Source organism: Cygnus olor, chromosome Z (genome assembly GCF_009769625.2).
Source record: "Cygnus olor isolate bCygOlo1 chromosome Z, bCygOlo1.pri.v2, whole genome shotgun sequence".
In the NCBI taxonomy this organism is placed as follows: domain Eukaryota; kingdom Metazoa; phylum Chordata; class Aves; order Anseriformes; family Anatidae; genus Cygnus; species Cygnus olor.
Window position 1 is genome coordinate 49985380 of NC_049198.1, and position 103382 is coordinate 50088761.

The 103382-nt window shown below is 43.0% G+C and overlaps 3 protein-coding genes and 1 long non-coding RNA gene across 9 annotated transcripts; 1 reads left to right on the forward strand and 3 right to left on the reverse strand.

Moving 5' to 3' along the window:
* Window positions 1-3196: 3196 nt before the first annotated feature.
* On the reverse strand, window positions 3197-16605 carry TAL2 (TAL bHLH transcription factor 2). The gene is made up of 2 exons (XM_040541738.1): window positions 14399-16605; window positions 3197-6251 (listed from the first exon to the last, which is right to left on the reverse strand). Exon 2 carries the CDS (start codon window positions 6239-6241, stop codon window positions 5885-5887), a length of 357 nt encoding a protein of 118 aa, XP_040397672.1. The 5' UTR covers window positions 6242-6251; window positions 14399-16605; the 3' UTR covers window positions 3197-5884.
* LOC121062100 lies at window positions 10582-13788 on the forward strand. The gene is made up of 3 exons (XR_005815408.1): window positions 10582-11781; window positions 12661-12664; window positions 13012-13788. It is a non-coding gene; the product is annotated as an uncharacterized LOC121062100 (long non-coding RNA).
* Window positions 16606-32358: 15753 nt separating the features above from the next.
* On the reverse strand, window positions 32359-51166 carry FKTN (fukutin). Its single transcript, XM_040540725.1, has 9 exons — window positions 50707-51166; window positions 49488-49547; window positions 47024-47227; window positions 44674-44951; window positions 43291-43423; window positions 41571-41700; window positions 40270-40403; window positions 38050-38177; window positions 32359-34849 (listed from the first exon to the last, which is right to left on the reverse strand). The coding sequence occupies exons 1-9, from the start codon at window positions 50809-50811 to the stop codon at window positions 34636-34638; spliced, it is 1386 nt and encodes a 461-aa protein (XP_040396659.1). The 5' UTR covers window positions 50812-51166; the 3' UTR covers window positions 32359-34635.
* Window positions 51167-51308: 142 nt separating this feature from the next.
* On the reverse strand, window positions 51309-84107 carry FSD1L (fibronectin type III and SPRY domain containing 1 like). Of its 6 annotated transcripts, none has more exons than XM_040540724.1 (15): window positions 83911-84107; window positions 79118-79213; window positions 78013-78144; window positions 74549-74650; window positions 71159-71181; window positions 68746-68867; window positions 64445-64654; window positions 64006-64104; window positions 62308-62434; window positions 60553-60585; window positions 57405-57502; window positions 56695-56946; window positions 56275-56363; window positions 54661-54680; window positions 51309-52870 (listed from the first exon to the last, which is right to left on the reverse strand). In XM_040540724.1, exons 1-15 carry the CDS (start codon window positions 83923-83925, stop codon window positions 52861-52863), a joined length of 1428 nt encoding a protein of 475 aa, XP_040396658.1. In that variant the 5' UTR covers window positions 83926-84107; the 3' UTR covers window positions 51309-52860. The 6 variants fall into 6 exon arrangements, with proteins under 6 accessions (XP_040396658.1, XP_040396653.1, XP_040396652.1 ...); XM_040540719.1 differs by having other exon boundaries at window positions 51309-54680; window positions 83911-83966; window positions 83997-84091; XM_040540718.1 differs by having other exon boundaries at window positions 51309-54680.
* Window positions 84108-103382: the final 19275 nt, after the last annotated feature.

Sequence of the window (103382 nt, forward strand, 5' to 3'; positions counted from 1 at the left end):
GAGGCAGAACAGGCAGCTCCCTTCAGCACTGCACTAATTCTGTTGCCTTTCAAGCAGTGGGAGCATTTCCCACCCAAGCAGCTTGTGCCAGAGCTGAGTGTTTTTGGCAAAGCCAGCCTGTCAGGCTCACTTGCTGTGGTGAGCCAGCAGCCATCCTTGCAACTGGCAGCGAGCTTTTCCCACTCAGACCCACAGAGATCACTGCAGAAGCTGTTACTCATCTCATAGCAGGGCCAGATACATCCTTCTGAAACACTTTTTACCCCACAGGCAGTAAAACACTTTGGGTCACAGTCAGTTGGCCTGAGCTTCTGTGCCTGGTTGGCTTGGTGTAACAGCTTGCACTCCGAGTGCTTTTAGCCATTGAAGTTTCCTCTTTGAAATCTTCAGGTCTTTCCAGTACAGGTAAACCCTTGTAAAATGTGAATTTAGTACTGTGTAGTCTTGAATTGTGGGATTCTATAGATTATATTTTATTTGGTTGTACATCTACATATCAGGACATAGTAATTCTGCTGTGATTTGAGGAAGATGTAATCTTAGCTGCTGTTAACCCTTCTCAGCTCCAGGAGCTGAGCACTGCTATCTTCAAGGGTTTGCCAAATACAGTCACCAAGAGAAAAAATGATGCTATAAACCAGCCCCATTGTAAACTGTGATCTGCATCCTTGGTTCACTTCTCTTAAGCTTAGGCAGGTTTCTTGGGCATTGTGCAGTGGTATTTCATGGCTAACCTTGAGTGTTGTGAAGGATCTTCCCCAGGTCTGAGGTATTCAGTGTTGATCACAGTATCCCCAGCCAGGTGTAATGGGACAGAAAGGTGGGTGCACAGAAAACTTCTCCATCCCTGTCCTTGTGAATACCTCTCTGCATTGCTTGCCAACATGAGAGTTAGAAAACCCACCTGAGGCCCAACGCAGTCCGTGTTGAGATTCGCAAGTCTCACTGACTCCTGCTCTTCACCCTGAGCCACCTCTGTGCTGTTGACATTGACACTCATTGGGGGAGATGTAGCCACAGAAAGGATGATGGCTTTTTATCTGCCTTTTTTCCTGGGGGATTCCTTTTCCAAAAGATGCTCCAAAACAGGGACTTACCACAGGAGCCTCAGCTGTGCACTGTAGGGTTTGCAATCTGTGCAACAAAACAAACCGTGGAGAGATGGGGTCTGCACACATGGGAAGGCGGCTGGGGGAGGATACAATGGGATGAGGCTATCTGTGTTTCTCAAAGAAAAGACCTGGACCAACCCAGAGTGCAATGAAAACACTCCCCATGGGTTACCGGCAGAGTAATACTGAGTAAATCCAACCAGATACATCTATTGACCAGACAGGGGTAATCTCTACCTTCTGTAACCCATATACTTGTTTGAGCTGCTTCTTCCACCCACCTTCTCCCCTTCGATTCTCTCAGCACCTGCTGTATTAAAAATACAATTACATCCCTGGAAACTGATGGATTTAGGCTCTGTCACTTTGTCTATGGCCTTTAGATTTAAGACTGGCTTCCAAGTGACCCCTGCCCCACAGGTCAGTAGTTAAGTCTCCCATTCTCTCCACCTCCTTTCATCACCCAGCCTTCAAAGAACAAAAGTCAGATCTGCCATGCTCACACTACTTTAGCCGTGGTCACTGCATATCATTCCCTAGCAGCAAAGAAACTCATGGGAGACAGTTAGATATGGGATTATAAATTACAAAATGGTTCCTGAAACATGTGTCTCTGAAGCATGTTGGTGCTGCAGTGTCCACTTCTTGCTCAGAGCAAGATGTTGGCATGCACCTCAGTGTCCTAAACATCTCCTCTTTGCCATTCAGTTTGGCTGGCTTAGGAATCCTGTGAATCTCCCTTTGCTATGTTTATTGTACCCTCCTCTTCCCTGGTATAAACTCAGTATAACTAATAAGGTGGCTGAGCACATGCCTTACGACAGATTTTTCCCAAGCATGGATGACAGTCTTTGGGGAAGAAAAAAAAAATAAAAAAAAAAAGGACCATGCAGATCTATATTTTCACTGTGTGATGTCTAGTGCTAGGTGCAGTGTGTTTCATGTCAGCCAGGATTTGAATCCACTGAATCCCAGGCCAAAAACCTGAGTGCAGACCCGGCCTTCCTCTGACCACAGGTTGGCCATCGCTAGAATTCATGCATGAGACCACGGCCTCCTTGCAAGACACAGTTTGAGTGTTTTTCCAGCTTTGCTCAATCCAAACATCCAATGAGCGCTTCATTTACGATCTGTAGTCACAATGGAGATACTGAGAATGTGCTCAGCTCCTGTGGCATCAGTTCCCCTGGGTTCTGTGTTAGCAGAGGAGTGGCACTTCTCTGCCAGCAGCCAGCCTCTAAAGAAACTAATCCTCCTTCAACCTGAAATGTAGAGGTATATTCTTCTGTTGATCTTGATGGAAATTCAAAATAAAGGAAAAGGCATACAAAGGCATACAAAGAACTTCACAGGCGGGCAGTGCTGTTCAGCAGTTCACACAACCCACTTTAGGGCTGCTGGTTACTACTAGGAGACTCAGGAGGGGCCTTATGGCTAGGGACACTTCTGTCATTTATACTGAGGTTTTGCCACTGCTGCAACATGAGAGACATTTTCAGCCAGCTTCAAGTGATGTGGTAGATCTTCATGCCACAGGTACCATTATCTCACAGCACAGCACCATGATTTTACCGTGCCCACTTCCAGAGGAAGAGTGGGCACATGATGCTGAGTATGCCAACTGGTTCAGCATTACTTGCTGTAAGCAGAGGACACTCTTTTAAGTTGATGTTGCCGTGCATGGTGTAAACAGATATTTTAAAGCTCACATTTGCTAATTTCATTATTTTTAAATAGAATCTCTTGGGTCAACATTTTTCTTAGGCACATATTATACAGAAATGTCTGTCTTGGTGTTTTATAGAATGAGAATCATAGCATGGTTTGGGTTGGAAGGGACCTTAAAGACCATCTAATTCCAACCCCTCCCACCAGACCAGGTTGCCCAAAGCCCCATCCAGCCTGGCCTTGAACACCTCCAGGGATGGGGCAGCCACAGCTTCTCTGGGTAGTTCATTCCAGTGCCTCACCACCCGCAGAGTAAAGAATGTCTTCCTTGTATCTAATCTAAACCTACCCTTTTTTAGTTTAAAGACATTACTCTTTGTCCTATCACTACACTCCCAGATAAGGAGTCCCCCTCCAAAGAGCAGTATGAGACATCCAGTTGAGAAAAAAGTTGAAATTGTCCCTGTGTCACAGTGATTTTCTGTCTTTTCCTCACAGCTTTTTCATTTGTCACCTTAGTACTCCCTCTCCCTCTCCCAGCCCTGTATTCAGCTGGGGATTAGATTGTTCCCACCAGGTGCTAGCCAGAGCAGCTTTACATCCCAAGCTCCCCTGAAATTTGGAAGAGTTTTTATATCTGAACTTGTGCTCCAGTCTGAATCCAGACTATTTAAACATTTCTGGATAACAATAGACTCAAATCAGAGTTCACATTAACTCTTCAGGATTATTTCTGCTTTTTAAAATGGAGTTGGCTAAAATTTTCTGAGTTGTAAATATTTGGAAGACAGAACAGTATTTCGCAATTAAATTTTATTTATCTGTCTTTTTCAAGAGCTGGTCAAAATCATCTTCATACATAGACCGAAATAGATTTCCACCAAAAAGTGTAAATTATAATAAACAAAGAATTTCTGGCATTTTTCATCATCTGTAAATATTCCCATGTTGTTCCTTAAGAACAATAATCTTGCATAAGTGCTGAGTAGTAGAATGATTCTCTACTGGAAATTATACTGTGATGTTTCTGATATCCCCTACGAAATATTACAAAAATGTAAAATTGAATTTTAGTGGCTATAAAGACAAAGATAGATTTGTTTCTTAAATAATTTATTTGGAATATATTAGACGTTAAAAATATAGCACAAAATATGATCAGGTGGTGCACCATGTCTGTTCATGATCATACAGATAAGAAATCTGCAAAACACAAAGAAAAAAAATGACAAAAAAAAAAAATCTTTGGTAGACAGATCTAGTCAAACACAAGTAGAACATGAGAGTAAGAAGTTCCTAAATGGAAAGGAGAACAAAGAAAGTGTTGATATGAACCAAAGCAATAATGAGAAGGGAACTTTTTAGGACAAAAAATATATAAGCATGTTGTGTTACACGACAGACAGGTTTTCTTTCACCTTCCCTGGGCAATAACTCCACTCACAAGATGTTCTGACTCGGTGATGTGTGTTTCCTAGGATATCAAGTGGGTGATGGACCGAAGAACACCACCACACCTCACCAATAAGTACTCTGACTTGGACTAATTTGTCTTGCTGTAACTCTCAGCAAGTAAACAGAAAGCTAGGACTTGGTTCATTACCTCTGAGGCTCCGTGCAGAAGAGGCTGTGATTCCATTCGGTGACATTAGAGCAGGCAGAGTTGGCAGTGCTAATTGCACAGGCCATCCAAGAGTCTCTTAGTGTGTTTTCACTTAGCTGCTTTCCAGCACAGTCCTCAGCCCTGATAGCTCCGAAATGCAGGGATAAGCAAACCGAAGACTCACAGTGTTCAGAAACAAAATGGCACAGTCATCAACACTTTCAGATTTTGTTATTTTTTATTTTTTGGATCAGTTTTCCACTGACTCCTGCATCCTACAGCACCAGCCCTGGACTGCCCTCATGAATAAGCAGAAACAGCCCAGGGAGATGCCTTGGCACATGGGAGCTCCATTTATTCACTTGTCATGAATATATATATTTTTTCTAAGTATTGAAGTGTACCTGGGTCCAAATGGAAAGAGAAAAGACTTGTGTCAGTGGGAACAGGATCTGACCAGGAAGCAGATCTGCTTAAACCTTGTGTCATTTTTTTCTGTTACTCTAGACAGGTTTATACTTTTCATAAGCAGACCAGATCTCTGCTGACATAGATCAGGAAAAATCATTCCTGAATCCATAATTCAGGAAATTAAATTGATTTGTGTGCAACAACCCACAATGGTCACCCCTCCTGAGACCTCTCTCAGCCTGCTTGTCACCTAAACGCCCAGAGCAAGGTGGTTGCCCCCTGTGCCAAACAGGGACCAGAGTGTGCTGGTCCCGTATGTCCAGCAGCTTCTGCCAGACCCAATCTGCACCCACTGCTTCTGCACCTCTGGGTGGGAAGGGGCACCTCTCACTTGCACTTCCAAGAAGGTTTTCTCAGCGCATCACAGAGGCCTTTCTCCTGGGACCTCTTTAAACTAATGTTTAGTTTTGTTTAATAGTATTTTGTTCTAATATTGTGGATTCCTCCAGCCCAGTGAAAGGTGTGGCCAGGTTCAAGGGCTAGGACTTGTAGTTTCAAAAAAAATAGTAATAATTCAAGCTGGAAATAAGATTTGCAGGCTCAACGCTGAAAGCAAGTAGCTACTGGAACCACTGGTGAATGACTGGAGCAAATATCACATCCCTCAAAAATCGTTAAGTACTGAGGTCAGATGTCTTTCCCAGACAAATTTTGTGGTACAGTCGGGATTTCTTGAGCTCAGTAGCTTTTCCTCAAAATAGCATGGGAGAACAATCTCTTTCCCTGCCAGAACCACTGGATGAATTTCTTACTAATAGAGATCAGGGCAGAATGCCCTTCTGGCTCGGACCCTGCTGTGGCAGCGGTGAGTCCTTCCAGGTTCCCAACGTCTGAGAATTCTCTCTGTGGTCTTTCAGGTTGGTGGCTGACCAAAGAATTCCTTTCCTGTTCAATAAAAACTTACTAAAAAAAAATGTAATAAATATAAATATATAATCATTATACACAGAGAAGAAACCCACAGATTCTGAAAAAAAAAAAAAAAAAAAAGAGGGGGACTATCAGACTGACACCAATCTCTCATTGTCTCCTAAGGAGACGAAGTCTCTGACCAGCAGCACTCTGCAATATTGCCGCTCACGCCAGGAGAGGAGACGCCACAGTTTTCAATCAGACCCAGCTCCTCCATGCTCTGCAGGCGTGGGGCTTGCTGGAAGAAGCCCAGGAGGCTGCCTCGTGCTGCCGCTGCTGTCTGCTGCAGGCCGGGCTCCCCCAGGACCTTGACGAGGAAGTTGATGTACCTCATGGCTAACCGCAGCGTCTCGTTCTTGCTCAGTTTTTTGTCGGGCGGGTGGGTGGGAATGAGTTTCCTCAGCTTGGCAAAGGCGCTGTTGACATTTTGCTGCCTCCATCGCTCCCTGGTGTTGGTGAAGATCTTCCTTGTCATTCCCACAGCGCTGCAAAGCAGAGGAGATGGTGAGTCCATGCCAGACACCCCTGACTGCTGACCCACAGGCTGCTGCTCTGGGTTTGCTGTAACCTCTGAGCCAGCTGTGAGCGCTTGGTGGTGGTGATAGGAATTTCTAATTCTGGCCCTCTGTGGCTGACGTCCTTGTGCTACATGCACAGATTCACCCCAGTCCCTAAAGCTTTGTCCCCATTCGCAGCCACAATCCCAGGCATCGCAGCTGCAGTTAGACACCAGAGTCCTGTGGGGACTTCTCAAAGGAGCAGATGGGTTTAACCTCCTCATACAGCCCCCATCAGCTTCTCGTCAGCACTCCCACCAGGCTGCCTGAGGGGCATCTGGGCACTTCTTTGCAGGGAAGGAAGGAAGGAAGGCAGGCAGGACAAGGGCAGGACACCCCCGTGCTTCCCAAACCCCGTTCACACCTCCCTGGGGGCTGCTCCCACCTGGCCCAGGCCTCACAGCTCACAGCAGGAGCTCAGCCAGGCTCGGGTGGACCTTGGGTCAGGGCATTGAGCGGGCAGACAGCTGATGCTAATGAACATGTGTGATTATGGTTATTTCGGGAGACTTCTCCAGGGAAGCAATGTCCTGGTGCCCTGCCCAGCCCACACTGACTGCTCGCTGCTGGCGGCAGGCACTCTCCAGTTTGATCCATTTGGACTTCTGTTTCAGCCTCTGAGTGCTGCCAAGGTTAAGCCATAAATGCCATGAGTGCTCCCGGGCAGGGCTTTGCAGGCTGCGGAGGTTAAGCGTGACTCCTACACAGCGTGCAGGCATTCCAGCCAAAACGTCCCTGTAGCTATTACTTGGCCGCGCCGCCTCACGGAGCTGAGCAGCAAAGGAAACCCATTGCCCAGCGCGGATCTGGCAGCAGGAGACCGCTGTGCAAGCTGTGAGGGGTGGTTTTAAATGCAATTTGGCAGAAAGGTCATCAAGGGATGGTGGGGTTGGCCTAGCCTTGCTTGTATTGCCATCGAAAGGAATCCCAGTGACCAGCTGAGATGGATGAACGTATATATGCCTATCTGTAACCTGCCAGACCACCCGGCTTTTCTTGCCCATTTCCTTTTCCCAGGAAGGCTGTTTTGGTCCCCAGCAGCCCTCTGGTCCTTGCTCATAAACATCCGATGGACGTAGTTCCCTCTAAAGAGCCTTCCCTCCTCTCACACAGCCCTGTGGTAGACATTCACTTTTCCATTTCTGAAGCTGTTTTTTTATGCCAATGGCACCAAGACAGTTGGAGCGGGGAAAACAATCCACAGGAACAGAAAACATCCAAGGGAATAAAGGGCAAATGTTTCCACCTACCTTCTGCTACATGTGTAAACCTCAGCTCTTAATATTTATTGGCAAACTCAGCAGTCAGCACACAGCAGTCCCACAGAGGCTGGGGAGAAGCACCCCTCACCCCCAGAATGGGGAAACTGTGCGGTGATGCAGAGGTTAGTGGGGCTCCCCTGGCAGGGAGACAAGACATGCAAGGCCAGCCGAGAAGTCCCAGCCTGTCACGGACTGCAAATCACCAGGCAGACACAGCTACAGGGTCGTAAATCACGTTGGAGCCATGGTCAGAGATGTGCCCGTGTAGGCTTTATATGGCTACGCTCACGCTGCCCATACCTCCCCGTCGCCTCTCAGCTGTAGCCCCTACAGAGCTGCCGCATTGCTATTCTGGTAGAAGTTTGAAATTGCTGGCAGCCCAGTTGTCTACTCTGCCTTTAGGGACAAGAAAGTTGTCCCATCAGAATGTCCTTGCTTCATGAGCAGCTCATTTAAAAAAAAAAAACAAATGAACCCAAGTATTTCAGATGGCTGAGAGTTTTTCATATTTCTTGTAGATTTGCATGGAGACCCACTCCTTGATTCAGATGGGGATTGCATCTCTCTTTTAAAATTATTCTCCTACTCTGTGCGTCACTTTTGGTTTGTGCTATGTGTACAAATCTACTTTGTACTTTGCACCCACCCGGAAGAGCTAGCTACCTTTTTGGCAAGAACACTGCTGAAACAGCGATACAGATTTCAGACACTGTCCTCCTCTGCTCTTGTCCACTGCAGCACGTTCATTCCCAGGGCAAAACTTTCACCATTACAGTTTTACTTTTCCAAGCAGCTGCTTGGATTCCTGTGACTTTCAGAGTGCCACCTGCTTCCCTTCCCCCCACTTTTTTTTGTTTGTTTATCTGTTTTAGGATAAATTTGTCCATGTACAAGGTCAGTCAATTTTTCATGAGGTAGGAGAAGTTATTTGGGATTCTTTATTCCTTCTAATGGGCCAGGAGGATGGTATTTTGCCAGGCTGCTCAGTCTCTGGGCTGTGGTTCTGGTGCATGGCTCTCAGTGTACATCTGGGCTAGAAATGCTGATAGAGGGTCAGCTCCTGCTCTTTCTTCTGCTGCAGGCAGTGCCCATCACAGCACTCCAGGAGAGCAGGTCAGCGCACAGCCCTGGCTCTGTGAACGTCTTGGCCTTTTAGCAGCATTATTGGTGGGAAAATAACCCCAGCCTGCTCCTGCACACCACGCTGCCTTTGTCTCTCTCCTCTTTCACTTGGAAAGGACAACACTACCTCTGTGGTCACAAGCCTTGTCAGCAAATAGATGCCTTTGTGGGACTGGTGCCTGCTTTACACTTCAAAAACGCGTGTTTGTATTGCTGACATTTGTTCAAGATCGGCGAACAACAGCTTCCTCCCACCCCGGCGCCCCCCTCTGAGCTGACACTCCATGGGGAGATGCCCTGCAGGTGCAACCCACCTCCCTGCACCTCTCCACCTTAAATCCCTCTCCCTTTCTCCCACTGCTGTCTTGGCATTTCCTGTCATGGCGCTCAGAGCTTCTGCTGGAAGCACGAGAGGAGCTTCATGAGCCTGGTCCCGTGCTGCCTGAGTGTAATGCTTCAGCAGAGCTTCTTTCCTCACATCATGACCTGCCCATCCCTCCAATTCCCTCTAATCACGGCACCTTCCGGCCAAAAGGCAGCCTGTTTGCTGACAAGGGATCTGATTTCCATTCCTTTTGTCTCATTCCTTTCCTTCTCTTCCCTCCTTCTCTCCAGCCCTCCTCCCCACCAAGCGTGGCTTTCAGTATGAAATTACATGCAGCTTCAGATCTCTGCTAATGTTGCACATCCTTTAGCTTTCTCTGGTGCGGTGTTGCCCAGGGGCTGCACACAGCCCACACCCCCTCAGTCCATTTTAAATCCGTGCAGGGATCACCACTTTGCTTACACACATCATGGACAAACAGCATGAAGCTGCACACCTGGATTACTCTGTGCTTTACGGTCACCTCCGCCAGCCACAGGTTAACAGCCCCACATTGAGCTGATAAGAAAGGCACCAGGAAGGCAGCAGCCTAAATTCAAGGGGATTAATTCTGCTCTCAGGAACGTAGACCTGGAGGGTTACAGCATTTCCGCTGGAAGAATAACCCTGAGGGGTAAAACGTAGCCACTGAGGACAGGATTTAACTGGGATCAGGAGGAGATATCCAGAAGTAGTGGGTAAGTGTAGCTTCATGAGCTGTGATCCACATCTGCAGCGTGTAAAGAGAATTGTGCGAAGCCATAACCCCAGCCCAGCAGTGAATCTGCCCTGACAGCCAGACAGAGAAAAACAAAACACCGCCACCCACCGAACGGAGAGCTGAAGCTCTTCCCACCCCCTGCCTGCTCTTTTGAAACACTCAAAAATGGGGGGCGGGGGGGGGAATTCTGGTTGTGGCTAATGCAGCCACAAGTGTCACCAGACAAAAGACCAAACAATAGAGGAGATGAAGACCTCTCCCACGGTGGCACCAGCTCTCGCAGCCTCTCCGTGCGAGAGGCGCTCAGGCGCTTCCAGCAGCAGCAGCAGCAGCAGCAGCAGCTCGGGCACAAAGCGCAGTCCCTGCTAGGACATTCCCCAGCAAATGGCCCCCAAGCCAGCGGTTAATGCCTGAGGGCTGGCAGGGGACTCACCGGCAGCCCAGCACTCAGTCATAATTAGCAGGCTGCTATTAAATAAAGATCGTGGATGAGAAAGTTCCTCCCTCAAGTTATACCTTTGACCTCACTGAAGTTAAATCCATGTTGAAACTGGCCACTGGAGACCTACTCCTGCAAATCTTAATCAGACAGCAGATGCCTGCTGCCAGCAAGAATTGGAGTGCTTCTAGTGAACCTGCGATGCCACGCTGCTGCTCCACAGGGGAAACCCGGTGCCTGCTAAAATGGGTTATTTAACACATCGATTTTGTGAAGTCCCCTCAGCCCCGGAGTAAATGGCAACAGAGCAGCAGGTGGTGCCCGGGTCCCGCACCAGGCAGGTGCTTGGGAGCCTGATCCACCACGGGGAGCAGAGACCGCCCAGGCAGAGTTCCCCGTGGCCGTGCTTTGTTTGCTTTGCACCAGTGCGACATGGCGAAGAGGAGGAGGAAGCTCATTGTTTCCCTCTTCAGCTCCATGCCAGCCGTGGAGCGCAGGGCTTAGCACCATGTGGAAGAGAAGATTGAGCACGGATGTCACAAAACATTACACTGCCTATCAGTAACACATGTGAGTTTTTTTTTTTTTTTTTCTTTTTCTCCTCCACAGAGGAGAAATAGTCTTGAAGCTCTGCAGCTGAACCACGCTCTGTGTGCTCAGGCCTGGAGGCCTTCCCTCGGGAAGCTCAGCAGGCCGCAGGAGGAGCAGCACACCTTGAGGTTCAGGCTCATTCCTCCCAGCTTTCCTCAGCACCTCCATACCCCTCCCTGAGTGCCTCCCACCCGAAATCCCACCGGTGTGCTGGTGGGCGAGCACACAGGGAGAGCACAGCGTGGTGAGCCGAAGGCTGTGCAGGCCATCAGGGAGCTGCACTTCTGTCTTCATTTCCACTCCCCTTTCGCCTCAGGCAAATCCCTTCCCCTTCCTGCACCTTCGTGTCCCTCCCGCTTGTAATAAGCCTGTCTCAGCTGCAGGTTTTTTGGAAAGGAAATGATCTGTGTGTGTGCATGAGTGAGCGCAGCGGCCTGCGCAGGGTGGCCCAGCCTCACCTGGCAGTGAAGGGTGCTGGGCCCGTGAGGTGAAGCAAGAGCCATCGCTCCCTGCTCTGGTGGAGCGCCTCCAAACACCTTCAAGCGAACTTCATTTTGTTTTAAGTCAGGTGTGGGATGAGGAGCGACTCCAGCAGTAAACAACAGCTCCTTTCACTGCCTCACGCCTCTGTCGGGCGTGTTATCTGGCAATCGTGCTGCGGTACGAAGCACAGCAGTGCAGCAAAAGCGCCATAAAAACCAGCCAGCGCTGACAGAGTGATTTGCCTTTTTTAAGGTCTGTAAATCTGAGGCAAAGCGCACGCAGTGAAATCTCTGCTTCTGGGAGCTCTCCTGTCTAAGGGCAGCATTTACAGTATGCTTCCAGCTATGCCGTCCTCTCTTTGAACCTCTAGGAAAAGGAGACCACCGGAGCTCAAAAGAGTGGTGTAAAGGTCGCAGGCTTAAGTCAGCCTCCACGTTTGAGGATACTCATCCAAACTACATGTGATTACAGTTACGGTGTAGCCTTGCAGTCTGGTTGCCCACCTAGAGGGTGCCTATTTCTTGCAAAGGTGTGAGCTCACTGCTGTCAGTGAATCAGTGAAATTTTGGTGAAATCAGTCTCTTCCCTGCAGACCTTTTAATTTGAACACTTCAAATGTTGTTCCTAAGACTGCCTTCGGAAAGGTAGGTCTGGAAAGCAGTGGGCTGTCACTCAACAGGTGTTTGGCAGAGAATAAAATACGTGGTTGAAACCTTACCACAAATGACGAAGAGATTTGCACAAATTAACTCTCTGTGCACACAGGATTTTTTTTGCCCATGTATCCCCACTTGCCAATGCTTTTTTTACAGTAAAATCAATTCATACCACAGCTCTGTGCAAAGAAAAAACAACAACAACAAAAAAAAACCCTGATGCTCTGCAACAGTTCTTGCTAAATTAAAGTCTAGGGTATTGGCATGGACACAACAGCTTGCTATGTTGTACAGCAGCTGAGAAAGAGACATTCAGCCAGGAGCTTTAACCTTTTTTTTTTTTTTTTTTTTTTTTTTTTTGGTTAACTTGCACTAGTGTTACTGTCTGTTCAAGAAGATCCAGGAGACATTTTGTAATAAAGCTTCTCTGTCCTCCTGGTCCCATCTCCTGTACAGCCCTCTTGAGTCAAAGCTTCAACTGCAGTTCCACTTGGTTTCCATTAAAAACAGCCTCTGTTGAATTCACTTCCCAAATATTACATATGGACTATTAAATTCCCAGATATTACATATTACAAAGTCCCTGCCCTCGTCACCTTAAAGGAGGGGGATCAGATGCTGCCCATCTCTCAGCTTGGCAGGGACCAGCCTGTGGCAGCTTGCTCTGCTGCAGGAGTCCTTAGGGACATGTACCTCCAGGAAGGTCGATCTGGTGTTGTTTTAGGATATGACCCCAAGACAATATTCACTTCCACATTCTACCCAGGTCTGCTCTGAGGCTGATAGAAAAATCTCTCTGTGACTTCAGCAGGACCAAAAGTTTGATGCCATCCTGTTACCTGTGTACAGTGTCCTCCTTTCCTACCAAACGTGACTTAAAACCAGTCTGCAGGGCACCATGGCATTGCCCCAGGAATTAATGGGGTCTGCTGCACATAAGATCAGAGGTCAACAAAAGCACCGAGAAACACCCACCAGGGCAAAACGTAACCTCCAAAGGTGTGATACCAACCACCACGAGGCAAGGACCATGCTGCTGGTTTCCCACAGGTGTTATGCTGCTAACTCCATGGGACTATGCCGGGTGGAAATGCCAGCATGAAGATCATCATGGACACAGCCATCCTCCTAGGCACCTGCGTTTCATCCCCAGGCCGCCCACCTAGCTTGGTGGCTCTGTGAGCTCCTCATTTCTTGGATCAGCTGCTCACACCACGACTACTCTAATATGTCGCGTAAACAGGCAGTAAAAACAAGCTGCATTTATTTTAGTCTTTTTTTTTTTTTTTTTGTGAAATGATACAGAGATGCACAGTGGAGAAAGATTCTAAAATCCATATATTGTCCTATACTGTTACATGCAAAGAGAGACAGCTACTTCAGAAAAAAAAAAAATGCCGCTTTTATTGTTTATTAGCTTTCTCAGATACATACAACTTTATGTAGTAGATTAGCCCTGGAAATATGAACCTGTTCTAGATTGGGAGGTTTCAAAAGGTTTTTTGTTTGTTTGTTTGTTTTTTAAGTTTGAGAGTTATCAACATCTACCCGCTGAACTTAAAAAATAAAATCATTAAGCTTTTCCTACTAAGTGAACTATTGAACTGGGCAAAATTCGGATGCTTGTGCATTTTACAGACACATCAGTTCTGATGCAGATGTTTTGTAAAGTAGTGGGGATATTTTTTAATATGTGAGGTTTGAAATTTAAATCTCCTTTTAACATCCTTATTTGTTGACACATTCATAGAATTTCCAGTCTAGTGCATAATCATACAAAAAAAAAAAGTCTGGCAAATGTTTTGTTCTTTATGCTTTTGCAAATATTTTGTTTTAAATATCAAACACCAGAGAATTCGTTTAAGCTCTGTTCCTAAACTCAGGGTTCCTATGGTGCTCTGTGTAATCACTTTACACCAGTGCAATAACTGATTTACATCACTTTTCAGAGGTATAAATGAGCTTGCCTAGTGTGTAATTATGAAGTTATAATGTAAGAAAAACTAGGAATACTAGGAACAGTGTCTTTAAATTTTTTTTTATTTTTTTTTTTGCTCCACATCACATCTATGCATCAACATTTCTGTCCAAAATATTAAAACGAACAAACAAAAAAATTTCTCCTGGCATGAGGTTTGATTCACTGGGTGGATTCTAAGAATTGGAAAAGTCCAAGCACAGAAATGTGGCAACACAATTATTTCACTTAATTAAACACAGTCACCCGTATGTGGCTGTTTCCATAACTATTATGTCTGTCAGAGGAAGTGCCTTACTCTTAGCCTTTTGATGACAAGACCCCAAGATGCCATGATAATAAGTAAAAGTCCCTGCCGCGTGTCTCAGGCAGGAAACGTCAGCATGCCTGAGCAAATTGCAAGGTAAGCCCAGGAGAGGGGCAGCAATTCTGCACAGAGATGAGTAAGTTGTCACTTACGTTTCTGGTCACAGGTGCTTGCAGCTCGTCAAACCTGGTCAGCAGGTGAAGGTACAGCAAAATCGGATGTCTCCTCTTTTCCTTCCTCGGCAGCTCTCGCCGTGCCTGGCCGCAGAGCTTGCTCTCGCTGGATGGAGTCAGCCTGGTGCTGGTCCTGGCCGCCTCATTTATAGAATAGCAGGTCCTTTGTCTGGCGCGTGTCACCACTAGTCCTAGCAATCCAGGAGCTCGTTTTGCATCTCCCAGGAGATTCTCTCTGTCCTGCCTTTTCTCTCCTCAACGCTGCTCTCTGCCCCTTTCTGGAGGGATGGGGCAGGAACTCAGACTGCTTACTAGTCGGGGTGCAACTTTGGCTGGGTCGGATGCACTCTGCAGGAAAAGATGGAAATAAAATCTTTTTCTCTTTTTATTTTTTTCCTCTCTCTCTTTTTGGTGTGTGTGTTTTGTTTTGTTTTGTCAGCTCTGAGCTTGTAAATGAGATCCAATGTTTATTCAAAAGCCGGCTTTAACACGACACTGGGTTCAGAAGCAGGCTGATGTGGTTATCGTGTCCCTAAGCAGGAGATGCCCTCTACTCTGACAGTACCATGGTGCTGTGGAGACAGCCACGTGCAGGCAAATCGACCCTGCCACTACATTTTGGGGAAAAGCTGGCTTCCACGTGGAGCCCCTGGTCGCACCTCCTGCAGCCTGGTGGAAATCCTGAGCTGCCCCCCGGCACCGGCACCTGCCCAGGTCTGAGTACAAGAAGAAGCTGGATGCATGCACTCACACATCAGCCAGCTTTCCCTTCACTGCTGGGCACACACAGTGCATGAAGGCTGGGTTTAATTTGTGGATTTAAAAGCAAAGGCAGCCCAGCTCTGTACCCTTGCGGCTGAGACGCAGGATCTGTCAAGTGGAGAATTAGTTCTGCTTTGCTGGGGTAGCTCCAAAATGTCCTCTCAGCTCAGGGACAGCAGCCAAGCAATCTCACATCTGACTGCTAAAAAGAAAAAGACAGACTGCCCCGGCATGAAAGGAATAGCCCTTGTATGCACAGGGGTCCCTCAGCTTAGGGACCCAGCAGAGGAGCTGCTGTGGGGGCCTGACAAACCCCAGGCTCCTTTTCCAGTCAGGCACAGGCCTCCAGGGAGAGGTTCAGAGGGCTTGGAGATATTTGGGGGCCACCTCAGACCTCCAGACATCACTGTGACCATCTCCGTAGTGCACATCCTGGATAGGGCTCACGCTTTCTGCCACACTGGGTTTATAAAAGCGCTGCACATTTCTCAGCTAAGAGGATTGCCCCTCATAAATATTGATGTCCCAGGGGTGGAAGGATGCAGTTCGTCCATGGGGAGAAAAAGCCTCGGTCCTCGGTGGGGCAATTCCTCCCCCGACCGGGGGTTCAGCCCTTTCACACGGTAAATCAACAGCGGCACTACGCCTGAAAGCTGTGTCAACCGCCTCATTTAGCACAAGTGTTGTGTTAACTATAGGCCCTATTCCAGAGGGGCCTTTGGCCTCGCAGAAGCCTGATTTCCATGTAATTTACATTGGAAAGTTGCAGAGTGCTCCTCCCCTTGTGTTGCTTCCCCCAGCCCCTCATTTATCCACAGCCTGCCTGAGGTACCCCAGTGCAAACTGGGCCAGCCCAGGAAGGGGAGGGAACTGAAACTGCTCATCCCTAAGTGCTTGGACTCTCCACTGCCCAGGACCTTCCAAACCTGGCGAGACGAAGCAGCAGAAAATATGCAGACGTGAGAGCATCTGTCCTTGTTGGGAGAGGGTCTGGATGGGCTACTATTTGTTCTCACTCACGTGTCAGTGCAGGAGATGCCCTTTCCAGAGCCAGGTTGACCCTCCAAGGTGGGGTGTCACAGACCAGCCTTCCTCTTCTGCAAGCCCCAAGGTCCCGGTGAGCCCCTGCTGCCTCTGCAGAGCATCTGTGATGACCACGGCACTCTGGGGGCACCAGGGTCTGCCCTCAGCCAGGACCAGGGTGCTGGGACAGCTGATGGGCAGGGAGAGGGGAACAAGAGCAGTGAAAGCAATGTTGTGCCCTGGGCATGCTCTTCCTCACAAAGATTTCTGCAGTGACCCATCCTGAAAGCTTCCTTGGAGTCTGGGGCAACTCTTAGCTGCAGCGGGCCCAGCTTTTTAGCAGCCACCCGTAATCAGTTCATGAAAAGTCAAGTGGAAACAGAGGACTTTTTGCAACTTGCACTCTTTCCCTCCTAGGACATTTCTCAGAGTAGAGCCCCAGTGCCCCCGTGGTACTGACGAGGAGAGCAGGGTGGGGAGCACTGCAGCGCGTGCAGCTGCAGGAGCTGGGAACATCCAGCTGCAGTGCTCTGCAGGTGCAGAAACTGCTGGGCAACACCTCGAAACACTGTCCTTCCTCAGCAAAACACTTGCTGCGGATGGGCAGGAAATCAAAGAGAATCCTGCCTTAGTATGGGCAGGGATTTCAGGAGATGGGCCTGGGTTCAGATTATTTTTCCCCCTTGTAGGGGGACGCTTTCAGGCTGGTGAAAGCAGCAGACAGAAAGTGATGGATGGAAAAAGGACAGTATGAGGCTGCAAACAGACAGCAACATTATCACTGTGCGTTCAGAGCCACATTTTACAGATGGGAACAATAAGAAGCAATTATGCACATCTGGGCTTCTGCCCTTCAAAACTGAAATTTAGATCAATAGATTTTGAATATAGCAAGCTGGAGGAGGCTGCTCGGGGTTCAAAACAGCAGCTGCATGCAGACTGCTGAAATATTAAACTTCCATCATCCAAAGCTTTTTGTAACCTTTTGAATCTCTTATTAGTGTTAACAAAACACTCACATCGGGGGGTGATTTAAATTCTGGCCACACTTTTCAGCTTAATTCCAGAAGCCAAAAATCTTTTCCTTTTTAATGCTGAAACTCGCTGATAGCCGTGAAGAAAATGTTTAGCCACAGAAGAAAGAGACTTAATGTTTCTCTAAACCATGCACAGGCAGCAAAAGGGGAGAGGCAAGCAGCTCATTTTCCCAGTAACGCAGAAGTACCTAGACAATACAGATTCTTTGGAAATCACCTAAAAATGAGAAAAACAAGACATTCATCCCAGAGATGCCATTTCCACTGCCACACAACAGTGAGCTTGCCCAGGCTGTGTACAGCAATGAAGCCACCATGTAAGAATTACTCAAAAGAAGGACTCAAAGGAACAAGGAGCAGAATATGGGTATAGATTCCTGGCCACATTTTAAGCCCTAAAGGGTCTCTGCCATAGAAGTGGTTGTGCCTTCCACAGCAGTCTTTTAACCAATGATGAAAGGTAGGGACAAAGAGATTTAATTTCCAGTAACTTCAAGCAAAGCCCTCAATGCCCAGCCATAGGTATTTGAAGAGCTGGGATTCCCCAGCCTTTTGCACCATCTCGCAAGTTCTCTTCCCTCAAGTCTTTGAAACCATGTTTCCCCTTGCAAGCATCAAGAGATTTTGCTCTGAATCTCCCTAATATCTCTTCTTATTGAAGGTTGCTGCTTGAAAATGGATGAGGTTGAAATTCTCGAAGGAGAGGACTGATAATTGGTGCTTGAGATTGCTTACTGCCAGACTAGTAGTGCATGTGTTTGCAAAGGGCAAGTGCAAAAAAACTGCCTCTCAGGAGTGCATTATTGTCTTGCAGTACATTTCACATAGAAAAACCAGACGTGCTGACTATTCTGTCATAAATGTAGTTTTCTTACTTTAAAGAGATTTGACATCCTTTTTTTTTTTTTTTTTTTGGTCAGTTATGAATGCGTGCCCTCATTCCTACCTTGATGAAGGAGAAATTGTACAATTTGTTTCAAATTTCATTTCCAATTGCTTTGTTTCAAATGTTGTTAAATACATCTCTGTCTCCGAGGTGCTCAGCTTGTGTAAACTGATATACTTCACTGGCTGCTGCAGAACAGCAGTAGTCCACAGCACGCAGAAATCACCCCTTACGCTTTCAGTTCTGCTGATTGATTTGTAATATGGTTGTGTTGTACCTCTCTCTACTTTCTATGGGGAAGACAGAGTTTTGACAAAATTCCTCAGGGTAAGAACTGCACAACCTGCGTAACCAACCAGCTTTGTTATCAAAATGATTTTGTAAGGCCAGCCAGAAGCTCCGAGAAGTTTGGACAAAGAGGTCCATTCCCCACCACCAGTGTCATCCCTGCAGCCTGGTTTCTCATCTCACAGCGCAGGGAAGCAGCTCCATTAACACCAGAAAAGCCCTTTGTGTGCAGACTTTGTTGCTGTTGTCCCCACTATGCCACCTTGTCCCATGAAATCAAGGCATGCCCTGTAGCTAGATCAGCCCGTCAAACCAGCAATGTCCCAGTGCTGTATGTGCAATATTTTTTAAAGCCCTTCAGACAGCTCTGCTACCCACCGAGAATGAGACAGCGGTATCAGGGTGTGAGTTCAGCAGCAGGGAGAGAAGGACTGGGGAGCAAATTCTCCTGATCGTCTATGAATACTGAAAGCCTAGTGGAAAACCCTGTTCGGGGTAGAAAAGCTTATTTCCAGTGTATTGCATCTGCTATGGGAGAGGCAGCCTCCACCTTTATCACAAACAAAAGGAATTGATTTCAGCCAGGAGTATTACACAGCAAATGTAGGTCAGCTCAGTGTTCTGGATGGTTTTTAGTGGCCACAAAAAGAATAAATAAGCTCTCAGCTCCTCTGTGCTACTTGTTACTGGCCTCTATTGCCTTCCTCGGCTTTCCACTCCAGTTTGTAAGAAAAACAGTGCTCCTACCTGGTGAAAATGTGACAGCCTCAGAGACCAAGGAGGGACCATAAGCCACATTTTCGGTGCTGGTGCTCAGTATAACTTGTGTCAGATGCTGTTGTGATTGCCCAGGCTCCTGACAAGTGTTTCAGGAAGACATCATCTCACACAGAGCCCAGAGCCAGAGGATGTGGTTACCTTGCACGCACTGAGCACTAATGCAGGTTTAGGGGATGCAGTACCCGCATGCCCAGGCTTTGTGAGCACAGTTTCAGTGGCTATTTTCGTATCCTGTCCCTCAGTTCTCTTTGGTCCCTGTGTTCAGTGACTAAGCTCGGACTGCTGGCAGCACTTCTCACCAAACCCGATTTGGACTGCCGGGCTTTACAGTACAAGAGAGTGACCTTGTAACACATCATGAATGCAGAAGAAAGGGAAGAAAGCCACTTTGCTGCGAGGAAGTCACTGAAGCTCTTGCAGTGCACCACAAGCAACATCCCAGGAGAAGCCCAGACCCCCAGGACCTGAGACACGGCTCACACACGGGCAGCACCCGCTCCTGACCTTCGGTTTGCTGGTGTCTCCGGTGCTTTGCCGAGCAGGAACGCCTGCCTGCACGGAAACAAAGCCCTGCTCTGCTGCTCCTCGTCTCGGCAACCTCTGCCCACCCCTTTCAGCAGCACAGCCTTTTTGCGGTTTAAATGTTCCTTTTTAGAGTGCCTTTTATTTCCAGCTTGGAGAGCAGGGATAGAGATGGGATAGGGATGCTGAAGTAGGAATTTACATAATCTGATTAACAGGGGATTATCCAATGGCTGCTGAACAGCCTTAGTGTGCTTGAGCTAAAAACCTTACTATTCATTGCTCTCACCACCCTGCAGGACGACTGCACCTGCAGCACCAGCTAATTCTCTCCTGGGGTCTTCAAGGAAGGAGAAAAGCGAGGGCATATTTTTATTGTTGTATGGGGGAGGGTTGAGGAGCTGCAGCTTTTGCTGGGCAGTCCCTAATTGATCTGTCTGCATCAGCCTTGAGGAAGCTAAAAGGAAAGCTGAGCCAGTTGGCATTGCCAGGACAAGCCATCACCTCTGAAAATGGCCAGCTTCTTTGGGTCCTCTGTGCTTCTGCGTGGGCAGTTTACTGGGACCCATCCGGACCTGCCACAAAAAGGTATTGTGCAGAAAAGTCCTTGGGATGCAGGAACCAAATGTACAGTTTCTGCTATGCTCACCCGGCTCGTCCAGGAGCACGCTGGACACTATCCCACTCTAACATCACCAGACGGCTGTATCCCACTCCTCTCCCACCAGGAAAAATGCAGTGATATGGGGACAAGCATGCTCAGAGTTTGTGAAGCCTTACAGCATGTTGTCCTTTTATTACCTGTTACCTATGGTCCAGTTATCCCGTGACTTGGCTGAGGTGGCAACTGTGTGAAAGGCAGCAGGACGCGGCAGACCAATGCACTTAGGAGAGAAGGAATAAGCCTGCAAAACAGCTCACCCACAAACACAGTACAAGGCCCCAGATACAGGGGAGAAGTTTAGACTGAGCAGGCAGGCCAAAGAAACCCTCAAGAGAGGCAAAGTAGCCCTTTGGACGTACTACAAAACTCAGCAACACATAACAGCATTGACTGGGCTGAGCTGAACTCTGCCAACAGGGTGGGGAGATGAGTGGAGTCCAGGCCCTGATGGGACATAAGGAGTTCAGCTGCTGGCTTCAACCAAACCTGGTCTGCACCCTGAGCATCCATCTGTGAGAAGCAGAGGTGACACTTCAAGCTGAGAAACGTGTTAACTGGAAAGGAATTGGGATACAGATCTCCAGATTAGAAAAAAGAGCAGGTAGCATGAGATGGACTCTCCCACACAGATTCACATCAAAGCCAGGGGAAGAGGAAGAATGTAGACATTTTTCTATTGTAAAAGGGGACTTCTGTGAGGCCAGGCAACAATAAGAGGTTTTTGAGCCTTTCAAGCAAACAAAAACTGGAGTTTCTAGAAGAAGCACAACACCGGTAGAATTCTTCTGATATAATAAACCAAGACTAATTGTAAGCCTTTTCTTCCAGAAGCACACTCCATCCTCACAGCTACATCTGGAGATGTTGGTGATGCTTTACACATCCACACATGGCTGCTGTATTTGTCTGGGAGTCTCTGAGGACTGGCGTCACAGCTGCCATTCACAGGTGTCACCTAAACAGACGTGCAGTGCAATGTATCTCTCACTGCTATCAACAGCAGTGTGAATACATAACGCCACGCCATGATCTGGTTAAAGAGGGGCACTGCAGAGTATCACGAAGTCATCTTGCTCCTTTGTTTCTAGAATTTATCCTCCTCTTCTGAAGCAAGCAGCGAAAACTACTTTTGGCTTGTGGGGAAAAGGCTCAAGAGCAAAACCTGGAAAACAGCCAGCAGGTGAGATGCTGCAGATGCTGACAGCACATGCAAAGACATCTCCACGGGGTGTTTTCTTTGAGGAGCTGTGGTACGGTGAGACAGCCCTTTGCCATAGATTGCACAGACTCAGGTTCAAACCCTGGGGCTGCCTGGAGGCAGGAACTCCTCCTGGCTGCTTGTTGGTGTGGTCTGACCTGCTTCACATGCAAAAATGGGCAGCAATTGTGCCTGTGGGATGCAGTATGAAGGGCAAGGCACCCAATATACTGCACAGTATCAATACTGCCATGCTCCAGGGTAGAGTTATCTCCAAGATATTTCCGTGCTTTGGTGTAATTCACATTTGTTTATTTAGCAGCTAACTAGCATCAATATAAGGTGATAAACTGCATCCTGGGGTATGAAAGCTCTTGCTTTGAGGAAGTTCATCTCTGTTGCTAAACTAATCCTTTGTACTGGCATCTGCCCAGATGCCAAGAGGAACTGACAGTGACTCCACTAGTACTTCTCAGTGCTGCATGCTGTGGGAAGCCAGTTTCATGCAGAGCCTTATTTCTCTGTACAGTTATAGCTTAGAGAAGTTCCCTTGAAGCAAATGTTGACTCAAGACCCTTGCCTCTTGAGCAGGAAAACATTCAAAAGGGAAAGAGACAAAACACTGACACATAAGTTTGTGGATAACATTCAGGCTCCTTCTTCAATTGTTCTTGTTCCTTTAGTACAGGCCCGTTGTGTATTTTGGACATGAAGGGCTAGAACCTGGTGCAGCCATCGAACACTGCATGGTGTTGCAGGAGGGGAGAATGTTGTCAGTGATCACAGACACACAAAGACAACAGCCACATCTGCCTGTTCCATCATGTGTTCCCAGAGATGGACTTTTATGTGTATATTACCAGAGCTCCACAGCCAGAATAATAAAACTTCCCTACAGATGCTATTATTTTTATCGTAGGATCATAGGAAAAGGGAGCAGAGCTACTTAGCTGCCATCTGATCCACAGGTACACATACTTGACCCACAGGAGGAACAGAAAACACATATACGCAATGAACAGAATGAAGAAAAATCCTCCTCTTGAGCAGTGGGCACATTTCTCACCATTAATCTCAAACCTACAAATAGCAGCAGCTTCCCCTGCCACACATGCATGTGCACACACCAGGCAAAGATACAGAGCAAAAAGCATACCCAGGAAATTCATTTGAACGTCTGAGCCTGGGTTCACTGCAATGCTGAGAGCAAGGAATGCTTCTGTGAGTGTGAGGCAACCACTCTATCTCTAGCGTTAAAAACAAGCTCAAACACAGACCGTTCTGCAAAGCGTATAACAAACCAGTGACTTCTCCTCCTCCTTCACCAGCTCTGCCCCCATACCTCCCCCCCAGGCTCAGCCTCCCTGCACAGCTGAACAACTGTTTCGAAACACAGGACAGCTCAGCTCTGAAGCCCCTGCGTTATTTATGAGTTTGGAAATCAGAGCCACTCGGTTCAATGCCAGTAAATGGCAATGATTGGAAGGAGGGAGGGGTGGGCTTGTGTTCAGCTCTTCATTCTCTATTCATTGTGAAAAGGGGATCACTCCAGCTAACTGGCCCGTGGAGATAAGGATTTCAGACAATCTGCGTTAGCCTGATAAGCCAGGTTTGCATTGCAGAAAGATTATTTGTTAAGAACCTCGGTAAAACAAAATACAGTCAGAAGGCTTATCAGCACAACTCATTTCCACTCACATCCCTCTGCCCGCTCCCACTGCCATTCCCCCCCTACAAATAAAGCCCCCGGGCTGTGCCTCAGCTCTCCGGGATGGAGCACAGGCTGAGGGCGGTGGGGGAGGGATATGGAGGAAGAGGAAGAACAGCCCCAAACCCGCAGGCTGGACACTGTGAGAGCCGCAGCAGGAGGGGATGCAGCAATGCGGTGGTGTGCGGCCTGGCTCTGTCCGCCCGGTGACCCAGGGCGGTGGGCAGGCCTTGGCAGCCTTCCCTCTCTGCACCCCTGAGGATGGGGTCAGGAGGAGGAGGCAGTGAACGTATCTCCCTCTGCTTCGTGTTTCCCCCTGTCCTCACACAGAAGACACTGGCCTGGGGTGCACAAAGCCCCGGGCAGCCTCCTCTCTTCTCCCCACAAGCAGGCCTTGTCTGAAGGCTTCCCTTCAGCCAGCAGCTGTGCAATAAACCAGCCCCGCCGCACAACAGGCAGCTATTGGAAGGGCCCCATGTACCCCCCCCCCCCTCTTCCCCTTGGCACCACCAGCGCTGGCAGGGAACAGCCCAGGCCCTGGAGGGCCCTGTTGGGGAGGAGACACGGGCCGGGAGCTGCAGGCCCATTTCTGCACAGCGCCCGGGCAGGGTCCAGGCCGCACACAGGCAGTTCGGGCTTGGTCCCTCTCCATCCTCTGAGGGTGAACCCATGCCAAACCTACACACGCTCCTGAGTCCCAGGGGAAAGGCAGCCACAAAATACAGATGATTAGCAACACAAGCTCTTCCATGCTTTTACAGCCAGCACGGTTATGAAGTCATTTAATGCACATAGTCTGTTGTTTCCAGCTATTATTGCTGCACACTGTTTTGTTAGGGGTCATTAGCAGAGAGACCCTAGCAAGAGAGAAGGGACGCTCACAGGGCTTAGCATTTCTCTATTAGTACTTGCTAACATCATGGACTAGTGCACTAATTAGCACTACAAGTGGAGACAACTCTGTTTCACTCACATCTTTTTTTTTTTTTTTTTTTTTAAGCACTCCAAACCTCTCTGTGAGCACCAGTGAATGTGCACAAAGGTTGCATTAGCTCCATTTCAGACACGGGCAAACAAAGGTTCCTCCACCTCACGTCTGTACGTAGGTGAGATCTGGGCTTTTGCAGCCTCAGTGACAAAGCCCCAAGTCTCCTCAGTGCAAGTTTGCTGAAATGTGTTATTTAAAGAAGTGACACAGGAGAGGTGGCAGCCTAGTTATCGCTCTGGCCGAAGTCAAAAGCATCCAGCTCCAGGTTTCAACCAGCCCCATGTCAGTCTGCCAGGGAAGATATTAGAACTGGGTAATAATGAGAGAAGGTCAGAAATGGTACTGGGGAGGGTTTGCAAGATGAAAGAGTCAGAAAATGAACACGCAATGTTGTGTTTTGGACCTTTCCTTGGCTTCCTTGTTCACAAGAAATACTATTGGCCATTACTTGTAGGTTTGAACAGCTCCACTGTACCATAGTAAAAGGCAGGTCTGAGGTGGGCCAACGGGGAGAAGACTGATTGTCTGACTTTGTTAGCTGCTCATTATTAAGTGGCTGTAGTAGTTTGCTCTCCCTAGCAAAAACCAGATACTTTTTTTACGAACAAATGATTAACGCATTGCAACAGCATTGTTGACCAAGAGAAGTTGGTGAAGCAAGCAGCCGACGGCTGCTAAAGGCTTCAAGTAGTGCAAGGAAGTCATCAAAGACAGCCACACACAGCACATCCTGAGCTCTGTGCTGGAGATGGGCCCCGTGTTATCCCACTGGAGGTGTTCCTCTGTTCCCAGGGATGCTACATGTCTCTGTTAGGCTTACAGAGCAAAACACCCATGCCCAAGAACACCTTGCTCTGCAGCTCCAATTCTCCAAAATAACCCATTTAAACCCCCATTATCCCCTTACAGGTAGGGGGATACAGGAGCACAGTCTATACGTCTCTAACTCCTCCTTTGTGGACCAGAAGGTGAGTTAGCATTTAAAGGTGTGTGCATAGTTTGCGCCTTTCTTGCTAAGCCGTATCTGCTCTGGGATAAACGCCTGCAATGGCAGCATAACTGCAGTCATTACAGGTGTGCTTGGCAATACTATTGCTTATTTCTAATATTTTTTTTTTCAGGCAAAGACACCTCCCTGGGGTTTCTGTGCATTTCTTTATTAATATGGCTGGAAAAGAATGTGTAAAAATAAGTTTGCAAGGCACCTATGTTTATGAATAAATAAAACGAATTTCCCCTGGTAATAAGGCACCACATGTCTGGTCAGTCATGGAGCAGAACCTAGGGCCCCTCCTGCCTGCCACAAACATGCCTTGGCTTCCCAAAATAAAATAATTCGAAATAAATAGCTCTGGCTTGGCTCCTGTCTTTACCGGCTGTCACCTATTTAATCTTCTCTCCCTTTCTGTGTTTGTTCAGAAGTTCCCCTCTTTCAGTGCAGCTGGAAAGGTTGTTACTAATGGGTGACCAAGCCTGAATGCTGACAATGTGAGATGATTACAACTGTCCAAAGAGCAAACATGCAGACTTCTCAACAGAAGATGCTCCTGCCAACCCCGATGGGCTTCTGAGATACAGCTCCAGACAGCGCTGGTGATAAATGAGGGTTGGTGTCAACTCAAAATGAGAGGCCACAGGGTTCAACAGTAGCTCTATGGGGAAGCTGCCGTACTCAAGAGTTTTGGCTTTTCTGACTGGAGGTGACTAAGTAAAAGGAGATGTAATTAGTTTATTTATGTCAAGGAGGGCCACTTAGTTTATTTTTGAAGTGGTAGAAACAGTGCTGGCTGAGCTGGTGAAAAGCAAAGAGAGTGAAGCACCAGGGCTTCTCACGGTCTGTCTTGGTAGCATTCCAGGGTACCAGACCAATACCAAATTGCAACAAGTCCATCATAAAACTTCCTTGAACTGATTTTGAATCAAAATCTATGGGACATGCTCTACCATGTGAGAGCCCTTGCTGGAATTTCAAGTTTGCAAATGACACAATACTCAGAGGAGTGGCTGATCACCTCAACAAGAAGTGCAAAGTCCTGCACCTGGGTAGGAACAGCCCCAGGCACCAGGACATGCTGGGGACCACCCAGCTGGAAAGCAGCTCTGCAGAAAAGGACCTGGGGGGTCCCTCTGAACATCTGTAGGCAATTCTTTACTGTTAGAGTGACAGAGCACAGGCACAGATTGCCCAGAGAGGTTGTAGAGTCCCGCTCCTTGGAGACCTTCAGAAACCATCTGGAAGAGTTCCTGGGCAACCTGCTGCAGGTGTTTCTGTTTGAGCAGCCAGGGGTGGACTTGGGGGAGTGTTGGTCCAGGTGGCCTCCAGAGGCCCCTTCCAACCTCAACCACTCTGTGATTCTGCTTCTACTTAGAGAACCATCCCTATATCTGTACCCTTTTACCCTAATGTTACCTGGCAAATCTGAACTTCCCGAAATGAGCACTATTAACCACTCCTAGGATTAGCAAACTGAACTTCACAGACTAGCACCTGCTAACACTATCCATAGCTCTTGAGACAAAGATGTTCCACTGTGTCTCTCAACAGGCTGAATAGTGGTGATCAAATATTGTGTAGATGCCACAATAAAATAAAATAAACAAAAAAAATCAAAAGAAAACAAAGAAATAAGAAAATAATATGCCAAATTCCATCAGATATCATCTTCCAGGTAAAAGCAAGAGGACATACATTTCTGTAAGACATTTTCCAACCAACCACATTCTTGAAGGCCTCCAGTCACAGAGGTGCTATGTCCTCCCCCATACTACTACCCTTGCCATAAAATTTTGAAAACTTTCCCTGTGGTTCAGTCTGATCTTCCTTGCTAAAAGTTAGGCTCCATACTTCTTGCATTATTAACCAGGTGAACAGTACCTGCCACAGACTTCTCTCCCTAAACAACCCCATTTCTTTCGACTTTTCCCTGGAGATCATTATCTGTGTTCTACCATCTTCCTCTCAGCACTCTCCAGCTGTTCCACCTCTTCCTTAGCATGACAGCAAGCACTGGTCTCTATACTGGAGTTAAAATACTGAGCATAATGACAAAAGTTTTAATTAACTCTTCCTGCAGACACTAATACTCTTTATACATCCCAATTTACTTCCTCTAGTCATTACACATGCTGTGTTATGATGCATTCAGCTTGTTATCAACTACAACTCCAAATTTCTTTCTGTTTCGAAGCTAGCCTGAATATCTGTGCACAATATGGCACTGTGCCAGGCACATTACTGCCCTGAGTGGTGCCAACGTCACCTGCCCTAGCAGTGGGAAATACAGGGAAGCCAAAATGTAGCATAAGTACCCATGCTTGGTCTGTATGCATAATAAATGCTTGAATACAATCATTTTATTGGAAAAAAAGCACTCTCACCTTATTTTTCCTGGTTTCTAGCTCACCGACTCTGTATAATCCAATTTTCAGACTGGGCTAACCATTAAGAAATAATGCTCCTTCTGTTTGTGAGGTAGAATTACAGCAGGCCCGTAGTCAGCAGGACTTCATGTTAACTACAGGCACTGAGCCTGCAGGTGCCTGAAAAACACAGTGCTTGTAGCAAGGTTTTGTTATTAAGAAGGTTCATTTAAAAACAAAATACTTTGCCAAGTTTTCCAAGAGTTGGCTTTGTAGTTATGCTTTGGTAATCCCCCCATTGCACTAGGCATCATTCTGGAGAGCGTGCAGTTACGGCACCTAGGACACAGAACACCACAGGGACGTGCAGGCAACGGGACTCACCCAAGGACAGCGATCCCTGGCAGCACGAAGAACAAGAGCTGTCTATCCTGTCACTCCCAGTTTTCAGAGATGTTCAGTTCAGACAGGTTCCAGCCACGGAGAGCTCACATGTGAAACTGAATATTCATTCAGTCACAAACAGCATTCTCATTCCCAAGTTCACAGCCCCCCTCAGTTCCTGCCACAAAATTTCCTTCCAGGAAGGATGCTAGGGCAAGGAGGACGGTGGCTGGGTTCAGGGGCCAGCGAGGACATCACAGTCATTTTGGTCAGGAGACCCATTCTCTCCTTCGGGCAGGTGCCCTCAGCAACTTCACATCACGTTAAAGGCATGGATGTGGAATCATTTTTAAACTATCAAGGAAATGGAGAATTGTAGAATCATGGAATGGTTTGGGTTGGAAAGGACCTCAAAGCCCATCCAGTTCCAACCCCCTGCCATGGGCAGGGACACCTCCCACCAGACCAGGTTGCCCAAAGCCCCATCCAGCCTGGCCTTGAACACCTCCAGGGATGAGGCATTCCACAGCTTCTCTGGGCAACCTGTGCCAGTGCCGCACCACCCTCAGAATAAACACCAGCAAAGCCTTTGGATGTAGAAGTCTTCCAAAAAGCTGTGTTTTGCAGGGTATTTTGACTGAGCTCCACAGAGCTACACCACCATGTAAGAGAAGTTCTGCTCCCATGCAGGCAATCTGTGCTCACAGGATTTCAGCCCATTTCTAATATACATCTATATAATCCAGCCCCAAATTCTGCAGGCCTTTTGCTTTATGTGGTGCTCAAATACAGGGCTTCACCCATCACCTCAGTAGCAGTGCCTTGGGCCGGCATGTCAATCACAAAGATTATCTGCAGTGTCTTCACAAACTGCTGCAACTTGAGAAGTGCCATCTGCAGCACATTCCTAAATCATTCGCACAGGTTTGTATTTTAAATGATGCAGTGACTGCTTTCTAATGATTCAAAACATAACCACAGTAATGAGGGTAATTTTGCAAGACTGCTTGCTGCTTATCCTAGCCGGCTTCCCATTCAGAATTGTAAAGGTTTCATTTTGAAATGTCAAATAAAAGATTTCTGCTCTGTAGACACAAGAAGAAAAAACCCTGAAAATAGTAGCTCGTACGCTGGCCAAGTTGCTCTAGAATCCCAAACGTTTCCTTTGCATTGTATCTACTAGCATTCAAGCTGATGATAAAAGAAGGTATTCAGAAATTTTAGGGCCAAAAGGGGGACATCATGATCTACAACGGACCAGGCACAAATATTTTTTCCAGCAATTACTATGGCTCTTGTTTTAAGCTGGAGGAAAGATTTCAGGAAAGCTGGCATTACCACAAGTGTTCATTTCACTCCTTTCAGAACAAAACTTTCATTGACTCTTCATTTTTTTCATTATTTTTAAGAGAGCTTTTGCCCACACCCCTTAATTACAGCAGTGACCTGGATTTGATAATACTCATTTAGCTCATAAGTCGTGTACTCTGTTGCAGGCTAAATCAATAAGGACATTTATGTATAAAACTGAGCCTCAACAGAGAGCTCACTATTAAGCTAACTAATGCTGTTAGGCAAAATCATCAACTGATGAAAATCAGCTGCTGGTGCCTATTTACCAAAGCTGAGGATCTAGACCTTTTGTGCAAGTGCTACATAGCAATTTTTATGCGTTTGTATGCAGACCTCCAGTTCCTGTATTTTATTGTGCAATACCTAGTGTGATATAGCTACATGACCATAAAGAAAATAAGCCTGAACTGTGAACCTGCCGCACCAGAATTTCTTGATCTGCTGTGTCAACTTGTAGAATTCTGCAAATGAACAATAAAGGGCAGAACCAAGTTGGTGAAAGTCTGGTTGGTACGAAGGAAGGTATCTGTGTTACTACACTGATGTCACCCCTTCAGCGTCTCATTCATCTGTGCAAAATAAGCAATTCCAAGTGACAGTGAAAAGCAGAGACTGTTTTTCTCTTGAGCTGACAGACTTCTAGACATATGACAAGGGGAGAGAATTCTAAAGCAGCAAAGGATACAAACTGTTTGTTTTTAATACCAGGGGCCAGCATATCCCAGACTGTTTCAAGGCAAAGGGCTTAACAAAATCAGCGAATTCATTTGGACAGCAGACAAAGACCTGAGGCATATTTTCATGACTCTCTCATACCTGTATCATCACACAGTTTTGTCTACCTTCCACTTCTGACTTTAAAAGAAGATTAAGCTGAAACATACACAGATCCTCCTGCTATCAGAACGTTCCTTCCGGACAGATCAAAAGCATCAGCATCTCCCTCAGATGTTTATTTGCCCTGCGTGGCAGAGCATTGCCTGTTCTGTGCAGGAATAACAGGATAGTTCAGCAGCCTCGGTCTGGCTCACACATCCTCTGGAAGAGCTATCTTGCATGGCTGTAGTAAATTATCTAGTTTTCAAGTGCTCAAGGTGGTGCACCTTCCTATTGTTTCCATTGTTCCCACAGTGGTATGGGGATTTCCTTCGCTATCATTCCCAGTGGGTGCTCAGCTCCAGAATCTGATTCTAGAAATACCACTTCCTCAAGCTTACAGACAAACTATTATTTCAATTGTAATTCTGTAAAAGCAGAAAATTACTGAAAACTGCAACAGAATAATTGAAAACAGAAACTCACACCAACTGGATGAGAGGATTAACTACAATTAATCCTCAAATACAGTCAGTCTTGTCAGACATGTCTGATGTGTTCTTAGAGACCACCAAAGCCAAAGGCTTCACGCATTTACATGTGTAACACACTCCAATATTCTATACAAACGACCTCAATTTGTGTTCCTCCAATTTATATTTATCTCTTTCCAGTTGTGAAGAGAGCACATACATCCTTTCTTTTTTTGTAACCCCCTTTTGTGGATTTTGAAAATGCGTTAGAGATCCTTATGGCACCTTTTCTTCAAGCAACCCAATTTCTTCAAACTTTCCTTGCAGTTACTCCAGAGCTTTCCTGAATAAGTTCTGCTATCTTTAATGAGTAAACATATGCAACATGCTTTGTTTGCTACATGAAGATGAAGGTGCTTTGCATATTTAGACCTTAAATACATGTATTTAAGAAAATATAGAAGTTGCCCTCCTGTTTGCATCATTTTTAATGTGAAGGTGGTAATTTTGGAAGGCAGAACAGGTCTACAATTAAGAATGCATTTGGGATTAGGCAATTCAGGAGAAGCTAACAGGAAACAAATGCCTAAATCTGCGTGTTTCTTTGGGGAACAGTGTCAGCCTAACGGTGTGTGCCTTCCAACAGAACCAGTTCGGTAACATTTACACCACTCCTGAGACACAGTCCTACAAGTAGGAAACCTGCAGGCAAATCACTATATGAAGCATGTCAGGAGACAAGCAAAAGTGCAACGTGTCTGTGTAATTGCAGGATCCATCTTTCTACAGACGGGCACCTGCTTAAATCTTTGTTTTGGATTTTGATTACCTATATTTTGAAGTCAATAAAAATGTAAATAGTGATATGCACAAACTTGGGCACTCCGTAGGTCAGTTTGACAGTCTCTGAGGAAGCAGTGTTTGTCATCTTGGCCATCATATGGCACACTTATGCTCAGCACTGGCGAATCTGATTCCAGCACCAGCCAATGCACTAGCAGACTAGCTCTGTTGCTGCTGAGATTTATCAGCAGAGCTACACATAACTTATTACTGGACTGAGAACAGCAACATAACTTCGTATTTCTCTGCTTCATCATGTGCTCAGTTATGGATACAATCTGGTATATCATCTTGGAATCGTATGAGGCCAAAAATGTGTTCTGGTTTAATGAGAACCAACAAATGCTGCGGAACAGGTGCGTGCTATCCTTCTCAGTTCAATTTTCTGCTTGCGGTCTGCTGACTTGTTTTGCTTCTGATTTTCCGACTTCTCTTTCTGACATCAGAGAAAGTTCATATCTATATATTGTTCTGCTAACAAGCAAGGCAAATAAACCAAAATGTTTTCAACAGACAAAATAATGCCCACATGTATGGCTAATAAGCCGCAAGACTCTGCTAAACATGAAGACTCAATTTTATGCAATTTTGCATTCTTTTTTAAGTGAAAATCTATTGGATGAAGGGGGCACTGGAAAGGGAACTTCAAAGCAGAATATTTTAAATACATCAGTGTTTTGAAAAACAGCTTTGTAATAGGAGCTGCAAGACTAGATGAATGATAATGAAGGTATAAAGTGCTCCTCTGTAAAACAGCTTCAACAATGAAGAAACTCCAATGCAAGTGGCATAAAAATGTCATGATAAAACACCATTACTAGCACACAGTAAATCATATCAGAACTCGGCATAGCTGACATCTCATCAAATTTATTAAAAAATAAAAGCTCAAGATTGATGTCCAATAAACAGTGTAAAAAACAGTTCAAAATTTCTGCCTCTGCATTATTTTGTAGTAACTACAATGAATGTGTTAAACACCGCCCAAGATGACAAAACAAAGCATGAGACCACATCTTGAGTAGCAAACTAGACCCTCATTCCTTTAATCAGTGTTAAATATTCCTTTGTATCATCTGAAGAGAAAATATTTTAACTTGAATAACTTATATGCAGTCATAATCAAATATTTAAGACATCCTCTCTCTCAGGAACATGCATTTTTTCCATTACAAATTCTTTCCGCGTACAAAGTCAAAAATTTGACAGGACTGTAGTATTCTGATAGCATCTTTCCTTTCATTTTTAAAGATCTCTCACATTTGTAAAACTTGCAGGGTTATTGTACACTATTAAACAAAGAAGTTCATGACAACAGAGTTCCGAGCACTAAAACCATGAGGACATTGGCCTTTTCCATTTTAAGGAAAGAAATACAAAAAAAATCTACCTGAGAAATTATCCCTCATGATGCGATGTTTATGTTTGCAAGTAAGTGGCAACAGCAGGATTTCATATCTCCTTCTTAATTAGGCAAAGTTACAGTACCACTTCAAGCCAGCACGATGGGTTTTGCCAGAAGCTGAATAATTTACTCCAGTGTCTCAGTGGCAGGAGAACTCTGGAACACAGAGGACTGGCAGGGAAATGTGTGCAGCACACTCCAGGATAAGAACAGCAGGGAAGACCCAGAGTGCACCTGGAATGATACAGCCGTAAAACAGCCGCACGGCAGTGGCTATTTCATCTCTTCAGAACTGGGTGTATTTGAATACGCAGCTGAAAATTGCACATCAACAGAACGCAAACCACACACTCAACCTCCCCAGTAAAAATGTGGCACAGCTGCAACTCGTAGACAGCCCTTCTGTGTTAGCAAGGAAAGAGTGGATACAGATTTGTTGCAAGAACACAGGAGAAATATTCAGTACCTTGACACTAGTTCAAAAGTATTCCCGGGTCTGTTAGTCGTAACTCACTGGTAACTCTAATGGTCTCGCCTTCCCTGCACAGCAGGGCTGGAACAAACCTGGACACATGATTTCATGTGAAAGCTATTATCCCCCTCCAAAATACTGAATAAGAGAGCTTATTTCATTGACCAAAAAGACAACCAGAAACAAGAGGAGAGAGTTATCAGCCTTCCACTCCCTTCCCATCCAAAGCCTAATGTTATGCTAACACTTCACTTGCAATCATGCTATTGCAAATTTGACGGAGCAGTTGGTGTTTGTACACACTTCTGCTTACACTTAGAAAAAAGAGCTGTGATTCACAGGGATCTCAGTTCTGTGAGCCCACGCTAAACAGAAAAGTATCAAGACCCTCATTTCCATCTAATTGTAAGAAAGCAAGGATAGCTATGATCCTCTGAAACCTGCTCAACTCCTGTACAGAGAACACTAATTTGGATATCTAAACCAGGTAATCTGTTTTTTCAAGGCAAGCACCTCCCTGCAGCATACACCCTCATGTTCATAAAAAAAGAGAGAACAAAAGCAGGTAGCATTCCCTGCTGTTAAAACATTTCTTGTTATTGCATGCAGTGGTTAGTTCAACTGTTACTGGAAGATCTCTGATGCGGACAGGGCTTTCAATTTCTTCATCCACTCACTTAATATTAGACCATTATCCCACAAATGTGAAGCAGGTGGGTCACACAGGTTCTGAACTGAAACATTCCACTCCAAGAGCAACCTGTTACACATCAGAGGGATACATGACTCTCAAATAAAATGCATTTTAGGTACTCATAAATAGGGTGTTTAAAAGTTGTAATTTCTCAGGAGCACCTCAGAAAAACAAACAAACAAAAACAACAAGAACTTCTCCAGGATTTTTCCATCCCCTCCTTCTCTTGAGCTTGAGAAACGAACAGTCCCCAAGGTCTTGATGATCCCTGGGAAAGTCTAAGCCACTTGCCTACAGTTTTTATTTAAATAGTCAACTGCCCCATATGTTTACATCATTTTGTACATCTTTACTTTCAGCTTCCCTTCTCTTCAGTTCCCACATTCTGCCTTTAATCTTTAACTATCAGAACGCATGATGAATGTGAAAAAATCTGTTAAGCAAAAAATGGAAAACATCCCCTTGGGAAACTGATGAGAAGTTATAAAAGGAACGGATCTTGATGCTCTTGGGAGACAGGAAATTACAAAGTGACAGTTTCAAGGATATCAGACAGGTGATTAGTAGATCTGAATGACGTCGTCCCACTCATCGACAGGCCAGACACCGTTGTACTGCACGTTGGATGGTGAGCTCTTCCAGTCCCACATCTTGACAGGAACCTTCCAGTCTGGCCCGTAGTTGGCTTCAACATACTGAAGGGTTTCACAGGGAACATGTACCTTGAGTTCTACAAATTCAGTCCAGCACAGAGTAAACTTTGGAAAGAGATACCTGCACCACGAAAGAACATGGTCACTAGCAGAAGACCGAAAAACACATCTAATTAAGTCCACACAGAAAGCAAGCAACTACAGTGAGAAGTCAGGATACGTTTATAGGTGTGTAGTTTTTTTTTTTTTCTTATTATTTCATAGCTTCCGATCTATGAAGCATTATTTACTTACTGGACAGCAGTGTTATCAACAATAGCTGGTTAGTAAGCATCATATATTCTTGGAGAAGAGCATTTCTAATTCTGTCGCTGTTTATTTCCATACTACTCTACCAACAAGAAATTACTTAGTCCCTGCCACTAGTATTCTGTCAAATAGTGTTCTACCAAACCCACCTAGTACGGTACCTGTTCATTTCTGTAGAAAATGGAAGCCCTACCTAGAAGTATACTGACACCACTGGAAATTCACAGGTAAATTTCAGTCTGATCAGAATGATATCCTAATGGAGCCCCGTGTCAGAGTCTGTATGTTAAACCAAAGCTTATACACTATTCCTGCAGAGGATCAATTCTGAAGTTAAATCTCAAACAGAAAAAAAGTGATCTAAAAACTCCTTCTCACAGGCTAAAAGGAATCACAAGCACTTAGCACTTTTGAAAGAGAAGAGAGTTAAAAGATTTGTGCATTTGCATGAATTAAAAATCCAGCAAGTTCCTCTAAGTATAAAGACAACTTTATTTCTAAGAGCTGAGCAAACAATTTCAGAAAATAAAACCTTGCTTTTGTTTTAAATGGAGGTTTAAAAAAAAAGTGTAATCAAGCACCTTCGGATTCATATCCGGGGATTGCTGATTAGCTCTAAAGTAAACCAAAAAGAAAAAAAAAAAAAAAAACCAGCTACCAAAAGGAAAATAATGTAAATAAACATTATTAGTGGGTCTACACTCACCAAGTAAGTCTTGTTAACCCAGGAAATCATTCACTTAAACAGAATTGCACTGGGTGTGCATAAGCAAAAGCTACCAGCAAACCAATGAAATAATATATCCTCCAAGGAGAGAACTCTGAGTAACCAATTTTAAGGAGAACGAACAGATAATTTAAATAAACTATCTAATCTTGAAAGTTAAGTCAGTTGGAAACTTCACCAAAATGATTACTTAAGTAAAATCAGATGTTTACGTTAATTGATGAAAAATATAACTTTCAGAGATGCTTCCCACCACTGGAATCCTTGCTCACTGTCCACCCATTCCAAGTGGCTCAGATAGGGCTACATACTCTTGTGCACACACACTGCTCACCTTTTTCTTCCATTTTCAGTCTCATCAATCTTTGGACATAAAAGCACTGAAAAGATTTTATCATTACACAAAGGCCTCGATGTTAAGAAACTACAAATTAATTTATTTTAAGGATTAAAGCATACAATATAGATCTGATTCACAGGATCAGTTTTTGTAAGTACGTATTCTCCGCTGAAGAATGAAATTGTCCAGCACAAATTTTGTACACTAAAAAAAAAATTCAACTGTTGTTACTTCTAGATAAAATTACAGAGTATGTATGAGTTTGCTTTTGTCTGCATTGTTGTGGAAGTATTTGTACACATGAAGATGCAAACCATACAGAGAGACTCATATGGTTTTGAAAGCAGCTTGCAAAGGAAACAGAACAAAATGACTAATGAAAAATATTTTCATGACTAAATGAGAAATACTTTCATTTTTCATACTTTTATTTAGCAAGATGTATAGAAAATGCCTGTTCAAATATTTAGCTTTTAAGAAAAATATTTCTTTTACTCTTCATTTGTTAACAACGTAAACATCTTGGAAAGGAGCCTCCACCCTTTACCTGTGATGATCTAGTAGCAACCAATTTCTCTTCTGACATCATTTTATATGGTATCAGCAGGTGAGATTTTTTCAGAGCTACTGAAGTGGATTTAGGATTCAACACTACCAAATAATCACTTCTCTTTTGCCTGATATCCTCACTTTAACTTCCCTTAGAATTTTGAAAGGGCTTGAAGACTAAGCAAAACTGAGGGTCCTAAAGTCTGACACGGAAACTCAGTTTTGAATATCAGTTCTACTGGCATAGAAACAAGTATTTCAATTTAGACACACCACAAGCACAGAGAAAAGAAAAGGAACTTACTGGTCCGCTTGACTCCTCAAAAATATATCACAGAAAATCCTCCATAATCCTGACTGGAAAAACAAATATTAAACCTGCTCTGGAGAACTATGAAACTGTTGCTGTATTCTAGGAAAACTACTCTGCAACATACCACATCTCCTATGTGGGAATATTCCAGTAACTCTTCCGTTCGTCTATTTATAGCTGCACCTTTTGACTCTGGTCATCAAAAATCTTCCCCAATCTTTGTTCATCATTTCAGAACAAAGGTAACTAAGGCATGGAGTCACACACTATCACTGTCTGTGTGACAGTGTTCACTACGTTCTTGTTAGCTAACTGAAAGCAAATGCAGTTCAGGAAGATAATGATATCCCATATAGGTCAACAAGGCTTTCAACTAGTCTGCAAGCGTCTCTGGGTTAAGGTGGGTGATGGAAAAAAAAAGAAACTAATTATCAAACCCTACATTCAGCTTGCTAAGCAGACTAAAATGACGTTGTATGCATTTGCTGATTTAATACCTAAAAGAACGAAACAAGAAATGCAGGATCCTATTTAAAATTGCATTTTCAAAATACGAACAAGGTCTGCAGTAGTCTTCTGCACTGCTGTCACAACATTACAGTCAACGAAGTATTCCAAATCATTACCACAACATCCAAAACAACGGGGTTTACTTTGCTAGGACAGATGAGACTTTCTGGCATAACGTTCACCAAGGTAGATGCCTAAGGATTTGTTTTTTACTACAAAATAAGTTTGTACAACAAACAGTTTCAGAGACTTCTTTCTCATTTTAGCTCTTGATTTAACTTAGAGCTTGTCACATTCCAGATAGCATCTGCCTGATACACAACATGACAGCACTGCTTTAGATTTCACAAGAGAACTGACATTTGACAAGCCGAGCACCTCTCTAGTGAGGCATAGTACTGTTCTCTTTCCACTTTTCTAGTCTCAAAGTGCAAAATCTCCACTGATTCTCCTCTGATAACTGTGACAAAGAGCACAGACTTTGCCAGACAACAGCACACAATACAAAATGCTAACACTAAGCCCTAACTTGTTCAATTTCTTTCCTATTAGAGGTACAAATCCAGTTCATACTTAAATTTCTTTCCCGATTTTGCCTGAGTTCCTCCATTCCATATGTGGTCATCCTCTTCATAGAAGAAAAAAATATCAAGTTTCACATCATCTTCTCCCTGGAAAGAGAGTTCCAAACTGTCCTCCACCTACAAGACAAAAACACACTATATATATGCTCATAAAAACACAAAGCAACATAGGTTTCGGAGAACAAATTTATTTTCATTAACGATACAGTGACTCCCATCCTAACTGTAGAAAATACATTAACTGAACAATTTATTTTTGGTGCCTTGTGAAAACTACAAGTTTTCTGCACGTCAGTGGGATTGCCTTCTCTTTCCTCCCTCTAGCCCCAAAGCTCCAGCACCATCTCCTTGGCTTCTGCCACAACTCCAGCACAGAGCCATTTATGCAGGGATCGACGGTAAGTCATTCTGCCTAGGCAAGTAAGCCAAGACTCTTGCAGTTTTCCAGCAGGACACAGAAGGGCTGTGTGAAGAAAGACAAAAATCTAAAGCAAACCATTTTCCATTTATATGCTTAAGGTAAAACAGATGAAAGTACAGAATGATGACCTTTCTTTGACAAAACATCTGCTCCTCTAATTGGAAAACACTTAAGCATAGCTCTGTCCGAAGAAAAGGTATTACAGTAAGGGTTTGAAATAAGAACTAAAAAAGTGCTTGTGTTGTGGGTTAACCCCAGTAGGCAGCAAAGCACCACACGGCTGCTCACTCTCTTCTCCCCTTACTACCAGGGGACAGGGGAACAGGAAAGGAGTGGAAGGAAGAGCGAGAAAACTTGCAGGTCAAGATAAGGATATGAATGGGTAAAGCAAAAGCTGCAGATGCAAGCACATCAAAATAAGGAACTTGTTCACTACTTGCCACCAGCAGGCAGATATTCTGGCATTTCCAGGAAAGCAGGGCTTCATCATGCATAATGGTTACTTGGGAAGACAGATGCTGTAACTTTGAACATCCTTCCCCTCCTTCTTCTTTACCCCTGCTTTTGTATGGTACGGAATATCCCTCTGGTCAGTTTGGGCAAGCTGCCCAGGCTGTGTCCCCTCCCCACTCCTCGTGCATCACCTCACTGGCAGGGCAGCACAAGAAACAGAAAAGGCCTTGATGCTGTACTAGCACTGATCAGCAATAGCTAAAACATGGGTGCATTATTAACACTGTTTTGGTCACAAATCCAAAACATAGCACCATAACAGATACTAAGAAGAAAATTATTTCTATCCCAGCCAAAACTAGTATAGCTTGCCACACAAAACCACAGTTAGTTGCAAGAATACCATCCACTTAGGACTACAACAGATCAACATTTACAGATGCATTTGCTTTGTGCCGTGAACAGAAAATGGCTTGCTTTAGATTCCCACTTTTCCTCACACAGCTCATACAACAGCCTACCACAATTCAAGCAGGAACTGCTAATATCTGAGAGCACAATTTGTTAAAAGACTCTCACATAAAAGAGAGGAATAATACCAGTGAATAAACACATGACTAGTAAGTGTCTTTATTTAACACCTATGGTAACACCTTCTTCTATGATAAAACACTCACTAGCACCAGTAATGATAACTTCAACTGTGGCTGAACCTGTGATATGAATTCCTGTACTTCTGTTTCTCCATTCTACCTTCATTCAGATTCCTCTCTGCAGCTTTGGAAAAAATAAGTTAATAATGGACAAGCCCAGCGTCAAGCGATCTTTCACTTTCTGCTATCTCTGCATGCAAGGCTGCACATAATCTCAGAGCTATCACTAATCCACCCCTATGATCGGGCCCACCCAACATCAAAGATTAAATTCTACCTTAGAATCATAGAATTATTAAGGTTGGAAAAGACCTTCAGGATCATCTGGTCCAACTGTCACCCTGCCACCAAGATCACCCACTAAACCATGTCCCTAAGCACCAGGTCCAACCTTGATTCTTAAGTTTCTCTAGCAGCACTGACACAGATTAGACGCCTCTAAAACTTACTAAAAATTGCTTCTGAGGTGAAATTCAGACTTTCCAAACAAGTCTGAAGCTAATAAGAAAGGGCTTTTCTCATACACTGTCCAAGAGAACACACAGAAATCAATGAGATTATATGCTTAGGTAAAATATTTCTGAGTAAAAGTCTGCATGAGATACCCACTTCTATCTAAATGAACTGCAGTACTCAAACCTACAGAAAGACACATGCAGCAAACTGTTCATTATCTATGTACCTTGCCAAATTTGTGCTTCAGTGGTAATCCTGCCTTCTGAAAGGCTGGAATGATATCTGCTTTGTAGTCCCTTATAAAGATCCCCAGATCCACATCTTTGCTGTAAGGAATGACATTGCACTGTCTATACCAGCCTGAGGAGAGAAAAAGTGAAAAAATGAATTAGTTAATTCAGAAATGTAAGAAATATATCACAAAACAAAATCAATATAACAATGACCAGTCTAAAGGTCATCGGCCTGAAATCCTTGAATGAGACCATAAACAAGAGTTTTTCTTTTCTCTAGTACCAAAGGAATCACACTGAAGAAAACACATACTTAAAGCACTTATGGCCAGCTCCTTCCTCCAGAAAGCCAGGAGTGAGAGAGAAAATATTAACTATTTAAAAGAGAAAATATCTTTGGTTTTCTAATTAAGGTGTCTTAAAGGAAAAATATATACTTTATCTGCGTCCATATCTAATCAGAAATGAACACTTACAGGGCTGCAGCTGTGTTTTTAATTTTAAATTATTATTTTAAATAGTGTCTGAGATATTACTCTCTGAGATACTGAGATATTACATCTTTAAAACATTACTACAGAACAGTAAGACAAGAAGTGGAATATTCTTTTGTCTGTTTCACTTAAACAATTTTAATATCTAGAAAATGATATTCCCTAGGAATAAACAAATATAAGCTAATTGTGCACATATGTGAGTTTTCACAACCTATTTCAATAATGAAAGGATCATCACCAGAACAAGTTACTACTTTCAACTTCAACAGAATTCAAAACTTGCAGTGCCTACTCTAGTAGTTTAATCTTTTATTACAAGAACATGTATTAAAATAAATAAATTAACGCAAAATATACTTTAAAAGTCAGTGATAAACGCTAAACTTCATGGGAAGAAAATCAGATGAGTCTACAAGGACATCAGAAAAATGTGCCCATCGTTGTATTTTCCATCCAGCAAGACAATAAACTGTAAGCCACATGACTTAGGGAACTGCTGATTACTTTCCAAGCAGTGATCAACACCATACATTTAACTGCTAACAACACTTAACACTTCACTTGAAATATACCCAGCATCTCCAAGGCTCAGGCCTTTAAAGAAAAATCATTTGGTCACGAGCAAAAAGGCCTTATTTTAATACAGCTAATGTGGAACACCTGCCTCACACTACACAGATATCACCCTCCAGCCCAGCACCTTTAGCTGCTAACCTCAGCTGACAACCACAAACAGAGTTGCAAAAGCAACAGAGGATGCAGTGTTTACAATTTCAGATTAATTAAAACAGTTTTACCTAGGCAAGTTCCACTGCTCAACCAGAACTTTACTCCCAGGTTATTCAGTGTCAGAGCAGCCAGATGGAGCAAGGATTTTGCTCTTTTTCTAAATTCCACGGCATCAACAGAGGCATCATCAGGATACAGCTGGAAGGCAAAGGTAAGCTACCGTGAGATCAAACTTGTCCCTTCATTTTCTGGTGTCCTAAGAAAAAATGACCTTTAAAAATGTATTTAAGTGATATCTGGGCATTATCTGTTCTCACACACAGAGTCCAGTTTGAGAACGTGCACTGGAATGACAAGTTAAATTTCAACTCTGAAATGTCAATATTCATTTTTTCCAACCTAGCAGAATGTAAGGTCAGGGTAAAATAGAAAATGACTGTATATATTAGACAGTATTGGCAACAATATGCGTGAATCTTAGCTCTGCTCACACCGAAGTCAATACCCACAGTTCAGGGGAAAGCAAGGACAGAATCAGATTTACTTGGGGCATATTACAAGTTTATTTGGCGCCACCAAGTGTTACTACTGTATATTGACAACTTCTGACATGAAACACTAGTAACGCAAAGAAAAAGAAAGTAATGTCTATCTTCCAACTGCAACTGTGGTAGCACCTTCTGTAATGCAAAGCCAAGAAGAGCATGGCAGTCCAGGTGAACGTTCACAAATCAGACATATGAACAATGGACTGACCACTCAACTTCACAATTGATTTCACTAGGAGCTCCTGGGCCACACGTGAATACTTTTCAAAACAGATGCCAGTTGCTTATTTCAATACTAAAGCTCCAGCAAATTTCAATATACCTTCTAAAGTGCATTTTCTATACCTGGAGCAACTATTGCCTCAAGGTTTCGGAGTGGAAGAGGAGCATGTTCACAATTTCTGTCCTTTTCACAAGGGAAGTGACAACACATGGTTACCCTTCTGTAAACCTTCCTGCTATACATACGTATGGGGAGCTACAGCCTACTGAACTGAACAAGGACAGCTCTCATGCACAGAGACCAAAGGAGAAGTCCCTTCTCTGAGATCTTAAACATCTCAATAATGGAACTTCCAGTGTCCTCCTTTTTCCCTTTCTGCAAAATTGGAGATCACTCAAATTCAGTGACCTGACTCTGACTCCACCTTCTTAACTGTGGTAACTCCTGAAACTTTGTATCTCAGTCCTTGTCAAGCTAAGATGACAAACTACCCCTACTCCAGCAGGAAGTTTTTCATCCTCTCCTAAATGAGGTATCAGTGTTCTAAAGATAATGCTCTAAACAATGATGAAAACATTAGCTTACATGATCAAAAAAGCAACGAGAAAAACTGAAGTGTATGGTTTAAATGAATATGAAAGCAAATATTATTCAGAACTCCGAGAAATGCCATAAGTAAAATTTTTGACTATGAAGATACACAAGATCTCATGAAATCTGTTTAACAATAAGAATGTGAGAGAATTACAGACATGTTGGTTACCTCATCTTTTCGTAGTTTTGGAAAATGGAAAAAAAATGCACTCATCAAATCAAAAAGAAAGACCATGATTCTTCAGTTAAAGTTTTAGTTTTATTACCTTTTACTAAATTCTGTTGAGTCTCAGAGTCTGCATTTAGCTTTATCTAAGTGAACGATTAATTGTGTTTTATTTAAAAGGAACTGTTCTTGTAGGCTTGGGTAAATCAATGAAAATGTACATTACATCTCAGGAACACCACCTGATTACCACTAACCTGAAAGAAAGCCCGAGCTTCTCTGTACCTACATTCAAGAAATCTAGAGTGTGTCATCTCCTCTAGAAAACTGGACGGATTTTTTGGAATTTGAATTTTTAAGTCATCAATGGAAACAAGCAAGAGTTCAGGCCTGCATGGAAAGAAAGATGAAAAGTTACCCCATTCAACTCTTTTACAAACTATAAGTCATTTTGTCCTCTAGCTCTGGTTAAAAACTTGTTACATATTACTGCCGGTGATTCCTCCATCCAAATATACCCAAAACTGATTATGATAGCACAGCAACAAAAGGTTTAATATTTCCCCCACACCCTTCCAAATTTTGTTTAAAAATAAATTCTATCCCAGTAAGTCCATACTTAGATTTTCAGATCAGTGCTTCCATTATTGACTTGTGACTTACACTAAATCTGTTTAGTTTGTTGTTCAGTACATTTGAAAATTCAGGTTGTTTGTTTGTTTGTCTAAATATGAGATACACTTTAAGAATCAAATTTCAACCTGTACTTGGAGGCTATTTACCTTTAAAATTTAAGATCTGTTCAGCCTTCACAATGAATGAAACGTCAGAGTTAACAGCTTACATGGTCATTTTTAAATGTTTAGGAACATAGTTGGTATAGATTCCGTATTTTAAAAGGAAGAGCACTCTCAGCTTTAAAGAAGAAAACATAAGTAACTTACTTTGACCTGTGAAGTGTCTGGATGTTCTATCGTGACACATACACATACCATATAGGAACACTGTTCTCAGAACATAGTGGTATGTGCTTGGCTTTGAAAACAGTGAAGATTTGCCATGATCTGTATTTCCTGAAATATTGCTACTGAAAGTGCTGTAGGAAAAGGCGTACATTTACAGTAACTTTTACTGATGAGATGCAAAGTTTAAGCGTTAAGACTGGGGACAAATAATACCACCAATTCAAACATGTATGCAAGTCAGGAGTCAACTCAGAACTTCACCAGCATGGGTTAGGTGCAGTAGTTGGTACTTGTCTCTGTGGTACAAATCATTTCTGTTTACTCATGTTCTTTAGACTACAACTAAGCAGATTTGTGTTGCCTCTGCTTTTCAACTGATGCTTAATATCTGTATTCTACTTTAGGACATGTATGTTTCTAGTAAGAACACCAAGTATGTACGATCCATTACTACATCTCTTGCCACTTGAACTTTCCCTCTCATTTTTCATTTATAAATGGTGGAAATCTCTTGTATGAGTAGCCTGAATTGGATTTTCCTTCATAAATTTAATCTACCTGCACTTTGAGAGCTGAATTATTCATGTGCTAAATTTCATGACCTAACTTTAGAAAAGAGAGTAACTTTATATATACAGGATAAACAAATTATTTTGGAAGTGCTTTTTTGCTCACTTTTCATACGCTCCAGGGTAGCGACCAAAGTGGAGTTTCCGGAAAGGCACAAACTTTCTGTCCATATGCTGCTTGAGCCTCAGGGGTCCATGCCAGAGGTAATTACCGCTCCTCTCGTAGAAGACCACCAGGTGAATCGCATGAGACGCCAGTTTAAAAATGTAGTGCAAAGGAATTTCAGTCCCAGACAGGTCATCCATACCATCCAAGCGGGGGTCCTTGTTTAGAACTTTTAGCCATTGGAACCCCATTTTCTCAGCAGTTCTAAAAAGTCCCCCCTAAAAATAAGAGAGAGACAGAAAGAGAGAAAGAAGCTAAAGAGAAGAGAAACCCAAATTGAATGCTAAATGCTTATTATTAGCTGACATTATTCCCAATTTTCATTTTCTAATCAGATTTAAGCATCGATTACTTATAAGACCTTAAAGATTAAGAACCATAACTAATTCCAAACACCGTATTGCCTTTTCTTAAATTTTGTTCATCAAATGATCAATAAAACAACAAACTAATTGCTGCAATCTTTTTCTCAGTATGTTGTGCTGACTTTTTGTAGCATCAACAAAATAACGCTTTCCTGAAACTCTACCTGTATAATATGAAGAATAATCCAAAATCTTTACCATAATTAAAAGCTATTTTCAATATTCTAAGAAAACCATTCACATGAAGACTGCTATCAACAAATTTCAGAATTCTTAATATATGAATGGTAAACCACTGACTCAGATCCTCACACTTATTACCACAGTTTCCACTACTCCGTGGCTCTGCTGAAGATTTCAAAGCCATGAGGATTGCAGTCTTTATGTTTTGGGATATTCTGTCCTAAAGAAAAGATCTGCTATATTCAACCTTAATCAGAACTTCTTTCATTTCTCTTTCTGCCTGCTTTGACCTGGCTACACAGCAAATTCCTCTAAAAAAGAGGAATAAATTCCCTTGCAGAGTAAAACACACTCTCTGCCACAATACCTGTTCTTTGTAGCTCACATTTTACATCTTTGAATCCAAACTCAAGTTCCATGCTTGTTCTAAGTTTGCTCCTTCCGAGAGCAGACTTCTCTGCACTTTCAGATTGTTCTCTAAAGGTAGGCTTGTGCTGAACTTGGTGTTCCCAAGGCCTTGACTAATGATACCACTAATCCAAAAATGATTACTGGAAAATCTTATTTTGCAATGCATACGAATATTTGTCTAAATCTCACCAAACAACTAACACTACACCAGGTAATAGGCTTTCCCATTTTCACACAAAAAAGGGATGAAATTCTGGCTGATAAGAACCTATCAGCATCTAAAGACCCTTTCAATTACCCACCTTGAAGTGTTTTATATTGGTATATAAAACATACATCTCTCTGAATGCTATAGACACAAACAATATGCAACGTAGGAATGTGAAAGTGAAGTTGTATTAGTGTTCTGTCACACAACCTTATTCTCAGTTCCTTTAATTCCTTAACTGCTGTGGGTAAAATAACGGCCCAATCAAATACAGGGTGCCACCACTCTTCACTTGGGTAGGACTGCTTCAGTGAAACAGCTGTAGACCATTTTAATGTTTCTTGATGGGGATGGGAACAGGGATGCAAGTGAGGAAGGGAAAAGAACAAAGCTGTTTATTATTGGCATCTCTAGTCTGTATAAATTAATCTAGTACGTATTTCCAGATGACACTTGGCTGATAAAACGATCTTGGGTTCCATTTTGTCCTTCATCACTTACTACACCTCTATTTTTAATACATCGATTTAAAAATCTCAAGCTACAGAAGAGCAGAGGTGCCACTACTCTAAGTGACAAAATAAAATGGTACAGGGATGTACTAAAAGAAATGTAAGCCAGCACATTATAATAATCTTCCCAGCCTTGTCACATCAATACCTGTATTTTCTTCTTGACAGATCCCCAAATTCAAGATTGATTACGGCTGTACCCACATCACAGCCTTAAATACTCCATTTTACAAGAACAAACTCTTTTTCCTTTTTGGGGGTGGCATGTTATTAAAAGTGCTCATGAATATTGCAGGCGGCTTCTAAAAAACTTTCAGTTATTTGAAAGGACTCTTAATATATCCATCTTCAAATCACTTCTCTGACTTCCCTGACAAAGAGTCAGGGTTGCCACTCTCTTTCAACAACTCCCGTGCTTCTAAAACCACACAGGCTAATGCCTGAATACCTTTTACTTCAAAAAAAGTTTCTTTTACCAATACCCTTACAAGATTTCCACACAATGAATTCAGAGGCCTTAATACAAACATGTAAACATTGTGTCACAAAATCCTAGAATAGTTAAATGCATTAAAATACGCAATATGAACTAAAGAAGAAAACACACTTACTTCATGTTTCCATGTTTTGTCCAGTAGTGCAAACGTAGTGAAGTCTCTTGGAACACAGAAGTACTTGCATTCTGGACTAGGGCCATCAGAAGAACTTCTGATCTGTTCAATGTCTTTATCAACAAGTCCCAGAATTAAAGGATCAATCAAATACACTGGTATATTGTGACTGGATATTAAGGATAGGAATTTCCTAACCACATGCTGTGATAGAGGAGAAAACCAGAAGTTAGAAATATCACGTTTTAGTGTACAGAAGTTAATACATTAAAACCCTTGACAATTTTTAGAAAGAAACCTTATCTCCCATATCTCTCAATACATTTTCTGAGTGTGTGCTTTACTTCTATAAACAAATGTGGAAATGGAAATTTCCTCTTTCAGAAGGTAACAGTCTGCTCTCAGCCTTTCCACGTCTCTAAGACAATAGGAAAAATCTTTCAGATTCAATTAGAACTTGTGTACAAAGTGCGACTCAGTGAGAAGTTAGGAAGTGAGCACTGAAGACTTATCCTGTCTTTGGATATGCAGGGCACTCAACCATGGCAACACTGCAAAACGAGGTAAAAGCTGTACCAGCAAGGTCCTGTGCCTGCTGAGAGGATTTATTAACTCGACTCTGAGGAGAATTTTGATCAATTACATTTAAATATCCATGGCATATGGAAGATGTACAGCAATCACAGCTGCCCTATTATTAAAAATGTAGATGAGCTATTTAACAGCAATAGTTAAATTTAATGACTGAAAGTAGAGTTCTAATCAGGAAAAAAAAAATGGTTAGAACACCACTTTCAGGCATTATGTCTTCAGGTTTCTAGATGAGGCATGATAAGGGAAAACAGTGGCTGGCTGTCCAAGCTACTAGCCCAGCAAATTGACCCTGGTCTTCTAACTCACGCTGTAACCTTCTCCCAGTCAAACTCCTGAGTCTGTTCAACCAGATTCTGCATGCCAACTCCCAATTCTTGTACAGGGCTTTGGCTTCATAGAGGTGCAAAAATATAAGGGAAGACAGAATGTTGATCAACAAACAGAACCTAGACAGCAGCACTACATGTGCTTTACAAGCAGATACAAGGCCACCCTCTCAGTGATTTCAGCTACATGGACCTGAAAGATAAGTGATGTGCTAGCATTATTTCTATAGTTAGAACAAACAGATCAGACCAATAAACAAGAAGCAAATCTGTGCAGAAGATCTACTTTTTTCTTGTCAGTTCTCCATGGGAACAGGTGCTTCTAACTGTAATTTAAATAATCAGTAGAAGGGGATGGTCGTGATGTCAAGCAGGAACTCATTCACATAGAGTACTTTGGACTCTAAAGGAAGACACTCTAAAGAAAACAATAGGGCCCTGGCAGGACCATGGACCGTTCTGCTTTCTTACTAATAATCCTATAAATACCACATTAAAGCTAATGAGAACTCTGCCCAAAGAGTGGCAGACTGGAAGCCCACTGTGACTATGTCACCTAATACCACATAGGTAGTTCCAAAAAGGAAGCCACTCCAAGAACACAGAGACATTCGTGGCACTAGCAAGCAGTCCACAGAGCAGCTGGTTTGGAATATTCCCAAGTACAGCTCTTAACTAGAGCTCCTTTCCTCCGGCTCAGCAGAAACAAGGCATTCAAATGGCTGTTTTGCTAACTAGCAACATTATCATATTGCATCCAAAGCAAAGGGCAACCAGCTCCCAGCACTCTGTTCTCCTCAGCCACCTGGGCTATTCTTGCAGGGGGAGATCTGTTAACAAAAGACTTCTGTAAAAGTGGTTCCAAACAAACGCTAAGTATAAAACCACACCAGAACTTTTCATTTCACGAGGCCAAGATGAAGATTTGGTTGCACTGAATCCTGTAAGCCTTACATAAGAGATAACAAAAACATTCTATTTTGGGTATGTAATGGCACTTGTAACACTGTTGCTGAATGCTGGAATAAGACAACTAGTGAATGCTGAAATGTAAGGTTTTCCTGCTTGCAAAGAGCTTTACAACCCGGGATAACCATGGAACCTGAAACACTTAGCAGCAGGTTAAGGAAGTGCAGCAAGCAAAGAAGTTTTCTGTGACATGAGACCTGCAGCTTGTTCTTTTACCATGATACAATCAAACAAGCTGGAAGTCCAAAAGGCAATCTTTTCAACACTCAGTCTGAAAGAATACAAAAGCCTGGATCAAAACTTCAGTATCTGAAAGAACAACATTTGCTTCTTAAAAATGTAAGCAGCACTTCTAAGGACTGTACAGCGAGAGCTGTAACACTGGCTCAGCTGTCTCACTGTTCAGCTTAAGTTTCAAAACACTTCACAACTTTACTCAGTGAGGGAAGTATGGTTTAGTCCTTAATGCTAAAAAGCTCCAGTGAAGGGCCAAGAGAACTGGACACTGAGTTTGCAAATTTGTACAAGTTCTCTGAGACTTGCAAAAGAACCACGTGAGTCAATGATGTACATACCCATCTAGTGCTGTCTTGGCCTGATTGGCTTCCTCTGACTTTTGAAAAAACTGCTCCATTCTATCAAAAACAAATAAGAGGGGGAAAAAAAAGTAAATTTCAGCTGAACAGCTTTGTATGATTTCTTAACAGGACTTTCGAGAGTTTTTATCCAGCTAGCACTTTATAATCGTGGTTATGGCTATGGTCACCTAACTACAGTACTGAACGTGAAATCATAACCTAGTACTCTGGCTTAGTATATTTAGAAGGACAACATAAGCCTTAGGGACTTACATATATGCAAGGATTGCATGACCAGGTCTCCGGTTTCTAATTCAATCTGCCAATAAGTATAAAATAGCACGATGACAAACACAAAGACAAATACCACTGCAGAAAAGGCAGCAGAAGCATGCCTCAGTGTTTCCAGGTGCAATCCTAGAGAATTAAATTTGAAAGAGAGCACATTTGTATCATAAAGTCAAGTCAGTTAGTGGCTCAGCTTTTGGCTTTCAGAAAGCATGAAGAATTTACCACCCAGGAGTCTTGTTGTTCACAATCAGAAGCTAAGACGGAAGGTAAAGGTTGTTTACCATCTAGTACTAAGACTGCCTGAATTTATTAAGAATGCCCTCCCCCCAAAAAGAAAAGAAGTCAGAAAACATGATACCTGTATGGCTCTTCTGTAAAAATAATATGAAAGCATCCTGTTGAAAGGATTACTTTTGTTGAATCTGAAACTGTAAGTTATGAAGCCACCAAGAAAAAGATGTTTAATTTTTAATAACATTTAATATTTTCTCTATCACTGAAAATGAGGTACATATTCACTCGGATAAATACTCTGAGTGGTACGAAAACAGGAGTTCATCCCTAACATCTAGAGAAGTGTAAACACTGAATCGCAGAGCACTAAGATGACTGCAGAAAAAGGATACGTTACTTTATAAAAATACCACTACTGGAAAACGTTCAAGGAGTAAATGCTGGCTTCGGTGTCGCTCCAGAAAAGCCCTACAGACAGCACGTACGTTTCGACTTGAGGGCTGACAAATTCCACTTGACAACAACCACAGGAGAATCCCATGAGGAAGGTCTGTGCCTACTGCGGGTCTCGGTGTCCCACACCCCCGACGGGGAGCGCCGGGCAGCACCCCATTTCGGCCCTACACACGAGCCTGGTGTCAGCCCTACCACCCCGCAGCCTTCGGGGCCGCGCAGGGGGCAGGCCTTTTACCTTGTGCGCCAGGTAGGACCTGTAGTAGTAGAGCTGGAAGAGGAGGAACACCAGGCTGCTCAGGGTGAGCAGCGCCAGCACCGCGTTCTTGTTGATCTTCTGCATCGGAGCCGGGGCGCACGCCGCCGCCAGGCAGCGCCGCGACTCGCATCTCCCCGGGGCGCAGCCCAGCGGGGACCGAACCGGGCCGGGCCTTACCGAGGGGAACGGAACCGGGCCGGGCCGGGCCGGGCCGGGCTGGGCTAAGCCGCCCTTCCGTGCGGCTGCCCTTCAGGAGGCGCAAGGCGCATGCGCTGGGGCTGAGGAGAGGCGAAGCGGCCGCCGCCGCCGCCCGCCCCCGTCATGGCCGTCCCGGTGCCGGGGCGGGCTGTGCGCCTCACGGCGTGCCCGCTGTGGTGCCCCGGGCCGCCACACGGGGCTGGAAGCGCCCGTCGGGGTGTGCTCGAGTGTGGTGGGAGGTGAAGTGGTGCTAAGGGTCGGTGTTATGCCCCGAGGGAAGGCGTCTGTGTGAAGGGGAGAGCGGCAGCAATGCGGGAGGAGGGAAGGGGAGGTGTGTGTGAGCTGCTTTGTTTGCGTGAGCCAAGGAGAAAAAGGAGACGTCCGCCTCTGCCTCTTTTATTTGGTATTCACAGGGACACCCATCACTGGATGCTTGTCAGGCATTTTTTCTGCAGTTACCAGTACTTGTGTAAATTCACACAGCTTTCCACAGACACGAAGAAACATACAATGTTCTGTTACATTACGAACTCAAGGGAAACCTTCAGTTCCCTACAGGTTATTCTGGAGTTATTCCAGCTCTTACAGACTACCAGTAATCAGTTAACCAAGTAGTATCAACATCTCACTTTGGTCGTGTGACAGAAAGCTTCGACTTGTCATCAAACAGTCTCTAGCTCCGGAGCAGGGAGGCTCAGTGAGTATTGAAGTCAGCAGGCATGTTAGTGTTAACTGTCAGACAGAACTGCAAACCTTCAGAAGGTCAAATCCACCGCCAAAGAACAATCCCTGAAGATACCTCCTGGAAAAAGTAACTTCACAGGCTGCATGCATCCCCCTTTAGCTGCAGAGAAAGTTCTTAACAAACACTTATTTTTTAATTTACTTTGTACAAACAGTGCACCAACTGTATCACTAATATATTGGTACTCACTCAGTCAAGACAGACACCAGCTCAAAGAAGAGTCTAAAAAAATCTAAAAGTGCTTAAGGCAATTCTTTATATCCCCATTTACTAAGAAAACAATGGAACTACCTGTTAGCAGCAAGAATTTGGTATCTGTGCAAACTATTTTATAACAAATTCATCTTTTTAGGGTAAAAAGTCACATGTTAAGTTCATTTAGGACATCAGTCAAACTAAACCTTGCAAGTCACTATCACAGTATGAGACACTTCCAAGATTCCTTCAAACTAAATATGAAAGAAAAAAATGCATTTTTACACTTTGTGTATAACCAAGTTCACCTTGTAGGTTTCGGTACATCTTGCTAAATCCATTTCTTAATTTAAATGCTCTTATGTACCACTGGAGATTAACTCAAGGAAAAGTGTGTAATGAAATTAACCGTATTATAAACGTTTGCTTTCTTTCCAGAAGGGAAATTTAAATAGGAACTGTAGATGGAAATCCAAAACCAAGGAGATGACTGGGTGGTATGAACAAGCATTAGGCTATTTAGATGCCTGTTTACCAAAGTCACTCAACAGAACAAGTCTTAAAATAAGAAGCATGTATCATAACCCTCCTCTCTTTCTCTTTCTCTCTCTCAACACCACTAGAGTCCAGGAGAGCGAGTCTTCCTCCCTCACATCACGATGCATTCATGGCAGTTGAGCCCCATGTCAGGTGTTTATTGCAGTAAAACAGAAAGGAATGAGGAAGAAATACTTAAGATTTGGATAGTAACAACTGAGGATACTACGTGATAGATTCAGATGTTGTCCATTTTAGGATTATGTCACATTCCATTGTCTACATGCTTCAAGACCTGAAACACTCAACAGGTCAAGGAGGCAGCAGGTAAACTGGGAACTGGTTTACACTTTCCTCTGCAAAAGAGATTACAGCTAACTGAACATCTCTTAATACTTGCATTGTGAAAAAGTTTCAGGTATGAAGTGAACATTAAGGGCTCAAACTTCTTGCCAACTTCATGATTTCCATGAAAAAAAATCTCCAGTTAGGAAAGAGTTGATTCACATATATATCAGAAAATTACTGAGAGGCTCCTGGACTTGATCAGAGGGAAGCAAGCAGATTTTAACAGTCAGTAATACACAAATAATTCTCATTTAAAAGGTAACATTTTCCACAAAGAATATAACATGCTTTTTTTTTTCTTTTTAGCTCTCCCACTAATATAAATCATTTGACTATTATTATTAAGATTCCAAGTAATAACTGAGAAAAAAACACCTAGGCCCACCATTTCACTTATTTTGTGAAAGAACAAATGTAACTACAGATCCAAAAGAAGATTAAATATTAGTTTACAAAGCATTTGTTCACTTTTCCCTTGCCCTTAAACAAGGAAGGAGGGACTAAATTTGAGGCCTTACAGAGACTCTTTAGAATACAGAATTTCTTTAGGATATGATCTTCAAAAAGCCAGACTCAGACCCACATACAAATGACACACGGTATAACCTAGGGAATTAAGAATGGGATGCTAAGTATATTTGTCACATTTCTGCTCAATGCATAAATAATGCAATGTTTGGTCTTCTCTAGTTATCCAGAAAGTTTCAGGAATCGCTGCTAAGCTAGTCAAAACAAAAAAATGCGTCCAGGGTTCAAAGCATGCCCCTTTGTCACCAGGAATTCAGTGCTGCCTCTGCTCAAGGTCAGCTTTAATACTGACACTGTGTTTGAGAAGTCTTAGTCAAGCCTCAAATCTGGGCTGAGAAAGAGCCGAAAGACACTTTACAGCAATAGCTCCCCCTTCTCTTCTCTGTATTTGATCTGAAGCTTTTACACCCTTGGTCCCAGACTTGGCTGCACTGTAGCTTTGCTACCTGAGAACAAGAACTGGCTGTTCAACTTGTCATTCATATCCAATGAGTACTTTGATCAATGTGAACTGCCAGTTACCAGAATCCAATTAGAATAAAGCCACAAAACTGGAAAACCGAGAGCTGACCCAAAATATAGTACTTCTGAGAGCAGTACCATGCTGCGCATTTTAAAAAGTCTGGATTTTTGGTTCTCAGCCTCTTACCTGAAAGCCTGCTTAGTTCAATGGCTGACTACCCATAATGAGTCTTCATGGTAGCCAGACAAATGCTTGTCTCTCTGCATTTCTACATTTTCTGTAATTTGTGATAAACAGGAGCTGAACTCAAACTCTAAATAGATATTCAAAATTAATTACTCATGGAAAATAGTAGGATCAAATCAGAAAGAAGCAGAGATTGTTCTCAGTGCTTCTTCGTAGCTAGTCTACATGAATTGATATTCTTTTGAAATGCATGTTTACCTCATGTTTAAATGGGAAGCCCAGTAGTAACACAATCTATAGCCAAATAATTCTTGCTAGGAGAGCTAAGAAAATAGTATTTGTTACATTCTTCATAGAAAAATAATATTCATAATAAAAATTAATATTTAAGTCCATAACAAAATGCTTACGTACAGTATTAGAAAAGTACATAGATGCAGCTCTTAATTTCCCCACTTATTTTTCAAATAAATAGTTTAGTTTTCTGTCTGGCTCTATGGATTCACAAACCTTTGCACTACCAGGCCTTAAAACAACAGTTGGTAACAAACCCATATTAGTACAATGCTCCCAAGCTTCTGTGCATAGCAGCTGCGCAGAATATTCAGCCATGGGAGCGTTCAGTAGACATTACTGGGCAACACTGTTTAGACTGCAAGTTGAAGAATTCAATCCATTTTCACTTTTCTGGAGTGTTTTCACTGCACTTGGCACCTGCAAACCGGTACTCACTGAAAGACCACCACACCAAATCTAAGGGAAGGGAAGGGAGAAAAAGATAAATAAAAAAAATTCAATAATGCAAACATGATGAAGCATCTACAACATTTGTTTTTTCCCCTCCCATAATAGGGCTGTCAGGAAACTTATCCCACAGGTGGATGGCTTCCCCCCTACTCACAGCACTCAGAAACATTCCAATCACGTAGAAGCCAATTTTGAATAAGACCATAAAGTGCTATATACACATACTGTGCTTTCAGACTAAGTTTACAACAAAATCTAAAACGTAATAGTGCAAGACTTGTTTCTAATAGGAAAACTTCTTTAAAGACTAATATAGTAACAGCAAGTACTTAAAATGACAATTAAAAGTAAAACTCTGTTCTCCAGTGTTTGAAAGCGGTATTTTGTTTCAGTATGATATGACAGAACGACATCAATGTAAACACAGTACAAAAATAAGGGTTTGAGAAGCTTCAGGGCCACAGTTGCAAGGGACATCTATTCTACAACCAAGTGACACTAAAGAACACGTGCTCATGTTCACAAATAAATTTGAATAGCACAGCTTTAATAAAATAGACAAGCTACATAAACTATTCAAGCTAACACAAATAATGTGTGTAAGAGACTGCTGCCACTAACTGTTAAACTCTGTATGAGATACAGACTAATAGGCTGAGATGTGTAAGCAAAAGTTTCCCTGCATGCCTTAGGAACAAATTTGAGTCGGCCTTAGCAAAGTACATTCAATTTGTAGAGGTATGACTGACAATGAGGTATGACCAGAAATAAGGCTGCCTGGGCACGTTATTTCTTTTCCATTCTTCTTCCATACCAAAAAGAGATGAGTATCTTTATTAATTGGCCTAATTACACTTTAAAACTACAATGTTGAATTTTCTATGGTCTAAATTACAGGAGGCAAGACTGTCTAGGCAGCTGGGTTTTAATACGAACTATGTCAGACTCCTCCCCATGCCTAAGTTCTCCCAGGCCTGTATCCTGCTCCCAAAACATGATGCACTCGTTTGGCACCTGAAAATGCCAGTGAGGCCTCCAACATCAGCTACCTAAACAAATTACTTAAACCCTTAAGTGAAAAACATATGCAGGAACTAATCCTCTTCTCATGCACATTTGCAAGGTTTGAGTCAACAGAATTATAACAGGATTTCACTGATTAGCTTAGAGACAAGAAAAAGGTGTGCAGACCAATGAAATGAAAATCCTACTGCCTTTCAAGATTTGAAAGCTAGAATCTTTTATTTGAGGGAAGCATCTAGTCTAGTTCTGTCTCGTGACATCTGCACTGGCAGCTCATAATATTTTGGGCCTCTGTCTGCATCAGTTTGGATCAATTGTTGTAGCAGGCTTATCAGCTATCAGAACACGCAATGAATTTACAAAGACTTAATGACTTTTATTGACATAGCTGAGACACCTAGATGAAGAGTTCTCCCTGCTGAAGTACCAATTGAAATAAAAAAATGGAAACGGTTAAACATTTTAAAAAAGTATTGGCCAAAAACAATACTCCAAGTTTCCTCCTGTAAAACACAATTATTAGTCTTCAACAAAGTGAATTCAGTGCTAGAAATGGAATATTTTTTTTGATACTGACCATGAAACCTGGTAATAATGGTTGGGTGAACTTTGTTCTGAAGGCATACAAGAGTTCCTTTGAGTTCGCATTATAAAACATGAGCTGACCTGAAAGAGGCAGAAAGCAAGTTGAAATACATGTTTATATGCTGTCACTACCTAACTTTTTGTAAAATTGATACTTTTCCAGGGAAAGGTCCCTGGAACACATTAAATCCATTCCACGTGACTAAAAAGTTTCTCAGCTGCTCTGTCACAGAGATGAACTGCAGTCATTTGATGTTATAAGCAATATTACATGAACAACCCTGTCCCTTACTGTCATAAGAAACTGTATCAGTCTGGAAGTGACACTAATGTACTTTTAGCCTTGTACTGCTTCAACTTGACACCAATAGTCAAGTAAGTTTTATCTCAGTTCCTTAAAATTGTAACTTACCTCCATCGAAGTTGCAGTACACTCCTATTCTGTCTGGAATAGGTATGTCTAGGGTCTTGCTTTTATTATTATGTTTTGCAGAAAAGGTGCTTTGCAGCCAGTTGTTGATGTGGATACACCAGCTTGAGTTAGTCTTTCCAAGCTGATCAAATTTCCCCAGGTTTTTGTATGTCACTCCTACACTGTAGGATTTGCAGTCCTTCTGTGCTCTCACCTCCCAGTAATGCTGTCCACTTTCAATAGTAGTGTCACCTACCAAAAAAGGTATTTAGTCACTATAATTAAGTATACCTTACAACGTTTGCTTCCTTATAGACATCAGTGGGATCTGCTGCATTTTAGTTTAGAGTGAAGACTATAAATAGAAAAATCTTAACTACAAGGAACAAAAATATGAACTTATACGTAGACAGAAGAATACAATTATAAAGTAGAGCAAGGAAATACCTTTAACTTACATCCACTGAGACAAAACACATTTAAGATCAATTCACATTTAATAGCTGTGAGTGTCAGTCACTACTGAACTTTGTAATAGAGAACTTCAAAGGAGTTGAACTCACTAGCTGTAGCACAAAATTTTGGTGTTAAATAGTCTAGGTTATCTCTGTGGGGGACAGCATCGAGTATACAGCCTTGAAAGAACTCAATTTTTTCCTCTGATTCTTTCATAATCTGACCTTCTCACAGAAGTAGAAAGTTCACCTTACCTAACACTGTGTATGATTCACCAGTAAAACGATCTCTGCTGCCCTTCGCTGTGGGCCTTGTGCCAATAGAAGTCCTCTTTGGAGATGGTGCACCACTTCTAAGAAGAAAAGAACCATCGAAGATTTGCACACTACTACAGAAATGCATGCTAAAACAAGTTTTCCCAAGCAAAAGGTTGCAACAAACATACACAAGCTACTGAAATGGCACAACTGGTTCAGCCACTAGCAACGCTTACAACCTCTAACACTGAGTTAGTATGCATGCACAAGAACTGAGAGGGAAGAGATGATGGGCAGACAAAAGTGCAAGACGTAAGTTCAGAGGCAGTTGAGAAAGGAAATGGGAGAAAAAAAGCAGATGTGTGGCCCGTGTTTAAACGACATTCTACATAAACGTATTATGCCTGTAACACGCAGAACCTTAGTTCAGGTTTCTGTTTTCCTGCAGAAGATTTCTAATAAACCTTGTAAATCAGCTACAACAGATAAGAATACACTGATATTTAATGCAAATATGCCTAATTTCCACTGGACTTTAAATATCAGTGAATGGAGAAAATATCATCAGTTTTATGTTAAGTAGGTTTTTCAGTACATAGATAGCTTGCATAAACTACTGAAGAAATCACAGGAAAGTGCAACCCAGTGAAGAGCTACAAAAGGAATAAAATGATGATTGTTATTTCAAAATATACACACTGAAGTAGATATAAAAGCCAGGAGTGTCAAATCTAAACAATTATTAAAAGAGATGAGTTGATACTTCCAGAGTTTAATGCACCACAACTCCCCTCAAAAAAAAAAGTAAAAAAGTATATTGAAGGTTGGGGGCTTTACCTGGTTACAGTAAGTCAAGGAATACAGAAAATAAAATTGTCACAGCACACATTGTGCTGAGAAGCACACAGCAACTCCACAAGAGTCATTACAAAATTTAATAGTCTAATCCCAATCAAGAAAGGCTTAGATTTTCTAATCATACTTTTCTAAACCATTCTCAGGAAGCAATAGCAAAATAAATGAAGAAACACTTTGCTCTGGAGAATATGCTAATGAGCAATCAGTTGCATAAAAGAATAATTTTAACCTAATGAGGTTTCCTAATGAGGTTTTCAAACATTTTATTTTACCTTAGTTATGCCCTCAAAAATAATTCTAGCAATTTAATCATTAAATAAAATTAAGGCTATTTGCAAATTACAGTGAATATTAAACCTTGGTAGCCAGGGAATCATGTCTGGTTATTATTTTAAAGGCGATTAGTAGCAAAAAATTTTAGCTTCTTGGAAACAGCTATGTAGTTCACAGTTTAATTTCATTAACAAAATTTAAAGAGTATGAAAAGCAAGTATCTCTCTGAAATACATGTCAGAAGTAATCTTGAAAGCATACATTACCTTACATACAAAAAAGGACGTTTTCCTTCCAACCTTCACTTCAGTTACAATTTTGCAAAGCTAATTATATTTAAGTATTGAGGACTAGCATAGTGAAATTTTGCTTGCTACCATTCTGATTCATTCAACACTGACTTCAGGCTTTCTGGAATTGTTCTCCAATACCGTTTCATAAAGGGTCAGAAAATGCCCATTTTGCCTAATACCATCATTAAAATAAAGTCATGGGACAATCAAAAGCTAAGAGTTATTAAATTGTCACTTATGAGCGTGCTAGAATGTCTAGCTCATCTTCATTACTAAATTTGTTTTAATCCAGTTTTAATCCCCTGAAGCCTTCAGAAAGTCACTGCTCTCAAACTGATGAAAAAAAGATTGTCTACATTGGCATCACAATTTAGCATGCAAATTAGCCAGTACTGATCAGAAGCCAGCTAAGCTTCTAAATCACTTGCAAGAAGTATGTGAATAGGATAAGTGTATATCATGCAACAGTGCAGACTACATCAAATGCTTTTCATTTTTGTTAACACGGAAGAAGCCGTAGATTACTTACCAAAGAAAAGAGAAACGAGCAGTAGCATGAAAACAAAACAAAAACACAGCAAAGCCAAGAATTAAAGGATAATTTCAGGAGGAACCATCACTCACTGCAGATTCCGTCCTGCTTTAAGTACAACAGAGACCATTCACACTTCCAGCAGACTTCCAAAAAAAGTTGCTGAAATTCTTCTATTAGGTTAGATATAACTGAGTTCTGCAGAAAGCAAATCTGGCCACTTAGAGAAAAACCCTAAGAAAAAAAGCAGGTGCTCTGCTAAAATTTTGTCAAAGTTAGGAAGACATTAAAAGGTCTTCAGTATAATTTCTTTCAAATCTTCTTTAAGCGGCCACTACATGAGCTTTCTCAACTGAAATCTAACAGCCTTTATCAGTTCAGACAATGACAGTATTTGACATGAAAGACAAAGTTTTTTTTTTTTTTCCATTTTTGTTGTTGTTGTTTTTTGTTTTGTTTTGGTTTTTTCCCCTTAATTTTAAGTTCTTAACTCTCCATTCCAAAATGGAAAGGCGGGAAATTTTTTAGCACTAAGTCAGTTTGGTGCCCAGTTTCTAACCCCCCACAGTTTTCTTAGCTAGTGGAGTAACTGATGCATTTCTTCCACACAAGGTTTGACTTCTTCCAAAGGTTTGACTTGCCATAAAGCTTTTTACACATGCCATCAGGCTAAACTCCATCCTCTTGGAAAGTGTAAAAACACATTTCTCTTCCTCTGATGACTAATAGCAGCTATCCCACAAGTTCAGAGGCAACAGGTAGTTGGATTCAAAAATAAGAACTAAAAAAAAATCTCTTTTTTTTGAATTTTTACACAGGGAAAAATTAATCATTTTTAAAAAAAATCTCATACACCATCATGTGCCCAAAGGTTAAGCATCAATAGATCTCTAAATAACAGGAATCTCTGTGCCAACTCTAGAATGCATAATGCTCTTCCACTGAAGATCAGGCTTCCCGCATACCAGGATGCACCCTTTCAAGAAGACTTTTTTTTTCACGTCACTGGAAAAATACATACATAATCTTTAGGAATCCACATTAAAATTCTGAAGAATTTTAAAAAGCATCTGTATACTGTTACTGATAAAGGCTATTAGATTTATTTCTCTCACTACTATCAAGCAAAGGGATTTAGCAAAGATTTCCAGCAAAACGAGATACCAGATCCTAAGAGGTATATTATCACCTTTTATTGCTCTTGAGGACAGGATACTGGCCACTGTCAGACAGAAATAAATAGTCATTAAACAACTGCGTATTACTACAGTAAATTATCCCCATTTTTAAGATGGCACTAAAAGTCACTCTACCATGCTTCTGGCAGTATGTGTCTGTATGGAAGCTATTTGTACATATATTATTTTCAAGCAGTGCTCTTTATACTTGAGAAATGCCAGCTGAAAATCAACTAACTGTCTTTGAGGAAGAAGTAACCAGCTCTGTGGGAAGAGCAATGGACGCTGTTCACACCTTGGACACTCACACGCTCTCCACATCTGCGGTGGTGAGACATGGACTGGTAAGCGAGCCAAAAACTGTGGAGATAGCCAGCTGACCACCAGGTTCACAGATGTGGATGGGGTTCTCCAGATGGAAGAGCCCCACACAATAGGACAGGCTGTGGGACTGCTGAGGAAAGAACAGATCTGCAGAAAAGCAAGTGGAAGTCTTGGTGGGCAACAACAGCAGTCTGCAGTGTGCCCCTGTGGCACGTGTGGCCAACCACATCCTGGGCTGTATCAGCATAACAACCAGGAGGCCACGGCAAGAGATAGTTCCTCTTGATAGGGCAGCTGTCAGACTGTTTGGAGTCTTGAGTCCAGTTCTTGGCTGCTCAGGACTGTACAGACACTGACATACTGAAACAAGTACAGTGGTGGGCCAAAAATAAAAACAAAACTAAACAAAACAATTATGGGACTGGAGCAGAGGCAGACCCAAAGACAACTGAGTTTGCTCAGCATTAAGACAACAAGATCAGGAAATCTAGTGCCGTCTTTAACATCGTAACGGGAGGCTACAAAGATGACCAAGCCAGGCTCTTTTCAGAGGTGCACTCTGACAGGTTGAGGCGTCTAGTACTAGTTAAAACACAGGAATTTCCAGTCAGATATCATGGTATTCCTGCCTTCCCTTTAAGCTGGTCTGGAATAGGTGCCCAGGAAAGTACCATTCTTCATCCTTGGAAATATTCACATCTTAGCTGGATAATATCCACAGCAAATCAAGCTAGTGAGGTTCTTCCAACCACCATTATCAACAGATTCCGAGTAGTAAACACGTAAGTGTATAAAGCTCAATAAATAATCTACCAAGAGTTCTGCTGAAGTTACTTATGTACTTTTCCTAGATGAAAATAGTTGGCAGATATCTTTAATACCACCACTTTTACAAGAGCTAAGTTCTATCATCATTATCTTTTACTACCTGGTTTTAGTGGTATCTTTTCCTCACCAATGAAGGTTATGAGATAAATTAAACAACCACCTACAGTACCAATTTTATTCTTAACTTGAGCTTTTGCAAAAGGACATAGCAGCCAGTTCTGTCCTTATTTTTCATGGTAAAAATGCTGCCCATGCACCATTATTGACCTGCAAAACTACTGAACATAGTCTTTCACGGCTGAATATCAGTTATGTCCTGACAATTACCTTATCTACAAGGTATTTTAGTACCTTGACTGATAAAATACATTTGTTAAGGTATAAAGACTTAAATCCAACCTAATGTTTAAGACACTTTTATAATTGATTCCATAAATAGCCTCTATGTCTGTTACAAGGGCAGGGAAATAAATATTCCTTCCAAAGACTTCTGAGTAAAATTTGGTGTCCCACAGTCCTACCATCAAGTGCTTTAATTTCTCCCTGCCCTCACCCTTTAATTACCAGATGAGGCATCTCAGACAGTGTAAACCTTTACAAACCAGAATTCTTACCTGCCTTTGTTTTCTTTCCCTTTTACTTTTTCTTGACCTTTGCCTCCAGTAGGTTCCCATTCAACATAGGTATCTTCAACTTTCAAGTTCAGATGAGATGAAGTATTGTCCAAATTGAACACAAATGCTGGTCAAGACAAAATGTGAAATGGTGAAGTGGTACAATGTTCTCTCCCAATGGTGGCTATTCAAAGAAAATAATGGAAGTAGTAGTAAAATTGTAGCAGAGTACTATTTGACTTAAAAGAAACATCACCTTGTTAGTAATTGTTTTCTCTAGTTACAGCCTACTTCCTTGGTTCTCATAATCATGAATGATTTAAAAAGCCACACTCATTTTCTACACCGTACAGCACTGATTCTCCAACAATATGTTTACAATTAATGAGGACTGCAAACCTGCAGAATACTAAACTGACAGGGTGAAACATAAGCAGAGTTGAACTGTGAAGTTCATGGCAGGTATCAAAGCAGCAGAGGATGCATGAAACTAGAAGTGACCCGGTATTTGCTGCAGCCGAATTCTTCATCCAAGAAAGCAAAATTAATACAATGTGCTAAGTCCCTGAAAGACACATATTTATAGACTATTTTGTGAGGGTCCTAATAGCATCAGATATTATAGTCTAATGCTGAAAGAAAGTATACTTGAGATTTTATGAGTTTGGAGCTCAACAGTACACAAGTTTTTAAAAAATGAGGTAAGCATGTTGATGAGGATGCTGAGTTTCTGTGGGCTGACTATTAAAAGAAAGTGAACTAGATGCACTGTTAAGGTGGACAGATGCACTAAAAATTATATTGGCAGCTTAATATCTACCCAGAAAAATCAAAATCAGAATTACATTTCTGGTACTGGAATAAAGAATTTAAGTAGCTAGTAAATATATCAGATGTTATACATATGAGCACCATACACTGGCTGTACTTTAGGAAAGTTTCAAACCTCAATAAGCAACACTTACGGCAAGTGCTGGAGTACAGTGTACGTGCCACAGTTGTGCCAGCCATTTTGCCCTTTACACTGCAGACTTCAGTATAGCTAAAGCATCAAGATAATTATCTCCGCCATAACAGTTAAGACTTGTGTTCTGTTATAAAGCATCACTTCCAAGAAATTTGTCTAGTTTATTTACAAAACAATGCCAGGATGCCCCCAGCCTCAGATCAACTGATTTCTTACACAGTGATGTAACTTTAGCAATTTGGAGCTGTTTGTTTTTTGAACATTGACCATAATTAGAATCTACAGCTACAAAGTCAAAATATACTTTTTAGTACCTTCCATATACAGAAATGTGTTACCTGTCACATGCTATGTACCAACAGAAAACTACATCAACTGCACAGATGCCCTAAGAGTCCTACTGATGCTCAGCCACAATGTTCTTCCTCTCTCTTTAACACATTGGCATGATGTAGTGGCACATAATAGTGTCAATCCACAGTTCAAAGCAATTAATGTTAAGCTCCGTTAGAAAGCTAACATTTTTATTATCTGAATGCTGAAAGACCTGCTTTCTGCCAATATGCTTTTTAATCTTTTATAGGAATTGTCTTCCTTTTTGCTTAGGACACTGTTTCTATACAAGCACTGCTGAGAAGTGACTTAAATTACAAGTTCATATATGCAGGCAGGACAGACAGTATGTGCGAGGTTTTTGCTGCATTCACGGTTAAAAATCTTTCAGATTTTACCTTTGGTTTCCAGAGTCACAGGATCTGAGTATTCCCCTGCCACAGCTTTGTTGCAAGCTTGTACTCTAACATTCATGTATTTTTTATCAAATTTCAGACCTAAAAAAGTGGATGTTTAGAAAATTGAATTAAATACTGACAACTTTACCAGACTAAGACACTCCATACAGCTGTCTTCCGTTTATTTCAATTTGCAAAAAAGCAAGCTTAAAACGTATCACCATGAACTTCGGTTAATGGGTGCATTTTTACAAAACATCAAACTCCAAATAGGAGGCAAAGAAGTTATTGTACAAAACACCCAAGACCAGTATGGAACAAAGCTTCATTAGTTACAGAAAAATGGATGTTCTGCAAAACTTCCAAGCATAATAAGTTTTATCAATATCTTGTGATTCTTTTTTTAAACATTTTTTTCAAGTATATAAACAACCTTTACCTGATAATGTATATTCAGTGTCTTTAATATAGTCTATCACTTCCCAAGGCTGTTCATCCTTAACTCGAGCAAACCCATCAAAGTTGGTTTTCCTATACTCTAGAACAAAGTGATCAACTCTGCTGTCTTCTTCAGGCATTCTCCATGATACTGTTATACAGTTATCAGCAACCAGACACGCTGCTATATCTATCTCTGGAGCTTTAGGGACTGCAGAAAGACAAATATACAAAACAACTCAAAGAAGAGAACAGACTTAATATACTATGATCTCCTTATATTTATTAAGAGTTCAGAAACTGTCCTTAGCTCACCAACACTCATTCTTTTTAGTGGATGGATTCCATTATCAAAGCTCAATAAAAGCCTAGGCATATCACTTTCACTTAATATGCACCTTACAGAAGAAGAAAAACGTTACCAGCTCTACAGTTAACATTTGCATCTTTATTTCCACATTTATGTTTTGTTAGTAAGTTGGGCTGATTCTCTCCTGGAAGTGGTAACAAGTACATGCTAGAGCAAGGAGGAATCATGGGCTTGCAGTTATGAACGTACATTTGGGGTAACACTACAAAACTTTGTTTCTCTTGAGTCTTTGAAAGACAAGAACAGCTGCATCCCTGCAACAGTATCACTCGGTTTGCTTCCACCACTACAGACAATTAACGGGATAATAGTTTCCACTAGCCAGTCAGCAGTTATCTAGCTTTTTTTCCTCTTCGACTCTTACGTTGAAACAAGGGGAGAGAATTCCAATGATTCACTAAAGAAAATACTGTAGTTTTGTTTATAAACAACAGAAATTTCATTTTCATGAAATCAAAGAGCACTTCAGTCACTGGAGTATGCTTTTCAAAAGAAGGTATTTACAAAATCCTTAGTGTCCAAGTCCAAGGAACATTTTTGCTGGAGGACATGGAAACAAAATGTTTTCTTGTTTGCAGTTTTTGTCAAAAGGGTCTGCAAAAGCTTTTGTTTCTTCATTCACAAAAAGCTTCAGATGGATACAGAAGTGGCCTGCAAGTCAATATATCAAGCAGGCACATTTAAGAAAAAAAAAAGTACAATACTGAAGCATCTCTGGGACTTGAAGACCTACAGATTTTGTCAAAAAAGACTTTTCCTAACGTCCAAACCCTTGTTTTGCATTTATCTGTACAGTTACATCTCAGTAACCAAGTCTTAAGTACATACAAATTGTCTTTATGCAGTTGAAAGTACTGTTGCTTGAAAAGTGTTAGCAACAATTCTTCTCCATGAGAGCTGATGACAATTAGCATCACATTAATTACAGCTGAGTCACATTTAGAGATAGGCAATTTTACTGTCTACATAAAAACACCTTCTAGCTATAGCAACTCTCAGAAGCAAGTCTAGTTTGCTTTATGCATGTTACTTCATACCTTTCCATGACAACGTGTTTAAATATTTTAAAATACAATTGCTAAAACATACTCCTTTTCCCTTACACTCTGGTAGGTTAAGCCAAGCAGGAACTACATTCAAACTGGTATAAGCTTAAAATGCTTGCGAACAATTAAGCTGCACAGAAGAGACTGAAACCTGAGGTATTCAAGTCTCAAATGTTAATGAAATGTGCATGTGTCATCAAATTTCAGTTATGCAACAATAATTCGAGCAAACATCAGTCAAATGCTTTCTTATGAAAAAGAATAATTAAAGTGAGGACAGGTATTACAGAACATATACTAGCAAGTTTAGCCCCCCAGTCCAATTATTTTTGGGATGGTGTAGGATACCAGATAAAGAGTCTTTCATGTGTTTAGTGTGATTAAGTCTTCAGCATAATTCTGGCAGTGTTCAAAGGCCTGTATTACCGTAATAGTAAGATTGTTTTCACCTTCCCACACTAGGTCATTAGTATTTTCTGATGTTTGAAAGTCTATCAGTGCTCGGTGCAGTTTCGCCTACGACATTTGAGCTATCAGGATTCAGTGTCAGAGTAATTGGATAGTTTGGCACTACGGTAGAAGAAAGCAAGATTGATATCCAGACAGTTAAAATTTTCAGTCTACAAATGAAAGGCCCAAACAAGGTAAAATTTGAAAATTTGATAAGGAAAACACATATATAAGAAGGTTCATACTAAAGAAGTTCTTCATCCAGATACAATACTTTGTTCATGATTGGTGTCGGATCTTAATGCTCCCATCCTGTCCAAAAGGTGCGCTGTGATCAGCTTATCTAGCTTGTTCCCTTATCTATCAAATACAAAGCAATGACTGACATCTGGAAACTAAAAATACAATGGCAATTTGTGCCTAGACACTGCTAGCTAACTAGAAATATTACTGATAATTTATTATGGCTGTATGTACTCTATCTACAGTATACAAGAAAAAAATGGGCAAAATGAAAATTGATGCTGCTAAGTCCTTAAAAGATATGGATTAGTGACTTACAGACGAAGCAACTTACATCCCTGCCAGCAGTACTCTTTTCAACATATTCTTGGTATCAGTCAAGGGCAAAGTGGTTTAAATAGGAAAGAAAAATGAGTAAAATACATGAAACATACATGGAATACGGCATCTAAGTTTACGTGTATCAAACAGTAACAAAGATGCATTAATTGTGATAATGTCCTGGTTTCAGCTGGGACTGAGTTTAATTTTCTTCATATTAGCTGGTATGGTGCTGTGTTTTGACGATGAGAAAAACGTTGATAACACACCAATGTTTTAGTTGTTACTGAGCAGCACTTAAACAGAACCAAGGACTTCTGGCTTCTCATGCTGCCCTGCCTGTGCATAAGCCGGGGGTGCACAAGGAGCTGGGAGGGGACACAACCAGGACAGCCAACCCAAACTGTGACCAGAGGAACATTCTGTACCATGTGGCACCATGCTAAACAAAAAACAAAAATGGCAGAGTTGGCCAGGGGGATGGGTTGGGTTGGCACTTGCTCAGGGACTGGCTACGCACACATCCATCGCTGTGGTGAGCAATTGCTTTCTGCATCTGTACTGGGTCTGGCTGGGGTGTTAGCTTTCCCTGCAGCAGCCCATACAGTGCTGTGCTCTGCACTTGTAGCTAGAACAGCAGTGGTATCACACCAGTGTTGTGTCTGCTGCTGAGCAGTGCTGGCACAGCATCAGGACTCTCTCTAACCCTCCTAGGGGGTGGGCAAAAAGTGAGAAAAGAACATCACCAGGGCAGCTGACCTAAACCAACCAAAGGGATATTCCATACCATACGACGTCATGCTCAGCAATAAAAGGTGGAAAAAGGAAGAAGAGGGGAGGGGTGGGCTCTCGTTGTGAAAACGTCTGTCCTTCCGAACACTGGCTACATGTGTTGAGGCCCTGCTTCAAGGACGTGGTCAAGCATCGCTCATTTGTGGGAGATAGAAAGTAATTTCTTTCCTCTGTACTTCCACACAGCCTTTACTTGTTTTGTTTTTCCCTTTTCCCCTCTCTTTTTCCCTTTCCCTTTTTTCCCTTTAGTTAAATTGTTTAATTAATAATAATCTTTCCTTAATAATTATTTTTCCCTTAATTAAATTATCCTTATCTCAACCCATCAGTTGTTCTTTCCTTTACTTCTTCCCCTCCTCTTCTGAGGAGGGGGAGTGAGAGAGCGGTTGTGGTGGACCTGTCTAGCATAGTAAAACCACCACAGCATCACTTGTGTTGTGTTGGTTTTTATATGCACAGAGGGGGGGTTGTTATGTCCCCCTTCCTTATTAAACTGTCCTTATCTCAACCCACAAGCTACTGTACTTCTTACCTTTTTTTGAGTCTATCCCCCATCCCACCGTGGGGGAGTAAGCAAACAGCTGTGTGGTGCTGAGCTACTTGCTGGGTTAAACCACAACAGAAAACATCAGAAGTTTCACTACTCCAGTAAGATGAACACTATCCCATATTTTGGGCTGTATCACCGTTCACATCAAGTGATGTATTAGCTTACAGTTCCACACGCAATCTACTGCTTATTACTAGGACTTTAGGGTGTCACTAAGCATCAAGCTACCAGGTACAGTCTTCGGAAACTTCAGGAAGTTTCAGGAAGTACAGAGGAACTGACAACTCAAGAAAAAAAATACAAAACATCTGGAGTATTCATTCTCACCTCTGAGACTGATTTTCTGAAATGCTGCATTATGTAGCAATTAACACAATAAAACTAGAAAACTCTTTTACGCTCAAGATATTCAGCTTAACATCCAGTAAAATATTTGCTTATCAGGGTGCACAAGGGTGTTTCGTAGTTTTCTTTTTATGTAGTTATTTGTGGAAGTAGTAACAAATTAAAGTCACTGCATACTGTTTTACCTGGCAAAAACCTTAGAGCCTGGAGTGCATGCCGTTCCAGGGAGAAGTCCACCATCAAATGAGTCATACTATCACTGATGCTTGGTTTCAGAGAGATGCGAAATGCTGAAGCCATTGTGACTCTAAAGTCAAGAAAGCAGAATCAGCAAAATGTGTTTTGCATTAAGACCTGCAGTTACTTTCAAAAACAACGATCAGAAAAATCTGTATTTTTAATTTCAAACTGTTAGTCAAAATACTGTTCTCCGATTTATTACAAAATATCCTGGTCTTTCATAACTGCTCAATGCTTAGCACAGATTCCAAAACACTTTTGTTGTTGTTTTATCTCAAAGACAATATGGTGTGATCTCCCAGTGATCGCATTACTAGGCAAAGATATATTAAAAGTGACTAGAGAAAAGCTAATCATCTGTTTTAATGTGCCAGAATCTGAGTTGAAACTAAGAACTCAGATCACCCTACATAAAATCAGGAAGTTCAAAGATCTAAAGTGCTGCAGAATCACATTGTGTTTTGTACACTTAGCAATTTGAAACTTAAACCTGTAGTTTAAGAAGTCGAAAAACTTTTCTGATGGACAAGATTCACTTACTACCTCCAAAGTGGAATGCATTTTCTACTGTTAAGTATTGCTCAGAAGGCATTTACAAATATCAGTGAACAACCTGGATATTCCGATTTCATATCTACCTCTGATCTTAACTGGGGATGAAGAAATGTTTAGGTTGCAGACACCCACAACTTCGGAGCATACAAGAATTTCATCAGCCTTACAAGAGACACGGAAGCACTGCTCCGATTTCCATTTCTTAGCTCAGCCCTTACTCCAGATACTCTTCAGACACTGCTGTACAACTTGGACTGGACCTCAACAAAAGGATAGCAAGTCTCTTTTCTAGTTCTTTAACACTGAAGTCACCAGGCCATGTGGTAGAATTTGAGTAACTGACTGATTGGAGACAGCACACAGGTCTGTCTTCTGTTTTAAAAAGACTCTTAACTAGAAAGTAGTATACTCATCGTAATAGAAAGTCAACTACAAGAATTTATATCCAATTTACACTCACAGATCTGTTACATCTTTAGAACACCTAATGCATACAACTTTCTGTAAGCTACTAAGTACTTCACTAGCATATAATAGAGATGGTGTGCTAACTACAGTTGCATTAAAGGATGAAAAACGTCTTAGGCAGTGAAGAAAGAGAAGGAAATATGAAGCTGTGTATTAAAGATAAGCATGAAAAGAATTATAGTATTGGGAAACATGAGCCGATTATGACACAAACAAACACAGTAAAACAGACAAGGCAACTGATAAGACAGAGTTGACCTTTTGAAATTCAGTATGGGCCACGGCTTAGTCAGACTGTTAGAGTAAATTTCTCCTTAAGGAAGAAAAATGCTGATTAGCAGTAACAGAACACGAAGTAGTAAGCCTCAGATAGATTTTTAATTTCTGTTTAGGCACCAATCTCATACAGACAACCAGCCACAACTGGCTCAAAAGCACTAGATTACACAGCATTTCAAGAAACCAGAAGAAATAAAAGGGCACTTTCTACAGATAAAAAGTATTAAGACTCCTATCACTACCACTATCCATCTGATTTGTTAACGACTCCAGTTCTTTACCCTTGGAAATGTGATGATTAATTTCTCTAGCAGTTACTAATTTTTCATAAAACTTCAGGGATTTTACACAACGAGACTCTTCCTTGAAAGTCTGTAAACTGAAAGCAAACCAATTTGCTCAATTGAACTGGTCAATAAGAATAGCACATGCTGGTAGCACCCTGTGAGCTGTCTTTCAAAACGTCATGCATAGTACAGGACATTTTCTGAACCAGATTCACAGAGCGTAGTTAACTTAAGTGACAGAAAATGGCTTTCACATTTATTTTGAAACAGTGAGGTTGTTTTCAAAACAGTAGTCTGAAGACATAGTTCAAAGAAAACCCAGCAGAAATAGTGAATTCATTGACATCAGTCCAGTGATATCAACAGAAGTATTTTAACAGCTACATTCAAAACCAAAGTTAGCTAGCAAAAGTCTGTAAGTGCAAAAAAAAAAATTATCACAATATAAAGGGACAGAGTCAGCTTGAAACATAATTCAATTTCTTTTATTAAAAGAACCAGAAGTTTTGCTGCTGCAGGGCTATGCTTCCCTGCATTGAAAACATCTCTTTATTAAGTTATAAAAGATCCACAGCCAGCAAGGGACAACACTGAAGGAGAAGAATAAAAGTTTCAGTTTTATTTCCTAAGTTCAGACATCATAAGGACTGCTTAGGAAAGCAGAGACAATGAATTTTATTTAAGCTGACTATGTTCCGTTAAAAATAAACGCATTTTCAAGGATAAAACTAATTCAAAGAGACAAAAAAGGGTAGACTTTGTACTGTACCTATCTTTGATCTGTCTGGCAGCCTTGATGCACATCAGGGAGAAGAGAGAGAAGGTAGTTAGTATTTCCATGCAAGTCTCAAAGGCAATGCCATGCGAGAAGACTAAGAACAATCTCAGAGTTCTGTTGTTCAGATTTGAGATCACAATGAGTTTACCGTTTGCATAAAATTCCCCAAAAGCACGTTAATACTATTGGTTAGAACTGCAACAATGTATATCACCAGGAAACAAAATCAATCTCAAGAACCACACCAAACCAATTCCAAATTACTAAACTTCCTCTATGTAACATTGTCTCTTCAGATTTCTCTGAATCAATTAAATTACTCCCCATCACATTTTAAAAGAGTTCCATGAGCAAGTTGGTAAAATTTAACTACTGTTATTTTCAGTTAAATTGCAAAATGCTATTAGTGGTATTTAGCCATACCCAATTTATCTCAGATGTATATTCACAAGTAAGGAAAAAATAGGATTAATACATTTCCTCTGAAAGTTATTGTACTACTCTGACTGTGCTTCCTAAAAAGTTCTCTCTCTATGCCATTACTCCAATACACAAAATATAGTATTGCACAGCATATAAATGATACCACTGAATCAAATGCAGAAACACTAATGGCATATCTTAAAGATAAACCTTAACTGGTATTTGGAAAAGACAAAATCCCAGTCCCTCACCAGGAGGACTTGCAAACCTAAAACAGAATGTTACTGTACAAGTTGTGATGGCTTAGCTAGTAGGCCTGTTGAGTCTGTACAGTTAACACTGCTACTAAGACAGAGTTCATCTTATCTACTTTCCCTTCCAAAAACATGACATCACTAAACCTGTAAGTCAAACAAAAGTGAAGGACTTCCAAATGTTTCCATTAAATACAAAACACACTCTGTGAGGGGGGTAAAAAACCCCATAGATTTCCCTGCTACAAAACCAATTTTATATTTCCAAAGTGGGAAGTAGAAAGAACAAATGTTTATAAATAATTTAGCTTAAGAGGTAGCTTTGTTTTATATAAAACAAAAAGTTATCATAGGAACAACTACTGATTTTCCTACATGACAGCTGTAGACAAGACTGTTACTTACAAAGCCTTCTTTGTAACCTCTACATCTTGTGGAATGTGTGATATTCAGAATTCAATGAAAGCTTCTCTGCAAGACAGTCCCTGACTAGCTCCTTCAAATTTAGTTTGTTTCCAGACCACTGACAAAGAAGGTTTAAAAGCCGATCTCAGGCTGGCTGCACAGCAGTGTCAAATCACATCCTACCTAAGCACTGCACTCCCACGTGCTGCTTGACATTCGTGCTCTTTTGACCAGGTAAGCTAATTCAGTGAACACAGCCATCAAAAATCTACACCAGAAAAAAAACAGTTTAGTCTTATGCTAGTTTCACCTGAACTTATTGCAGGATCCAGAAAAAACGTATGCCAATAAAAGGGAGTCAGGGCTGGAGTCGCCCTTTCAGCTATACTTGGCATTCCTATTAGTAGTCCAGAAGCTTTAACGAGCTACTAACTAAGGCAGTATTACCATGCATGATATACCTGAGACATATTTACAAGTTCAATCTAGGTGTAACTAAAGTTTAAAATCCTAGATATCAGGAGTTCACTGAAAAGGACTGTGGTATCAAGCCTCAGACTCCAAATTTGAAGAAATTTTCTTCCAGCAAACATTCATATAACTTTGCATACTCAACTGAAAACAGCATTAGAGATGATCTGTAAAATGACTTAAAATTAATCCAAAGCTACATTCTACATAGTTCTCAAGAGCTAACAAATCTTTACACATCTCTGTGACAAGTCAGAAAGGACAACTCAAACTGAAGTGCTAAGAAAATCATTCAGTTTAGGAATTGTCACTCTTCAAGGCAAATGAATCAAAGCTGACACTCAGAAAGCAACTTGCACACAAACATGTTGCCAAAAGGTACAACTGGCAGCGTTAAGACAGTGGAGCAATTTGTGTCTTTGTTCCTCCAATTAAAATGCAGAAAGGCAAAAGTAATTGGGTCTTGGATTTGGTGTGACTGACCCTGCCTGCAACTTGCATGAGGATTATTTCAGCAAAGTATTTTACACAGAGACTGCTGTACCTAGTCAGTGTATATCTGGAAATATTTTATTAGTTTGTAAGTGTATTCTTCTTCCAGTTAGACATGTCGCCTCTAATTTACAAAAAGGCTGTAACAACGTATGCATTATTTGTATTAGAACCTCAATGTGCGGCCCAAATCCAGCTCTTGCCTTCGGTGTTTACAAATACATTAGAAGGTATGGAGGAGTGCAGGAAGAGCTGCCCTGAATTAAGTTTCATAAGATCTTTCTGAACAGCTAAAGAGTTCAGGGTTACAAATTAAAGATCCACAGCTTGCATGAAGTTCTACAAAACAGAAACACATCTTGTCATCTAAGAACAGCTGCAGGTAGAACACAGATGTTTTTTCAAGTGTCACGTAACATAGGGCAAGTGATGGGACACTTGGCATGGCTTTGAGGTGTGGCCACCACTCACACTGTAAGTTTCAGTTGAATTTTACAGAGATTTATTTCACCTTCACTTTCTGGGTTGACTTACCTAGCATCAATACAGATTTGGTAAACACTGATAGTTATCCGGGAGAAGGCATTTCTTTCCCTCCCCACTCACTCTACAGAAGAAAATACCTATTTTGTTAGATATTGTATATATTAGCTACCATGATGGACAAATGAAGACCGGCCTCGCAGCTGAGCATGTAAGGTCTCAAACATTTCTATACATACAGTTTAGCATCATTAAGTAATATTGATTCTAGAACTGAAAGAAGGCTGGAACAGGTTAATGTAGTTGTGTATTTATACGGGGCCTGAGTGTAGCCTCTGCTTTTTTTTTCCAGCCACAGACCCTACACATCTGGAACACAGCAACAAATGTCTCAGTTAGGTCCACAATGGTCAATGCTGAAAACAGCCTGCTACAGGTATTCAAGTTAACCCTATACTTCTGACTGAGTTACTAAGCCTGCAAGGAATTGCCCAGAGACGTACAGTAATGGTGCAAGACCCTAATACTAAGTAAACTAGAACACAAAAAAACCTTCAGCTTGTTCATGCAGTTCTGTGAACTCTCTCAGACAATCACATTTGACCCTGACCACAAATTAAACTTCTTTGAATTCCAGACCTTCACAGAACAGTTTGACAAAAGAAAATTAAAACTTAAGACTACTGACTCAACTCCTCTACAGAGCATTAACTGTGCTTTTTATACGCCTCATGAACCTTACGATCAGTATTCCTGTTAAGTTTGCAGGGTCCAGTTCCATAATGGAAAGGCTGTTGCAAATTGAGCCAAATACCAACACCTGCCTAATGCATATCCATTTAATGTTTTCTACCTTTGAGAATTCCGTGGGGTCCATTATATTCAGCGTCCGTGCAGCAAGTTCCAGCAGCTCTTCAGAACTCTCGAGGGCATTGCCACACTGGCTAAGCTGATTCTGAAGTAAAATAAGAAAGTCAAAATAATTTGATGTATTCACATTTGAAAAGTGATTTGCAAGCTACCAGTACTAGAGCTACACAACTTTGCTATGACTTTCTGACAACTTAAAAGTTACCTTAGCTAGTCAAGGCTAGTACAACTGACATACACAGTGTTAGCAAGAACTTCACTGTACTTGACAAGTGCACGGTGTTTCATGGCATGTCCTATAAGTCCAAAAGCTTGGCAGGTGGTGAATGCAGAAGCCTAACTTAAATGACAGACTTGATTTTTAAGGCCTGTTTCTCCCAACATTAGAATATCATAAGCAATGAAATGCCTAAGTCCATGTACACCTCTCTTTCTACTTACAGAAGTTTTCTTCATCAATTAATTGATATTGTTTAATGTAGGAGTAACATTGAAAAAAGGAAGGATAGTTTCTCTCCTGCAAGCTCCAGAACGGGCATAAGACAATCCTAAAAAGGAACACTGCAGTATAATGAACGGGGGATAAGGGAACGGAAATAGAGAAAAAAGGGAGTAAAAGAAACTCCTTTCAGGGTTAACTAAAACACTATTACTAATAAACTATTTACAGTAAATAAAGTAGTCCACACTGAACTTCTGATATTACAAACTATGGATATAACCCTAAACAGATTGATTTTGAATATTCCACAGGATTCTGAACATACAAACAAGGTCAAACAAGATGCACATTTTAAACCTGCCAGCAGCTTTTGTATAGCTGTTCAAGATGTATTTCAACCCATGTGATATTTTTAAATCCTATAATATCTCAGAACAAATCAACATCAAGTAACTAATTTTCTCTAAAACACTTCGGAAAAGACTAAACAGGACTCTAAAGTAGTCACTGGCTCAAAAGCAACTAGAAGTTGCACCAACTTTGAGAACAGACAGGTCTCTCAGACACTTCACAAGTGTAACTAGTTTTGGCAAGTGGGGTGGATTGACCTTGGTCAGCTCCCAGGTGCCCTCAGATGCACCTCAAATTCACTGTTCAAGGATAAAATAGCAGCAGGGAACAGTCCAACTGCTAAAGGTTTACACACAGTTTCCAGGTAACTCCTGAAGCACGCAGTTAACACAAGCTGTGATTCATCTAACACAGTTGCTCTCCTCTTTGGAGGATATTCAAAGCTGACAAACTTAGATATACTGCAACACTGCCAAAATGTCCCAAGCAAACACCTCAAAGAGCAGCAAATGCCAGAGGCACTTCTGCAAAACTGTTTGGAAATGACACAGTAACTGGATGCTTATATGACCAGTTCACATATACATCACCATTTGAGAATTAAAAATAAGTACTTCAGTGTCATTAAAATACACTGCCCTAAAATTAAAAAAAAATAAATTACTTTCAAAGCAAGGGCAAAGAAGAATTTCCATTTTTCAGCATTAACTTTCAAGGAAATTATTTGTGAAGGACCAACCTAACAAGTAAATCCTCAGTCATTTAAACTAATATGCAAAGTAATTCAAGTTACAGCTTATTCTCAAAAGTATCTATCTAATCAACTACGGAATTACAGTATAAGCACTTCAAGGAGACAATAAATTAAGCAAGTCAATTCCTTTAAACAGGAATTGTAGACCTTATTGAAGCTCTTTGATTTCCTCATACAAAAGTTTTCAGTTCCAAACAAAAGGTAATGGTTTGGATTGATACATTCAGCACAACAGTCTTCTTCTGTTCTGAGTGGTAGATTCCCTGTTAGGAAAAGCACTCTTGCAGTGCCTCGGTTCCAGAGGAAGCTTGATCTGTCATCAAGCAGGGAAAGTATGCCTTATGCCTGCAGTCAGAGAACAGCCTCAACTGAAAGATGAGTAGGGGACTTAATGACTGCATCAGTGATCTGCAACGTTCCATTTGTCTTCATCCTCGTCTGATTTAAATAGCAGCTCTCATGTTTAACACAGATACCAGGCAGCGATTCATGGTGCTACTGTACAGCACTGATGAGCCTTCAGAATGTGGTTAAACCACATCTTGTTTGATCAGATTAGATTAACCACCAGAAAACTAACAGACATTAACAAAATTAACAGAACATTTCTCAACATTCAAGTCAGACAGTCATAAGAGTAACTACTAAAATAGTTTTCCCCTCCTGAACAATTACTTGCAAGATTAACTTCAGTTTTGCTTCACTAGAACATAAAATAGTTGATACAAGCCACAGATGAAATTCTTCTACAACTTACTGAGAAGCACGTATTCTTTAAATATTTAAAGTTCAGGTATTCCTGGATGTGTGCAGACCTCTGTCTGTTGAGGCTCTTCAGAAGGACTTGAAGCAGAAATATAAGTGCAAGGTCCTGCATCTTGGTCAGGGAAATCCCAAGCACAAACAGAGGCTTGGCAGAAAACAGATTGGGAGCAGCTCTGAGAAGGACCCAGGGTTGTTGGTTGACAAGAAGCTCTACATGAGCCAGCACTGTGCGCTTGCAGCCCAGAAAGCCAACCGTATCCCGGCTGCACCAAAAGCAGCGTGGCCAGCAGGGCTGGGGAGGCGACTGTCCCCCTCTGCTCTGCTCTCGTGAGACCCCACCTGGAGCACTGCGTTCTGCTCTGGGGCCCCCAGCACAAGAAGGACGTGGACGTATTAGAACAAGTCCAGAGGAGGGCCATGAGGATGATCAAAGGGCTGGAGCAGCTCTCCCATGGAGACAGGCTGAGGGAGTTGGGGTTGTTCAGCCTGGAGAAGAGAAGGCTCCGGGCAGACCTTACAGCGGCCTTCCAGTGCCTAAAGGGGGCCTATAGGAAAGCCGGGGAGGGACTCATTGTCAGGGGGTGTAGTGATAAGACAAGGGGTAATGGCTAAAAGAGAGTAGATTTAGATTAGATATGAGGAAGACATTCTTTACTCTGAGGGTGGTGATGCACTGGAACGAGCTACCTGAGAAGCTGTGGATGCCCCATCCCTGGAGGTGTTCAAGGCCAGGCTGGATGGGGCTTTGGGCAACCTGGTCTGGTGGGAGGTGTCCCTGCCCATGGCAGGGGGTTGGAATTAGATGGTCTTTAAGGTCCATTCCAACCCAAACCATGCTATGATGGCAGCAAACATAACTAAGTCCTTCTCCTATGAAGCCCTTCTCCACCTGTAAGTTATAAGTTATACCACTTTCTATCTATGTAACTATGTCCAGAACATAAATGCACTAGAGACCATGAAGAATCCTAGTAGAGACCAGAGAAGCACTTAAATGAAAGAAGACATTTACCTTGTAGTTACTGTATTTCTTGCAACACTACCATAGCCTTTTTTTCAAGTTAAGACTTAAAACAGCAGTTTAAAACTACATCTGAAAATTTTTGCAACTAGATAAAAGAAATTTTATAGTTACATGCAGAGCTTTAATTTTATGAGCCCTTTCTTGCTGAATAGCGTTGGCCATAGTCCCCTTCATCTCATCCAGCACTGAATACAGAGCATCAAATTCTTCATCCAACTCACGGATCACTTTAGAAGAGTTTACCTAAAAAGAGAATTGAAGACTTGCAATTTGTACTGGAAACCATGCAGACTAGCCTTTTAGACTGAAAATCACATTGTTTGCCCAAATACACTTTGCCAAGACCACTATATACCTTGTTATTGCTCCTCACTTTAGCAAAGAGGAGAAAACACTAAGAACAGTAGGTAGCTCCTAAGCAGACTTAACATCAGGGCACTGACAACAGAAATCCATGAAAACTTCTGTGATACTCAGAAACCTGCACAGAACCAACTTACTTGGCAACTTTGTTCCGTGCTAAAAGGCCTTCATTTCCCTCTTGCAATTATACGGTAGCTACCTGATGTTTGTAAAGAGGCGGATATCCAGTTTCATATAAAATAACTTCCTGTGAAACTATAAACTGCATTTAAGGCAGATGAAAAATCTGTTAGATGACTTCCATTTCAGCTATTAAATTGGCTCAGCTCTAACAAGAAACGACTTACTGCTTATTGACAGGCTGAAGGAAACTGAACCTAGAGCAAATACCCTAAAAAACAGATCTAACTGTTGACTTAAGCCCAACAATTTGCAACTACTAAAAAGGGAAAGAGCAAAGAATTTCCCTGAAGTATCTAGATGTTCTCATTACCCAATCTGCCAAACAGATGTCTGAAAGAACAGACTACCCGTAAATAACAGGAGTTTGAGGTCACGCATCAAAAACAGATTCCCTCTTCCAAACAAATCAAACCCCCCCAAAATAGTGTTTTTTTTGTTTGTTTGTTTGTTTTTCCAGAAAAGCAAAAACACTATACCTTTCAAATGGAGGTACCACTATACCTTCCACTTCAAAAGTAAAGTGTTTTCCTATGTGGTTCCAACATGAAGTTATAGTTTAAGTTTGATTCTTATAGCCCATTCCTTATACACTACACAACCACTTTACAGCTGACAAAACTGGAAAACTGGTCCCCTCTGAGGTACAGCCTATGAGTCTTAACATAAATACCTGTACGTTCCTTATTGTTTGGTTCAGCATGTCAATGAAGTTGTGAATTTCATCATTTTTGTTCGCTAGAGTAGAGACAATCCTTTGCAGAGTCTCCTAGAATTACAAAAACAAATAAGAAGTCGCAAAAGGACATCAGTCATCACCATTTCAACATATATGGAAATTCGTAACACATGTTCTAATTGTGGCAGATTCAACTCTTCTGACAGGAAATCGCAAGATATATTTCATTAAAAAGAGTATCAAAGACCTAAGTGTTCTACCAAATTAAAGATCTTTAGTTGTTAGTTTTCGAAAATTCAAGACTTTATTCTGCAATATACTATTTTACGTGTTTTGCTACCCATATTACTGAAATTCCCAAGTCATCTAATCAACCAGACCACTTACTGTCACCACACTCAGATGATAGAACTAGCACTTATACAACTGAGCAGAAAACCAGTAAAGAAAACAAAGAAAGTAAAAAGAAACCCAGAGAAAAAAAAAATAACATTTTCCATTGTCAAAAGAAGCTGCAGTTAAATAACTAAGCTGGCAGTTTATTCTACATGATCTGTGGAGTACAAGTAATAGTGATTTTTAAACCTATTCTGCAAGTTGTAAAATCCTTTGGTAAACACTTTGTATCTTCCAACGGAGAACAGCCTCAAAGACAGAAGTGTACTGCTACCTGGGAAAGAGAAACAAGGTTTTGTCTGTGGTATACTGCCTCTAGCCATTAAAAAGCAGTAGATTAAGCTTACAAAATACGCACTCAACATGCAAAATTGTTAAGCATATCAAAACACATTTTTTAAATTAAACAGTCTAACAAATTTAATTTTGCTAAGAAGTCACTCATTCAAAGAATGCGACAAAAATAAATCAATGTTTGGTACTTAAAATTAAGTCTAATTCTGCAGTTCAAGTTCTGAAGAGATCAGAATACTGAACGTGTAAGTTCTAGAAACAAATCTAAATCTAAAATGCTGGATTTATGTGGCTTCTTAAAAAGTCGAAGCTATCTTAATTGAAATTAAGCAGTTGGACTGAGTTTCAAGTTGCTAAGCTTAACATTGTTACATGACAACATACAGGAAATCAAGGCGGACGGGGAGCTAATAAGCATACCTCATAAACACCTAGACTACCCAAAAGATGTTGCAAAGGTTCATCCCCACTCCCTCCCATGAGCAATTTCTGAATAACCATTTACTACTGAGCTAGTTTGCTAAAAAGCAAGAAGAATGTTTTATTCTTTCATAGCATCCACTTAGATGTGCTACCTGCCTTACAAGGAACTTCTTCAACAGTCCTACGGCTGTTTTTTGCTGTTTTATTCTTCCCTTCCTCAGCATTTCTCAAAGGTGCTTACTGGTACCCTGTCCCATTGCCTCTTTGCACAGTGTCATGCTCTGTGTCAAATCTCTAGCAGAGGAAAGTACAATTCTACTACTTTACACAGCACTTTCACAACGCATGTTGTAAAAGACACAAGGCGACCACTAGCAATGACTGGAATTAGGACTGTAAGGAGAAGAAACACGACCAGACTGACTTCTTTCAGAAATGCTCAGTACAGTAAGCCTTTATCGCTTCCTTACAGAATCTGTTCACTGTTTGGTTCAAATAGAACATATTTAAAGACACCTTTGTACACAGACTGCCAGATGAGATGCCATCATCCAGCCAGCTGCTTCTGCATTCATTACTGACCAGAAGCAATTGTTTTTGCATGTCAGCCCACAGTTAAGCCTTAGATCCTATAAACGTAACTGTCAATTTGGATGAACAAGAAAACTCCCAATCCTCTTTCAACCGGGATTTTGGGGCTTACTCAGTTCTACCATGTGGAAAAAAATTAGTCTTCTTGTACATGGTACTGGACAATGCTTCGGGTTTTTATAGCTGTGTATGACTAAAGGAAAAGATCTACATTTGAAGAATGCTTGGAAAGCCTTTGCACAGTCGATCTGACATACACAGCAGCAGCTCTAAGATGACTGTCAAACACGGTTTTCACTACATCTAAAGGTAAACTGACCAGTGGGTAGGGACCTTTTTAAGCAAGACACACATTTCTCCAAAGAAAAACTAAATCAGGTTTGATCAAACTTGAACAAAATTAGGCGTTTTCTGCAAACACAGATGAAAGAGGCCTAAAAACATCCACCAACAGCACACAGAATTTTTCTTAACTGCTTGCAGCAGGTTGACCTTGGCTGGTGGCCAGGTGCTCACCAAGCCACTCTTCCACTCCCCCTCCTCAGCGGGGCAGGGAGAGAAAATACAATGAGAAACCTCATGGGTTGTGACAAGGACAAGGAAATCTCTAAGCAATTGCCACCATAGGCAAAACAGGTATCCTTCCTTGGTTTGGGGAAGGATAATTAGGTCTTCCAGTACCTGAAGGAGGCCTACAAGAAAGCAGGGGAGGGACCCTTTGTCAGGTGGTGTAAGGATAGGACAAGGAGTAATGGCTTTAAACTAAAGAAAGGGTAGATTTAGATTAGACTTTAGGAAGAAATCCTTTGCTATGGGAGCGGTGAGGCACTGGCACAGGTCACCCAGAGAAGCTGTGGATGCCCCATCCCTGGAAGTGTTCAAGGCCAGGCTGGATGGGGCCTTGGACACCCTGATCTAGTGGGTGGCATCCCTGCCCACGGCAGCAGGTTGGAGTTGGAAGATCTTTATAGTCCCTTCCAACCCAAGCCCTTCTATGATCCTATGAATTTATTGCCAGTTAATGACAGATTAGGAAAGTGAAAAATAAAAAAAAAAAAAACTAAGAACACCATCCCTCGCACAGCCTGCTCCACCAGGGGCCTCTCCCTGCACAGGCCGCAGGGGAACTGCTGCTGCCTGCCTGGAGCACCTCCTGCCCTCCTGCTGCACTCACCTGGGGGCTGCAGGGCTGCTTCTCCCACACTTTCTCAATCCTCTCTCCCACAACAGCTGCTGCAGAGTGTTTTTGACTTTTCTTAAATAACGTTATCACAGAGGCACCGTCAACATCGCTGGTGGGCTCAGCTTTTGCCAGCAGCAGGCACATTTTGGAGCCGGCTGGAACTGTCTCTACCTGACAAGAGGACAGCTCTGATATTTTCTCACAGAGGCCACCCCTGCAGCCTCCCAACTACCAAAACCTTGCCGCATTAATTCAATACACCACCAATGCCCAAGCCACCAGAACAGAAAGTCAGCTTTCAACTGCTAATATGTTTTCTAATCATTAATATACGTGAAATTTTCTTCCAAACATACCAAGTCACAAAAGTTCAGGCCTCTCCACTTGTGCCATTTCTTCTCATAAAAGGGATACCTCAAAATTCACTAGTTACACAAAATGAAAGCAGTGCTAGAAAAATTACCAGCATAAGCAGCTTACGTTTACATTCTAAGTTAATTTGTAAAAGAATGACTACAGCATCAAGCCTAGTAAAGTTTCTTGGTATTTCTAAACCACAGGAAATTTAAACCTATTGCCCATTGATGAATGCATTATTTCATATAATCCTATTATAAGTAGTTTTCTTTTAGTCTCCTCTCTGGCTAGCGTGTGTTCAGTGAGGATATAAGGGTCAGTTTCAAATTAATTTTCGAAGTAATATGGCACATTTATTATACAGAAGACATTTTTGCTGCTATCACTGAGCTCTACGCTGTTCTTCAGTTTTATGCCCTTCTCTTGTTCTCTGAACCTAACACCCTTTTTACAGAAAGAGGACATGGCGCCTGTAAAGCAACGGTGCTGATGGGCAAAGGATGAAGCACATAAAAGGCTATGAAAAAGGAGATGGAGCCCTGCATCATGTGGTGTCTCGTAGTCTTGCCAGAAGAATAAAAGTAAGACAATATACCTCTCTCTGAATAGCCAGTAACTGACATCGCACAGCACCTGTTGAAGCAGCTGGGGACCTCATAAAAGTTAAAGAGTAAACTTCAGCAAATTAAACAATTATATCAGTTTTGTTTAAGAAGCAAGTTATCAGCTTGTTCAAGTCGCTGAAGTTTTATGACATGGCTGGATGCAGAACTCAGCTTCTGCAAAGGTTCAAATGACACAAAATCCTATGTCATTTAAACCTTTGGGTGCAGCTCAAGTTTCAAACAAAAAAAGACTTGCTTACCTAGCCTCTACGAATTTAATCTTCTGCACTTCTTACATACATAGAAGCTGCCAGAGTTTGGAAAAGTACTTAAGACGACACAAGGGACAAGAGTAAATTAAGAGATGAAGTACGGCAAAATCAGAGGCGAACTGCAACATTACTACTGTGCTCAGAACGTCTTGGCAGCACCGACACTCACACGCGATCAATGAGGCCTCTCTCGGGAGGATCCACCTGCAGCACCCAAAGCGCTGCAGCCCTCTCCCCCACTCCTTCCTTCCCTGAAGGACCAATTCACTTAAGGGGAGACAGACTAAGGCTGACGTAGCACTTACGAGGAATACTACTTGCGGGCAACTCACGCCTCACCTTCACGGGCGTGAGCGCAGCAACACCACAGTGAGACAGCAAACAGCCCTGACCCGCGGGAGTCAGGCCACCACCACCACCAGCAGCCCCAACCTGGCGGCGACAGCAGCGGGAGCCCTTTCGGGGGGCCAAGCAGCCACCTCGGAGCTTTCCGCCCCTAACCCCAACACCAACCCCCGACCCCCCCCCCCACCAACGCGTGTTACCATCCCCCCCCCCCCCCCGCCGTGACAGGGCCTCCCCCCCCCCCCCCCTCCGCTAACGGACACCGCCGTCACGGGGGGCAGGCGGGGGGGCGCCCCCCGGCCCCGCCGCGGCCGCACTCACTTTCTGCTCGTCCATGGCGACCGAGGACGGGAGGCGAGGACGGGAGGCGAGGCCGAGGCCGAGGCTGAAGCCGAAGCCGAAGCCGAAGCCGAAGCCGAAGCCGAGGCTGTGGCAGCCCCCGACGCGCCTCCGCCGGCGCTCCCCGCCCGCCGCCGGCCTCAGGGCGCATGCTCGCCAGGACGCCGCCTCCCCTTCTGCGCATGCTCGCGGGCGGCGGGCGCGCGGGAAGCCGGCGGGCGGGGAGGGAGGGGGCGCCGGAGGGCAGGCGCTGGGAGGGGCTGAAGTGGGGACCCGGGTTCGAGACCCGCGCCCGGATGGAGGGGGCCGGGGGTGGTACTAAACTGGGGCCCCGGGGGTCTTTTGGCCCCCGGGGCACCGCAGCGCTGAAGGGCGCGTCCCCGGGCACTGCAGCACTGAACGCTGCGGGGTTTGGTTTATTTACATTATTCATGTGGCCGGGTATCCTGGCAGGCAGCCTTGCTTCATCTCACAGCCTGCTAATCCAATTTAAGAAAAAAAGATGGTTTCTACTTTCAGCACAGTGCTCACAAGGGAATAGCAATTCCATAGCCCTGATGTTCTGCAGAGATGCAGCCCTGAAACACACACTGGGTGGAGAGCAGCTTGCTGCACCACGCACAGCGACCGGAGACCTCTAACGCTGCGGAGGTCCGTCACGGCCAGGGCAGGTTTGCCACCTAACAGTGCAGGAACCTCCTTAAAGGCATTCAGGTCTCTGCGAGCCTTCTGTACCATATCTGCAATCCTCCGTCTGCCCCGAGGAGCCCACAGGGTGGAAGCAGGCCCTGCGGCGGGCGTGGGGCTCAGCCTCACCTCCTTGCACTCAAACCAGTGCCCACAGTGAGCGTGGGGCCAGCCATGGATGAGGGGAAATACTGGAGGAGAAAGGTGTCAGGATGTGTTGCTTCAGTCTCACAACACTGTCTACAGGCCTCCCACAAATACCTTACCTGGCATGGGCTGGGCCCTGGCTGCCATTTGATCATTTATGGCACCCTCCAGCTATCCAGTATTTCCTTTCCTCCAGGTAACACCCACAACCTGTGCTAGCATTTTCCGTGGCCGCACCTGCATAAATTGTTCTTGTGGAGATAAAGTGGTTATTGTGTCTCAAGTTAGTTGTTTTTGTGTTCCAAACCAATAATTTCACATGCATTGCTATGTTAATGTTTGCCCCAGAGTTTTGCAGTCATCTTTGCTAACAGTCCACAGGCATAAAGAGTCAACAGAGAAATTCAAGGAAACAGCCCTCGCTTTCTCATACGCAGTTTCACTTTATATGCTTGTTTTATACTTCTCACAAGGGGAATTTTCATACAAAAGAACAGGAAGAAAAATCATGGCTATCAGTGAAGACTGCCTGATCAGGCTGACACCTCAGTCTGACAAGAAATAAGGAGTCTTACACCTGCAGAGGAAACATTTACTGCTGGTACCAGGACATTCCCACGTGCTACTTATGTCAGAGCAGCCTTCCTGTCTTGCACACCTGCTGATTTAGGTAGCCCTGAACAGAAAAAACACAATAGGCGTTGGGTTGAGGACATCTCAGGAATCTCTTGGATTGTTTCAGACCACCTCTATGGAAGTCAGCAGCCTGCATCTGCCAGGGTATGTGGCTGGTGATGGCGAACAGGTAAGCAGTAGGACTGAATGATGGCTGGGACTGCTCCATTGCAACCCTTCCGGCCATCTTCCCTTTGCATACATCATTTCTGTTCCATACCAAACTAGCAGCAAGCAGTTTCAAAGTTCAGAGATATTTCATCTTCTTAGTGATTACACCCTTTCAGAATAGGACTTTTTCTTTAAAACTGCACATACCCGTCATGTCTTCCTAAGGTTAAAAAAAAATACAGGAGCATTTCAAGAAGACAGCTCCAGGTCTTAAAATAAACTTATTGCCTACATTTCTAAAAGCAGCTTCTCAAGGAGACTGCAGAATCACCATGTTATGGCACAAATCAAAGATAAGAGGCTACAATGACATTTTCCCCAAAGAGTTCAGAAACAAAACTAAGCATTTTTAGTGTGTTGGCCTGGGAGACGAGTAGGCAGCTGGGTCAGAAGCAGTGCCTGTAGTCAGAAGTCCAGAGGCACTGGTAACACCAGCCTCAGAATGGGCAGGTTTGGTTATGAAACCCTTTGAAGGGCCACAGTGAGGAGGAGTGGGCGGAAGATGTGATTTCTGAAGCTGTGGGTTCTCTAATTTGAAATCTGGATTATGTGGAAAGATTCAACCACACATCTCTTCTTATATGCTCTCTCATTACAAAGTTGCAGATGCAAGGGAAGGCTCACCTTTGGGAAATAATTCCATGTTTTTATGGGTTCCTTTAGCATTGTTGCAAACATAAATTGAGCAACAAAATATCTAATAAGATTTTCTCTAAAGTTGATTGTGTTCTTTTTCTGTGATGGGGGATTGTTGAAACAGGAAGGACTGCTGAGAAGTATTTCAGATTATTAGCATTGCCCTAAAGGAAACAGTAATGGCATATTAGTGCTTGATGCAGCAGGAAAAAGAGGATGAGAATTCCTGTACCTTCATTAGCTTTCTCACCAGGAGGAGTACTCCAACAAACTGCATGGAGGTCCCTAGACCTTGTCATGATAAATTTCAGGTTGAATGAGGTGAAACAATAAATCTGGGGGGAAAAAAAAAAAGTGCAGGATGACTTAATTTAGAAGAGAAGACAAAGAATTGTAACAAATTAAGCACTTTAATATCATTCCAGCATCAAGATAATATTTCTCTAATTTAGTAGATGATTCTTTCTGTAAAAAGGGAATGTTTCAAAGCACATTGAGGCCCATATTACTTTATCAGCCATCATACAAGACTGACAAGGGACATGTGAACTATGTGAAGCCTACAGTGTCAGGAGCACTTGTGAGACTTTAGCCCTTGTGAGCCCAAATCCTGGGCAAAAGAAACAGGCTAGGTAGGGGTCTTACAGATTAGTTACTAATATAAAGTATGAGCAGTGGCTCTGTTAAGAGAATGCTATATGGGATAGAGAGTATCTTGCAAATTAAGTCTCTTAAGGCCAAAAAGATATGTCATGGGAAGAAGAATCAAAGGAAACAAACATGGGCAAGAAAGTTGTAGGTGGAAGAAACACTTCAGTTCCCTAAAACCAGAATGGGCCAGCTTGGATAATCACAGAATAATAGCAATAGGTGTTGGATTTCATCTGTTTCTACGGGGAGTGGAAATTAGAAACATTATTTAAGAAATTTGTAATGCTGCTTTACAACAGAGAGGTGAAAATGAAGGAAGAAATTTGCCCCAGAGCAACTTCATTCTGGCACTGAACACACTGCTTCTTTACAGTTTAATATCTGAAGCACAGGGCAAGATTTAGCCTTAATAAAGTGGCTGCCTGCTAGGAACTCTTATTATCTTGAAACTCGTGAGAATTACAATGTTGAGATTCTTTTCTTTCAGCTCCAAGTACAAGGTTATGCTATGTTTATGTTTTCTTCGAACTGTGTTCGGACTGCAGCGTTTCGATTTATTTGCAGTGCCAGATACATCTGTGTATGATGTGAGGAGGAGACAGCAGGTTGTTGCATTTCTGTGTGGAAAAAGCTTTGAGATAAAGCTGATACTAAAACTCCAGCTGAGAAAGCAAGCTAGCAAAATAGCAAGGTAGGAAGATGGCCAGGGGTAGTCTTTATGACACAGCATATTTGCTTTGTGCTGGATTTGAGGAGGGCTGGACCGTGTGGCAACTGCTACAGCCAAAGAAATGGCTTATGTGTGCTCTGGAATTAATTGAGCTCTCTCCTTCTACAGCTTAAAGTCACCATGGTCTGTTACTTTGAAAGGGCCTTCTTTTCATGTCTTAAAGAAAAGACAGCTCACTCCCACCACCGACCCAGAGACCTTTTGTGCTTTTGAGGGCAGGCATCTTGGCATGTACCAAAGCCCACATCCCACACAAACTCCCACACTAGGCTCCTCATCAATGCAACCTTCTTGTTTTTCCTTTCCTTTCCTTTCCTTTCCTTTCCTTTCCTTTCCTTTCCTTTCCTTTCCTTTCCTTTCCTTTCCTTTCCTTTCCTTTCCTTTCCTTTCCTTTCCTTTCCTTTCCTTTCCTTTCCTTTCCTTTCCTTTCCTTTCCTTTCCTTTCCTTTCCTTTCCTTTCCTTTCCTTTCCTTTCCTTTCCACACCTTTCCACACCTTTCCACACCTTTCCACACCTTTCCACACCTTTCCACACCTTTCCACACCTTTCCACACCTTTCCACACCTTTCCACACCTTTCCACACCTTTCCACACCTTTCCACACCTTTCCTTTCCTTTATCCTTTTTATCACCTTATTACTCTGAAGAACACCAAAGCCTCGGAAGTCAGTCTAGTGGTGGCCCTTTGCACTATCTGTAATTACTGCACTGTTTTGATCATGATTCTTAGAAAATAGGTTCTCTGCAACTTTTGTCTCCCTACCAACAACTTCTGATTTTTTTTTTTTTAAACAAATGAACTGTTAGCTGCAGTTAAAGAACTGAACAGAGAATTTTGGATTAAAATGCCTGCTGGTTTCCCAAACTGGTGGAGGCCTGTGCCTCTCATAGTGTTCTGATTCATACGGAGAACAGAGGACACTGTACGGAGGAAAACAGGCTTTGCTACTGTTCTTGTCAACCTCCCATCAGCTAGCCACTGAACTGGATGAAACACAACAAGGTATTATTGATGCACATGCAGAAAAGGCTGTGGCTATCAAATCTACTTTACTATTTCAACAGGCTCTGTAACAGTAGAATTAAAATGTACGCAGAAGCATTGCTTTGAGATAGGAACTGTTTGTTATATATGAATACATAGTATAATAGGGGCTTTGATTTTTGGTCAATTTTCTTAGTAGCCTTTCTATCAGAAAGGGAGGAGAGCAAGATGTGTTCTGAGACTTGAACAATTGATCCATGAGACAACAATTTCCCTCCCCTGGAATATAGATTAAAATCTTCTGCATTGCTATTTTTGTACACAATAAGGCATTCTTTTTTTTCTTTTTTTTTTTTTAAATAGAATTGAAAACATACAAAAAAGAAATGAGATTTGAAAGGCTCTTCACTTAATGATAGACCCACGCCAGTAGAAATAAAATGTCAAATGATGTAGTCAAAACCCTACAAGTTTTTAAAATATACTTTCCTCATTTAAAGTCCTGTATGTCAGTGGTGAATCTGTCTTTAGTGGCACTGAGTTGTGAGGAAGGAGGAAAAGGGTTTGATGTGGTTGGTGGAAAAGCCAAGTCACTGCTTGGTACAAAATACACCGCCAGGACAGGGAGGATAAGATCTTTTTTGTCCCAGCTCCAGTTTGATGTGTTCACTGCCAGAGAAGTGTTGCTGGCGCGTTGCTGAGCCAGGGACCCCTGGCAGAAACCCAAACACCCTGCAGGGATGAGGGCTGGGGCCAGACAATGTTCAGTCCTACCTTTGTCCGGCGGATGTGAAGGAATTTGGATGGAAAACGCCACCAGCCAGAGGGTTTGGGAGCAGGGAATGGGCCAGGGTTTGCCACTTGCGTGGGTCAGGAAGGTTGTATTTCCCTTGGCCGCAGCCTGGCACGAGACACTTGCACACCCTGAGTCAGCACTGGCACTGCTCAGACGAAGAAAGCCGGACACGTGCAGTTTTGACCTGCTTTATACTGCTTAGGCAGCTTTCTGTAGTTACACACAGGTTTTTGCGTGTGTCCATACTAAATGTACTGTACTAAATGTGCTACTACTAAACGTATTGTAGGCGTATACACAAATGTAGATACGCAATTTTCATTTTTATTTATGCATCCACTTTACACAGATTAATTTTGTGGTTTTGGTGAAAGGGCCTGTGCCTGTCCTGGTGTTCTGTGTGTTCTTACAAAGGTCATTACCTGCATGTGCCCCAAAACCTGCTTTAAAACACTTCTGAAGTCTCAAGAGAGAGTATTTCCTAAGCCACTCAGTTAGCCCCCTTCTGTTTTTCTCCAAACTGCCTTTTAACTTTTAGATCCTGCAGTTATTTACTTTCCCACTTCTTATTTTCATACCTGTGAGCTTCAGGCACTAGATTGCTGCCATCCCACACATACCACTCCACCACGCACCTGCACTTCGAGTCCTCTCCTCTATCTCTTGTTGGTGCCTGTTTCCTTCCCTCGGGGCAGGCTCCCGCACCCACGGTTTCCCAGCGTGTGCTGTGGTGCCAGAGGAATCACAGCAGCTTTTTTTGCAGCTGTGCTCTGGGTCTCAGTCTTGTTCGGGTCAGTAAGGCGATAACAAAAACTGTAAGTGGTGTCAGAGGAAACGGTCAGAGGAATAGAGACGGTTTTTGCGTGGTTTTGGTGCAATTAACACTAAGGGAAGTACCACGTCAGTGCCCGGAATTGTCACAGAGTTCATGATAACTAGAACTGAAATAAAATATCCCTCCCAGGAAACTGGCCTTACATGAAAATAAATGAGCTCTGGCAGTAATAAAAGGGAGCACCAAGCCCAGTAAAACCAGTTCTGGTAACAAAGTCAGAGGGCAGGCTGCCGCCCCGTGCTGGTGCCAGCCCTCCAGAAGCACAGCAATACCTCGGCACAGCACCAAGCTCCTGCCACCTCTGGGATCCAGAACAGCCCCTCCAGGGCAAAGTGTCCTTCTCTGCAGCATCAGGAGGAGTGCCCTGAGGGACTGTGCTGGGAGGCAGGCGTGCACCCTCCCCAGCGCTCAGCACTTCCTCGGGCAATGCTAGGAAGAGCAGGATCAGTGCCTGGTGCTCGTTTCCAGTAGCTGGAGGTTGCCTTTTTTCCTTCCAAAGTCACTGCTTCAGGGAGTGCTAGCTGCAGGGCTTCAGCCCTGCCCCTCTGTGTTTTGTTCTCCTACTACTTACTCTTTATGTCAGACAAGGTAAGGGTCAAAAGGACTCAGCTAAATTTTTGTTAACTACTGTGAATTTGTTTGTTTGTTTAATTCATATATATATAGACAGAGAGGTACACTTTAAGATGCAGGATATACCTATACAGGTAGGATATAACTATGTGCACCATTCAAGTAGAGCCAAGAGAATTTGCAAGACCTGATGAAAAGAAAAGAAAATCCCAATATGTGAAAACAAAGTTAAGGATATTGCTCAGGAGTCACCTGTCCGAGAAGATGAAGGCTGAGTTCTTCAGGTCATAACAGTTTGTCAGTTTCTGAGGTTGCTCCTCTCATGCTGAAATGCCTATTGCAGTAAGCTTTGACCCGTGTCAAAAAGCAGTGAATAAGTACATTTTCTTAGCCACCACATATGAAGGGCTGGCCTGGAGCCACCAGCCCAGAAGTCACTTCACATTTTAAAAGAACATTTTGAAAAGCTCTTGCAGGCATGAGCAGGAAGAAAAGAGGCAGAGTGAGGAAACAGCAGAAGGAAAAAGAGCAAAGAAGGGGAGATTTTTCACATGGTATAAAAGCAAGCACATCATGGTAAAAGTGTCTGCTATTGAATGTTTTTGTTTAGTAGAGGGTGAGGGAGCAGCAGGTAAGAAGAGACGAGGAAGAGCTTTAACCTGCAGGGAAAGATGTGCTGGCATGCTGTTGTGGTTTAATCATGGCAGGCAGCTCAGCACCAGACAGCCACTCGCTCACTCTCCCAGGTTGGATGAAGGAGAGAATCAGAAATGTGAAAGTGCAATAACTCGTGGCTTGAGATACAGAGTGTTTACTAGGTAAAGCAAAAGCCACATGTGCAAGCAAAGGAAAACAAAGACTTCATTCTCTGCTTCCCATCGGCAGGCAGGTGTTCAGCCACTTCCAGCAAAGCAGGGCTCATCATGCGTAATGATTTCTTAGGAAGACAAGCACCATCACTCCAAACATCCCCCCCTTCCTCCTTCTTTACACCAGCTTTTTTAGCTGACCATGACACCCCATGGCATGGGACATCCCTCTGGCCAGCCTGTGCCAGCTGTCCTGGCTGTGTCCCCTCCCAGCTCCTGGTGCACCCCCAGCCTCCTCGCTGGCAGGGCAGTGTGAGAAGCTGAAAAGTCCTTGGCTCTCTGCAAGCACTGCTCTGCAACAGCCAAAACATCGGTGTCTTATCACCACTGTTTTCATCAAAAATCCAAAACAGTGCATCATACAAGCCTCTACAAAGAAAATTATCACTGCTCTGACCATTACAAGTTAAGGAGCACTGTTTTTCACCCTAGCTACCTGGACCCCGCCTCTTCCCTCACAGGAGATCCTCCAAGCAAATCACAGACAAGGACTTTTGACTCCCATGGGAAACCGCTGCGTGCCCAGGGGCACCACTGCTGCCTTAGCAGCTGCCATTCAGCAAGGAGATGCTGGGGCTGGTGGCACATGGCAAGGAGGACACAGGAGGCTTCCTGCAGCTGCTTCCCAGTGAGGATCAGCCACTGCCCACTCAAATGTGCTCAGGACCTCATCCCATTTCTGTGTTTTGCCCTCCTCTCCTGGCGCACGGAAGCGGTGGTGATGCGAATGCACCCCGTGTGTGTGTGTCCTGCAGAGAAGGCCCCCCCGGTGCTCCGGGGACAGGCAGGTCACCGCGATCGCCCAGCTGATGGCACTGTGAGGTTGTGAGTCGCCTGCTGGGAGGAGAGCCGGGGGTGATCGGGGGGAAGAGGAGCACGGCGTGGTGCGTGACTGAGCAGGGAGGCAGGGGCTGGGGGCTGGGGGTGGAGAAAACTCTTGCACACATGGAGACAGGAGACCAGGCATGGTGGAGGAGGCTGCGGCCTGGATGGCGATCCTCTTTTTCACTGGGGGGTGCAGATGGCCTGAAAGTGTTGTGGGGATTAGGCATGCCAGCTGCCACAACAGGGTTTTACCTTAGGCTTCTGCTGAGTCGATAAGCTTAGAGATTTTTCCACAAAGTTTTCTTTATGAGTGCTACAGCTCAAGCTGGGTGCCTCTGAGGAGGGAACCTGGTTTTCCACTAGCCTAATTTACAGTCCTCACTCCTCCACTTCTCCTTTGCATGCCATCTACATCCTGCAGCAGCATTTCTGGGCCTGGGGCTTCACCTCCTCCTGATTGGTCTCTGTATGTCTCCAGGTGATTCTCTATGTATTCTATGTATGGCTTCTCTTTTCCTCTTACCTCAAGATTAGGAAACTTTGTAATTAAAGTCTTCTTCCTGCTCCCTGGTATTCTAGTTTCAACTGGTTCTGTGTTACACTTCCTCTGCTCAAAAACAAAAGATTAAAAGTACATTCTCTTGGCCTAAGGCTCCGTCCACTTCATCTACTAGTACCAAACTGCTACATATTTCTATTTCTGCAGAAAGCCCGAGGAGCACAGCTCCCTCCCAAGGACAGCCAGCTCCAGCCCTGTCCCCAACACCACCAGCATTGTCCCGTACAGGAGGAATGAGGTGCACCAGCTCTCATTCGCACCCGAGGCCAAGCTGACCTGTTTTGCTTCTCCATAGTGCCTGCCTGCCCTCTGGGGGCAAGACAGGCACTGAGGGGAGATGGCCAGATCAGCAAAGCTCTGCAGGTTTATTCTGGACTTCTCTGAAGTGAAACGTGCTCCTCTAGAAGGGGACCGCTGTGGTCAGTGGTACTGTCACCTGTGACAGAAAGCAGGCTGTTGCAGTCCTCGAGGAAATGGTTGCATGGTATGCGTGCTTTTCATCAAGGAAACAGCTGCCTGCTGCTAATGCAGTCTGGACGTGCCTGGCCTGACGGACCTGCTGTTTGCTGATGAGCTAGTTAAATGCATAGCTCAGTGATCACTGGCAGGCATTTATAATAGGGGCTTCCCCCAGTTCCTATGGGGGGCACGACCTCCTCTGAAGTGGCTGCGGTTATCCTAGGGCAAAGACACTTGAAGGGACACTTGAGAAACTTCGTAAGAGATTCAAAGAGTAAAAACATGGGGGATCCAAATTTGCAAACACTTCTACTGGCTTTGCAGCAATCTGCATTATCCCAGGACTTGTGCTGCATCCCCACAAGCATCCCTACACCTGGGTGTCAGCAGCCCTCTTTGGCTGCACTCCCTCTACCCACCTTTGTCCCAGGCTCCTTCAGTCCCTACTCTCAGCAGATGGTGCTGAGGGTTTGTGCAGAAGAGGGCACCATGAGACCAATGCAGGGCCAAACTTGCAGTTAGAAGAGCTTGCATGTATATATCCATGTGTACAGGGCCAGGGTGGTCTGCCACCCTCCAGCTGCGGTCTTACAGAGGAGAGGTGGGTAACAAAGAACACAAAAGCTCTGGGGACTCAGCGTGTGGCACTATGCTCTGCTAACATCATTAACTGAGGGAGGTTTTAATCAAAAAGTGCCAGTTACTGGTCACTTTCAGGTGCTCTTGGGTTTCAGCTGAAAGGTGCAACAAAATCCTGCAGCAATCAGTGTGAGTCTTTCCATGCTACCTGACCTGTAACAAGCGTGGTGTAGATAACTTCCTCACATCTTCTCAAAGGGAGCGCTACAAGTAAATCACAATGTTTAAATTACAGCTGGACCCAAGACAAAACACACACCGAATCCAAAACTTCAGGGTTGTTTGGATATGAGCCTGTGTTCTAACTCTGACTGGATTGCAAAGAGATTGCCACCTGCATTCACAGTTGTGACTACATGCACAGTGCTGTACCAAGCAGGGACCTGGCATCCGGCCCTTTCACTTAAATGCTACTTGAAAAGTGCAGTTGAAAAACCACAAGGGCATAAGGCCTTTGGGTCCTTGTTCAAGCCATTTCACTGTGAGTTATTCAGAAGTGCCTGAAAGTGTGTTTCTGTTCTCCACTCTGCTTGTAGCATGATTAAGGGGAGACAGAGCCATGTGCAACTGAAATTCCATGAGTAATATTTTGTATTAGAGTAGGAGCCCTGGGTTTATCTAGTGTTATACAGTGACACACATATGCAGGAACTGGAATCATAGCATGGAGCATGCAAGAAGGTAGCAACAGAGCTGTGTTCTCTGTTACCAGCATTTAGCTACAAAGCAAGGAGATTATAGCTTAAAATAACACTGGAACTGCATGGTCATCAACTGATCTTGTAAGATGCTGGGCACAGATTTGAAGCTGCTGTCCGTCTGTCCACCTTCACTGAAATTATTAGGGCAAGGAAGAGTTGCAGAGTGGAGACAGCTTCCATTTTCTTTCCCCATGGGGTGTCTAAACCCTAAGACAGAAGTGGGGATCATGCATGGTGTCCAAGGGCTTAATGTGGGAAAATTGCAGAGTACGGCAGAGAATCAAATGGGTGACTGGGAGGCACAACTGTGGCAATGCCCGGGCTGGAAAGCTGGGGAAGAGAAGGAGTGTCAGGCAGACAGAGGAAAGTACAGTAGCTGAGAATAAATATGGACAGTGGAAGCACAGGCTCAGTTTTACCCATGCTGTGAAGATCTTGTGTTTCTTCAGAGAAAAGAAAAAAATATGATTGCAGTGATTTAGATGATGTCAAAAAAAAAAAAAAAAAAAAAGTAATTCGGGGGATATGAGCCTCAGGGACAAGAAGAGAGTTGGAAAAAGGTTGAAGGTTACATTTCTGCACCTCTATGAAGGCAGCATTTTCCCCTTAGGAGAGCAGCAGTGAATAATAGATCTGGCCCCATAACTTCCCGCACCTTACAGGGAAGAGTGGCTATAGAGCAAAACGAGACTGGCAGCAGGGAAAAACATGGCACGGTTGGGCATGATGAGCCATAACTCTCCTTGCACACAAGAAGCTGGGGAGCATGAAATGACTTTCTGACCCTGCCCTACTGTTGCTGCAACCGAAATGCAAAGGGAAGAGAGAACCTTTGCCCTGAGGACTGATTTTCTGCTTCCTCTTGGAGAGCAATAACCTCGGGTGCACTGCCTCGGGTCACGCTCTGATGAACTAGCTGGGGGAGGCAGGGGCAGGAGCAGGGGGAGGTCAGGGACCAGCAGCGCCGGTGCAGGGACCCTTGTCGCCCATCTCCTGACCGTGGCTGGGGCCAGTGGCGAGGCCAGCGTCCTATCTGCTCAGGCTTGCACAGCGCTCATAGGCCGGAGACACCCAGCGGGACATGGCGCCAGGCCGCGCCAGGCCGCAGGGGGACACATGTTGGCAGGAGGCGGCCCTCGCAGGAGGAGGGAGACCGTGGACGTGTGTCAGAAGGTTTTGGAGCTGGTGATAGGCCTTTCCTAAGGCGGCAACGAGCCGCACAGCAGCCCCGACACCTGGCTGGCACCACAGCGAGCCCAGCCCTAGGCAGGCTCAGGAGATGGAGAGGGCACCGAGGCAGCAGGCATAGGACGGGGAGTTTGAGGCCACACAGCCCAGCAGGTAGCAGCATCCATCTCAGTAACAGGGCTCTCCTCAACTGATACTGCCCAGAGGTGCCTCGAAGGCTGGAGATTTCACGGCACCGGGATTATCTCTGTGATGCCACAGGCTCTCAGGAGATGCACTGCCCTTTTGTGGCTTGCTAGAGGCTGGGGACAGACAGAAAAATGAGCAGTTGGCTTTTATGTACAAGTAAAAATAAAGCATGTTGCAAATTTCCTTTCAGAGATCAGCCTGGGTGTGAGCTGTGCCTCACCAGGAGTTGGGTGGGCTGCCTATGAGACCCCGCAGTCCCAGTGAGGTCCTTTCTCTAGGAGCCACCAAAATGGTCTGCAGGGAAAAAACACAGGCATTTTTGTGTCCTGGTCTTCATGAAGAGGGGACAAGGCACTGTGTCCCAGCAGAATGTCCCAAGGTGCAGGGGTGAGCTGAGCCAGACAGAGATGTTTGAGGACGGTATTACAGAGGAGAGCGTGAGGCAGGATGGCCTTTGCAGCTCGTGCTTTTAGCCATCCTCTCCTGGCTGTGCCCAGGGGAAGGGTGCCGCACAGGAAAATATGCTCACCAGCACAGGTCTGTGCACAACATCCTGCAGAGAAATCCCTCCAGATGGCAGCCCATGAAGAAAATCGCTGCCGGTTTCTTTGCAACATTGCTTAATTGGACACACCATCAGTTTTAAGGAATAAGCATTTCCTGTGATGCTATTTTGGTGTCAAATTTACTCTATCAGCAGCCTGTTTGAAATGGGGTTATGATGAAGCACCAATCTTATTAGCTAATTGTGCTTGCTAGTCAATGGTTATTTATTTCATAGCCAAATTACAATGGCTGGCTGATGGGCTCTGCAGTCAGAGTGCTTTTAATTCCCCCTGGATTTCATTATTGTGACTGCAAAGGAAGGAACAGAATAGCAGATGAAGCTGTTACTGTTTAGGCTCATAATGCTGCCAATGCCTTATTTTGAGCTGTGGTCTTAGGCTGAGCAAGTTGGCAGGGCACATCTGGAAGAATGAAATCATGAAGAAATTTCTGAGGCTCTTTTAATATAAAAAATTAACCCCTTGGCTCAGAAGCAGCTGCATTTTTCTAAAGAGAAGCCCGCTTCAATGTGATCTTTTATAATAGTTTCCACTAACTAATCTGAGCAAGCACCGTATGTAAATCCACATACACATGACATGCTCAGCACCACTCGCCTGCTGTGTTACTGCTTTCACAGCACGATGGTGTTTGTCCTGGTTTACAGTGGTGCATTATTTCTTACCAGGCCTACTAACAGTCTTTCTCCCAGTACAGGCAGTAAGGACAGCTTTGATCCCCTGCAAAAGTAAAACACTCAAGGGACAGTTTCTCCGGCAGCAAATCCAATGATCCCCAGACTTCAGGGGCTCATGTGTCTTCATGCAGTTTTCCCAGACAGCTCCATGCAAATGTTTAATACTAGGCAAGGACGACCTAATTCCTTCTACTTGCCAGTAGGAGCAGTTTTGTTCTCCCAGGATAGCTGTAAAAGGCAGTGACAAACACAAATACTCACCCTGCAAAGAAACGTACTGTTACCATCTCTCCAAAAAGAGGGGCACAGGTAACGCTCTGGGATACCCTTTGAGCTTTCTCACAGCCTACTCCTGAAGAGGCTGTGTTCTATCTATGTTTGCATCCCATATTACTGCTTATTGCCTTTTACATGTTCCCTACTTACTGCCTGTCTAGCCTGATCCCTCCAGAAGGACTGGCTCGAAAACATCTGCAAGAACTCAGCAGGGAACATGTAGCTGCAGCCCCCTTCTGGGGCCCAAGCACAGCTTGTGGCCACATATTGAGAGTTTACCTTGCTTTGAACAACAGTTGCCTCGTGCCCATTGCCTGAAAACTCAATGGCCTCTTTATTAGTCTCGTTGTGTGCTGTTCCTAAAGTGTGTTCAGCTTTTATAGGATGGCTGGGGGCCCTGGCCCATTAACAAAATGCTGTGAACATAAATATCAAGTTCGTGTACAGTTCTGCACCTTTCATTTATTTTTTTGCTTCCTTATTATTTCTTTCTGAAGCTTAACAGCTTTTCAAGATGTGCAAATCTGGGAAACTGAGACCTGCACACTTTTGTGGTTTTTGTGTTTATTAGTGGTGAGGCTTTTTTGAGCAGATGACACTTCGATAAAGCTCTCGAGCTTTCTCTTCTGAGGAAGTATTTTTGAGGTTTCTTGTCCTTGCATTGTCTCACAAAGAATGGATGCAACACAGAGAGTTTTCAAAAGCAGACTGTGGTGTTCCTTGTATGGAGGCAGCAGGACTTCTGCACTCACAAGAACAATGCAGTCCTCCGCAGTCCTCCTAACAGGCTTTACGAAACAGGCAGCAAACTCATGCCTTGAAATCCCTTTACCTTCTCTACAAGTGTTCCAGCATCAGGTATTTTTCGTACTTACCTTCGTGGCATCCCCGTCAGCAGGGAGAGGCAAGCACAAGGACTGTGGGTGATGAGCCCCAAGTTACAGAGGAGGCACAGCACTGGGACAGCCCAGGCGGATGTCCTGTCCTCGAGCTGTCCTGCTTTTACCTGGAAGGCCCCAGAGCAAAGAATGAAGGACATGGCACGCCCTGCAACCTGGAGGGGTGGCCAGACCACTCTGCTCCATCTGACATTGCAAACACCTACTCACTGTTTTTTGCCCAGGACTTGCATTCCTCCAGGACTTAGTATTTAGAACCAGAATACAGCTAAGAGGTGCTGGAAAAGTAATTAAAATTAAGGGACTTCTTATCACTGTTTCTGGGACTGTGGCAGACTCTCACTATTTTATTTTTATTTTTTTCCGGCAGGGCACAGGGTTCAGACTTGTGATTTCTTCTTCAAACCATTTTAGTGTGAAATGCCTGCTCGTCCATTTATTTGTCTCCCACTTGATTACTGTCAGCTCAGGTGGCTAGATAAAACAATTTAGTAGCTTCTGTCATAGGCTTTATTTCTAGCTTTGACTGCTCTAGCAAGGTTCTCATAAAATCTGCCCTTGCACTCCACTCTTTTCCACTTTATTTTTGGTAAACAAGGACTGAGCATTAGATGCAGAGTATGACAGTAGGTGTCAGAAAAAGAAAAACAGCTTCTTTAGGTGCTTTGTGTACAGGAGTGCAAGTTTCATCCATTTCACACATTCATAATTTAAACAGTAATTAGAAATTCTAAATAATCTCTCCCTGGGTACTAGCTAGTCTTTATTAAACATCTAGTCTTCATTAAACATCTAAACACCAGCGAATGAAACTGGGTCAGCTCCTTGGCGGCCGCCAGTGGGAGGAAGGAGCTGTGTCAGACTCCAGCAGCGGAGGACCTGCGGGGAGAAGGAGGCTGTTTTGTGGTGTGCTGGGGGGGTCCCCAAATCCAGGCGAGGCAGGAGACCTGTGCTGTCCACCAAGCAAGGCGAGCAACCCTCCAGCTGTGGTAGGGGAGCAAGGGGCAGGGATCACAAGGTACCTGCCAGGGAGCTGGCCCTGCAGCTAGCTTCTGGGCCTGCAGTGTCTTGGCAGTGAGAAATGCTACTGCTGTAGGACAACTCCTGCTTTTGCATTCCCAGTCCCTGCTTTTCTTGCCCTCTCCACCCCATCCACATCACGTCCCGTGTTCCCTTCGGTTCTCTCTGCATTTACTTCTCTCTCCAGTCCCCTCCCTGCAGCCCATCTTTAGCCCCCTCTTTTTTCTTTTTCTCTTTTTTCTTTTTTTTTTTTTTTTCATTCCTAGGAAGCCAAGAAACTCTCACATTTCAAGAGCTGGAGGAATCAGTGCTGCTCTCCCCAGCAGGGCTTCAGCCTCTCACAAAGTGCTCCTGTTCGGCAGTTCTCACGCAGGCAAACTCAGTGGGAACCAGGTGTGTTTTTCATAGCCTCCTGCCCCTAACATCCCTGCTGACAACAGGCATCTACTGCCTTTGTTTTGCTCCAAGCAACTAAACCCACCTAGCCTAGCTGAGCAGCTTTGTCCTTTAAATAAACCATGAAAAGGACTCTCAGAGAGAAGGGGGCACACCTTCAGAGGAACCACAGGCACTGAGACGTGCAGACAGGCAGCAGGCAGCAGCGCAAGGCCTGGCTGAGGCCTGCAGAGCCCAGGGATGGCGATTTGGATCACTCCTGTGTACAGGCAACCAACGCAGCTGTTACGGCCGAAAATGTCATGTCCCCTCGGTACCGCCTGGAAATGGAGATCCCAGACAAAACAGGGACGCTGGGTTCACAGCACGGGACCCCAACGGTGTTGCAGAGGGGCCGTCTGGTCCTTGCCATCCCTGCTGTACTCAGGGATTCGCCACAGCGGCTTCAACATCGAGTCAGAGGTGGAGGTGGCTCCCAGGTAAACTAAACCATTTTATGCAAATGCAGTGCTGAAGTGGTTCGCGGTAAATAATAATACAAGCAGAAAACACTGTTCAGCATGGCACATTTATTAAAAAACCGGCAGTATGAAAGCAGAAATTTGCTGTGCCCATGGGAGGCAGAGGAGAAAGGAACTAGTCTGCAATTGCACATAAATCTGCTAGTAAAATTATACAGGTGCTGTTATTTTTTCTATTCACCACCCGTCCGTAGCTTTCCAACCTCTTTAGAAGAATATTTCTGCAGAAAATATCGGGAGCAGGGGACACGTACAGGACCTTGCAGAAAGAGGAGCTGGCCCACACAGAAGATGCAGCACTGAGATGCACAGCTTGCATAGCTCTCATAGTACAGAACAAGACGTCCTTCACCTTTCCCTGCTCTGCAGGGAAATTGTCTCCTAAACTGTCTTTACAGGGAAAAAGCATGTTACATTAACTATTATTAATGTATTAATGTATTATTAACATATTATTAACATTTTGTTATTAATGTTTTCTACTACTAGTAGTAGTAATAATCTGAGCCATGTAGCCTTAGCAGTCCTGACAGGCTGGCATCCTGGGTGTGAGCAGGAGTTTTTGCATGTGCGATGGGAAGTGAAGGCTGATCAACCTTCTCTGTGTGGGACTGACCTTTCAAAGGCCTACATGTCAGAGAGGCCGAGGAACCTGGTCACGGGGAGACTACTTGCATAGACAGTGTAAAGTAAAAGGGGCAGATCCTAATCTCCAGGAGAGAATCTGAGGAGCGGGAGGTTACTGAGAAGAAAGAAATCAAAAACAAAACAAACAAACAAAAAAAACCCACTTGCTCTGCAAAACCCCATTCTTCCCACCCAGCTCAGCAAACCACTAGCATCACTTTGCTTTTTGGCACCAGGACAGTGAGGGAGACAAAAAGCTATGCGCAGCACTACCGCAGCTTCTCATCTAAAGGGCAGGCTGGCACAGAGCAAAGCAAAGCTTAAGCAAAGACCTGGATGGACTCTGCTTGCTTTCAGGGCTATAAGATAGCATTCCTAATAGGAAGAGGAGGTCTTAGTACCCCACAGAGACAGGAACTCTTTCTTATTTAACCAAAAACAAACTTTATTTTGATACATTAAAAAATCTATACATTTCTTAGACTAAAATACAGTTTTGCATCAGTATTCTGGCACAATGTCAGTTTACACAGAAAATCTAAGATTAGATCAGCACTGTTAAATTTCCCTTCTCTTCCTGCATTCACAGCTTGCAGTATAAAACATTTCAAGTTCTCAGACAACAATAAACAGTCTCATGTTTACTTTTCCCATTCCAAAAGGAGGTGGCATTCCATTGGAAAAAAAGGAGCACTTGTTAATTCATCTTTATTGAATGTAAATCACTAAACTAGTCCAGGGGTTTGACAGCCCTGTTAGAACTATGAGCGAAAGAGGATGAAAAACTTTTTGTGTGTGTGTAAAGCTTTGATGGGCTATGACAACACAAGTATTGTTTGAACTACTGTCAAGCCTCTAGCATCTGTTCAGAAGATTTTCCTGCCTCCTTACTGCAGTTACTGTAACCAGCAACACAATCCACAGTACAAAAATAATCTCCTTCTATAGGTATGGGATTATACCTTCTTTATTACTCTGATGAGCTCCAGAGCCAAATAATAACAATAATAATAATAATAAGAAGAAGAAGAAGAAGAAGAAGAAGAAGAAGAAGAAGAAGAAGAAAACAAAAAGCAGGGCACAGGGGATGTTGCCGTGAGATATCTGTGAAATGGAATGTGAATTTTCTTAACTACTGTGAAGATCCTGGGAAATATTTTCTACCTCTGAAATTCTGCTCTCCGTGGCTCCACCCACCCTCTGCAAGTTGCTCTCTGGACTGTATTGGAAACAAAACACCCTTTTTTGTGTTCTCTTCACTCACCCCCTTCACACAGATGACCTCGCTGTCTGCTGCACTATTTTTCTAATGAGAGACATTCTCCTTTTTCAGTCTGAGCAGGGATGGACCCATCCAATACCAACACTGGAGCACATACAGTATTTATTTGAAAGTTACAATTTATGACTTTCACAGGAGCTCCAGTCAGTGCCTAACTTCTGCTGGATTTCAGGAGTAATTCAGCTTCATAACCACACTACATCTTTCTGAAATAGTCCTTACCTGCGCATATTTCACTCAAGCCAGAGGGGAGAGGTGGCACACTTGAGGAATGGTAACCCCCAAAGCTACCAGGATGTTCCAACACACACACAGAGATGCCAGAGCTGTCTTTAAAGTCACTGAAATCAAGCTAATTCTGCTGGTTAGCTAGAACTTTTGCTCCGAATTCTTGCAACTTTGATTCTCCAGGGAGCCCTACACTTCTACAGAAAAGTACCAAATGCTTCTCAGCATATTCACACATCACATCACTGCTTCAGCGAGACAGGGGAGTAGAATCTGATGGTGTTTGTTAGTTTTCTGATAGTTCTGTTTTAGCTGATTTCTCTCAAATGAATGCCAAGTATTTTAGCCTCCAAATGGGTATTTTTAGATGGATTCATGCTACCTATTATCCCTGGAAATATTTTCATAATCCTAATGTCTCTGAAGAGCTTTGGCTTGGTTGCATCAGCTTGCAAACACTGCAAGATACCCCAACAGTTCCATCCTAGACCAGAAATTCTGCCTTCCATACACAACCCACATCGGAAGAGAGGAGTTTTCTCTCCTCGCTCACCTCTCTAAATATAAAAGAAAAAATATATCTTGAGAACAGTATTTGCTACAGAGCACAAGAAATACAAAGTTACTAATCTCCATTATCTCTCTT

What these genes read in the sequence shown, in the direction of transcription:
- TAL2 (XM_040541738.1), bottom strand. Translation starts at nt 6,241, where the DNA reads ATGACAAGGAAGATCTTCACCAACACCAGGGAGCGATGGAGGCAGCAA.
- FKTN (XM_040540725.1), bottom strand. Translation starts at nt 50,811, where the DNA reads ATGCAGAAGATCAACAAGAACGCGGTGCTGGCGCTGCTCACCCTGAGC. An exon ending in TACCCTGGAGCGTATGAAAA is followed by an intron (nt 43,424 to 44,673) that starts GTGAGCAAAAAA and finishes CTTTCCATGCAG; the next exon opens with GCCTGAACTCTTGCTTGTTT. An exon ending in TGAAGCACAAATTTGGCAAG is followed by an intron (nt 38,178 to 40,269) that starts GTACATAGATAA and finishes TTTGTCTTGTAG; the next exon opens with GTGGAGGACAGTTTGGAACT.
- FSD1L (XM_040540718.1), bottom strand. An exon ending in GCCAGACAGATCAAAGATAG is followed by an intron (nt 68,868 to 71,158) that starts GTACAGTACAAA and finishes TCTTGACTTTAG; the next exon opens with AGTCACAATGGCTTCAGCAT. An exon ending in TGTGACTCTGGAAACCAAAG is followed by an intron (nt 62,435 to 64,005) that starts GTAAAATCTGAA and finishes TGTCTTGACCAG; the next exon opens with CATTTGTGTTCAATTTGGAC.